Source organism: Clarias gariepinus, chromosome 23 (genome assembly GCF_024256425.1).
Source record: "Clarias gariepinus isolate MV-2021 ecotype Netherlands chromosome 23, CGAR_prim_01v2, whole genome shotgun sequence".
NCBI classification, from domain to species: Eukaryota; Metazoa; Chordata; class Actinopteri; order Siluriformes; family Clariidae; genus Clarias; species Clarias gariepinus.
In genome coordinates, this window is record NC_071122.1 from 6,389,090 (window position 1) to 6,491,249 (window position 102,160).

Sequence of the window (102,160 nt, forward strand, 5' to 3'; positions counted from 1 at the left end):
TCAGCTCAGGTTAGACTTTTGAACCGCGATCAAAACAGTGACGCCTGCAGGCACAATAATCAGTGAGATCAGACTGTGTGCTGCGAGGCTGGCTGTTATGGAAAACACTGTGAAGGGAAAGTTTTGGGGGTTAGACAAGTACAGTACACTACATCATCATAACCCAACAATCTTATTCGAAAATAACTTGTTTGAAATGATTGATAAGTGTTACAATGAGATTTAAAAAAGTCAATAAATGTTCATAGTTTAATTTAGATAATATGTGTTAAGGTTAAAAGTAACACAAAAGTCTAAACACAACGTCCAAAGTCTCTCAGTAAAGGTCTAACCAGTCATTGATAAGACTTATAACCAATCATAATGCAGAAGGCATATGATTGTCGACCTAATGTTAAGTACCCATTTGGAATTTCTATTCTTTTTATAATATTTTTATTGCTGTCTCACTTTGTGTGCAAAGGCCGATTACCAAGTTTATTATTTTTGATTCCTGTTACATACAGTAACAGCAGCTTCAAGTCAAGTCAAGTTGCTTTTATTGTCACATCACGTTACTGGTACACTGGTACCGTACATGTGAGTGAAATTCTTATGTGCAAGCTACACAAGCAATAGTGTTGTATAATTATAAGAATAAATATACATATGGATAATACAGTAGTATAAATATTGTGCAAGTATTATTGGGAAAAAAAGTAAGTACAAGTATACACATACAGAATATACTCACATATACACATACACACATATGCATACATGTTTATACCCATACACACACGATTGTGAGAGTGTGTCTACTTGTGTATAAATGTATAAGGAATGTCCGCAATGAATGTTGTCTCTTGGCAGTCATGCAAAAAGATTTTACAACAAATTTCTGGAATTTCTTTATAGTCTGTCCAGGCAGTATCTCAGGTCAGTTAAGTAGCTGTTGTTACCATAGAAACACATAAATATAAACCTGTTATTTGCTAATACACTACGATCAGACTTGCCGTTATATAAAATTATGCATCACCTTCTAAAACTTTAGCTGAGTATAATAGTTCTTAAGATGGATAGCTAAAGCTATTGACTTCCTTTTGCCAGAAGGACATGATCATGTGTGCAAAGTTTAAACAGTCACAATTCCATATTGCTGTTTGCAAAAGGTACGGCGCACACAGAGAGCAGTCCTACAAAATGTACAGCATCGGAAGCCAAACATCCTCAATCCCACTGTGCCTCATGATTAACCTCATAGTTTTACGGTGATGTAATGAGAGCAAACAGTCTCTTTTTTTGGAGGATTACTGCCTTAGATAGAATTTTTCTATGAAAAACACACAACAGCCTTCGTCCGTTAGCACCTAATAACACAGCTATTTCCATAGTGTTTGCCATTCACAAGTCATTTAAAACCTTTCAAATTACAGAAACTCATTTATTTTCTCAGTGACTCAAAGAAAAGAGGCTGTTGTTAAAAAGGGGCACCAGGACACAAAGGAAAGCGATATCTTGACTCCTGTCATGGTGAGGTTTCATTTCTAGCTGTAGGAAAGTGAGTCACTTTGCCGCCAGTCATGCTTTTCTTTTTTTGTTGTTTTTTTTTTGTATGAATTGTGATATCTGCCTGACAAGATTACACGATCTCAGCTTGAGTCCACGTTCTGTCTTTATCACCCTGTGACTGGAGTATTTTGACTAGACAAGCTCAGACTAGAAATTCATGTATTCTTCCTTTTTTTTTTAAATGTTTGGAATAATTCTGTAAAGAATTGACGCGTGTAGAGTGATAGAGAGTTTTCTGAAATGTTCTATTCCTTCCTTACCATGCTATATTTTGGTTACTGTCTGCATATAGCTTCATTAAAATATTTTGGAAGCGATGCCTGTACAACAACTTAGTTCCTGTAATGAATTAATGTACAGTACAGTATGCAATATGGTATCATCTTGGCAGTTCTCATGATCAGTTTTATGTTTATCTCAGTTTCATGCCTGACTCAATTTTTAGTAGACAAGCAAAACTTGTTCAGACCCACGGGTCTAGTATAATTTATAGATTTTTTTAACATTTGCTTAGTTTACATTAATGCATATTCTGTATATTGATGCTTTGTAAACCCTGGTTCATCTTTTAGATATTATTTTTGTTGTCACACTCTGAAAAATGACCATCATAATAGGGTTATTTACAATAGCAGTTTTCAGCTGAGGTTAATAAAAAAAGACTGATGAGTTTTTTGTATACTGTTAAGTCAGATAAGCTGTAAATGACATAAATTACCCATGTAAGGACATAAAGGTTTATACTTCGTACTTATCTGTGAGTCAGATAAAAGATTGAGATATGTTGCTTGTAATTTGAGTGCATTCCAAGTTGTTCCGAATTGCATCTGAACCATCTAGGTGCTTTCATTTATGGCTACAAAGATAAATCCAACATTCCATTCTAACCTCTAATCAAGGGCACTACTTGGTGTGTTTGACAAGTGATTGTACACCCTAGCACATTAGCTTTCTATTTAAATATATTTGGGATTCAAAACTTGATATTCTAAATAAGAATAAGTAAAAAATATAGGGGGAAGAAATTGGAGATTTAGAGGACTGTCCACCACCTACATGGTTTATTCTCCTCACCTTTTGACTACATAGTCCCAGTAAGAATTGAAAACTTCTTTCACCCCTGTACTGTAAATTACACTAAAACTAATGGTCCCTAACTGTGTCGGTATACCTACACACAAATCAGCAATATTAAAATAAATATATTGTAGTTATATTACAGAAGACTTCTTCTTCTGTATTAAAAAATAAAACAGTTAACAATCAATAAGATGCTTTATCTTTTAAGCCTTGTCCACACATACAGTACATGGTTATTTTCTGGGCTTTTTTTTTCAGGCATAAACTTGGTTTTAGGTCACTGAACATCAACCTTTTGAGGAACTTCAAAAATATTTAGAAACTCTGTTGCTCATTGTTTATGCACTGAAAAAAAGAATCCTTTGAAGTTACTTGATTTTAATGTGTACATCGGTCCCACATCATCAAAATGTGGCCATATTACACAATTTTTGCCTGCCAAACCAAAGTATTCCATTTATGTTAAACTTGTGTGAAAAAATTATGTTGACTTAACATAATCTTTATTATTTACTGTAATAGGAATTGATTGTGCAATTGTAATGGAATTGAATTATGTCTATGATACTCCATTATCATTGAAAAGTCTAACAATTTCTTAGTGCTTACATTATTCAAATGTTTAATGTAATTTTAATTTAAAAAAATCTGTAAAATTCATTTTATTAGGTTCATTTAACTTATTTAGTACAACTGCGTCCAACATAATTTAATACTGTTAACATAAATGAATAGGGTTGGTACAACAAATTTTTCAACTCCAAAAAAATTTCAAACAAGATCCAACTTAAGTAAATTTAAATTTCAAGCCCTGGTCAACAGAATTCTGTTAAGTAATGAAGCATAAGACAAACGGGATAAAACAATTTTTATTTTATATTCAATAAAAAAAAAAACTGTTTTACACCAGCAGCAACTTACAAATGAGGTCTCAATTTGAAAAGATGTACAAAACATAAAACACCACAAATAAATATTAATCATAGAAAAAAAATTAACAACAACAGAAACGTTTTGTACTTTAACTGTACGTTATGACTTTTAAATATGACCGTTAGAGACGGTTGGTCAGGAAACTCCTGAAGTCAGATGCAGACAGGACACTTCAGTCACAAACTGCTGTGAAAAAATACAGAGATAGATTCAATTAAAATTCATAATACTTAAATTAGCAAATGAAAAATATTCATACTTTCTTCCTCTCGCTTTACAACTCATGAGAACAGACCGAAACCAGAACCGAACCGCAGATTAAGCACTCGCATATAACCGTCAGTATTTTAAGTGTGATTAAAAATACAAGAAATAGCTTAAACCAAAATAACGTGACTAAACATCGCTAAACAGCAGTCACATTTATGTTCAGTATTTAGTTTTTATTTATATTTAGAAAGATGGGAATTAATCCCTGCTTACCTTTTCCACATTCCCGCCAAACGTTTGTCTTCTCAACAAACTGTTCTCTTCTCGCGATGTTTGCTTTGCTATTTCCGGTTTTCATAGTGACAAGACTTTATGTTTTATCTTAACTTGATTGAATCTAATACATGTTAAGTTGTTGAATTTCATGTAAATACAACATAATTTATTCATGTTCATCTTGGAAACATGAAATTATTATGTACAAAACATTATATTTTAGTACATGTAACAGGTAGCCAACTTCCTTTTTTTCAGTCACACAATAAATGGAAGTTTTGGCCATCACCAAAAAGTTTCTTATGCCACATAGCTCATGTTTGCCAACATGGCTTTGCAGATTAGGTCACGGCATTAACTCCCCTTCTCGCTTACTCCGAAGACTCCCGATATAGGCAGCCTACCCTTCTGCAAGTGTGTGAAGGGGCAGGACCGCTAGATTGGGCAAGGCTGGCCCAGGATAAGTGAATGGATCTCGGGCTCACACCACGTTATAAAAGCATGGCAGGGAGCTTTGCTCAGAGTCCAGAGTCCAAAGTAACAGCATCCAGAGTAACAAGAGTCAGAATTTTAAGGCTCAGAGCAAGGAATGGTGCAGCAAACACTAATGGTGAAAACAGCATGTGGATGGGCGACGCCATGCACCCCAAGGAGTTCATACGCAAGTAAACCAAATGCCCCATTTGATCACTGCATGGGAAAGAGCGGAAAAAGGACTTTTGAAAAAGAAATCTGAACCAGCTTTCACAATCCAGCCTCCAAGGAGAAAAAGGCGCTGTGCTTGCTGTTAAGGGATTCGTTCCCAGTTGGGGTAAGCTATCCGGACATTGGAAGTCACAAGGGCTTACGCAATAGCTCATGCGAGCCAATGGCTGGGTGGGGCTCTCTGGCCAATACAGCAAGAAAAGAGCTGCGTTCAAAGCCCATGAGGACTTCAAAGGTGAGCATGCTATGCTGTTAATGCACCAGCCTGAGCTATGTTGCCATTATACCAACCTTAGCACACTCTGCTGTCACTGCACCAATCTGAATACACAATACCGCCATTTCTCCTGTCTGAGCTTGTTTCATAAGGGCAAGACTTTATGAAGATTTCCACCTGAGGTCGCGGCAATGGATGGCTTGGAGGGGCTGGTTGACCACGTCTGTGAAAGCGGCGTCGAAGGACTGGCAGGAGCCGCTGCCCACTCGGACACATTGCCAACACTCCCCAGCTAAATGCCCCTCTGCCAGCTGAGAACTGCCTGGACCAGCACATGCACACCTTTATTACTCTCCTCCCGTCTTTTCTTCCCACCTACTTAGTTCCTTACCCTTTTTCAATTGATTTCTAATAAAACTACCCTTTCCCTTAAGACCTTGTGTCTGTGGTGCCGTCTGAGTCAAAGATCTTACAGTCTGCAGCATATCACTGCCTTCTGACTTTTCATACTTTGAGTATTTTTGCATTTTTATGTGAAGGTTTTTTTTTTTTTTCTCGAACAAAGGAGGATAATGCCCATGTACATGACTAGGACTTTAGTCCTTCCATATACTATAATTAGTTATTAACATAAAAAAAAAGTAACCAGTGGTGGTGAATTGTATAGCTTCTCTCTCAATTTTTCTTATGTAATAATTATTACAGAAAAACCCATCCTCCTTATTCTCCTTCAAATCTAATAATTATCCATAATTGTTTGTGTCTTTGTAGCCTGCCACACTGGTAAAGAAGAATGAGTTAGAGGATAAATGAACGTCCATCTGATGACTGGGCTGCTGGGCCGATCGACCTCGTCTTTGTGTTCACCGTCAGCAGCTGCTTCTTCAAAGCCTGTTTATTTTGGCTGAATAGATCTTATTTAAAACTGAATGGGCCTGTGGAGAAAAAGCACTCTATAATAAAAGGAAGTGGAATCAGGGGTCATGAGCAGACAGGGAGGGGACAAACACAAGGGTTTTATTCACTTTAGGAGACGTTTCTAGCTTACAGTATTGACCCGGGTTTTGCAACCTGAGCTTTTGTCTGAACCATATGTCTCACTATATATCATACAGACACAAGAAAGATACAAATCTCATTTATTAGCTATGATAGTAAATAAACAGAATTGATCAGTGAATACACAGAATTGAACAAATTTTGTCAGATTATACTTCTCAAATTAAACTTTGTTAATATACTAATATTAATTGCAAAAATATTTCATTAAAATTAATAAAGACAGAGTTGTTATAAAACCTATCCGTATTTTAATTATGAAATATTAAATGATTATATACTTAATTATATAGACTATTTAAATGTAATGTTTATGTAATAATTGTATTGTTTTCTTAAATCATTTTTATTTATTAATTCTGTATTTTTTCTTCCAATGTTTGTTCCATTATCCCCTCCACTTTGTGCTTAATTTTAAATTACATTTAACAAAAATGATTGCAACTAATAATTAGGCCAATATCACATCTTATTCGTCAAGGCAAGTAATGATGTATTAACTTTTAGATAATGTTTTATATAACATAATACACACAAAAACATATTTTTAAATAAAACATAAAAATAATAATTTTTAATGTTTTATTTAGTTTTTCTACACCTGTGATTGATTCATTATAAAGGATTTATAAAAAGGCATGAACTGTGACATGGTTGTGTTGTTGTTGTTGTTGTTGTTGTTTACTTCCTGGTCAGTCTGGTTACAATCCGGGCAGTAAGAGAGGAAAACAGCCAAAGAGGATAAAGTGTTGTATTATATATTTTTTCCTTTTTTTGCTTCGAAAGCTACATGGAAGGGAAACAGCAAGCATAAAATCATTCCTAAGAAAAATGTATTCCCATTTTAGAACATTGTAGAACATCCCTCTCTTTTCCTCACTCTCTCTCTCTCTCTCACAGCACACATATAGCACATACAGTACCTTACATAGCTTCATTACACTATCTTAAACACTCTAGTTCAGACCATTGTATAGTTATGTACTGTACAGTAATCTCTAATCTTTTTCCCAGCACATACTTGTACACACACCTGCCGAGGCAATACAGGACCAAGGTCAAGGCCTGAAACACTCCAACCTTAGGCATTCATCACTTAAACTTTAGTGAGGCCTTGAATTATTTGCTGTTGTACCATTGATAATGATTTTTCAAAAATGTTCTTATCAGTACTCCTCTCTCTGTAGCTGCGGTCAACAAGAAACAATGCTTTATATAGCATATTCTGTATTGCACTTTCTAATGGTTGTAAAGAGATCAAGAAGTAAACAGTGAAGCAAGCGACCTTAGAGAAAAATCATTGATCCCAGACGACCACATTGGACCATTGGGTACAGACTAAGAGATGCCAGAAATTGTACATGTATTGGAGACAATGGAGCCTCAAAATAGCATTTAAAGGTCTCATATTTTACTATGTCTTTAACAAGTTATGATTGGTCTCAAAGCTCTCCCAAAGTGTGTTTATGCTTCATCTGACATCACCCAAAGATAATGCATTTTGCCTTTTGATTCCCGTCTGTGTACATGGAGTTGCATGTTCCCCTCATGCTTGCTGGGTTTCCTCCTGGTGCTCCGGTTACCTCCCACAGTCCAAAGACCTGCAGATTAGGCTAACTGGCATCCCAAAATGATCGTAGTGTGTGAATGAGTGTGTAAGTGTGTGTATGCCCTGCAATGGTTCGGGACCCTGTCCAGCGTGTACTCTGCCTTGTGCCCTATCTAAGTCTCCTGGGATTGGCTTCGTGGCCCCCGCGGCCCATGAATACAGGATAAAGCGGTTTAGATGATGAGTGAGTGAGTGAGCAACCTCCCTCTGTTTGACTTCTCTTTTGAATGCACTGTTGTATGTAAATAAGCCACTGCTGAGCCATGACCCTTCAGAGAACTGCTGAACTGGCATAAGGAAATCTTTATACAGTATATGAGGTCACACTGGGGGGTGGAATCTACAAGCTGTCCCAATGTTTTTGTAGGATATGAAATCAGTACATACGTTAAGCAAACAATTAAATTCAGAGAGTAAATTGTGAAATAATGAGTTGTTGTAAAGTTTGAAATGGGTTTTCGAGGTAAAGAGGCTTTGAAGTTGACGCCTTTTTGTTTTTACTTCCAATTCCATACTGTCCTAACTTTTCTTTTTTGAAATTGGGGTTGTAATTGGCTTAGTTAAAGCTCAGTGCAAAAACAGTGTTTTTTATTCATGTTACATTTTTTGCACATACACACTGGAGACTCATCTGAATGTCTGGAATTAAATTTCGCACAACACGTGCCCTTTACAACAAGGATTACTTTCTGGTTCTAGTAAAATATATGATAATTTTATGGGTAATACAATACTACTGTTGTGATGGGTCTGCTTAACAGTTTGGTTGCAGTTTACTAACTCCACATTACAAACGTAGTATGTATTCTATTGTATGTGTTATATTATATTATATACTGTATCTATAATAAACTTAATTACAGTATTTATTTTAATGTTCTGAAACAATCTAACAGAAAATTCAGCAAAGGTTACCATTTCTAAGGTTTAGGCAGCTCTATCAGAAGATGGGGCGAGACACTTTATAGTCGGGCACATGTGTGAGGCAGTACATTACGCTCGGGGTGTCGAAAAGGGTTGGGAATTATTAGGCTCTCCCATTCAGAGCACATAAAAAGGAACATAAAGCCTTCTGAAACAGCAGATGGCCTTCGTGCACTAGATTCAGGATGCAAGCTGACTCAGAGCTGTCATGTATAGGGCCATAAATTCAGGTTTTATTTATTTATTTTCACACAAATTTAATATATTTAATTGCATACACCTTTATTAATTGCATGAGAGAAATATTGTTAATGCACTGTTAAAACTCTGATTCCTACCTACCATTTTAACAGCTTAAGTCAGATTAGGTTGCATCACATTCTGCTTAGCCAGTTTTAGCTACATTACCTAAACACTGAGATACTGAGCAAAATTTAATTGGATAATAAGTTTGTTTTGTTTAAGTTCTTGTTAAGCAGTAATGGTTTGTTGAGAAGCAAGCTAAGAAGCAATCGAATTGTTTTATATTACAAATCGTGCATGATTTCTAAACGATCCATTCAGAAAATAAATAAATAAATTAAGAGGCATCATAAACACATTTCTATTCAATTAAATTAAATAAAATTATTTGCGTGTGGATTTTGTGTTGATTGAGTGATCAAGTTAGCTAACGAATGTCAGCCTTCAGAACGTCATGTCCACCTGGAGGATATTGTGTATGATATAGAGGAATAGCTACATGAAGGACACTGGATTACACTGTTCATCTCGTTCGTTTCAGATTGTAATGCCCTTTCCAGATTAGGAGCGACAGTTTCATGACTACCAGAATACACCCTTGAATCAAAGACATACACACAGACAAAAAGCATTCCATTGCCAGTGAACAAATGAGCAGTATGTGAGCTGAACGGAAGCTGGTCATAGGGGCATGTGTGTGCAAGCAAGGAGGCGTGACATCAGTGGGTTTGTGTCCATGGGTGTGTACATGACTGTGTGTGTGTGTGCATGTGGGTGGGTGAGTTACTTCTTAACTACACACTGACATGCTCAGAATATTTAAAATCCAAAAGCTTCTGTCATCACCACCTCTTATAGCTACTTACCAACTACTATACCCTTCATTACATATTGAACATCATAATGCTCTATTGGTCCATATATAGTTACATTTCATTAAGTCTGCAACAAATAAGAATTTTGTTATTGACTATCATTTTTCATAACTAAAATTATTGTTTTGCATGTTAATCTGTTGATTATTTTCTGATATGTTAATAAATCTTTTAATTATGTTGACATTTAATAATAACATTGCATCGACTTCTTCTTCTACAAATAAAAAATTCCCAACATAAAATCTGAAAAATAAAAAAGGTGCAAAGTGGGGCATGCATACAGTGACAGAATATATAGAGAGATTTTTTCTTCTTTTTTTTAGAGAGAGAAAACTCTTACACAGCTTTGCCTTTTCCAAAGACTCACTGATATATTACAACATGAAATTGATATATTATAGTTACTGTTTTTCTTTTTAACTTTTGTGATGAATGATACTGTTCATCACAAAGGTTATGATTTATCCAGTGCAGGTCTAATTAGGGAAGCTGTTGTATACTATGTGATACCATACTGATATTAATTACTGTAGATATGTTGTGGAGTGTGCTAAATGTGATTTACTTTAGTTTATTATTTTATGTGCTAAATGTGAGTGTTGTGTTGCTGTGGGTGGATTTTCTACCCGGTGGGTTTAACTTACACTCAGATGTGCATAACTCTATCATTAAAAAATGGCCCAGTTTGATTCTGTTCTTACATAAGGACCTCGGATACCTGTCGCCGCTGCTGTGGATATTATTTATATATATAAAAACTGATACTATTACACGGTATTGAAACGCCTATATCTTGTAAATAAATAAATAAATAATAATAATAATAATAATAACAATAATAATAATAATTGAGTGTGTACGGAGATTTATTACTTTTTTTGCTGATTACTAGCCTATATAACACTACGGATTTTTTTAAAGAAATTAAAAATATTGAGTACTATTAATATGATGTCGTTCTCGATAATAACGTTAAATAAAATATATAAATCCTTTTTCGAGCTTATTTTGTTTCACGCTTCAGCGAGACGCAATGACTTATGTAAAAGTTTACATTCTCTTTTCCGGCGAAGTAAAAACTCGTTGTTCAGTTGTTCCCTAACTTGTTAAAGGGTTCATACAGGCCTACATGCACTTTTTTAAGCTGTTTGGACTGAACTGTGTGTTAGGAGAGTGCGTACACAACCACTCTACGATGATAAAGAGCCGCCCAGTGGTTTTCTTTTTATTTATTACAATAACATGCCCCTTCTGAAATCAGGCCAATCGCAAATGCCTGTCGATGTGACGCCACACCACAAGAGGCCGCTCCTACACTGGTTGATTGACACTGGTGTTTTAGCAAAGACCCGCCCCGAGTGAGAAGAAGCTGTCGGCCGTTGTTTTTCGCCGCTGGAGCAAAATGGCGCCTAAGCGAGTGTTGTGTACAGTTGTTGGGTGTAATAGCAAACACAGCAGTCGTCATTTACTACCTAGGGTTAGTGACCTAGGGTACCTACCTGAGCCACTGAGGACGCAGTGGCTGAATTTAGTTTTTGAAGCTAACGTCCCTGCCGATTTACCTAAATGCGTTCATGTTTGCGATAATCATTTTTCCCAGGCGGAATTGACCTCATCCTCTCGTATATCTGTAGGATGACTCATTTTTCCCAGGGAATTGAACTCATCCTTTTGAATTTTTAATTACCGTATAATACAAACTTTTCATTAGGACCCTAAAGATCATATTAACATTTAATGAAAAATGGGATGTGTAGGACCTTTAATGTTCCCTTTGAACTGAGCAGTTTCTCTCCCTGCGTTAGTATATTTCGAAGGGTACTTCAGGCCGATCGGAACGCACCTATAGTGCTTGGGCCCTAATTAGGCCAATCTTAGCTGCGTTCCATTCCGGAATGTACTTCACAGGGTGCTCCCTACTCCCTGATCCGTTTGCAGGGAACGTGGGTGAAAGGAACTTCCCTCCACAAAATTCCACCATTTGGAACATCCTGCGAAGTCATCATCGCAGGCGTCACTTCCTCCGTGCGTTACCATGGTAACATAAGCACCTCGGATACATGTCATTGCTGCCGTGAAATTTTCACATTACGGACATTAAATATTGAATATTTATTAAAATAAAATCTGATACCATTATAAAACATACTATTGAAATGTGTAAAACTTGTAAATAAATTATTGATTAATTATAATAATAATTGATTAAATATGTACATAGGCCTATGTTATTTTTACCGATTACTACCCTATATAATAATAAGGATTTCCTGATTCATTTAAAATGTGTCACTTTACTATGATGTCATCCTCAATAATAATGATAATAAATATATAAATCCTTTTTCGAGTATTTTGTTTACGCTCAAGCGAGACGCAATGACTGATGTCCAGTCGTTCCCCACACCGTTCGCAGTTGCCTTTTCGCTCCCTGCGGTTTGGAATCACACTTAACGTGGCTAAACACCCTGTGTAGTGTACTTCGCAGGGTACTTCAGGGCGATTGGAACGCAACTCGTATTACTTGTCAGCAGTGATGGGTGAAGTGTTGTCTACAGTACTCCCATAGATAACACACTGACATCTGGTGGCATGCAGAAGTTATAGCAGCTAAATAAATCTGTTGCCTTTCTGCATATGTATCTGTATATGTATTCATTATATCTATATTAATTGGTTCATTTTTCTTAAATGTTTAAACGGGTATTATTTAAATGAGCAGATTGAAAAGTTTGATGTTTTGATGGTTATAAGACCGTTATATATGTAAAGGTGTACACCGCTGGCCTCAGACGCCGCGCGCGCGCGCGCGCGCTTGATTATGACGTCATATGCCCTATGATTTTCCCGCCGATCGAGGCAGAATCGTTCATGTCGAGCTTAAACTCTTCAGATAATGTCTATGATTGACCCGGTATGTACACAAGACCACTGAGAGATGGAGTGGCGCTGACTCCCCTTTACCGCAAAACCGATATTATATAAATAAATCATAAATTACAAACATTATAAACAATGCCTAATGGACATAAAGATATAGAGAAAATGTGTGTAAGGACACCAGAATGTTTGGTTAAACAACGTCATGCAATATTCTGTAAAATTAGAACACTGTAGGATTATGTTTTTATCTGAATCAAAGGTTCACAGACACTACTGTAAATGTTAGTCATTAAGTTAATTAACAGAGCATTAATAAATAAATAAATAAATAAACAAACTTTGAAATAACTATAATACCTCATTTGTATAATTATAATAAAAATGTAAAGATTTCGAGCTCAGTACTTTAGTGCTATAGTGTATATAATATTGATAATAACGCTTAAGGTCGATTAAAAGCTGCTTGACATTTCGTTGTTAGAAATTGTTTAGATTTGTCTCTTCTGTTGAACCATTTTATTTATGTTTTGGGGCTGAAAAAGTAAAGGAATAACCAATTTACATTTGTAAATTTCCACAGTTTTACAGATAATGATGAAAATGACAAAACATAGAGTTTCTAGCTCAGGTACGACATGATCTCTCTCTCTCTCACACACACACACACACACACACACACACACACACACACACACACACACACAGTTAAATAGATATACTGACAATATACAATTTCAACAATCATGTTGTGTAATTCTAGGGGATGAGAATCAGTCTAAACACCCTGATGAGCTGGCTAAATTTCCTGGCCCTCTTATGAGGTGAGACACTTTTTCCCCCAAAAAAAATCCATTTAAACCTATGATTAGGAGTTTAACATGTGCATCATGGAATTTGTATAAAAAACATCTGTTTCAACATCTTTCGCAGCAGTAAGATGCAGAAGAAGGAGCTGTTTCAGTTTATTACGATGAAATCACAGAAGTGCCTTGATGAAATCGCTGAGCCTGATCAAGTGGAGGCCTTTTTCTTCTGGCAGATTGTGGGATTGTTCTGTGCTCATAATGGAGTAAGTGTTATATCTTGAAATAGTAACTCATTGTTGAAGTGATTTTTTTATTTTATTATATTCAAATAATAAAAGACACAAGGTGTCCAGTGCTCCTGGTATCTAGACATAGATTGTGGCCTGAACTAGTTATACAGTATGTACTGCTTGTGAATCACTGTATCACAATTACATCATTGTGATACACTGATGTATAATATTTTTTTTATTATTATTATTTTACAGGAAGTGATGATGTGTGAAGTGGCCAGACTGCTCTTCAGGGCCTATAGCTTGCTTAGACAGAGAGCTTTAGGAGTAAGTATCAGCATCTGTCTGTATGTCATTATGTAATGTAATTGTTTTTATCAGTATTATCCTGACTAACATGACACTTCCCTTCTACAGTGTAAAGGTGCTTTGAGCCACGAGCAGTGGTGCCTTCCTCTGGCGCGGCTTTTGTGCTCCAACATCCCAGATGATAAACACAGAGAGCATGTGATTGAAATGGGAGACTATCTCGGTACAGACACACTTAGCACTTAAAGCATTTCTCCGAGTTTTCTGTGCATACTGTGACTACATCCTGAATCATGAACCCTGAATCTCATGCACATCTTTTTTCCTTTATTATTTGTAGCCTCCAGAGGACTGATCTACGCCGCTCATATCTGCTACGTAGTGGCGAAAGTGGAACTAGGCTCACATGAGTGGATGTATCTAGTCGGATTCAACAGGTATGTGAGAACATCTGGGAGTGCATGTGTAAGTGTGTGTTTGAGATTTATCACGAACTTGGTATTCTATTTGCATCAGTTTGCCTAATGGACTCGCAGCCCTGAATGAAAGCGTTATGAGCACAGAGACGTATGAATACATGTTGTCACTGACCTCAGGTCATGCCCAGACAAACTTCCAGGTTGGAATATCTCCTCTCTTCTTTAACATGTGCACAGTCAAATTTAGCTACTTTACTTTAACAGTGACTATGTCTTTCTTAGATTTTCAAGTTGGACCATGCCATAAGACTGGCCATGCTTGCACTTGATGATACAGCGTTTGAGTACTGTGAGACCATTGCTAGAGCAGTCATCACCTCACCATGCTGCTTCACAACATCCCTAATGGAAAAGCTTATTTTGGTAAATAATTTATTGTCAAACTGTTTCTGCGATTGAAATGCAGAATGTTGTCTTCATCACCACTTTATATTTCTTGCAGCTGTCTATCAACCTGTACTCTAAACGACAACAGGAAAAGGAACCTGAGTGGCTGCTACACCTTCTCCAGCTGCACAGCCTCAAGGTAGCTGATGTGAATGCAGATTATTGTGAGCAGCCTGGGCCATTCACCAGCTCTAATGTGGGACCAGAGGAGCTCGAGCCATCTACCAGCTCTAATGTGTTTTGTGAGATCCAGCAGTCTGAATGTGGAACGATCCCTGCTTTCGAGTCTCTTTATCTCGAGCAGCACACTGACCCAGAGGGTATGCTAGAATCTGTTTTATCAAGAACACTATTTCAAACATTCACACAGAAACCTGATGCACGTTGCCATGCAGAGAGAAACAGCTTTTTACACTCTTGTGGTGTCAACTAATATAGCTTTGAATCCCTTCTGTTAAACCATTTTGTTTTGGAGCTGATAAAATCAGAAGAATTAACCACATGGCTCATTTTTCACACTGTTACAGACACTGATAAAAATGATGGAATCAATTTTTTCTAATCAGAAACACGGACACACACACAGATACACAAATAAACAGACTTACTGACATATTTTACAATATATAAAATACATAGATAACATTTAAATAACCACATATTGTATGATTCCAGGGAGTGTGAATCAATCCGAAGAGTTTGATGACCTGGCCAAATTTCCTGGCCCTCTAATGAGGTGAGACCCCTTTTTCACTCACTTACTCACTCACCGTCTATACCGCTTTATCCTGTATACAGGGTCGTGAGGGGCATGGAGCCTATCACTGGAGACTTAGGGCACGAGGCGGGATACGCCCTGGACAGGACCTATTTGTCAGCAGATTTTCAAACCATCTGATCAGGAGTTTAACATGAATCCCCCATACTTCATGTAAAAAACATCTATTCTATCATCTGTTGCAGCAGTAAGATGCAGAAGAAGGAGCTGTTTCAGTTTATCGTGATGAAATCACAGAAGTGCCTTGATGAAATCGCTGAGCCTGATCAAGTGGAGGCCTTTTTCTTCTGGCAGATTGTGGGATTGTTCTGTGCTCAGAATGGAGTAAGTGTTAGAGCTTGTTATAAGTGGTAACTGATTGTTGAGGTGATGTTTAAAACTTTTATGATATTTAAATGATTTCCACAGAAGTGAAACTCCTTAGAATTGTATATATAATAAATGCATGAATGAGTGAATATTGTAGGGGTGTAACACAAAGACACAAGGTGTCCAGTGCTCCTGATATCTAGACATAGATTGTGAGGTAAACTTGTGATATGTTCTGTTTGTGAGTCATTGTATTGGTGTTACCTACAGTACTCCTACTACTACTAGTAATAATAATAATAATAATAATAAATCTTTTTTAGAGAGTGATGATGTGTGAAGTGGCCCGACTGCTCTTCAGGGCCTATAGCTTGCTCAGACAGAAAGCATTAGGAGTAAGTACTGTATCAGCATCTCTTCATCATGTACTGTACCGTTGTATTGTTTTTGTCAGTATCATCCTGACTAACATAACGCTTTCTTACTCCAGTGTAAAGGTGCTGTGAGCCACGAGCAGTGGTGCCTTCCTCTGGTTAAGCTTTTGTGCTCCAACATCCCAGATGATAAACACAGGCAGCATGTGATTAAGATGGGAGATGAGCTCGGTATGGACGCACTTCACATTTGCAGCGTTTCTCTGAAGTGTATTGTACATGATGTGATTCAACCCTAAATTTGTGAACCCTGAATCTCATGCACACCTTTTTTTCCCTTTTATTTGTAGCCTCCAGAGGACTGATCTACGCCGCTCATATCTGCTACGTAGTGGCGAAAGTGGAACTCGGCTCACATGATCGGATGTATCTAGTCGGATTCAACAGGTATGTGAGAACATCTGGGAGTGCATGTGTAAGTGTGTGTTTGAGATTTATCATGAACTTGTTATTCTGTTTCCATCAGTTTGCCTAATGGACTCGCAGCCCTGAATGAAAGTGTTATGAGCACTGAGACGTATGAATACATGTTGTCACTGACCTCAGGTCATGCCCAGACAAACTTCCAGGTTGGAATATCTCCTCTCTTCTTTTCCTCGTCAAATTTAGCCACTTTATATTAACATCGACTGATTCTGTCTCTTTTTAGATCTGCAAGTTGGACCATGCCATAAGACTGGCCATGCTTGCACTTGATGATACAGCGTTTGAGTACTGTGAGACCATTGCTAGAGCAGTCATCACCTCACCATGCTGCTTCACAACATCCCTAATGGAAAAGCTTATTTTGGTAAGTTATTTATTGTCAAACAGTTTCTGCGATTGAGATGCAGAATGTTGTCTTCATCACCACTTTATATTTCTTGCAGCTGTCTATCAACCTGTACTCTAAACGACAACAGGAAAAGGAACCTGAGTGGCTGCTACACCTTCTCCAGCTGCACAGCCTCAAGGTAGCTGATGTGAATGCAGATTATCGTGAGCAGCCTGGGCCATTCACCAGCTCTAATGTGGGACCAGAGGAGCTCGAGCCATCTACCAGCTCTAATGTGTTTTGTGAGATCCAGGACTCAGAATGTGGAACGATCCCTGCTCTCGAGTCTCTTTATCTCGAGCAGCACACTGACCCAGAGGGTATGCTAGAATCTACACTCATTTTAAACATCACTTTTAAATAATAATGTTTAAATAATGTTTTTTAAATCATATTGTATGATTCCAGGGGCTGTGAATCAGTCCGAAGAGTTTGATGAACTGGCTACATTTCCTGACCTACTGATAGGGTGAGACCCCTTCTTTCAACAAACTTTAAGACCATGTATAATCAGGAGGTTAATATAAAATGTCACATTGTTTATGTAAAACCATATATTTTAGCAATAAGATGCAGAAGAAGGAGCTGTTTCAGTTTATCATGATGAAATCACAGAAGTGCCTCGATGAAATCGCCAAACCTGATCAAGTGGAGGCCTTTTTCTTCTGGCAGATTGTGGGATTGTTCTGTGTTCAAAATGGAGTAAGTGTTATATAACCCATTATGTAATATTTAATGATTTACACAGTAATTCTTTTTTCTAAATTTTTATTTATATATATATATATATGTTTAAATATAAATAAAATGAGTAAATGAATGAGTGAATATTGTAGGGGTGTAACACAATGACGTCCAGTGCTTCTGAAACCTAGGCGTAGATTCTGGGTCAAACTAGTTATATACACTGTTTATGAATCATTGATTACATAATAATAATATTTATTTTACAGAAAGTGATGATGTGTGAAGTGGCCAGACTTCTTTTCAGGGCTGACGGCTTGCTTAGACAGAGAGCATCACTAGTCAGTATTACTGTAGCGTCTGTATGTCATTATGTAATGTAATTGTTTTTATCAGTATTACCCTGACTAACATGACACTTCCCTTCTACAGTGTAAAGGTGCTATGAGCCACGAGCAGTGGTGCCTTCCTCTGGCGCGGCTTTTGTGCTCCAACATCGCAGATGATAAACACAGAGAGCATGTGATTAAGAGTGGAGATGATCTTGGTATGGATACTCTTCACACTAACAGCATATCTTTACAGGCTGCATTGTACATGCTGTGAATAAATGCTAAACTTTTATGCCTTTTTATTTGTAGCCTCCAGAGGACTGATCTACGCTGCTCATTTCTTTCTTCATGGTGGCGAAAGTGGGGATGGATCACATGATCGTTACTGATTTGTTATTGAATTTGCACCAGTTTGCCTGTTGCAGTCGTAGTCTTCGATTAAAAGCGTTATGAGCACTGAGACGTATGAAAACATGCTGTCACTGACTTCCGGGCGTTACCAGACAAACTTCCAGGTTGGAATATCTCTTCTCTTTTCCTTGTGCACAGATTTTTCAAATTTAGCCACTTTACTTTAACACGGACTGATTCTGTCTCTCATACTGTAGATCTGCGAGTTGGATCAGTCTGGCCATGCTTGCACTTCACGCTACAGCGTTTGAGTTCTGTGAGTCCATTGCTAGAGCAGTCATTACCTCACCAGGCTGCTTCGCCACATCCTTAATGGAAAAGCTTATTTAGGTAAATGGGTTTGTTATTTATTGTCAAACAGTTTCCGCAATTAAAATGCAGAATGTTGTCTTCATCATCATTTTGTGGTTTGTGCTTGTGCCATGTGCTGTCTGACATTCAGGGCTCAGAATGGTGCAAGATCCCTGCGGTTGATTCTCTTTATTTGGAGGAGCACTTTGACCCTTATGGTATGTGAGAGTCCTTTATTTAGGCAATAACACTGTTTTTATTTTTATTTATAACACGTTTTGTAATAATCTAGAATACAGCACCATGTGGGGATATACAGGTTTAAAAACATAAAAACTGAAATACAGTCTAGGATCTATTGTTATTTTCACAGTAAACTACTACATAGTACACTCTAGTAGTCCACAGCTAAGTCTGATGCGGGCGGGCGGGCGAGTGAGTGAAAGCTGTTTGACACTTTCTCTCTCTCACACACACACATAATTAAATAGATATACAGTGGAACCTCGGATTACGAGCTTAATTCGTTCCGGAAGCGGGCTCGTATTCCAAAACTCGTAACTCGTAAACCAAATTTTATTTTCCCATAGGAAATAATGGAAACTTTAATTATTCGTTCTACAGCCCAAAAAAATTAATACATAAATATATTTAATACAAAATATAAAGTAAAAATAAAACAAATTAACCTGTACTTTACCTTAAAAGATTTTTTTTATAAATCCGCAGGTGTGTGTGTGTAAAATGTGCGCGCGCGCACACACACACACACACATTAACAGATAGACCGTTTTTAAAACCGTTTAAAAATTAGCACGGAACATTCCTAGTCACACTCACGTGAGCGCATACTAACAGGATCACTGCTGTAAGTAAAACAACAACAAAAAACAAATTAAACAGCTCCTCAACTTTAAAACAATCGCGACAGAGAGGAGTTTGTGTGTTTACTTGGCAACCTGAGAGGAGGGGGGCTGAAGGGGGGCTCGCTCGCGTTTACGGCCCCCTTCTCTCAGGTTGCCAAACAAAAACACAAACTCTCTGCCTTACACAGACAAAGTGTATTCACCCAGCAGGAAAGACGATTACCTACAATTCCGCTGCAAGAGAGAGAAAAACTGTTGGCTCACTTGTGATGACGTAACGCTCGGTGTTAAAACAAGAAGCGCATGCGCAAGTTTACTCGGTGCTTGTAAACTAAGCCAATGCTCGTTTTTCAAGTAAAAAATTATTTAAAATTGTTGCTCGTCTTGCGAAACACTCGTATTGTGTAATTACAGGTCTGATTACCTGGCTAAATATCCTGGCCCTCTTATGAGGTGAGATCCTTTTTTTTCTGCAAACTTTCAAACTATATGATCAGGAGTTCAACATGTGTGTCTCATACTGTAATTGTGTAAAAAAAATCCATTCCAACATCTGTTACAGCAGTGAGATGCAGAAGAAGGAGCTGTTTCAGTTTATCATGATGAACTCACAGAAGTGCCTTGATGAAATCACTGAGCCTGGTTAAATAGAGGCCTTTTTCATCTGGCAGATTATGAAATTGTTCGGCGTTAAAAATGGAGTAAGTGTTCTAACTTGTCATGTGTGGTAACTGATTGTTGAATTTTAATTTTATTTTATGATATCGAACTTTTTTTCCCCAGTAGTAAAGATTCTGAGAATTATGTATACTGAGTGCATGAATGAGTAATATTGTAGAGGTGTAACACAATAACAAAAGATGTTTGATGCTCTTCATATCTGGATGTAGATTGTGGGTTAAACTAGTTACGTATATAGTGAAACCTTGGATTACATATTCCAAAACACTCGTAAACCAAATAAAATTTTTAACTTAAATTTTTCGTTCTACAGCCCAAAAAAATAAATATATAAAAATAATTAATGCAAAATATAAAGTCAAATAAAACAAAGTATAAAACAAAGTAGCACTTTATCTTTAAAAAAAAGTAAATGTAAAAATAAATCCCGACAGATAAGTGTTTTCATTTATGTGTGCAGGCGCTGTGTGTGAGTGTAACGGAGAGACTGTTTTATCGAAAAAATTAGCAAGAAACAGCACTACTCACACTTGCGTGAGTGCACACTAATGTAATCACTGCTGTAAAGTGAACAAAAAAAAAAACAAATTAACCTGCACTTTACCTTTGAAAAGAATCGCAACAGAGCAGAGTTTCTGTAGAGGCGAGTGAGTGTGTATGTGTCTGTGTGTCTGTGTGTTGGTGTGAGTTAATTACGCACGCATACACACCCGACAAGCTGATACAGAGAGGGAGAGAAACAATTTATTTTTAAATGAGACTATCTTTTGCTTTATGAGACTTTCTTTTGCTTTATACGCACGCACACACGTGTGCTGTACACACGGCTTACAAACACAATATAAAATGTGTTTTACGTGCACACACGTGGTCACAGTGTTATAGTAAACAGTACACGCGTGCACGGATGTTGATTACACCAGTAAGAGACGAGCACTAAGACCCAGCAGGAAAGACGATTACCCACAATTCCGCAGCGCAAGAAAGTGAAAAACCATTGGCTCAATTGTGATCACATGACGCTTAGCGTCAAAACAAGAAGCTCATGCGTGATACATGATACTCAATACTCGTAAACCAAGACAATGCTCGTTTTTCATTTAAAATGTATTAAAAATATTTGCTCGTCATGCGGAACACTCGCAAACCGTGTTACTCGTAATCCGAAGTTCCACTGTATATACTATTTACAAAGATTTCTGTATCTAATAATTATTATAATATTAATAATTCTTCTTCTTATTATTATTTTATAGTAGAAAACCACTGCTCTAATAGACACTAGATTTAACCCTGCACTAAACACTGCAATTGTATGCTCTAATAAACACTAAATCTGACCATGCACACTAATATAGTAAATGCTATGCTTTAATAGATACTAAATCCACAAATAAAACTGACTATTTGTCTTAGGTGGCTGTTAACAGGTATTATAGCAGATTTTCACAAGTTCATAGTAGATCTTGAGGTGTAGTAGGTGCAGTTAAGCAGTGCTTGGATTGCGAGCATAATTCATTTCGATTCCATATCAATTACTCATATATCAAAGTGAATTTCCCCAAAAGAAATAATGGAAACACAGATAATTCATTCCACAACCCAAAAATATTAATGTAAAAATAATTAATACAAAATGTAAGGTAAAAATAAGTAAGACGAGACGAAGTAAGAAGAGAGGAGGAGGAGTGGGTCTACTGTGTTGGGTGACCTCACACACACACGCCATGCACAAGCACACAAAATTGCTTTATTCACACACACACACACACACGGTCACAATGTTACACTAAACAGTACACGCGCACACGGATGTTGACTTTATGAGTGACGCACACAAGCATGGGAGATGATTACCCACAATCCTGCAGCACGAGAGAGAAAAGAACCATTCGCTCAGTTGTGATAACGTGACACTCGGTAGATAAAGCGTATGTGCACTACTTGCATTTTTAAAACCTCCCTCATTTATCAAGTTAAAATTTCTTTTTTAATTTTGTTCGTCATGCAAAACACATGCGGACCAGTTTACTCGCAATCCAAGGTTCCACTGTCCTTCATAGTAGTCAGTGTCAGTTTGTAGAAAGTTTTTACATTTGTTTAGCGTGGTACAAGTTTACAGTAGAAATGTGTGCCATGCTACTTTAGATAAGTATAGATGTGTCATTATGGCATTAGGATTCAGTAGATGATATGAAATAAAAATGCAGCACCTTGAGTAAGTCACACTCATGGATAAGACATCCTTCTATCTGATTAAAAAGCTAATTCTTTATTGGAAATAATTCTAACTGAGACACGAAATGATTCCACTGTAGTCATCTCACATGTCCCCTGTCATTTTTCTAACAATTTTCAGACTTTCATTTAAGTCTGGTTATAACCAGTGCAATGAGATCCAGGAATCTGCAGGTGGATGAAGGAGCATGGATGATGAAGGAGCACAGGAACAGCTGAAACGCTACATTAACAAATGTTATTGGAGATCTAATAAAAGTATACTTTTTGTTTATTTCTCATTCCCCTTATTTCAGGAACGAGAATAACTGCACCATTATTATAACATATGCACAAAAATACAAATAAATGTATTATATTTACGAAGGTTGATCATCGTAGTTCTGAATGACTGGCATGTTAGACTGATACATATACAGTAGATCTAGTACTGTACATCAATTAAAGCATACCGTGTATAAATAAAATGAATTTTAAAAAAAATTGCACTTCCTCGAGATTTCGAGGATCAACTTTGTAGTCTACACCCACATCTGAACATGCCTGTTATTCAGAATTCACTTTTTAGTCGTGTTTAGACATTCAGATCGGTCTTCAGTGTCTTTGCACAAACAAAAATCACAAGAAAAAACATTGCCTGCTGTTTTATCTTTTTTTTTTTTTTGATTGACCTAGGCTTAAACAAGCAAAACAGATTTGATAATAGCGTCACATTAGCAAAAGGTTGTTCATACGTTGTTTTGATGTACTCTTAAGCAATGTTGGGGAACGTTACTTTTTAAAGTAACTAATTACATTACTTTAAAAAGTAATCAGTTACATTACAGTGTTACTTTCTGATAAAAGTAACTAGTTGGAGTACTTTTCTGCTTGTAGGATGACTTTCACACACTCACACACTGACAGATTGGGAATGACTGCTGTCTGTTTTACGGATTACATAAATGCTCTGAATAACGGATTTTTTTTTTTTTTTTTTTTAAGTAACTAAATAACTGAGTACTTAAATGGCGGACATAACACGTTAGATTACTCGTTACATCAAAAAAAGGAATCCAAGTACTCTAATCCAAGTACTCTAACACGTTACTTTGTGACACATGATACCCAACACTGCTCTTAGGTTTTTTTTTTTATCAATTATAGAGTACATTTTACTTGTTTACCAAAAAGCTGTACAATAATGTACAAGGAATAATAATAATAATAATAATAATAATAATAATAAAATATTAATTTAAAAAAAGTACCAGAGTATTGGTGTTTAAACCACCCACAATGACAATTTACCGTAAGTTCTCTGTTTTACCGTAAGGATCTCCGGCATATTTGGAAAAATCTGGTTGACACTGATGTAGTTTGCGTTTTGGCCACTAGGTGGTGCACAACAACCACCCAACAAATTGGGTTAAATTGACAATCTTGCTGGGTTAAATGTTAAAGTGCTGGGTTATTTTAGTTGACCCAATCAGTGGGTAAAATTGAGACGCTTGCTGGTTGCTTGCATTTCATTTTATTTTTAATTTTTATTATTTTCAAAAAAGATGCAAAATGTACACAAAACTTCACATAATGTAAATAGATCGTCAGAATAAGAAAATATGAATATCTTAATTTTGACAAAAATGTCAGACAAAATCATATAATCCCAAGGTGACCATTTGTTAAATATAAAATAAATGTTACATAAAAACTCTAAAACAATAAAAACAAGAGGCCCCTGTAAATCTGATTGAAACTGCATTTTTCTTTGCATTTAAATGTTTGAACACTTTTTATATAGACATTTTTAATACAAATCTTATAATGCCCACATGACATCAAACATTCCCCATCTAATATTTTAACTATCAGTAATATATCTATTACTATTTAATTTCCTTCAAAATGAAATTGAAAAAAAAAAAACGATAAAACTTTTAATACAATATTACTAATTAATGTGGGGTGAAAAAACTGTTGTCCTGAAAAATTTAACAGATGAGTACTCGTGTTCATCAATCTGATCTACAGTATGCTGGAGAAACTCCCAGGTGTGAAGACACTGCTTTGTGTAGTTATCATCAAAGATAAAAAAAAAAAACATTGCCTCCAACAATGGGAAAGGTCTGTCAGGTTCCTTTTGTCTCATTCCCAATTCACAATTTATTAAGTGACTATTTATGACTAATTTACCTCACAATTTAACATGTGAGGGATAACAGGATACGGCGCTCCACCTGGATTTAATACGAAACATTCACCCCTTTTTTAACTTCTCAACAAACCCTAGATGAATACGATATTTAAGTGATGAATTTACAACTTACAATAAATATTTCATAAGGATGAAGAAAAAGCTCATTTTAAACGATGACGCATTTTCATTTATTGAATAATAAAAAATTGAATGAAAAATTTTTTTTTACCCCACACCACCATAACAAAGAGCATTTAATTTGAGCAATAAAAATATGCTTGCTTCTACCACAACGTACAAAAAAAAATAAGTAAAAATTTACATTATCTTACCATAAAATACTGAGTGCTCGGAGTATGATCCAGTCAGAAGTGAAGAATTCAAAAAGTTCATTAAGAATAAACCAACTGCTGGGTTAAAATAGGATACAGAAACAGAAGACATATTAAGACTGTCATTAAATATTGCTTCTTCTGACAACTTTAAAATATTATAAAATCTACCAACAGCATTCCACACACAGCTTTAGTGAAGATTACTATTTACATTTAATATTACATTTAGTAAATTTAGTTTTTTTATGTGTGTGTGCTACAAATGCACTTTTCTTATAATATACAGTATAGCCGACTATTGGCACAAAATATGAAAACATGAACTCCTCACAGCTCCATATCAAAATATGACCTAAAAGGTAGAAAAGCGAATGAACATGGAAATGAGCTTGCTCCTACCACAACTACAAACATTTAAAATTTAGGTAAAAATTCATTATAACTTACCATTAAATACTGCCAGCTTAAAGTGGCAGGCACCTCGCTTCAGAAGTGAAGAATCCAGAAATTATTTGTCATGTCGTGCCTCAATTCCAAAAACAGACTTGCAAATGGAAAGCATACAGGAAGCGTCACAAAGATGTATATATTATACCATAACCGTATAAGTGCAGGACACCTGTATTGCCTGGAGCTCAAATCTCCGAAATCGTTGAATAGGTGCTATCTTTAATAACTGATTGATGTTTTGAGCTGTACACACCTATATACATTCCCTCTTTAAAAACTCTTAAACTACACTGTGACACAATAACACTAATATTTCAAACATTTTGCAGGCTGCCGCTTGGAGAAAATAGAGAATAAAGAATAAAGCAGTTGTTGGGTCAAAATAACCCAACCAGGTGTTCATTTGTAAATTACCCACTAGATTTTATTTGACCTAACATGAGCAACCCAACAAATTGTTTAAAGTACCTGAAATAACCCAGAATTTTGACCCAGCATAAACAACCCAACAATGTGTTTACAAAAACAACCCTGTAGTGGCTATATTTATATAAAATCAAAAGACAGATGTCCTGACTGAAATATATAGGACAAGCTATTATTTACTATAATATAACATGATGAACATGTATATCATAATATGGCATGATAGTGATAATGATAATGCTTTTATTTTAGAATTAACATAAATTATGCTAATCATGATAATAATTAGAAAAAGAAGTCAATTGTAAAGGGTTTTATGTCTTCAAATATTTTACAAAAAGGCAATACTACTACCTACTACTACTAATAAGAAGAAGATGTTGTTGTTGGTCTTTCGGCTGCTTCCAGCAAGAGGTCGCCACAGCGGAATACACAGTCCGCACTACAACTTGGCACAGGTTTTATGCCGGATGCCCTTCCTAACTCAACCCTCCAATTTTATCCGGGCTTGGGACCGGCACTGCAGTGACTGGGGTTTGGGCACTTGCTGGGAATTGAACCCGGGCCTTCCGAATGGCAGGTAAAACACGTACCACTGAGCCACCAGTACCCTTCAGTAATAAGAAGAAGATAAAGAAGAAGAATCAGGGCCCAAGCACTCTGACATCAGCTTTATGCCATAGTGTGTGAAGAGCGTCTTGGTCCTCTAAGGATTTTATTTTCCAACATCCAGGGCTTTTTGGGGTCTTAGTCTTGAAAATCAGCACACAGGTTAGAATCAGCTGCCGTTAGGTCGTCTGAGCAGCTGGGCCCTGGGCTTGGGACAGGGCCATCACACAAAATTTTGCTGCATAGCTTGTACACATTTTCACATATGCATGCGACACTCGGTGGACAGGTATTTTGGGTTGTTTGCAAAATGAACCAAATGGAATTTGATATACCCCTCTTGTGGGATTTTTACAATTGCCACCAAACATGGCAAGTATGATCTGAAGACATTGAGGATGCAAATTTGCAAAGGGATTTTTCATATCTCAAATAGTTCAGCCATGACTATACCTTAACTTGCGAAAGTGGCTAATAATTAATAAGTGACATCATATTTAGTGACATCACGTTGAGTGTGATGACATTATAGTGTGATGCTTTTGTTTCAGCATCCGGGGCTCTTTGGAGTTCTTAACATAAAATTCTCCCTATTTTTTAAATTATTTCATAATGGTATTGGTATGTCCACTTTATGGATATGCATTTTAAAATGACATTTTATGTTTCCTGTTGTAAAAGAAAAAAAAAAAAAAAAATGCAATAAATAAATAATTTAACGTAATGACGTAATAACAAATCATGTAAAGACGCGCCCTGGGCGTGGCCTGGTATTTGGGTGAGAGGAGAAGAAAGTAGGACGTTGGAGTGACGTAGAAATGTGGGCGTGTCTATGAGTCGTCATCTGTCCGTGACCAGTGATCGGATGATTCGGTGTGGGCGGAGCCTGTAGAGGAAGCCATAGTGGCCGGTGCCTGAATCGAGTCGTACCGGCTTTTTATCTGCGCTACACTGCTCCTATCCGTGTGCAGGGTCCTGAACACTTTAACAATCTCTTTCATTAAGCAGAGCATTTACATTGTGCACCTTTTTGTTCATATCGGAGGAGTTATAAATATCGGAGGTTTCTAATACGGAACGAAAAATAAAATATATTATGGAGACAGAAATACACGTGCCTGTTGGCTCGCCCTCAATCAGAAAATTCCCCATACACGTCGATGAGCACAACGTTAAAGACGGGGCTTTAAAATTAATAAAAGAGCTGCGGCCAGGCTGGGACATGGACCAGGTCAAGACCAAGGTAGGTTGGGCGTTTTCATTTTAACACCAGGTCCGGTCATGTGCACTAGTTAGCTCTCCTATAATACAAACACTATTAAAGCTAGCTAATTTTATCGGCACACCACTTTGCGCCCTTAAAACGTGAAATAAAATATATATCATATAAAAGGGGTGTGTGTTTGTGTGCGCGTTCTTGTGGACGCGCGCGACAGTTAGCTCGAGCTTATGAATGATATTAGCATAGCAACCAAAGGTTAGCCATGTAACGTTTGAATATGGCTTTCTCGCTGGGTTTTACTCATAAACATAAGCTTTAGCTATTTAGCTAACTGAATATACATTCAAATAAGCATAGTAATGATATTCATAATAATACTACCCATAATAATAATAATAATATACGTAAGTGGTTAATAATGTAGACAGATAACAGTCTTGTGTTGTCAGGTAGCAGCTGGCAGTGAGCTTTCACTCTGGAGTTCAGTCATAACTAACTTACTTAATAAAACAGCCTGGTAATTAATAGTGTTAGTCTTGTGAATACCTATTCTTACATTTCTTTATAGACTACACAACTCTATCTTTCTTCTTTAAATTTTTGGGGTTTAGTTAATACTAAACTTTTAAGTTGTTTAACTGAATCATTGTGTATATACAGCTTGATTACAAAGAAAAGAAAAAGAAATTGTTGCAACAGGTTTGCAGAAGTCCAAATATTCATTTTAATCCGTAATTAATAAACCAGAATTGAGTTCGTCATGTCATGAAGAAGAAACCTTGAAAAGAACCAGGCTCTCAGAGTACCCAGTCCTGTTCTCCATGACTCAGGATAGTGGGATCTGCAAATTATTACAGTGTACGGGTGTAGAAGAGAAATGACAGACAGGACTAAGTGGATTGTTGAAATGGTGGTACGTATAAGCATATCGTCAATGAGATTTGGGACGAATATTTATTATTATAGCAGTAGGGTTTGGGTATGAATCTATGAGGTGTCCTTGTAGTGTCCGGACAAAGCAATGCAAAAGGTACACTGGATATACATGTGCCACCTACACCTATAATCACAGCACGTTTTGTGTTACTGAGACATTACGACAAATTTAGGTCCATTTGAATGGTCATTTTATAAACCCACTATTACTCCTTAATTTCATCCTCTCTCCTTCTGTTCAGTTACCACATAGTGGTCTTTTTTTTTTAATTAAATATTTGAAGTTACCTTAATGAAGGTTGGCAGTAGACGTTTTCTGTTTAACCCTAATACAGAAAAATGTGACAAACCTTTTGGCACTGAGATCAGATAAAGGACTGAATAGTGCCACGTTGTAGTCTCCGTTATTTTACCTATATTTCAGATGACTCAGTAACCAAGTCATGACCTTTTATTGCAGTGTATCTCCCATATTGTTTTAAGATAAAGTCCTTAATGTGTCTTTATTACTATTGAGGTTGCTCAATAATGGCAAAAATCATAATCATGATTATTTTGGTCAATATTGAGTTCATGAATATTTAGCACAAGTTTGGAAATATCATCTTTTTTAAAAAGCTTGTGCTATTTAACACTAGATTTTGTTAATCTTTAAATATAAACAAAAAAAAGTCCTGGCCTAGTGAGGGCAAAAAGCACCTTTGTGTACCATAGTTGTAAGGCAAATGTATGGCCTGGGTTTATAACACAATGGAATGTGACAATAATCGTTGGAAGCCAAAATTATAATAAAAAAATTTAATTTAATTAATTTCAACAAGCTCCATCCACACCTGAAAGTCAGATCAGGATACAGACAGATGATGATTCAAGGATTTATTTAGTTTTTTTTTTTGCATCACTTAAACTCCCCTTCCCCTTTGACAATAACTAAAATAACTTTCTGAATGCACTGTTTCGAGACTAGATAGCTATGTACAGCTAGACAAGAATAAGCTGCACTGTTAAGTTCTCTATTCTGATTGGTCACAATGTGTAGCAGCAGCTTTGGCAATAGTGCAAGATGTAACTCAAATTACATTTTTTCTAATTTGTTGTCATTTCTGTAGTAACAACTAACCCAGTGATTGTGTGTTATTATTTATACAAACATGCATATAATAATTGGTATTAATGAATAATTAATAGTAATAATAGTAGACAATAGATTTCCTTGTCTTCCTGGTAACATATCAAGGTAAAAAAAAGAGGTTGATAATGGTAAAAAATATATATAATTTATGTTTATAATGTAAGTTATAACAAGAGGTAAGTTAGCTGTGGACATTCCACAACATTACCTGTAAAATTATTATAATAATAATAAATAATAAACAGATTTGTCTAATGTGTACAGTATTTGAGGGCAGTGGTGGCTTGGTGGGTTAAGGCTCTGTGTTACTGGTCAGAAGGTCGGCGGTTTTATTCCCAGCCCTGCTTGTTTGCCGCTGTTGGGCCTTTGAGTAAGGCCCTTAACCCTGTACACTCCAGAGGTGCTTTGACCCCAGCTTACTAAGAAAGCTGGAATATGCAAAAAGAAATAAATTATTTGACTGTGCAGTAATATACATGTGACGAATAAACGATGAACTTAACATCAATATATTTGCAATTTACATTGGTAACAAATTGCTGATGTGTTAAACGGATGTTAGAGTGTAGTGTTATTGGAACATAACACATATGCCTTGAGCTCGATGTCAAAGATGTTTTATTGCTTAAATAATATTGATAGATTGTCACAGTGTACTTCTGTGAGATTTTAACTGTATTTTTGGTCTTTTTTATAATACTTAGAAAATCTAAGGACAGCTGAAGAAATGTTAATATTTTGTAATAAATAGTTAAAAATTGTATATTGTCTACAAGAAGAAAATATGTAACTTATTTTTTCCTGTGTTAGTTATTTTTTGTAGATGGTAAATATCATGCATTATTGCTAATTTCAGTTTTATTTTTTGAAATCATTAATTTTACCATTTAAGTTCCATGCTGTGATATTCTTGTTATATCACTTCCTTACTCTATGACGATATTTTTTGCATAAATACATTCCTACATGTTTCACATACATTCCTCCTACATGACGTCCTTTGCGCTCCTATTCTCCCAGCATAGCCACCATATTTTTATCAATGACAAAAAGCCTGCATTGTTTCTTAGACTTGTCTCACTTATTCATTGTGTGGACTGCACACTGCCATTCAGACAAGGCCAGATTTTGGAAGTGGGCCTTGATGGTGATTGTTTATTTAGATTAGATAGATTACCAGTGTTCAGTCTCCTTCATCACAGGGCGATTAGGTGACACAAGATGGCAATAGTCACATGACCTGGTGGAAAGTGAAAGGAGAGGTTCGAAGCAGAGTCTGTTGGGTTGATTACTACCCGAGTCACTTGTGTTTAAAAAAAGATAAAATTTTAAATATTCATCTTTTTCCAAAAATGTTCTTCAGAACTGTTTCTATCACTTTCACTCTTTTTTGTGCTATGATTATTTCCCTGACAAGACTCATGTCAGAATTAATTTGCTTAAGTCTTTTTTTTTTTTACTGAAATTTTTTTCTTGACTTAAAATGCATTTACATTTATCAGTTCATCAACATATAGGGTAATTTACACCTCTTCATAGCAAAAACACGAGCAAAAATAAAACCCTGGTTGTTTGTAAGAAAAAAATGACAGCCATTTCCCTTAATTATTTTCTCTCTCAGAATTGATCAGTCAGAATAATGGTCTAACAAAATCCAGTGCTGTGTCACATATGAGCACTGATTTGCTTGTAATGGATCAATCCGCAGGCTTAAATTGATGTAAAGCCATTTCAGGAATGTCAAAAATGTTTGAGTGGGCAAAAAGTTTTGGATTGTGTGGCTGTTTCCTGGGACATGTTTTCCCAGATACACAGTAGGTTCATCAAGTGAGCTAAAAAAGAAAATTCATCAATTTAAGTCCAATTAATTTTTTTTCAGAATGTTTCAGAATAAGATGAATTCTGGAGCAAGTAAGTTAGTTTGAGGATAAGTAAATTAGTTTTGGGATGAGTAAGTTAATTGCAGAAACAGTTCTAGGACTAACAACTTTATACCAGGAAAAGCCAGTTCCCGGATAAGGTGTTTAGTTCTAAGATAAGTAAGTCCATGATAACCAAGTGTTAAAGCAAGGAAATTCTAAGACAGGTGAGTTAGTATCAGTAGTATGTTTAAGGGTTAATAAGTTTAAGAATAAATAAGTTTAATATGTCTAAGATACAATTGTGTAAAAAATTGTTTGTCCACTTACTGATTTCTTTTTTTTTTTTTTGCATGTTAGACACACTTTAATGTTTCAGGTCATCAAACAAATTTAAATATTAGTCAAAGATAACCCAAGTAAATGCATCATGCAGTTTTTAAATGAAGGTTTTTATTAATAAGAGGGAAACAAAATCCAAAAACTACATAGCTCTCTTGTTCGCAATTAAGAAATCACTCAAATAGGACCTTTCTGACAAGGGAATTAGACCAAAATATTTCCAAAAGCTAGACATCATGCTGAGATCCAAAGAAATTCAAAAAGGGTTATAAAGCCATTTCTAAAGCTTTAGGACTGCAGCGAACCACAGTGAGAGCCATTATCTACAGATGGCAAAAAGATGAAACAGTGGAGAACCTTCCCAGGAGTGGCCGGCCGACCAAAATTACCCCAAGAGCACAGCAACAACTCATCCAAGAGGCCAAAAAAAGACCCTACAACAACATCCAAAGAACTGCGCAAATGGCACCATGAATTCTGCTGTCTACCAAAAAATCCTGAAGGAGAATGTCCGGCCATCTGTTTGTGACCCCAAACTGAAGCGAACTTTTGTTCTGCAGCAAGACAATAATCCAAAGCACACCAGCTAGTCGACTTCTGAATGGCTTAAGAATAACAAAATAAAGACTTGGAGTGCCCTAGTCAAACTCCTGACCTGAATCCAATTGAGATGCTGTGATATGACCTTAAAAAAGGTGATTCATGCTCGAAAAACCTCCAATGTGGCTGAATTACAACAATTCTGCAAAGATGAGTGGGCCAAAATTCCTCCACAGTGCTGTAACAGACTCATTGCAAGTTAACGAAAACGCTTAATTGCAGTTGTTGCTAAGGGTGGCCCAACCAGTTATTAGGTTTAGGGGGCAAACACTTTTTCACACAGGGCTATGTAGTTTTGTATTTTGTTTTACCTTATTAATAAAAACATTTATTTAAAAACTGCATGATGTGTTTACTTGTGATATCTTTTACTAATATTTAAATTTGTTTGATGAACCGTAAAACATTAAATTGTAACAAACATGCAAAAAAAGAGAAATCAGTATGGGGGCAAACACTTTTTTCACATCACTGTAAGTAAGTTTAAGGATAAGTAAGTAAGTTCAAGTAAAATTTCCAGGACAGGTAAGTTAGTACCAGTACCAGGATAGGTTTCAGGATGAGTAAAAACCTATCCTGGTACTGGTACTAAGGCCAGGTAAATAATTTTCTTACCAGAATAACTAAATAAATTCTGAGGTTACAGTGAAGTAAAAAAAAAAAAAAAAAAAGGATACTTTTTGTGTCAGCCCCTTTTTCTGTTCCTTTTAGCTTTTCACAGAAGGAACGACCAACAAGCTAGTGGGCTGCTACGTGGACGAGAGCCCAGAGGACATGGTGCTGGTGAGGGTGTACGGCAACAAGACCGAGCTGATTGTGGACCGTGACAACGAGCTGAAGAGCTTCCAAGTTCTCCACGCCAACGGCTGCGCTCCTCGCCTCTACTGCACTTTCAACAACGGCATCTGTTATGAGTTCATGCAGGGAGACGCTCTCGGCACGCAGGATGTCAGGGACCCCGTGCTGCTCAGGTAAGGAGGCAAAACCTGGAAATATGCATATGGTTGTATAAGCTCTATGCTTTGTGTTCTGGATGCTGCTACAAGTTATTACTCGTATCCGTCTCTCATTTTCTGTTCAGTTCCTGTACCTGAGCAGTTTTAGAGCAAAGTACTGTAAAAGCATCTAACTTAGGGCATGAACCAGTGAGAAACAGGTGTAGATGATGATCAGCCTGGTGACCAGTCTGGTGAAGATGGAAAACAAGGTTCCTGCTGCAGTTGTTACATAAACACCCATTAAAAAAAAATTCATTTTAGCAACAGCCACTTTGCATCCTGTCACAGTAAAACATTTGTTCCCATTTCTTTAATTTAATCTACATCATGTAATTTAGTTGAATAAGAAAAAATAAGGGGGCTCAAGACTTTTGCACAGTACTTCGGTCATGGTAAAGGTGCTAATATTAGGTGTGGATATACACTAGCTAAAATAAAGAATTGAACATTGAAGCATGCTCTAGCCTGGTGCAGTAGCGTGTGTGTGCATACAGTTAATGGTGGTTGGTTTATTTATTTATTTATTTTTATTATTTTTTTAAGAACACCTGCCAGACGCTTGAACTGCCAGGGTTAAATTGATATGCCCCTCATCTGCTTTAGTTAAAACAAGTAGAAAGGTTCATGTGAACACCTTTTTAATTACTCATTAATTACTCTTTTTTGCAAGAGGAGAAAGAAAGGACAGTAATTTAAAGCAGACGAGTGGTACCTGGTGTTTACATCAGATGAGTAGTTTAGAAGTTCTCTGCCCATGACTGTTCTTGTTGTAGTTGTCTTGATCTAGGGGGTTAATCAATACACAGTAGCAGTTCTCCTGGATCATGGGACAATGAAACATGATGAGGTGGAATAAAAATGTGAGGACAGGAATGTCTGTTCCTGCATGCCACCCTTCACTCCCTTTTCAGACTGGCTGTATGCCTTCTACAATGTTGCACTTGAAGGACTCTCCTTTATCATTTAGAAGGTCATTTATTTTTAGTCGTAACCTTGAATAAATTGCTACAGTACAATTATTAGCATAGTTTGTTTTCTATACCACAAAAATATCTGTATAGTAGAAAGGTGTGTTTTCCAGATGCAGTAGGTTAGCTAGATCAGGTAGATCGGCTACTTTGTTTCAGATCAAGTGTGAAATTATAAAAGATCTCCTTTTAGAGAAAGAGACAACTTAAAGGGTCAAGGGTGTGTTTGGTAGGACAGTATTTATAAAGAGCAAAGTTGAAAAAAACAAAACAATGTATGCATTTATGTTCCTTGCCTCAAAGACAAAACTGTTCATGGTCTTTATGGAAAAAAAGCACAAGCAATTTGAACTGTCCTGTTAATTATTTTTGATTAAATGTTAAATTGTGACTTTTATTTCAGTTCACTTCACAAAAAATGATTTAATCTTGATGTAAAAAAAAAAAAAAAAAAAAATTTTTTTGCCACAAGCATGAAATTTATTTAATGGTCTATGAATGTGAAATATAAATGTGGGGGGGGGGGAAGAAACAAAGATATAATAAAAAACATGTTTCTCATAATTCCTATTCATGCTTGTTAAAAAAAGTTTTCTAGAGCTGTGCGATTAAATCAATTAGGTAATTTAATTTGCGATCTTTTATTGGTTGATTTAATTAATTGTATCAATGGATCAGTTTTTGATTTAGAATCGAATTACTGGTTGTAAATGCAGTAAGCATGCAAATGTTATTTGGTCTAAAATGAAGAATTTGTTAATAATATACCCCAGCTTTTACAGAAAATGGAAACTGATCTCCTGCAAATAGTCATGTGCTTTTTACTCTTTTCATTTTATCGGTATATATAATATAGCTGCTTGAGACAAAATTAGACTATAAAGATAGTGCTTAATGAGTTTTAATAAATACAAAGACTGTGCTGTGCTGGTTTGATAATCAAAGCCACACTGAAGTTTAAACCACTCTGGACAGAAGTTCATGTAATTTCGAATGATATATACAGAGGGGCCTGAAAAAAATGTATATACACTTAAAATTTATACAACAGTTGTTATCTGTGTTAAACCTTTTGAATTTGAAGATTTGAAATATGGCAGCAATGTGTAGTATTATGTTTCCTTTAAAGATTGTTATTGATTCCAGCATCATTGATACTATAGTGTGACCGTCAGAAGAGAGGCGTATATTTTTCATGTTGAAGTGTGCATACTTTTTTGGGCCCTCTCTGTATATATTTATTTGTTGAATGGTCGACACACACCAATCAGTGACGTGTTTTAATCTCAGCTTTTTTTGTCTTCCATTAGACTCATAGCTACAGAAATGGCTCGCATCCACGCCATCCACGCCCACAATGGCTGCATCCCCAAACCCAACCTGTGGATCAAAATGCGCAAGTACTTCTCCCTAGTGGCCACAGAGTTCACCGACCAAGCCTCCAATGCCAGGTAAGCTGAGCACTGATACACAAATGCCTGAGATGAGGACCATCTGAAAAGCTAGCGCAGATGAATCATTTCAGAATGGATCGATTTAAATTATTTGAATTATATTGATTTCACTATTCAACCATGTAGCACTGGGTCTCATCATGAACTTGATTTATGAGACATGCATCTGTCCATAATCATGTGCTGTCTCTACCTGATCTTTTACGTTTAACTTAAACTGGATTCTTATTTTGTGTTGGATAATTCATGCTTACTTATCTTTTTTTTCTTCAATGTCAGTTTGAACTGAGGTAACAGGCATATAATGGACCATGAGAAACTACAGTCTGGGCTAGAAGGAAATCACCCCCTATTTTATTTATTTAGTGTCCTTTTGACCTGCTGCTTAGGATCTGCCCTCTTCCACATACTAGACACATTAAAAGTGCACAAATGATGAGTAATACTGTGATTGATGAGATTTGTTTATTTGTTTCTTTTTATGTCCTTTTTTTTGCAATTATTTTAACAAGCTGAGACAGGTTTCAGGTGCCACCGAATGCTTCAGCTAAAATACACCTCAGATTATGAATTGTTTATGCTCACAAATGGAATCTAGCTTCACTGTACATTTCTACACAGTGACTAGCTTCATATTATTATCGCTTAATGCCATTATTCCATACCAGACACCATAATTATATGTAAACTTATTACGCTATTTGTAAAATAGCGTTTCTTTTCCCATGTGCTGCAGCAGGTTTCTATCCGAGGAAGCAGAATTATTCATGACATGAGCATTATTGGTGTCAGTGTGCACCCTGCACCTGAAAGGCCATTATGTAAGGACATAACCAGCTGGAGATCACCAGCTGGAGAATTACAGCAACACAGACACTTGAAAATCTACAGATGTTTACATTCCTCTGTGTATCAGGAACAGCTTGATAAACCGCATGTGTCATGTTGCAGAAGCACTTTTTGGTCATTAGAGTGTTTTACATTGACATTGAATCAATATTGTATTTTAAAAGGTGTTTAAAGATTAATTGTATTCCAAGTCTGCATGGATCAATCATGAATTGACCAAATAATAGCCAAAAAAATTAAAAAGAAAGAAAATGGATGGTTTAATTGCATAATTTGATCCATACGTAATTAAAATATTACATCTAATAATTATATACTTTCACAGATTTAAACATTCAGTTCATTAGTTTAGCATAAAATTAGCTGCCTATAATTGAAATTAGAAGTTTTTGTATCTAAAGAAAAAAAAAATACTGAGACACAGTTAAATTAGGTCGTGTACACTGGGTGAACGAAACCAGATTTAGTCCCACTGCCCTTCTCTACAGATCCACTTCCTGTGTTGACAAAGCACGTCTCAGATTAGGGCCAGAGAGAAACACAGTGCCAATCCGTTATAGAGAGGGGGTCAGATGTTTGCTTGTCTGTGCAGTTCCAGAATTAATCTTCTAAGCCCATTTACTCAAGGAGAGTGCTCCATGATGACGTTGGCTCTTTAGTTGGTGCGAAAGTTCTTGCTGATTGCGCTTTTTTAGAAAGTAGGCATGTTCATGGAGCAGGTGATAAAACGGCCAAAAGAGTTAAAACACGATTTTTGCAGTTAGAGGGTAATTCTTTTTTCCTAGTTTGCTGTATTTAATTCAGAATATATTTGCTTCATAATAAGGTGCATTTGTACATTTGAGGAGAAAGAAAATAATTTAAGAACCTTTGTTTAAAACCATGTAGGCCTAGAAGCACATTTTGGACATGAACATGGAACAACTGCTTTCTCATGCTTATTCATGAGGGGGAAAAAAACATTTTAATATATTTAACAATCGTCATAAGGCATAACAAGCATGATCAATCCAATCCTTCATGCCACAGGGCACCCTTTATTATGATTGAATGTAGCATCTGATTTATAAGGTACTTCATCTTTGAAGTGTGTGCTGGTTAAAGAGCATTCTGCGTGCAGTTAAGCAATCTAACGCCTTGTGTTTCTCTTCTCCAGGATCCGAGAGGAAGTTCCCAGTAAGGAAGTACTGGAAGAGGAAATGGTGTGGATGAAGGAACACCTGTCTCAACTCGGCTCGCCCGTGGTGCTGTGCCACAATGACCTGCTTTGCAAGAACATCATACACAATGTGAAGGAAGGTGGGTTTAATAGTGTGGGAAATTATTTCTTCATTGTTCCTCTTTTTTATTATCTTACTGTAAATGTGTCTGAATGAGTATAATTCCATTATGTACACTGTTGTTGTTTTTTTTGGTTTAGTTTTTTTAAAACATTCTTAATCACATCTAAAGCAAGATAGATATCCCATTATGGTGCATTATTAACATCTAAAATGTTAGAAATATACATTTTATGCATTTTAAGCAAATATATATATATATATATATATATATATATATATATATATATATATATATATATATATATTTTTTTTTTTTTTTAGGCATTTGGCAGAAGCTGAACCTTTCGAACCGTAGTCCAATGCCTTAACCTCTGAGCTATCCACAACTGACCCTTCATACATATCATACATTGTATATAAATGGCCTAAAGTGCCCACTGTACAAGTATCTAGAGAAAGTATTATGATCTGGGGCTGCTTCAGTTGCTCAGGTCTAGGCTCAGCAATATTATGTGGCAATAGAATGAGGTCAGCTGTTGACCTAAATATGTTGAATGACCAGGTTATTACATCTATGGAGTTTTTTTTAAAGAGTAGTTCTGAAAACATACTTTTCTCCCTGGACCACTCCAAGAAAAAGTGTGAATCATTTTCCGACATCAGTTAACCACCACCACATTGTGAGACGTTATCAAAACTAAAGGCAGTTGAACAGAGTATTAGTGTGTGACTTATTTTTGGCTTGGCAATGTGTTTTTGGCAATGTATATATTACTCTGTATAGAGTCCAGAACTAGAGTAACACATGGTGTACATCTCTGGACTAAAAGTTCCCAGGAATCCAGTTCGTCAAAGCGTGTTGAGTTAAGATTATTATTTATTAAGTAATATAGAGCTGTTAATTTTTCTCCCTACTGTGCTTTTATAGGTTATGTTCGCTTCATAGACTATGAGTACTCCAGCTACAATTACCAAGCGTTTGACATTGGGAACCACTTCAATGAATTTGCAGGTGACTAATTCACACAAAATAATCAATACTGTGGCCTGAAATGTTAAAGGTTTGATGTCATGTGCCAGATAGATCCCTGTGTGTTTTTATGTGAGACAGGCATGAGTGAGCTGGACTACAATTTGTACCCAAATCGCGAGCTGCAGCTGGATTGGTTGCACACCTACCTGAAGGCCTACAAGAGCTTCACCAAGAAGGGAGAGGAAGTGAGTCAGCGTGAGCTCGAGACCCTATACGTGCAAATCAACAAGTTCTCACTGGTAAGTTATCAGAGAGGTGAGAAAAGAAAAACGCTGTTATAAAGGGAAAGAGAAGGGAAGTTCAAAGTAGTGCTTTCAGCTTTAGAACAGCCAGGTGAGCACCAATGCAGAGGCAGTATGACGGACAATTATCTCAACAACATTATCATTTGGACTGATGAATCAAGGCAGTGACGGAAATGAAACTACGCAACAAATTTAAGTTGCTTAAAGTGGTATTGTAAAATATCATATCTTTGCATTAAACATGTATTCGGCTTATATTTTACCTTCAAGTCTCACGATAAATGTGCAATCATTTTAATGAATGAAACCATGATTTTTAGTAACAGGTCAAACGTTTGGGCACAACACAAGTTTGTATTTATTTTTATATATTCTAAAAAAAATACTGAAGATTTTAAAACCATGAAATAACTTTAGGTAATTAAGAAACAGTCAGTTGTTATTTTAAGACATGAAGGGCTTTTCATATTCAAATTATTATCATTAAATTATCATTATAATTATTGTTAATAAATTATTATTATTAACAATATTATCATGCTGCGTTTTTCTTAACAAGGTTTGATGTGTTAAAGCTTTTGGCAGATGTTCCCCCACGTGGTTTAGCTTTGGAAAAAACTTTGCAGGTGGCAAATTTGACATCTTTTAAAAAGACTTGATTATATTCAGAGACATTTTGATATGGGTGTAAACTTATGTCAAGTAGCAAAGATATTTTTTAAAAAGTAATTCACTTTTAAACCCTAAAACAGTATTATTTCTGGATGATTGTTTTTTTCTCCACACTTACGGACGCATCCTAAGAGAGTGACGTTCTCCTGATTAACCTTTCGTTCTTTTTTTCTAACAGGCATCTCATTTCTTCTGGGGCTTCTGGGCTCTCATCCAGGCCAAGTACTCCTCCATCGACTTCGACTTCCTTGGGTAAGTGGCTTTCCCGAAGGCACTTTTATATCTTTTTTGCTTAGAATTAATGTTTGTTTAGAATTAATAATTATGATGGTTGACAAAGAGCTGCTCAGTAAAAATGTAGCTTTTAGCTTAATTGACATAAGTTAAATGTTAAACTCTTGTGTTTTAAATAAGTTTGTATTATTTAAATGCTGCTCTTGGTTTTTAAGTAAGAAAACTAATATAAGGAATGGACTTTAATTCAAGATCTTACAATTGTGACAACATTTACTTTGATAAAGCATTGTTTATGCACTGTATAATTACAAAAACTAGAATTTATAACAACTATAATATCGAATTGCAATATTTAAAAGAATCATGATGCTTAAAGAATCAGAATATTATTTGAATCAGCACCTAGGTCTCGTGCTATCACATTGGGGATGACTTGTTATTCCCATGCGTATTAAATATGTTCTTTGCTGTTTCTTGTCCCAGCACATTATTATTACATACTCGATGCTAAAATGGTGAAAAGGCTTATTTTTTATGTCAACATGTACTGTATATAACACCAATTCGAGGCCCTGCTCATATTTGGTATTAACCTTGGCTTTCAATTTACACGTTTTTGCTTATGCTTTAAATTTGTCAGTGAATCCTTATGCTTGTATGTACGTAGGGTCATCAAATTCATAAAAAGGCAACTCTATGTAGCATTAACCCAAACATGAAAATACTAGCTCATTACTCGAATGTTTTAAAACAACCAAATTTTGGCAACATTTGACTTGATTTGTAAATAAAAATGTTACCCACTTTTCACTATACTGCATTTTGTGTAGCTTTTTCTCCGCTAATTCTGTTTTATTATTGTTGCAAAGTTAGCAAAACAGTACAGTTTGTACACCATGGGCTAATTTTACCATTCCATGAAAGTATAGAAAATGTTGTCGATGTTCTGGTATCAGTTTATCTGCATGATCCCCACTGCACTGTATATGAAGTATTTGCCTGGCGTGTTTTGAAGTGCAGTTATGAACTAAATTGTTTCATTGTGGAACTTAAATATATGTCTTTAAGCATGTTTATGTAGCTGTATACTCAAACATCAACGGATATTTCAAGCACCCCTGTAGTTGCAACAAAGAACCTAAGATGGCTGGTGAATGTATTGGGTAGAGTTTTTCCTGTTTTAAAAATACATCGCTTTCAGTGTGGGGTGAAAAGTGTGAATGAGGTCTGTACTATAGTTACATAGCGGATTTCTTTCAGCTCGGCTGGATAGAAGGTGCCGAATGCTACCGTTTCTGTTGGTGACACTGGTGTCTGTTTGCAGAGGAGACACAGACACAGGAGTCAACAAAAACCACAGGCTCTAGCACATTACCCCCATCAACATGTGGCAGGATTTTTGTTCTTACTGGATCTAATGACTAAGGGCCTTTGTCTTAAACACACACAGCAGAAAGACAACTAGAAGGGTGTCCTTGTGTGATCTGGATGTAGGGTTTTCAAATGAACGTAGAACAAGGGTGATGTTTGAGTTTGACAAGATGTGATATATGATGTGTACAACATTGTAACACTCTTTCACTGTTTTCATTGTTTTCATTTCATCATTTTCCTCTCTGTGTGGGAATCTCCTTTTATGGAGTTTTGTGGACGTTACTCAGTGTTTATCTGTGCCAAGGAATGATCAAAGAACTTGAGTTATATTTGCTAGCTTACTTATAGAATGAACGTTTTATTTTCAACATTCTCATAAATACTGCACTAGATTTTTTAAATAAAATTAGGGATTTTCAGAATACATTTTCAATCAATTAGTTACTGTTAGGAATTTAATTAATTAAAATCATATTAATCAATAATGTCTGTTCAGCATCAGAGTTAAAGAATTTAAGAATTACAACCCAGCAGTAATCTAACTTTAGCTGAACTATCCTTACTAGCCAGGCTCCTTACATGCTTCCTAATAACCTATTTAAAGAGTCTGGTTTCCTTTTGTGAACATGGAATTGAGTCAACCTGCTTACAATCCACTTCCACCTTTCGGTTTTAAAATGGGGGGAATATTTAAATGAAAATAGAAACATCACATTTATGAATCCTATCAGTAGTGTGTATTTAATGTTACTTCACTATACTTACTGATACTTAAATACTAATTTTGCCACGGAAATGTTCACTAGTAAGTAAAAATTATACTCCTTACCCAAAAAATGAAAAGAACTTAAAAGAAACTATCCTGTTCCAGCTCTCATCTTGTATTGTTATAATGTTTTGGCCACAAAACTATAAGATTTAACACACCTTCCTGAGGAGGTGCTCTTTCACTGTTTGAAATTTTGTCAGCTGATTTTTACCTGTTGTGGATTTTTGAGGTCATGGCTAAATGTTCATCTTATCTGTCAAAAACTGTGTATATTTGTTTGGACGAGTATGAGTTATGAAACATTTTACACAATTGGTAAGTTATTTTTATCAGTTGATTTTAACCTTTAGGGCTTATTTTCAGAAATATATTCAAACTAGATTTGTTTGAAGAACTTTTGTGTATTTATGGAGTTGTCAGACGTATATACAGTGAGGTCAATAGTATTCGACCACCCTGTGATTTTGCAAGTTCTCTTACTTAGAAATCATGGAGGGGTCTGCAATGTTCAGCATAGGTGCATTTCCACTGTGAGAGACAGAATCTACAAAGAAAAATCTGAAAATAACATTGTATGATTTTTTTAACAATTTATTTGTGAATTACTGTGTCAAATAGTCCATTTGCTTCTTACGGACACCCTCCTTGGTTTTTCTGGCTGTGTGCTTTGGGTCATTGTCACCCAGCCATGACCCATCTTTTATGCTCTGACTGAGGGAAGGAGGTTTTTGCCTAATATGTCACAAAACATAGCCCTGTTCATCCTCTCCTTAATACAGTGCAGTCGTCCTGTCCCCTGTGCATAAAAACACCCCCAGAGCATGAAGCTTCCAGCCTCATGCTTCACTGTAGGTATGGTATTATTGTGATGACACTCATTCTTCTTCCTTTAAACACGGCAAATAAAGTTAAGACCAAAAAGTTCTACTTTGGTCTCATCTGACCACAGGACTTTCTCCCTTGACTCCTCTGGATCATCCAGATGGTCCCTGGCAAACTTCAGATGGGCCTGGACATGGGCTGACTTAAGCAGGGGAACCTTCCGTGCGATGCAAGATTTTAAACCGTGACGTCTTAGTGTATTACGTATTACTGATGGTAGCCTTGGAAACGATGGTCCCAGCTCTCTTCACAGCATTGACCAGCTCCTCCCGTGTAGTTCTGGGCTGATTCTTCACCATTCTTACAGGTGCTACTAATTTAGAATCATGAGCAGAGAGTAGCTGGACTATTTAAAAGCAAAATAACAGGTCTTTAAGCGTCAGAAATCTGGATGATAAGCAAGTGATCAAATACTTATTTGACACAGTAATTCCCAAATAAATTGTTAAAAAATCATACAATGTGACTTCCGGATTTTTCTTTTTAGATTCTGTCTCTCACAGTGAAAATGCACCTATGCTGAAAATTGTAGACCCCTCCATGATTTCTAAGTAAGAGAACTTGCAAAGTCACAGGGTGATCAAATACTTATTGACCTCACTTTAAGTGCTGGAACAACTTCCCAAAAATGATTACCCCTAAACCTTTTTTTTATTTTATTTTTATTTTTTTACCCCATCAGATATGCTGTGCTGCGCTTCAATCAGTACTTCAAGACCAAGCCGAGTGTCATGGCTCTGAAGATCCCTGAGTGAGTGGAGACAGAAAGCTAAAGCTTTGACCTTGGAACTTGTTTGGATGGTGGGATGGTTCTGAGATACAGCAAGGATGGGTACAAGGCCAGATCATGTTCCAGGGTTCCTCCTCTGAATCACAACTCCGGTCCACCTGTGTGTCCTTACTTCCGTGTTTCATCATAAAGCACTTCTCTCTTTTTTTGTTCCTTTTTTTTGCACTTTATTCATTTCTGGTTTAATTATATATTTATTATCGCATGCATTCATCTAAACTTTTTTTGCAGTGGGCTTTAACAGTTTGTCTCTGCAAGTATGTAACCATTAACTTTGATTATTTTTGAAAATGAGAGAGAGAGTCTTAGTAAAAAAAAAAAAAAAAAGAAATTATAATAATAATAATAATAATTAGAAACTATTTTTTTCAGACCTGAAGCAGAACATGTGCTATTCTGTAAGCTTATGCTTGATTAAGCATAACTTTTTTTTTTTCCTCAGACATTCCTGAGAAGTTAAGGCCACCAGGGCTATTTGTTCTTTGCTTTCTGAGGACCATTTTTCTGCCTTTTAAGCTTTTATGGTAACGAGTAACTCTGTTGAATTTTCCATTCAGTGCAGGTGATGGAAAAATCTCAGCCTCTGCGTCCTCCGTTTGCCCTCGCATCACCTGCCAAGGGACGTACCAAGTAACACGAAGTCCCAGACGCTTGGTTGGATTTATTTATTTTTTCTAATTAAAAAAAAAAAGTCAATCTGTTCAACCAATTCCTGACAGGACAAAGGTGCTGAAGGTTATTATGTAAACACCTTCGTGATTAGCTCCAGCAGGTGTTAAGGCTTTGTGTGGCTCGAGTTTCTCAAGCATGAAATCCAGGGGCAGGTTTAGCCTTTACACTAATGATGTCCTTATTATTAATGTTTAATAGATGAAGGACAAAATAACGGAAAAGAAACGTCACTTAAGTGGTTGTGTAAATGATTTCTCTCTGTTCTACTCATCCTATTTAAATGACATGTCAGTGCAGTTTTCCTGAGTAAACGTCTTTATCCTATAATCAAACATTCTTACTCTGAATGGAGGTGCGGTCTCTTCCAGATTCCACCCCTATTTATAGTCCATGATGCCTCAGTGAGGCAATGAGGGTTAATGAGGGAGGAAATTATATAACTGGTATACTACAACCTTAATACTCACCATATCTCAACATATTGTCATTAAAACACCAAATGACAGTCATTTGGTGTATGTTAATTTAGTGAAGTTCCAGAGACGTGTGAAAGAGTTTTTAAGGTGTACTCAGCCTGTTCTGGTAACTCACGATGAAGACAGTAATATGGTATAGTTATTAGATTAAAATAACACCATCATTTCTCATTATTTGCTCTTAATACCTCATTTTGAGATATTATATAAAACATGAAATATATACCTTATTTTCAAGCAAGATTTTAAGAGTTATATCTATACATCATATATTTCTTGTATATAAATCTAATTAATAGATCAAAGTCCTAAGTCACAATAACAAAATATTACATCAAAAATAAGTTCTTCACAAGATGATAACGAGATACTAAATCTAAATAGTGACCTATTGAAATGATGAGGTATTGACTTTTAATGACAAAGTCTCATTATTCTTAAATGTAATACCTAATTTCAACGTCTTTTTTAACGTCATCATTTCAGGTTGCCATTATTTCCATTTAAGATCTTGTTTTAACATATTTTGAGATATGTGAATCTTTAACTTAAAATGTCATAATTTCAAGACAAAAATAATGAGCTTTTTTCACAGATTGTTAATTACACATGTAATTTTAGTGCATCTCTTTACTTTAGACACACACACTTCAGCTTGAATTTCTTTCTCACCAATGTGCAAATCCGGGCCTTTTTTTTTTTTTACACCAGGTGGCAGTTTCACAGCAACATGAAAGCAGATTGATTTTGCCATTCGATTTGGCAAGCTTGGGCTCTCCGTGTGTTGTCCTGCGTCTCCGTTGCTCCGTCATGTGTTAATGGTTGATGACTGGTTAATAATGAAACAGAAAACCTGCGGGCAATAACTGGAGCCAAGAGGCACTTCAACAACACCATGAATAATTTTGTAGCCACCAAGTCACTAATGATCCTAAACGATCTGACGTTTATGTTGGCTTTGATGACTTCTCTTTCTTCTCTTATTTATTCTGGTGTTTGAAAGCGTTTTCTTAGTGACCCTGCTGCTTGTGAGCCTTTTTTTTTCCACACATGGTCAGAAATGAAGGTACCAAATGGTCTTTGTCCTTGTCAATGTCCCATTTAGTGTTTCTTTTACAATTACTCAGCTTTTAGAGTAAATGTAACAACCGGTTCTAAATATCTGATTTTATTGCTTCATTTATTGTTCAAGGTCAAAGACAAGATATTATAGATACAAATGAAGTACCCTTATTGGTAAGGGAAAAAATATTTCCAAGAGATTTTTGACTCCTGAAGGAAAGCAAGTGCTTCAGATTTGTGCTTTTTCTTTGTTTGTTTGTTTGTTTGTTTGTTTGTTTTTTAAGCTATATTTATTATTTTGCAGTCGCTCCAAACCCTTTTCACATGTTTGGGCCAATAAAGGAGTTCCTGGGAGGCCTGAATGTTCTACCTTGATGGTATCCAAGCACTAGTAAAACGCAGGGATGAGTGCACTAGTGAAGTAGGGGATTATATAGAAAAACTGTTTTTTTTTTACTCTCATAACTGTTCTGATTTGACTTGAACACCTCCCATATATAGATATGTTTGTTACTCTCGACACTAAAAAAATTAGAAGCCCATACTTAAAAAAAAAAAAATGCACAGGAAGTTGCTTGAGTGTTTAAAATAATTAATGTATCTCAGTGTGTCTATTTAAAGCAACCTCGTACACCTTTCGTTTCCTATTTTTATTTTCTTTCTGTGATGCATGACATGTCTGTCAAGGTTCGCTTAAAGTTTTATCATTTTTCCAACAGTTACTTTCTCATCTTGCAGCTCTTTTTTGCTTTTTATTTTATATTTATAATTCTGTGAATGTACTGAACTGACTTGAAGCCGTGTACAGATAACAGTGTGTTTCTCTCAATCATGACATAATCATTTTGTACCTGGAATTCAACTGGACTGAACTGGTTCCCAGTGTATGGTCATTTGGAGTTGCAGTGCATGGATGCACCACCAGAGAGAGCTGCAGGTTTGCGGTGAAGAGCACAGGCGACTTCCAAGAGATTGTAAATACTGTGAAATATTGTGAAATTGTCGATACTGCAATGTAAAAATGACCCTTTCCTCTTCAGCTCGAGCGCTGGAGATGGTAATTTAACGTTTTGTTCTTTAAGATTTCATTAAAAAAAAAAAGTCTGAATCAGAAATTGTCATTTTATCATTTTAAAAATAAATGTGTTAAATTATTATTAAATATCACTACGCTGATATTAGTAGCAATATTAGAAAAGAAATCTTAAAAAGCAGGTAGCATTAAAGCATAAATTCATCAGAGTATTTGAATATTTGGCCATTTATTCTTAGATTTAAAAAAGCACAATAATTTTGAGTTTTTTAAATTATTTTTATTCAGTTAACATTATTTTATATCTCAGGAGACTTTGGCTAATCCATCACATGCAGTGCCCTTCACAATTATTGGCACTCCTGCTTTAGATGTGTCCGTAGGCTCCTAAAAAATAAAATTTTTATTTTAACAATATAGACCAAATCCAACCTTTAATTGAAGTACAATTAGTCAGTTGAAAAATAATCCCACATTAATATTTTTATTTATTTGGTTTTTTTTAACATGTGTCACAATTATTGGCACCCCTGATGTTAATACTTCGCACAACCCCTCTTTGACCTTTCTTCTTTGCATAATATTTCTAGATCATCAAGAGACTTGGGTCCTGTTTAATTCACTCTCCTTTTCAGCTCACCCCACATATCTGGGGACTGAGATGGAGAGGAGCATGATTTTATGTCTGCTGAACCATTTTTGTAGCTGAACCATAGATTTTGCCACGTTTTGGGTCATTATCTTGTTCAAGACCCAATAAAAATCTTCAGCTTTCTAAAAGAGGCCATCAGATTTTGATTTAAAATATCACGTTATTTTAAAGAGTTCACGATCCCATGCACCCTAACAAGGTTCCCAGGGCCTTTGGAAGAGAAACAGGTCCTCACAGATCCACCACCATACTTTTATACTCATCTTTTGTTTTATGTCAGACTTACTTAGTGTGTTTGTCTATTTTAGTCTCATCTGACCACAGCAAACGGTCCCTGTTGAAGTCCCAATACCGCTTAGCAAACTCCAGACATTCATTTTTGTGATTGTGGGTTAGAAAAGGCATTTTCTTGCATCCCTCCCAAACAGCTTGTTGGCATGTAGATAGTCTGATGGTTGTTATGGAGACTGAACCCAAGATGCCACTTTGATGCAGTTCTCCAACATAACTTAGAAAAACTGAGCTTTGGAGATTTTCTTTACTTTTTTTTTTTTTTTTTTTTTTAAAAGAAAAACTTCTTAATGATTCCTATGACTGTTGATATGTTTGACTTTACGTGAGTGGCTATTTTCTCGTAGCCATTGCCTGACTTATGAAGGTTGACACACATCTGCTTTACTTCAATGGGGTGTTCTCTTGTCTTCCCCATGTTGAAGAGTGAATAAGAGAAATAGGTCTCTGTGTCACGACATATTTATACCACAGAGAAACAGGAAGTCATAAATTATTAATTAAAAGTTTCTAGATACTCTAATCAATTTTAAAAACTACAGGGTAAATTACAAAAATGCTTTAAATACATTTATTTTATCAGAACTGTTAGGGTGCCTAAAATGTGGAACAGGTGATTTTATAAAAAAAAAATATATATATATTATTTTTTTAGTCACTGACTTTATTTATTATTATTTTTTTACATAAGTTAAAAATTAGATTTTCTTACAATTCTTATTGTGAGATTATGCTTCTGCAATAAAAAATGAATGTTTTAAAACCCTAAGAGCAAATCTTAACCAGGGGTGCCAAGGCTACGGTGCTTACCGATTTTTTTCCTTTTTAACATAAAGGATTAATATAGCCTATGGTAAAGGCCAAAACCAATTACGAAATTTAAATTAAATAATCACTCGCAGCCCATCTGCAGTACCACACTTTGGGAAACACTGTTCTACAACCTTTAAGAAATCCAGATTCAAACATCATGGTAAGATGTGTAGACTTTTAAAAAGAACGACCCAGAACTATCGATTGTTTCCTGACCACAGCGCTGTAAAATTCTAACTTCTGATTGTTCAGAATGAAATACTTATTAGTCTTTAAGCTCTTTAAGAGCTTTCCATAAGTTTAAAAGTAACTATAATTGGATAAGAAGTGTGAAATATCATATGGTGGGTATAAAAGGAATAAAACACCTCCAGACATGCTGTTGTTGGAAACTAATCAACTTTAATGTGGTAATGGTAACTCCACTTCATAACACCACCTCACTCACTTACTCACTCATCGTCTATACCGCCTTATCCCGTATACAGGGTCGCAGGGAGCCTGGGGACCTCGCTTATTATATTTTGATTATTATTGATTATTTTCCTACAACAACATAAGAGTTTGCGCTCAGTGACAATTTCTTTCTTTTCTTTTTTTTTTCCTCGCCCCTTGCTGTCATCTGTTTAAATAATTCACACCTCACATGGTTGATTATGGGTCTTAGTGAATATAAAAGACAATTTTAGAAAAGATGCATTTTATGTAAAGTGTCGGACAGGTTAGTGTTCCTTTTATTGTGTTTCATCCTTGAACTTTTGCCCGTCTCCTCTGCCTCTGGTCCCATATTTACTCCCCGTGGCTCGGAAAGCATGCCAAGGAAGTCTACTATAGAGGATATCCTGGATCCTGAACACACACACACACAAACACACACTAGAAATGTCAAGTCCAAGTCAGTGTAATTATTACGTTTTTCTTTTTTCATTATAGTGTGAGATCACAGCATTGATCTAATGTCAATGTCAAGTTTACAGTATTGAAAGAAATGATGAAAACTGAAGTTCACTTAAACTTGTACCACTTGCTGCAATATAACCAAAATAAAATGACTTCAGGACGTGTAGTTACTGGAAAGTAATCGACTTTAGTGTGGTAACAGAAACTCAATCAAACTCAAATAATATCCAACTGCAAAAAGGAACACAATTCTTTTATTAAAACCTCAAAAAACAAACTAAAACATACAGGGAAAATGTACACCTTTAACTTATACACTTTTATAAACAAAATAAAGTCTATAATCTATATTTACAACAGCGGTTTTCTTTTATTTTTTTCTTCTTCTTACGTTAGACCAAATCATAACTTTCATCTTTTATGTTTCCTAAAAATCTGATTTTACAGGTAAGATACAAAAACTGTATCCATTCCTATTGGAAATTCTGTACAAAATTCCAGCATGTTTGTTTGATATGCCAGCTAATGATATTTATATCTTTCTTTCATTCATTCATCAATAGTTTCTCTAGTTACACATTTTTATTCCTCAATCTCATTTCAGCTTAAAAGAAAATCATCAAAATGGCAGGTCGAAGTTTTGCGGAGCTGACACGGTCATGAGCTGTGAGGTGGAACGGATTGTTGAATAAATCTAATAGTTACAATCGTAAAAGCAAAGCCCACACTATATACACAAAACTAAACCAAAGGATAGGGACGAAGTGAGGACTGATCGATTTCGACTCACATACTGCTTCAGAACCTTGACTGATACTGCCCAAATATATACATATTTATATGTAGGTGCTAGTTTTTTCGAATAGAAAAGTGCATTTTACATGCTGGTGTGCCTCAGAGAAGCATCTGAGGTCCACTCTTAAACAGCAGAGGGGGCAGTTAACTCATCTGGCCTACTCTCTCAATGATAAATGTACCAAAACCGTACTATTCATTCTTGCTAGAGTTGTAGTATCAGTACATATTGTTCATCTTTCACAATAATTTAAGGTACAGTACATACCTCAAACCTTAACCTTACAGTACTGTGCAAAAGTCTTGACCCCCCAACAATTTCCTTATATTTTGCTTTCAAAGAGACCGCCTTGCCCTTGCTTATATTTTTTTTATGTAGTCTTCAGGAATAGTTTTTAAGGCTTACTAAAGGACTTTTTGCAGCTCTGTTTTTTAGGCTAGTCCGTGTACCTGAGTAGTACCAGGTGCAGATGATGACAGATAATCAGGCCGGTGATTAGTTTACTGGTGATGCTGAGTGGTTGGAACAGACGAGACGGGAAATGAGGTCGCTGCTGAGGTTTTAACATTTTTTTAATTGTATCTTTAGGCATTTGCAGTCTGTCACAGTAAACCATTAGTTCCCATTTCTTTAATGCAATCTGAATCAAGAGTTTTGCACAGTATTGTACGGAAAAAGAAAACCAGATTTTAAAGAAAAGAAAGAAAAGGAGAAACACAAACATACACTAAATGTACCAATGGTACCATGCCAGCAACAAAGAAAAGTACTGCTCGCTACCTATTCATTTCTGAAGTAGTATACACGCAAGCTTTTATAGAACTCCTACAGACGTCCAAGATCCTGAAGTTTCTTTTAAGTCAACTCGACTGATTTATTAATTGATAAGTCTTTTCCTTCATAGATAAGCATCTGTAACTTTTTATCTTTACGCACTACAGGCGTGGAAAGTACCGCATTCATCTCTAAACAGGAACTCTGATTGGAAAAAGCTTATGTTTGGAAAGTCATTAAGAGTGACATTATGTGATAATGCTAATCACACTACTCAACGTATGAAACGGACGACTTGGAGTATCAGTAGGATTAAACACTACAAAATAAAAGTAGTAATTTGCTCATTTTCTGCTGATCTAGAATTAATAAACATTTTAGAATAAAATTTTTAATGGATTTCAGCTTTTACTAGCTTGGCGTAAGCTGCTAAAGATAAACCATAGGACACAAGATGAACCGGTCAGACTGGTAGACTGTACTGTATCTCTGCCAGCTTGTTTGATGTTTTTGAGCTTTCTTCTAACATGATGACGCTAATCAATAAGCGTTTAAGGAAAAGACAAGTTTCTGAATGCTTTGCTATTGTGTTATTTGTTTTTAGATAACCTGATGATGTAGAATTAGTGGCGGTGATTTACAAACCGGTTCTTTGCCATGGCAGCTTGTATCAGTTAGTACAGTGCCATAATTACATGATGTTACAGATGTGTAATATTAGTACTATTGTCAAAAACACTCTAAATTATACAGGTAATGAGCAACATTGCATTAAAAAACTGTTCAGTAAACATGAAAAAATGGTTTCTTGTAGAAAAGGTATCTAAAAAAAAAGTCAAAGGGGTGATTGTGCAAGTATTCGATTGTGTAAGCATCAGGTTTGTGACGTTTTATGACTAGTGGCGTTTATTGCTCTATTCTATTCTGCCCCTAGTGGGTTTTTGTTCAATTCACTTGATACTATTTTAATGTAGTAAAAAAGTTCAAAGGCCCGGGGTAGAACCTTTATCAAGCTGGGTCCTGTCCATGGGATGTGATGTGAATCTCTATACAATGACATTTTTATCCATTGTGATTTTTACTTCTATTTGATTCGATAACACTAATGTTTACTGTCTGATTTGTCTCAAGTATTAAAATTACTATAAGTATATAACAAACACTGAAATGCTGTGCTGCTTGTTTAAATGTCATATCTTTTTTTTAAATGTCTGCTCCACACTCCAGTCCAGTAGGTGGCAGTGAATTTTCATAGAATTTAACAATTTTAGACTATTTCACTTTTGTAACCTTACCTAAATCATTTAAACAAAAAAAAGTGACCTGGAAACTGACCCATTGATTGACTCATTAAATAAATAAATCCTCAATCAATACATTGAATCAACCAACAACTGCATAATCGATTAAATCGCATGGTGTAACAGGTCATAAGTTGAACACCCCTGCTTGTGATGTCATCTGCATTTTAAAGTCATTCTAGCTGAAGGAAAACAAGTGCTCTAATTTTTTTTTTTTTATAAGCTGTCCCTCGACATTGTCCTCGCCGCTGGCTTAAGTGTCGTCTACAAAAAGCAAAGAGCCCTGAACACCCTAAACCACCCTGCCTATTCCAGAAACCCGCCCGTTCCACCTCACAGCCCTGCATTCGCTCATATCACCCCCCCTCTGTCAGTCAGTGAGGACTACCAGCTCGCCCTCGCTGCGCTCTCCTCCATCACTCTCTTCTCCCTCACTGTACGGTGGTTTGGAACGCAGACCGTCCGGCTCCTCTGGGCCACGTGGGGCTTGGGGTGGCTCGAGGGAACGAGGAAGGTAGTGCTCCAGGAGGGAAGGGTGCAGAGGCAGGGCCATGGACATGGGTTTGGCGGAGTAAGGAGGCTCGGCCGTGGAGTAGTGCAGCTGCTGATCTGATTGACTGCAAGGTAAATACGAGAAGATGAGGGCAATGATGTTAGAAACTGAACAAGCTGTGGAGAATGGCTTTATAATAAAGCAGTATGAAAATATACTGGAAGCCAAATATTAACACACACAAAGTCATTCATTCCTTAATAACTTGATATTTTCAGGGCCCTCTTGATTTTCTTGATACGTCTTATTCACGTAAAAAAAAAAAAAAAAAAAAAAGAAAAAGAAAAACTTTTTGCTCACCTGGGTGGGTATGAGGCACGCTGCTCCTGTCTGCGGCTTTTCATCATGGCTTTGTACTCGCCCACGCGCAGCCGCCTGCCCTCCACGATACACGTTCTCTTCGGCCGGGGCTTGTACTTGTAGTCAGGGTAGCGTTCCAGGTGCTGTCTGCTCAGCCTGGCCTGCTCCTCATAGTACGGCTGCTTCTCTTGGTTGGACATGGACTTCCAGCGTGAGCCTACAGAGGGCGACATAGAGGTGCAAAATCTAACCTCAGCATTATACGCCAAACCGTTATACCTCTTACATTAAAGCTTATGACATAACGTAAACAAGCAAGTAATCTGTTCTGTTTCTGTCTGTCTTTAAATCATCTTCTGCTGTAGAATGGCATGATTTATCTGTTCCTAATAATCATTCAAATAAACTTTAAGGATAATCAAACACATCCTGCACATCTGTACTGTTTAATAGTAAAAAAGTCATAAAAAGACACATTTTGTGCCTCATCAACAAGCTCAATCTCCAGGTAACTATTTATTTTATTTTTATTTCTTATTTTTACTTCTATAGTTAGGACGTTGTTTCTTTTATGTATAAATTATAGATAAAATATCTACTTTTACTATGATACCTTTGGGAATTTTATTTGAGTAAAAATTCCTTGTTCCTCCCTTTTTGTTATAAAAAATATTAATTGTACCGATTCAAACTGATTCAAAGAGTCGACTTGTTCATGAATGACTACATTTTATGAACCCTAAGTGGAACAATAGTTTATTAACAGTTAGCTAAATTAGCTAAATTAGCTAATAGTATTATTTCCAAGTTTTTAAATTTACAAAACATTTACAACATTTTTTCATAGTTATATTAGCAAAATACAAATATCAGGTTAACCTTCAGCTAGTTATCCAGTCACATTAACTTTGAGATTTCTAGTGTGAGCGAGAAAGTGAAGCGAGTTCAGTAAAGTGTGCTGTACAAAAAAATATAACATTTCTGTCGTGTTCATCAAAAATCAACAGAATCATAGAAACACACTCTGTGTACAGTGTTATGCATGAATGCTATGGGTTTTCCTCCTCCAGTATACCTTTTCTTTACTTTTAATACCTAGATCGTAACCAATGATATATAATTTTTTTATTTTTATTTTATTATTTTATTAGGTTTTGCTTTAACTATGTAGTTCTTTACATTATTATACTGTACATAAGGGTCTAATTTCAAACATTACATCCATATTTATATAAGATATTTCGATAATTTTGCTATTTTTATTTTAATACTTTATTAACATGCAAGCACAAACATTTCACCAGGAACAAAGCAATGGTTAAGCCGATTTTAAGCAACATGGGTGTTTCTTGCCACAAGCGGATATAAGCAGTTGTTTTACATCCTCCACACCACTAGAGGGTGCTGCAAAAAGGCAAAATGCATTCCTCACGCTGTGAGGATGAATGAATGAGTGAAATGACTGGCATTAAGCCTCTGGTTCCACGTTTCAGTATTTTACAGACAGCCCCTTTGTGGGTTGGAGGCATGATGTCGCCACATCTCATATTGAGATCACTTAACGTTCCAAGTAATTCCAATAATGCCAAGTGCGCACGCTTTGAAAGTCAATAAGAGTTCAATTAACACATAAATTACACTGTTAGATACGCATGCTGCTTAGCTTGTCTGGCTGCTTTTTGAGTAATAACTAATAGTGCAAAAGTTGAAGCAGGCTAAACTGGTAGATGTAGCAGAAGTTCAGCTGTTTGACATTTTTGTACATTCATGTGGGAAGTCCTGTAAGGGAAAGTGTATTGACACGAAAGTACATAAAGTGGCGATGAAAATAAGTTAATCAAGCGTTCAAACAAATTCAGTCAGGGTTCAGGCAGTGAGAGACTCAGGCAGGCAGGAGGGGATGAAGGGGTGGGTGGGGGTGGTGGTGGTGGTGGTGGGGGGGGGGGGGGGGGTTATGTCGTGAGTTTTTCAGACTCTGCACAATGGAAAGGAATGTCAGTGTTTTGTCAGAGGAAGAGGGGGAGGAAGGCAGCTGGAGGAGGAAGGGGGTGGTTCTGGGTGGTGTTTTCCTGTCGGCCAGGGAAGCCAGGTGGCAGTTCATGCCCTAACCGGTGCCGCCTTCCAACTTTCTCCGTCACCCCCCCCTCACCCTGCCCCCGTCCTCCATCTCGTCAGTGCCAAGGGCGGCGGTAGATGAGACGATGGAGAAATCAGTAAGCAACACCTGGTCTGATTGAGGCAACAATGAGGGGTGCGTGTCTTGTGGACAAAGACGTGAGAGAATGTAAGGTGGAGAACAAGAGATTATTATGAAGAATGTGCTGAAGTGACAAAGAAAACAGGTGCAGATTGAGTGAGCTTCCCTGAGGTTATATACAAAAAGGCAAAAGGTGACTGAGCACTCCAGGGAGGGTATTTTTTCTCCCCCCTGCTTACCTAGGATCTTGCTGATGCTTGAGTTATGCATATCAGGGTAGGCTTGTAGGATGCGCCGGCGCTCGTCCTTCGCCCACACCATGAAGGCGTTCATGGGTCTCTTGATGTGACCAGAAGAAGCGCTCCGGCTGTCACTGTAGCCCCCGACTCCAGAAACGATCTGTCCTAAAGAGCACAGCGGGACATCAGTATAAGATGTATACGATTATTGAACCATTACTGTTCTTGTTGTTCATGTTTTTTTTTTTTTAAAGAGGGTTTTTTTGAATAAAACAAAGATCAGGGCGAGCCTTTAATTATGATTTAATTATAAGCCCGGAATTATGAATTCCAAAGCAAATAATGGTTGGCGGCAGTGATTTAATTACCGCAAAATATGCAAATTATTGCATGTGATCTAGGCAGTACCAGAAACACAATGCAAAACTACAAACTATAAGGAAGTTCTTGTAATAAAAATGGTATGGTGTCATTTACAATAACGTCATTTACCATCCAAACTGGAATTGAAAAAGTACCTTCAGAGTCACTGCTGAGATGCTCGTCATTCGTCCGTATGTTCTGTCCATCCTCTGCGCGGTCAGCATGGACTAGGCGGTTGCCCCGGGACGCATCCTTGTAATCGTTCTGTAGACATAGCACAAGTGAAACAGTATGTGAATGCGAACTAATTATGCTAACGGCACACAAACAAAAATGTATACAAAAGTGAAACCTAAAAGAATCTGTACGTCCTTATATTCTATTATGTTCAAGGTGAACATGCTCGTGTCATTATAATAAAAAAAAAAAAAACATGTTTCAAGATGTCTGAATGGTGACAGGCAATCAAAACTGGTTCAAGAGGAATGCTTAACAACCCGCCACACAAAAGGGCAAATTATCATACCTTCCTGCACTTAAAATTGAAAACATTGGGGAAACAAAAGTGACTTGTTGACAGGTGTTTGCCAACACTCAAGAAGTCGTTGCCACACCAAGAAAAATGAACTTTCAACAAGAAAGGGGACGAAACCATTTGAGGAAACAGCTGTTTCAGGGAACGCAGCCCCTACTCAAGTGACCTGCTATAAATCCAGACATGACCTTGAACACATTCTCAGATGTCTAGGAGTTTCACTGTGAGCGGCGGTGACAAACGGCAAGCTCCAGGTGTCACTGACCAACCTCGGCAGAGAGATGATATTAAGCCTGTGTGTGTGTGTGTGAGAGAGAGAGAGAGAGAGAAAGTGTTTGGTGCTTGCCGCTTTAAGACGCTGACTCACCAGCCTTGTGCTGCCGTCCCTCTCTCGGCTCGCTGGGCCTTGGCCTCCTCGCAACAGCTGCTGAGCTTCGTGGATGGTTTGGCTCACAATATCCCCCTCTCCCAAAAAGCCTATCGAAGGAGACAAGAAAAAAAAAAAAAAAAAGACAGAGATTTACACATGATCATTTACCCTCTCCCTCCTTCTGTCTAACACATAAGGAACTTGGCTCATTTCCAAGTGCATGGTCTTTGAAAAAAAAAAAAAAAAAAAGAAGAAGAAAAAGAAATGAGGCTGCATTTCAAAGGCCTAAGCCACAGGGTATGCTCAAGGGGACTAACGCATTTTCTTGTTTGGATCACTGAGCCTTTGGAGACGATGACAATCACCAACAATGTCTCAATTTCAAAAAGAAAGGGAATAGTGAAGGGAAGAGCTAGTCCTCTAAAGGCTGAAAGAAACTCCATTGAGTACATGTCATTATAGATAATTAAGAGGAATCAACAATAAATAATACACGGTTTAGAATGGTATTCAGTTTTGAACCACAATCATCCACCTCACATTATAAAGCACTATATGCATGTGACAATAAGTCTTGATTTGCATTGTAAAATTTACATAACAGACAAACTTGTTAAACTTTAGACTAATCTTATTAGGAATCCTAAAATCCAAGCAAAACAGGCCAAACTAATACTACAGTACAAAAAAAAGGTATTAAAATATGCACCAATCAACTATAACATTATGACCACCACTGATCACCCACTATACCCCTGTAAACTGGCGACAGGGTCATGGGCCAGCGCAACACAGCACAAATCGCCACAGTAGAAAGTCACCAGAACACCCAGTGCACCACGGCACACTGCTGGCGGGGCCCAGGGGGCAAAGAACCCAAAGCCGCTGAACCGGTCTCCAGACTCTCAAGATCTCAATATGATTGAGCATCCAAGCGGTGCAACGGACAAACAAGTTCATTTCATGGACGGCACACCCTGCTACCCATAGCACTCAAGGGATTACCCTGGTGCAAGACACTAAGGCAAACCACGAAAGGGTCTCGGGGAATTGCACAAGGGAAACCCAAAACCTAGGTGGTTTTAATATTATGGCTGATAGAAAGTATAATATAAAACTCAAAATACAGATTATTCTACAGACTAGAATATCTTTTTATAAAACATATAATATGTAACAAAGTAATTTATAAAAATCTAAATATAGACTAATTTTAGTATAAAACTTAAATAAAATATAAAATTAAAACTTTGTGTTAATCTCTTAATAAACCACAATTTGCTCCTTACAAACATCAGCCACATCAGCTAAGTAAAAGGTCAGGGGTTAATATTTTAAAAATTTTCATTAAAAAATGTGAGTTTATCTACTTACAACCCCGCACAGGACTCTCACACGATTCTCCTAAACTCCTTAAACTGAGAAAGTCTTAAAAAAAAAAAAACAAACATCTGAAATTAAGAATTTCTACAACTGACTTTATCCCAGATGAAATAGGTTAGATAACAAATAACTTAGTAAAGGGGGGAAAAAAAGAAGAAAAAAAAAAAAACAGAAGCATAGCATAAAGTCAATAGGAAAAATGGGTTTAAGCTCGACACAGCTCATAATACAATCGATGTGGGAGCACAAGGGCAAATGTATTGATTGTGTACTGAGGATTGAAAAGTTGTACAGCACTTTATCTGTCAGTGTGAGTGTTTGTGAGTGTGTGAAAAACTGAGGGTTTAGTTGTTTTTGAGAGAACAGAATGATAAGAAAATGATAAAAAGGCATTTGGGCGGAGACTTGTGGCTAAACACAGACATGGGAGTACCACACATTTACCATACACAGAAACACAGTTGTTCGATTATGAAGTGCACCAAGCACCAAGTTAATGTAGTCTATAGTACCGTATTACAATGTAAAACCATGGGCGATGCAATGATCTCCTTTGAACAGTTGATATTGAGATGTTTCTGCTACTTATGTTCTTAAAGACTTTATAACGCCTCTAATCTGAGGTGCTGGTAATTGATCATTTTTGAGGCTGGTAACTGTAAATGATCTTCTCCTCTGCGGCAGAGGTACGTCTTGGTCTTGCTTTCCTGGGATGGTCTTCATGAGAGACAGTTTCATCACCGTGCTTGCCAGATATTGCAAATGCACTTGACAATACCGTTCTTGCAAGAACTATTCCATAACAGCTGACCTTCATGTCTTAAAATAACAACCACTGTTGTTGATGTTTCCTAATTACCTAATGCCATTGTGTAGGAAATGAGATGACTCACGGTACACTACAACGAAACATTTTCTCATCAGACCCAAAACATGATGATGACATCCTGGAAGGGAGGAAGACTACAAAGAGTGGAGACTAAGGACATGTGCAAGCCGTTCTTTTAATGTCTTCTTTGACAATGTTTACCTTTATTAGTTGACGACTAAATCGAAAGGTCATCAGACTTAACATTTCCCTAGTTCATCATGAGAGAGGTGTACTGACATCATATCAAAGTGAAAAAATTTTCCATCAAAGCAAAAGGAAAGATTTTTTTCCCCCAATCTGGAGATGAGTGTAAAATTTCCTTACCATTGCTAGGTTTTTCCACCACCCAGACTAGATGGCATGACCACAATGGCTAGTAATCAACTATTAAACTGATTAATTGACTGGTCTGTAAACATATGTATACACCAATCAGCGATAACGTTATGACCGTTGATGGGTTTAAGTGGCTGGGTAATATGCTGCTCTACCTGAAACACTAAAAACATGGTACCTCAGTGTACATGTGCATGATTGTCTGTTTGCGTGTGTATATCACACACCCAGGCTCAGCGCGGGTCGAGAAGGGCTGTGTTGTAGCTCTCTGGTCCTGTATGTGGACTGGAGGTGGGAGGAGGGAAGATCCAGGCTCTGGGGGCTTTTCGGTTTGGCTGTGAGGTTCAAAGGCTGACTGCTCTCCTAGAACATACGAACAGTTCGAAGAATCGAAAGAAGTTAATAAAATCAATATAGCTTGTTAATGCTGAGAAGAACAGGAAAAAGAATCCGTACCTGTCGAAAGACTGTACCACTGGACCTCTTGATAGGAGTGGAATGAGGGTTCGGGAGGAGCGGCATGGGATATTCCACTGAAAACACAGAAGAGATGCAGAAATATGTAGCGTAAAAATGAATTAACTGAGATGATAAGAAAGTCTGTGAACAATGTTAGAAAAAAAAAAAATCAGTTGAGTGTTTTTTCTTGAGTTCGTTTCCCCCCACAATACCATTAACTCATTGACCAACTGTGACAAAATACCCGAAGAACACAAAACGTTGAACCGATCAGCCACTTCTTTTCCCCTATTGTGCTCCGTTCTTTGTAAGTCTTTTTCCTTAAGGGAACATGCTGTACATTTGTGCTACGGCTTGTCCGTGGCTTTCCACCGCCATCGGTACACATTCGGAATGAAAAGACGACCCTGAGCCTCTGCTGAGGCCCTCTACAGTCTGCGCACCGAAAAGCAATTCAATTCGGGCTGACCTCTAAGTCGAGCTTCTCGTGTTTACACAAGAGGAACAAAAGCGGGAACACCAGCGCCAAGGCATTCATTCGCACAATTACTGCTTTTATTTAAAAATTAGACCTTGAGATTAAGGCAAGAGGAAAGAAAAAAGGGAAAATCGAAAACCGAGATGCACTTAGGTCAGAAACTGTGAGGTTTCTGAGAATTTTATTCATTGGGGAAAAAAACTGCCCATGACCCAGGTGTCATCGTTGTGTTTTTTTTTCTTCCTTTATTGTGCATTGCGACACGTTAACAAAAGACAAATCGTACTCAGTAACCTTGGCCCACAAAAGACCAAAAAAAACTTTTTTTTGAAAGGTGTGGAGGTTGTTAATATTTTAAATCATTTGCTTAAGACTTTTCTAAAGCATCTGATCAATGTGAGAAGTAAAGGCTGCTGAATCCGATTCCTCCACTCACTCACTCACTCACTCAGCAAAAGTTAACAGTTAAACACCACGGATCTGACGTCCAATGTGAAAAGAGTGCCAGGATTCTTGAAACAAAACACTACATTTATTGAGTGATGGAGGAAGGAAGGAAGGAAGGAAGGAAGAAAAAAGAAAGAAAAAGTTAGCATAAACAGAAAGAAAGAAAGAAAGAAAAAAGAAAAAAATGCAAAGAAAAGACGCAGGAAGAATGATCCCATGAGAGAACATAAAGTAAAGATCCATAAAAGAACATTAGAAAATAAAAGAGAATGAAGTAAAAGACAGAATAAAAGGACGTGTACACAAAAGATGCAGGAAAAACAAAGAACAAAACAAAAGGATAATCAGGGAGAAAAAAACAAAGCAAGAAATAACAGTAAAAAATTGCGTTGAATTAATGCTCAGTTGAACTACAGTTACTGTATGTGGACTCAAGTTACATAACTCTTCTTTTTTTTTTCATTAGCTGACAAACAGGGCAACGATGCAGTAAACAGTTGCTTGCTGATGTTTGATTTAACAAAACCAATCTTCGCTCACACCTCGAGACCACACGGCTCCTCCTCCTCGCTGCGAGTGGACGTTTCTATGGAGATGGTTACAGCAAATTCAAAGCTCAAACTCAAACGGAAACTTTTTGAGTCCTCACGTCGCAAGCCAGAAGAACTTTAGGAGGCAAAATGAAAGATAAATTGTTGCATGATGGTGTGGGTCTTCTCGAAGGCTACAGCACTACAGCAGGTTTAGAACATACATGCAACAACAAAAAACCCGCGTCTGACTTGCAGGTTGCTTTCATGCAGCTTGCAACGTTTGAGAGTTTAAAAAAACGTTATTTGGGGGACGTACGATGAGTATTTTTGTCTGTTTGTTTGTGCATGCATCACGTAAAAAAAAAACTACTGAACTAATTTTAAGTGGGTGACACAAGCCATCTCCTTCAGTGCGACATTTCTTCATGGTTAGCACTCCAAATGTGTACGGTTAAAAGTGAAGGATAAGTGTGAACACGCTCTGAGACTCTCACCTGGCTTGCAGGGAATGGGTTGAAGTGGGAGCCCCATCTGTGCGTCCGAGGACACGGACAGCGGCTGTGTGTTTGGGTGGAAAGCCGGGATCATCACGTAGGGCAAATTCACCTGCTGAGGCAAAGGTCAAAGAACATATGGTCACTCTGATAGAACTGATCTACTGCTATGCATCTGACCACATGGGAATGTAAACCCATTCTGATTTAAAACTTCACCTGGATCTGCTGCTGCAGGAGATTGATCTTGTGCTGCTGTTGGATCAACTGTTGCTGCTGTTTAGCAATCTGAAACAAACACACGCACACACACACACACACACAATTTAATATTCACTAAACAACAGCTAAAAACTGGAAACTTTGCCCGTGAGCTCGGAAACACACTAATGAGCTGGGAAATACACTTTCAACTAATAAAATCTGTATAATTATTGCATGTAAAGCAAAACTCACAATTCAATCAAGACATTAAGAATGATTAAACATGCAACATTTGAACAGAACATAAAAACTGGAAGTGAATCATGACATTACCTATGACCTATGAACTAAACGGAGACCTTGAACTGCAAAGTGGTCCAGATGTGTTGCATGCAGGTATGGTGAAGGGGATAAGTGTACCGTAGTTTATCTATTCATACGTTCATCCTTAGTAAGGATCGATGTAGTTTATATAAGGCTTCCTAATAATTAAACTTTAAAATTAAACTTAATATTATATATTTATTTAGCTACTTTTTCATGTTTATTTGTACATTTAAAACGAGGTATTTATAGTGTGCGTAAGTGCCATGTTTGCATTTATTTCCTCTTCCTCAGTCTCCTCCTCTACTCTTTTGTTTTACCACATCTTCAAAAGTCTTGTGCGTGGCTTCCCGCGCTTTTATGTCCATTTTACATAGTCATATGTAAAGTACAACTAATGGTATAATGGAGCAGACTCTGACATGTACTCCCAGGTGGACACATGACTGCTTTAGACTCTGGGGTGGAGAAGCAGCCTCTTTATCCACTAGAACTGAAACCTCGACTGCAGCTGGAGCTGGTTCTCGTCTTGCCACTGCAGCTGCAACTGGGGCTCCGTATAACGTCTGCACTGTAACGCAGAGGCACCTGCCACCTTGATGGCAGCTTTTAGGTTCTTAGAACTTGACCTAAAATTTTAACTGCAGCTGCAGATGGTTTTTTTTTTGACACTAGAGCTGGAATTAGGCCTTGTACTGTACCTTGACAGCAGTTGGAGTTGGTTCTGGTGTTGCCACTGCAGGTGGACTTCGAGAGGTGGGCCTGCTCATCCAGACGCTTTTTAAATGCCTTTTGATCTTTTAACTGCATGTCGTTGTGTTTTGATCGCTCTCTCTGCGACATCGCCAGACACAAAGTGGAATTACTCAAATCTCTTTGACACCTTCTTATAGCCTACCCTTTTTCATGAGAAGATCTTTCTAAAAGTGGAGAAGCTGAAAACTAAAGCCAGGCTGTCAATCAACTAGTCCAAGTTTTTGATAAAAAATATTTAATTTGCCAAGCCATAAGAAATAAAAAATTAAGCATTTCCATCACTCACTTGGCATCAGCCCGCAGGTAAAAGTTAAAATCTACGTAAAAACTGATTTCACACTGAACGAACAGTATTTTGAAAATAAACTAAAACACTTCTGGACATAAGATCTGAAATCTCGGTTGATCATTTAGAGTATGTATATGAATATGTCTATGTGTATATGAATATGTGTATGAAAATATGTAAATCGCCTAAATGTCCTCATCTTACTCAGAGTTTGTGTTAGACTTTCTAGTTGTTTGTCATTTAACTGGATAAGGTTGTGAAATGTCATCTGGATCGATTAATACCCGTCATCTGAATTGTAAATGATGACACATGATCATATGATTTTCATTTATTCAGGGGTTTTTCTTATACCGTATTAATTAATATACATGATGACTATATGAATAATTTCGTCCCACAACTGAGATTATTAAAAACATTACGGCTTCTTTCCTGGAACGCGTCAAGTTCTACTTCAGTAGTAGTTGTTTTGTGGGTTGTTGTTTTTTTTGTCCAAATGACCAGCGTGTCCAAATGACCTACGATCATGATATGATTTGATACCAAATAATTTGCCCTAAGGTTCAGGTGTTTTATAGCAAAGTATCAGACAGACACATTACAGAGTGGAACTTTACTTGTACTCAGCATCCGAGGGATGGGATGAGGAGGAAATTAATCACTGCATGCAGAACTGGAAGACGCTTATGTCTAGACATTAAATTCGGGTTCTGTTATTCTCTCCTTGCAGTAAGAGTATATTTATTAATGTAGAGATAAGAACGGAACAGTGACAGATAATACAGGAGCCAAAGATTTTAAGGAATCATATGCCATGTATTATGGTTCCCCCTGTGCACGAGTCAGTTGATGTCACTAATTAGCCTAACATAAGCACCTCGGACACCTGTCGCTGCGGATATTTCACACTAATAATGAATATTTAACCAAAACCGATACCATTATGGAACACCTACTGTTGAAATGTTTTTTGATTAATTTACAAAACATTTACAGATTACTAGCTTATATAATGCTAATGATTTATTAATTCGACTAAAATTTCAATTATTGTGTCCTATTAATATGATCATCATCGATAATAATAAAAATAGATATATGAATTCTTTTTCAAGGTCTCTCTTTTTACTTTCTTTTTTTTGTGAAATGACTGATGGGTAATTTTTCATTTCCACTTCCGATGAAGTGACGACCTGTTGTTCACTCTTGACATGGCTGAAAATTCTGTATTTTACTTTTCTCTCGATACATTTGGCCACCACAGTATTTATTTATTATAAAGATTTCCCCAATCTACCGATTGTGAACTCGCTACAAAAATGATAATCACCGGACAAACTTGACATCACCCCTGACCTTTAATAGCTTTCCTTTTTGTTACCAATCTGAAACTAATTATGAACTGGCACCTGGGGTTTTCCCCAGTTCCTTTCAGTGTTTTCAGAGAAGTGGCAGGGTTCAACTCAAATTGTATAAGAAGAGAAATTCTCACGCCTACTTTGGGTTTAAATCTAAACACAGATTACAGATACAGAACTGATGACTTGGTGGATATTTGAAACACAAAGCAGACATAGAAATGCTGTTACACCACTATTGGATACTTATGTTGGGTTTGTTTGCTTCTCTTATATACTTTATCTTTGATCTATGAATATGTCATGATCATTGTTGCCTCCTCTCATCTACACACACACACACACACACACACACACACACACAGACGTACACCTCTTCACTACTCTGCGCAGTTCTCTGTTCATCTCCTCACCTGTTCTTGCTGCTGTCGGGCCAGCTCCATCTGCTGCTGCTGTTTCTCCAGGAGCAGTGCAGCCATGTTCCTCTGCTCCGAGTGTGCTCCTAGCAACTGCTCCCTCAGCCCGGACAACTGGTTAATCATCAGCAACAGCTGAAGCTCCTTCTCAGCCAGGCTTTCTGGAGTGCCTACCCACACACACACACACACACACACACACATATATTTTTATACACAGTGAGTCATTTTAATTAATTGATTCAAGAGAAAAGAAAACAATAGCAAAACATGATAAAAAGAAAAATTTTCACATAATTAAATGTTTCCTGCATGACTGTAATTCCAGAGTGAGACACTGGCAAGATACGAAACACAATGACGCACCTTTGGCATTACAGCGAAACCTCGGATTGCGAGTAACGCGATTTGCGAGTGTTCCGCGAGACAAACAAAGATTTTTAATACATTTTGACTTTTTGATTTTGAAAAACGAGCAAGTCTTGGTTTACGAGTTCATGGTATCACGCATGGGCTTCTTGTTTGACGCCGAACGTCACATGATCACAACTAAGCCAACGGTTTCTCTCTTGGGTAATCGGTAATCGTCTCCCCTGCTCAGTCTTAGTGCCCGTCTCTTACTGGTATAATCAACATCCGTGCACCCGTGTACTGTTTACTGTAGCACTGTGACCATGTGTGTGCATGAGAGAGAAGTAAGGTTTCCAATGTAAGATGGGAAAGGGGAAGATGGGAGGGGCTGATTCCTCCTCTCCACTTACTTTAGATTTACACGCATACACAAACACTCACACACACACACAGTGCCTGCACGCATAAATGGAAACACTTATCTGACTTATCTGTCGGGATTTATTTTTACTTTTTTTAAAGGTAAAGTGCAGGTTAATTTTTTTTATTTTTACTTTATATTTTTTATGTATTTATTTTTTTGGGCTGTGGAACGAATCATTTGAGTTTCCATTATTTCTTATGGGAAAATTTGCTTTAAACTGCTATATAAGCCCACTTCCAGAACGAATTATGATCGTAATCCATGGTTCCACTGTAGTTACCTTTTACATTCGGAGTGCCTTGGAAGCCTTTTCCCAAAATCTTCTCTCTCCAATCTGCATTCAGGATTTTCTCAATTGTGGGCAACACTAAACCAGGAATGAAAATCAAGCACCACTATTAAATTATGATTCCTTAAAAAAACATTTTAAATTATGGTCAGATTGACAATTCATGGAAACACATCTCTGCCATGTGAGGAAAAAGAGACCCATCAGCGTCTAATTGCAAGAAAAGCACCTCAATATTGCTATTATTAATATTACAAGAGGCGTTTGTGTCAAACTTGGGATGAAACGAAGGCGTCAAATTTCAAGGACTTTAAGCATTGTATGGTGATGAGCCACAGTAAAACATTTGAATAGTGCAAACTATTTAAAGGCCATACACCTGTGAAAGATCATCCCGGCTAAGGTGGCTCAGAGCCCACTGCAGTCTTCTTTTTGAACATTCAGCAAGGAAAGCGCCTGATCCTTTATAATCGACAAATAACTTCATCCGCCAACTTGTGGAAGGGACGCATCTGTCTCCGAGAACTGTACACACAATCCATCAGTAAACTTGGCTGGGCGTTATTGCCACATTCCTCTTACAGTTCTAACATGGTCCACGCCATTTCTTCATGTTTGGGCCATTAAAGGACTTCCTGGGAGGCCAGGGTTTCAGGCAGTCTAATCATGGCTCCAGCATACTGAGAAAACTTTCTACCCTGATGATATCCAAGCACTAGTGAGATGCATTAGATTATATAGAGAAATAAATGTACATTTTTTTACCCTCACAACTGTGTGCTTTAATTCTGTGCAATCAATAGTCCCGTTTTGACTTAAACGCCCCTCGTAGAAAACATACTGTACTCTTAGGAAGAAACTTATCTTTATTAAACATCTTGCCACCATGAAACAAAAGGATCTCTTTAATCTTAATTAATAGAATTTTCAAATAATGTTATGACAACTTGTCTAAAATATTAGCATAATAATACATTAATACAGTATAATAATTAGCATCTTTAATAGGCATTATAACTATTTGTTAAATTTGGAAAAAAAAAAAACTCTTGCTATAGAAATGTTAACTGTTTTGTAATTAATAGCAAATATCTTAAAGGTTTTTTTTTTTTTTTACATTGAACCAATGTTCTTCCGTTCATATGTTTTGCTTAATAACAAAGTTCACAAAGCATCTGAAAACTGAAACTCTGAAATTGAAACAGATTTGACACATAACCTTCACCGTGTGTAAAAAGTGCTCTTAAACATATTTTTATTTAGGATTTTATCTCAAAATTCTAAGATTTTTATCTTATCATGAGTGGCTTTTTTTTTTTTTTTTTTAAATAATAAGAAGTCTTTGATGTAATGACGAGATGCTCAATTCCATGTCATTTTAATGTACCTCACCATAATAAGTATGGGCGTTGGACAACGTTTCAAACACTGGCAAAAAGCATCTTTACAGAACATAAAGTTCTGGATGAAAATAAATAGTTTGCCCCTAATTAGCAAGTCAGAGGTGATGGTGGTGAGGGAAAGCTCCCTGAAACTAAGCAGAAACCTTAAGAGGAAGCAGACTCAAAAAGCAACTTAAATTCCTTCCGTAACTGCATTCCATACTCCTCAGAGTCTATATATTAAACTGTATATACTGCATAGAGGCTGATGTTTTTTTTTTTGTGTACCAGAATTGCACTTCCGTCAAGGTTTTTCTTGAGATGAACGGAAAAAAAAGAACATTTATACTATCAGACAACATCTTTAACTCTTAAATAAGTACACCAACTTCAATCTTTTTTTCAAAGGTCAACAGAACGAAGGCAATCGGCGTCTTTAGTTTTGCACTGAAGATAAGCCCGAAGATAAGATAGGTTCAGGAACTGCATACGTAAATCATCATTGACAAATCAAAGCCACTACCGGCTGACTTAAAACATTTGTGTGTAAAGAGTTTCAGAATAAACAAGTAGAGTGATTAGACCGGAATGACAATTCCTCATATACAAAACAGTTCTTCGGAACAATTACGATTTCACCTTCACACCCTGGGAGACAGCTGTATGATGGGTGTGTTGCTATTGATGGCAAACTAGATAAAAAAAAAAGAATTTTCAAAAACATTTCCTTTACATTTTTGCCAGGATTAACATCGTTAAGCAAGACTAAAGGAAGCAACCTTCACTCACCAAATATGTCATGAATTAAAAAAACATTTGAGTATTGATGATGGAATATTTACCATGACCTTCAAAGATTTCTTTAAAAGCGCAGAACTTTTCAAATCCAAACCTTTTATCGCTATTTAATTTAAATTCACTACCTCTTGACCTGGCACCAATACAAACAGACCACTTCATTCGAGAAGCAGATGAGAGACAATCAGGCTTCCTATTTAACTCAAGATTTCGCTTTTTTTTTTTAATTCTCATACTAGGCCTTGGTTCATTTCATTCGAAACTTTTTTAGTTGCAAAGATAAGAACTTATAGTTAGAGCTCACCCTCGCTGACGTTCGATTGGGCTTCGGGCCTGCTCCTGGGTCTGTTCAGCACATCCTGGACACTGGGACTGAGTGTGTGTGCTTGCTCTTTGTTGGGAGAGCTCACCTGGGAATATAAAGAGTCGTCAATTCACGCCAATGTCTACTAATAGCTCAACAGAAAACGTTTTTGTGTATTTGATCCAATGTACAATATGTTCTGGGTATAAATAGCATATCATTTACACATACATACATAACGTAACAATGGAATTAGTAATTAGTATAAGACACAATGCAGCTAGCTGTGTTAGGTATACCAGTTGAGCTGTCAGTGTGATGTGATTGGTTAATAATAGAAAAGGTTTAAGTATGTTTATCATGCAGATTGTGAGGGTTAACTGCTTTTCTAGAATTGGTGTTTGGCCTGCTCCCAAATATCTTTCTGCATTACCTTAAGAACACATCAGCTCACATACTTCCAGCTAGGTAAGGACAATAGAAAGAATGAAGAAGATTCACGTCGTCCTTCTACATCAAGCATTTTTTTTCTCTTTAGAGTAGAGTTTGGAATGATAATGGGAAGGCATGAACATGAGATCTAATCTGTGCAAACCTCTCACAGATGCATCATACCATAATCATCATCCTCACCATAGGGGACTGAGCGCTGCGTATGGTCGACTTCTCAGGGTCGCCTCGCTCGGCCGACATGCGCGATGACCAATCGCTTGACGGTGGGGACTGCTGCGACTCTCTGACTCCACCTCCATCTCCAGGCGCCTCCTCTAGCTTGATGCCGATGCCCACCATGGTCACGTTACCACTATCATGGGGTTGTATCACAGGAGGACTGGGCTCACTCATTCTGTAAAAGCAATGGAGTTTGATCAATTGCAGTGAATAGAATAGAACATAGCGGCAGCAAACAGCTGCAATACGAGGATGAAGAATCTCTAATCAGGGCATTCCACTACCGTTCTTCGGGTTATCTGGGAGAGCAGGAAGGCCCGGGCTAACAGCTGACTGCTTTGCATGAGTAAGAGAAGGGCTTTGTGAGCACCAGCTATGCCATTCAATCGCTTTTGAACAAAGCCCAGAATACGGTAGCACTTCTTGTGGAACTCCAGGGCCTCAGAGCACTCAGGGGTGAAACCAAGGGGTGGGTGTGTGTGTGTGTGTGTGGTGGGGGGTATACACTTCTCAAGGACCTGAGTCTATCAACATAGCGGCAGAAGACAGATGGAAGACTCATGTTCTGCCTAGACCTCGTCTCAAGTGGCAAACCAAGCCCAAGCGTGATGAAAGATGAAAGTACGAGAAAGAGGGATGGATAAAATTAGAAAAACAAAACCCAAGACATTATTTGTAGAAGTGGTTTCACTCTGGAACATTGTTCTATCCATAATACAGTAGGTTTAAACTAGAAAGTATATATATGTATATATGTATGTGTGTGTGTGTGTGTGTACATAGTGTACAAGGCTTATTGTTGCAGAGAAAGAACAAAGGAAGTATTAACAATGGGAAGGAGACTTGACAAAAGCAATAGGCTGGGAATGCAGCAGGGTAACAATGCAGCTACGATGTGCCAAAAGGCTGCGGCTGGAGAAAGAAAAACAAACAAAAAAAAATGCGGAAGACTAGAGAAGCTGCCAAAGGCAACAGTTCCTCCTTCAATTTTCATTGACTTTGCCAACACAAAGCCACCTATGATTTCACACTACACAAAGTCTTGGCTAGCCCGTAGAGCTTAGACCTTGAAAAGGTGCCTGTGGAGGAAAGTAAGAGACAATTGATAATTGCCAGATAATAGCTCTGGAGTTGCCTAAGGGAAGGGCGCAAAGAAGAGACCATCAGCACTTGTCTGTACAATTCCAACCAGCATGGTGGAGTGAAAGGAAATGGATACCAAGTATTAATGAGTGTGTGTGTGTGTGTGTGTGTGTGTGTGTGCGTGCATGCATGCATGCATGTGTGTGGGTGTGTGGGTGTGTGTGGGTGAAACAAATCTCTTATCAAGTTTTATAAAAGTCCCAACAGCCATCAGCAAATCCAACTTCTTCGGCTTGGGTATCATCTGGTACATGACGCTTAACTGATACCTCCGTCTTCCAACTCTCTGCAATCTTGTTTTGCCTTCTTATCTTTGACTAGATGCGCCCGCAACTTTGTTCGCATGAAATTTAATTACACACTCAAACGCTTGTTTAAAAAAATATACAAGGGGCATCTGTTACATTTTGGAATGAACTAAAATTTTAACGTGTTACCGGGAAGCGTGCGTTGAGTTTATAATTCTTTCAAAATGTGGAAAATAACATAACTCCTTCGAGACAAATCCGAATCTAAATTAAATAAAAAATCAAATCGAATCAAACATCTGCATATTGATTCATCACATAGCTCTTAATATCACAGGTGGTTTGCGAGAACGCCACGGACTCATCACCTTATTCCGAGCGCACCTGCTAATGATGAGGCATCATATAATTTTATTGGTTGAGTCGAAACTGTTAAAAACTCAGATGAACGATGCCAGGATTAGAGCCGGCGACGGAGAATAAAGAAAGCTCTTTTCAAGGCGACACGCCAACGCAAGTGCAAAGTCCCACTAGCAACAGGTGGAGGGTCAACTTCCCTGCCAGATAAGATTTACAACTGGTTGACTGACAGTTATGCAGATGATGACTAAATTAACTACCCACGGTCCTTACCAAATAAAACACACACTGACACTGACCCTCTTTAATTGTTTTTAGACATCAGGATTTATTGTGCACTTAACAGTTTCGAACTCTGTCATGCATAAATAAGAGCATTTCTTTGGGTATCCTGTAGAAGTAACAGAACAAGCAACAGGGAGATGTTTTTGAAATGAGCGCCATATGCTGGAAAGGCTTGTAATGTTTGGGATTCACTGCTAAATTGAAAATCTTCATCATGTGAAATGATCACAATAAAAAAAAACAACTAATTCATTAATTCATCTTGACTAATGAGCCGTCCCGAACTCATTACCTATGAGTTACCTATTGCAAAAGGTTACCTATTGCTCGGTTTAGGAGTCATTTCTCTTAAGAATTTGATCTCTACAGACATGTATTCTCAAGTCAAGTCTTGTCCTTTGTCCAAGAATGGATCTCATTGTAGTATTAGTATGTGGAAACTCAACACTGCTTACAGCGGTCTAGTGCACTACTAATAGTACAACAAAACGGTTTGGAATTCAGCTTCAGGTAAGGCGTCTTTGAAGCCACACTGAATGCTTTCCATGTGCACGACAATAGAGCGAATGCCTCGGGTTGTCTAACAAGTCGCAGCACGTTAGCTCGACCAGCTAACTAACATCGTGCCCACAGCACCACCAATGCAAAGATCAGATTACTCCCTCCACCTCCTCTCGCTCTTAGGGCTCCACGGTGGTTAATTTCCTCATTATGACAAGTTATTTTTGAGAGAGAGAAAAAAAAAAGAAGAAGCCCAAAACAATAACCGAGAGGAGTGCCAGGAAAACGCCTGAGCTCGAGGAGAAGTCCAACACATGAAAGGAAAGCAGGGCACTTGTAGTAACATGAATGACATGATGCCTGTTTGAACTTGCTGTCTGCTAGCAAGACTTTTCCTTTTCAATTCATTCTGTCTTTCTTTATTAATATCTCTAATATGACATAAACAAAATAGGTCTGACATTTTATCCGAGGCGATTAAGACATCTTGTTGAATAGTAATTTGGCACTGTGGAAATAAACACTTGCTTGGAAAATGCAATATTAGTTAAAAGATAACGATGATTGTCACCTTAAGATGATAGAATCTTTAGATCTTTGCAGATTTTTTTTTTTTTTTTATCTAAAGCCAAATACACAGAATATAATTTAAGAGTGATTAAAGCAGCTATCCATATACAATATAAACAAACTGAAAGGTGAAACTAAACACCAGGGTCGGTCCAACTCTGGAAGTCCTCCAGCTCGGGAACACTCAGCAACTGAAAACAACTACAAGAAGAAAAATTGTGTAGTTTTTTTTTTTTTTTGCTTTAACACACCTGAAAACGAGATGTGTTCAAGTGCACACACACACACACACACACACACACACACTATATGAAACCATGCTGTTCAGACCCCCATGATCACAGTTGTTCACTCTCAGTCCAGACACTTCAAACCCCTGAGCACGCAATACCAAGCATAAGCCCAGTCAGCTGTTAGATGCCAAGAGCCGGAGGTTCCCAAACTGTTCCTCCTCTTGTTCACAAAGCGAACCCTGACCAGTGTCCCTGACCTGCTAAGAGCGTGCATGCACCAACCTCAAGAATTCCTGATCAGCTCTTGTCAGCCGCAGCTTGTCTCTCTGGTACGGTGCTGTTTGCCAGCGTGGGAAAGCGGTGAAGCAAGTCATTGCACAGCTGCCGAGGTTCTCTGTGACCCGAGTGCCCGGTGACCTCCTCGGAATGGAGAAGCCGATTTGTCTTCTTGCTTTCCAGACTATCCTTTCCTGGCTCTGTCTGGGATTCTGCCACTGCATGACACAGTGCGGCCACAAAAGCGTGCCTTTATCCAAAGCAAACAGTGGCATTTGCATGATGGGACTGCCTTCTCAATATTTACAAGATAGCTATCGAGTGTAGTAGTACAAACTGTATGAGATTTCTAAATTGACATTAATACTGGATCAAAAGATATTTGCGTCTGGTGACTGATACAGATTCAAAGCTGTCTTTATTCAGTCAAATTTTAAATCTAAATCTTTTTTTTTTTTTTTGCAAAAGGTGGGGGAAAAATCTAGTCCTAAGCATTACAAACAGGACAAAACACAATACATGCTTAACTTATTTAAAGCAGCTATTGAAGCTCTCAAATCTCTATTTAAACCCTTCAATGCTGCAACTGGATACTCAAGGGAAAAAAAAGTGTTTCCTTGGTTATTTAAACAAATTTCCTTTTCTTCTTAAACCTCCTCAACAAATAAAATGTAAATAATTACAAACAACGACAGTATTCCTACAGGGAAATTTACAATTAAAAAGATGTAACTGTCATCGCAACTATTTATTCAATGTCAGTCATGTGGAACGCTGCTTACAGTTAGCTTTAGGCTTTGCACGCAGATCCGACAAATGAATTATTTTAAGAAACACATGACACATTCAACTGAGCCTAAGCCATGTCTACAATGAAACGTGAAGGAAATCAGGCAGCCATTATTCCAGCATGTTGCACAATAGGCGACAGAGAGAGTCGAGACTCTTTACTCTATCTAGACCGGATCATAATGGTGCTTTAATATGGATTTTCCACTTCCCTGCCAGGGACAGCCCCCGCTCGGTCCCATATGCACAGGTACGGGTCTCTGGATGTTTTGAATAAAGGAAGGAAAATAAAAAAAACAAATGCAAATCAACAAGGATCCAAAAGGAGACAAACCTCTAAAGACGGTTGCCTCGTACAGTATGTAAAAAACAAATATGACCACTGATGCCATGATTTCATACACAACACGAAGTTTACAACTCCTTTCACACGTTACACTACATGATTAACATGTCACACAGGCTGGATGTGATTAGATCTACACACACTGTGCACATATCATTAACTAGCTTTAGTACCCATCACTGACAGGTAAAGAGTTAAAAAAAAAAAAAGTTAATCTAAAGAACGAAAATTTTGTAAGGTTCAGTATTTTTCGCCTTGTTTACACCAAGTTGTACTTCTTTCATCGTCAGCCAAATGCACTTCCTGTTTAAAATAGATTATTAAATCCAGCAGATAACTGTTCAGAACATCATTTAACTCAACATTTTGATTTAATGTAAAACACTGTCACTTCGGGTATTTCACATGCCCTCACCCTGGACTGCTGTGGATATGAGCTAGGTTTAAACTTCCCACAGGAACAATAAACATACAATAAAGTTTCATTTTTCAAAAGTTACATAGTTTTTGTTGGAGCATTACGTCGTTTCTGTGTCTTCTGCGTGCTCTGAGTATTTATGGTAAACTATGGTGTTGATTGGTTCTGTTGAGTGACGCGTATAGCCATGCCCACATTGAGGGCAAAAGCGCTATATTCAACCCCGTCAAAAAAAACGATGGGTGCTGTTAGGTAATCTGGCACAAAAAAACTCAACATTTAGATTTAATTTATAGCTCAGACTCCACTTCAGGCAAATAAAGAAGTACTGGCAAAGTTTCATTAAATTCTGTTAAGCCAGTTTGGCGTGATGCTGTGACAAAATCGGCTGGACAGACCTACAGATATACAGACAACATTTTCTAAGACTGGTTTCGCGGCCTCAAGTGTATAAAATGCAAAAAAATCACTGAGAGCGAGCTCTGACCAATTAACAGGCAAAACCTTAATTTAATTATCTAGATAATATTACTACATGCAGCTCAGTGAATCAGCATCTTAATTTGGCCTTTTATATTTATCTTTGAACAAAACCAGGATCACATCATCAAGCCTGTGTCTTTTAAGAGTCTCAGAAGGAGAAAAAAAATCTCCTAAATAAGACGTCTTAACAGGATGATGACAAGCGTGGTTTGGACACACACACACACACACACACACAAAATGAGGAGAGAAGAAAGGCGTGTGCTGCTGCTGGGGCTTTTTCTCCCCCACTCTTCCTTCTGCTTTTCAGAAACAGAGGTTAAAAAGCGCACTCTTTCATCGTAGCTCTCTGGGCCTGAAACAGTCCGGTTATTGTGCCACCGAGCGAAAGGCTAGTGTGGCATTTATCTGAGACACAAGAGGAGGATGGGGAGAGGAGGGCATTGAATGAGGGGGGAAGGCACACACAAACACACTCCGAATAAAGAAACATAACAAGAGAAGAGGAATAAAGGATGTTTGTGAAGGGCCCCTTTCACGCAAAAGAAAAAAAAAAGCCTCACAAAACCAGCTCTCCAATTTGCCAATTTCCTTCAGGCGAAGAAAGGGAGGGGGATATTAAAAATGTACTTTTTTTTTTTAGTCTAGGCACACTTATATCCTATCCTGCACTATATGGATGTGTGTGTGTGCGCGTGTGCTCGTGTGCGTGCGTTTTGCGAATTGGTTTCAAGAACACAGCACCACACTGCCAGCTTCATAATATTCGGCCCATCGCTTGCGCGCCCTTGAACCACGGGATAAACAGAGATCTTTAAGATGCCAGGGCCACGCATCTGTGGTGTTGCCATGGCGACCCGGCCATCCTCTTTTGTGTGGTGAGGAACACAACAGGTAATTCTGAGCAACTGCTGGTCCCATTATTGAACCCGCTGTCGAGTGCAGCTCATGAAAAAAATTAAAAAACCTCATAGCAGCTTCCAGATTCACAAATAACAGAGTATTAGTAAACAAATATAACAAATCTAATGCCAAGAGATTTAATTGTAATAAAGAGCTTAAGAATGGTGAATGAACCAAGAAGATAACATGACATTTGGTAGCAGTTCTTATGGGCCATGGTGAAATATTTGTGACATGTTTAGATTAAAAAGGAAATGCACTAAAAAGCTGTTGTATATGATTAAATGTGTTGTAAAAGACTACTAGACATTGCCTAGGAACAATTTATCCTCTTTTAAAATGGTACTGTCTATAAACACACATTATATACCACACACACCACACAAACACACACAGGAAGAGCAAGAGTATTTACCGTTAGTGTACCGTAATCAGAGTAAAAAATACTCAAACGAAAACAATCTAAAGTAAAACTGAAAGTTTAAAAGTGCTGAGTATTTTCCCCCTAATAATAGTAGCGAACACTTTAATTTGCTTCTTCAAATTAGAAGCCAAATTCCTCAATGCCGAGATCCCATCAGGCTTTGGAAGCATAGCCGACAAACCATTCAAGAAGCCTTCTCGGTCATGACTTTAAAGGGATAGCTCTACAGCCCTTGTTCCATGAAAAAAAAAAACATTCCAAAGTGCAATCCCACTAAGCTAACTCAAGTCGGTATCATTTAAAGGCTAGTTCTGGTAAGCTACGCGGCTAGTCCTCTGTGAGAGAAAAAAAAATAAACTTCACGGTTGGTTTTGGTTTTGTAACATTAATGCTTCTCCACCCACAACATGTGTGATCATTATCAGTTGGCTCCGGTTCTCAGGTTTTCTGAGTGATTTGATATGATTATCTAGAGAGAATAAACAATTCAGTCACTGTCAGAGGCATCAAATAAAGAGAAAACCTGAAGAAAATTAAGTAGAACTTTCAGGGTGCTAAGCTAGCTACCTAGCTACCTTTTGCTAACTTTTTAACCAGCCTCTCAAAGTAAAAAGAGAAAACTTGAAGAAAATTAAGTTATGTGGAACTTTCAGGGTGCTAAGCTAGCTACCTAGCTACCTTTTGCTAACTTTTTAACCAGCCTCTCAAAGTAAAAAGAGAAAACTTGAAGAAAATTAAGTTATGTGGAACTTTCAGGGTGCTAAGCTAGCTACCTAGCTAACTTTTGCTAACTTTTTAACCAGCCTCTCAAAGTAAAAAGAGAAAACTTGAAGAAAATTAAGTTATGTGGAACTTTCAGGGTGCTAAGCTAGCTACCTAGCTACCTTTTGCTAACTTTTTAACCAGCCTCTCAAAGTAAACTCTGGCCACTGTAACCAAGTAGTTTTTCCCAAGAATTGAACTCAGTAATTATTATGTTCATAATTTTCAACTTTACATCCCTGTAGAAACAGTAAGTAATTCCCTCATGTACTGTTCTTATAAATAGCTAGTTAAGTAGTTATTGGTTTCAAAGTTGCATTAGCCATTATATTCTACGCAATTTTATGTCAAATTACGACTGCTTCAATATTTACCCTAGCCTTCAATCTTATATCTGATCACTCCAAATTTAGTATTTAATGGAGCCCAAAAAGAGCCAATATGTATCTCCATCCCCCAAATCAAAAGGTTTCTCCAGGAGTACTACATCTGACTTTAAAAAAAAACTTTTTTGGTGTTAAAGTGAATACAAAAGTTACATTTTAAATATTTCCCATATAGACCTCAAATTGGAAGCGATTTTAAGAATAAAAAACCATTTATCAAGCTACAAGGGGCGTTCAAGTCAAAGCAGGACTTTTGTGCAGAATAACAGAACACTAAAGGTAAAAACGACCTTTATTTCTCTACATAATCCGCTGCTACACTAATGCATGTTCATCAGCTTTACGCCTTCATTTAAAAGAAATTTCCTTACAAGTCCCAGTTTGACTTGAACACTCCTCGTAATTAACAATGAAACATCAAATAAGAGTCTAGAACTTTCTTTAATAAATTGAACCAACTAAATCTGAAAAAATGAAGAACTAGTATTCTGATACTGTACAACTGATATTATTCTGACTGTACAATTATTATGTAATTTATTATGTGATTATTAATTTGTTTTTTGACTTGGGGGGGGGGGGGGGGGGGTAGTTGTTGTTGGCTAGAGGAAGAAACTGAGACCTTCACTCTCCAGGACGTGGCCCAGATGGCCCAGGCCTCACCAGAGCACATGTTCTTCTCCTGATACAAACAGGATACATGCCTTCTCTACAAGCCTGGACAGGGAGGCTACTAACAACAAAAGGAATCTACAGAAAGAAGAAAAGGCCTTTAAAGAAGATTAGACAAACCCTAAAAACGAAAATGAGAGGTAGATTATGAAAGGAAGAATCAAAAGTGGAGAAAAGGTAGGTGATGCAAATCGACTGGAACCAGAAAGTTCCATTACACACTTTCTTGCACAGTAGGAAAGGAAATACGGTTTTGCTGTTGTGGCTAATATAAGATTCACAGTGGTCAGAGGAGTGTTGATTAAGCTTCTCTTACAGCAGCACTGACATTAGTACAGTACAGATCTGTATTCTTTTGATATGATACGTTATCATTGCTAGTGACAGCTCATTCATCTCTCATAAGAGTAATAATGACCAAATTAACAGATTTAAGTGATGACTGAAGTTGTTTAAACAATTTCTATGAGAAAACATTGATTAGGGTTTTGAGTAAAGAGTCTCCAGTATCACCACGTCTGACTGTTATATATCATAAGTTGCTTTTCTTGCCCTATTCACTTCTAGAGAGAAGAAAAAAAACAACGTGTCCCTGGTGAGGGAACAAGTAACAACAGGAACTAAATTGTTTCATGGACATTCTGTGGCATCTACATTTAATGCAAAGATAAAGTGATAAAAAGGATGCTGTGTAATTCATTAATAATTTAAAACATGGTAACTGCTGGCACATGTGCTGTCATATAAAAACAATTCAAGGTGGCAATTATTTCCGGTTTTATTGCGTTAAAAAAATTCTGATTATGTTGAAAAGTGCATTAGATACAAAACACAGAGCATCCATTACATCACTTGCTCCTGATTTAAATAAGATTGATTTAATTCGGGATGAATATTAGATACATTCAACCTTCATGTTTTTAACATAAATCAATACTTAGGGAGGGGGAAAAAAAGAATTGGAAAAAAACATTTTTGAGAAAGGGTGTGAAGTTTGCACACCTCGACCGCATCAATGATGGAACGGAGCCCCTTTTTTCGTGTATACACAGATACACACATGCACACACAGATACGCACATACACACGCACTTACACGCACACACAAGCCATCCTTAGCTTTAATCTCCCCACTACTGATGTATGCAAAGTTCTAAGAAAACTAAATTCTAAGAAAATATTCTAAGATAATATCAGATGTATGAGTATAAGCTGTTTATTATTACTATCACATGAGATACAGGATATATGCAACGACAAAGCAAAAAAAAATCAAAATCCAATGAGACGCGCAAGAGCAAAAAATATTTAGGTATCTATATTATAATTATAATATTAGGAGTTAGGAGTCGTGTATAAACTCCTTCAAACTTCGAATAGGTTAGGATTTGAACAGGAACCAGTAATCATGTAAAAATTAAGTTTAATCTACACTGACTAACACTCTTCCATATATATATATATATATATATATATATATATATATATATATATATGTGTGTGTGTGTGTATGTATATATATTTATATAAGTGTAAATATATATGCACGATACAGATTCCCATCAGCAATGAAAGAAGAATTTCAACCCACGTTTCCTACTTTCTATAACAAATTTACACAGCATCATCTGACACACTTTAATGATTACACGCTTCAGTTACAGTGTTGCATGAGTCAGTCGAAGCAACGCCACCAAACCAGTTATTTCTTCCTCAGTAATGATGTGATATCAAGTGAAAACACTAGAATAACATGAGACTGTCATTCTTTAAAATGTAAAATAACTGCGGTAATAAAATGCTTCTTCTTTAAATATCATATGATCAGAAATCCAGCTGATTTCAGCTGAAACAAGTACAGTATACAGCGGCACAAATATCTAACAGTCTTTGGTTTATTTTAACCAAATCATGGAGTGTAGTGGTCTGCTAACTTATCGAATGACATGAATGGTCTCCGTGTTCTCGTGGGCGATGGAGGGGGACATGCAAAGCGGGCGCAATGATATTTCCATGGCACATTCTTCACCACTGAAAGCCCTCGCTGTGCTAAAAGAGCTGTTGTGAATTATTCCAGTTTGTGAAAAGGGGAATGAATACACAAATAACCAAACAAAATAAAAGTCCAAACAAATCTTTCTGTGATAGCTGCGTGTGAAACGAGCATGATTGCGAGACCGTTTTTTCCTTATCTTATCTTTCATAACACTAGTACGCGTTGTGCAGAATTCTGCGAGGTGTAAGCCTAAATTTGATTTTTATACTTCTGGACAAATTATTAAACCAATCAGTTACAGAGGTGTGTTCTTTGTTTTATTTTATTATAGGTCACACACTAGAGTAAGGAACGGAGAGAAAAGCGGAACAAATTACAAATTAATTAAAATAACTGTATAAACCCTGAATTACATTCTGAATATTTTAGAGAACAGATAAGTGCATTTGCCTAAAACAACAATTCTCAGCAGGTTTAATTTAGCATCAAGTAGAGAAAAAATATTTAAAACAATGTGATCTTTTAAGAAATATTGTGGTGTGCGTAATGAAAAATCCTCACAAGTTTTCAACAGGTTACAGATTCCGTATCAGCGTTAAACTTAGACATTTTAAAATACGCTTTACAGGAAACTAATGAAAAATTGGAAAATGTTGTTAAATAATTAATATTATAAATTTATACATTATACAAAAAAATCATGTTTGAGCTTGCAGGCTCATTTTCTCCAACACCTTCTTAGAAGAAAGAGAAAAAAAAAATTTTAACTGAAAACATAGGACATGACAAAAAAAAGAAAAAAAGAAAGAAAGAAAAGAAAGAAAGGAATGAAAAGTGGGGTATATTGACCAGTCTTGCCTTCTGTATTTGGAGTAAAACCTGTTTAGCAGTTGTGAGTGGAAGCTGTAATTCAAAGGGATCAGTTTCCTTTTATTCTTGTTCAGGCAGATTTACGGCTTTTAGTAAACGCTACCGCAACAAGAACATACCCGCTGCAACACTCTGCGTGCTGCGGGGAGAAAAGTCTCACAAGAGGGATTGCTTAATTATGAAAATGCAATAGGTTATTATTATTTCTTATTATTATTATTATGAATAATAAAATAATAATAATAATAATAATAATGCAAGGAGAAAATGCGTAATCAACGAAACTAATTAAATACATTTTTGACTTTTTTTTTTTGCATTCTCAGCCTTATCAGACTGTAGTTTGCCTGATGCATTTATCACTTCTTAAAAATTATTTGGAAGATCTTAAAAGCTTGAACATTTTACAAAAATGTAACAACAACAAAAAAAAAAAAAAAAACCCAAGTTCAATTTTGCAGCCATAAATTAAAATCAACCCCTTCAGATCTTTAAAGGCTTTTAAAAATTGTAAAATGTAAAACAACCTGGCATGAGTTATTATGCAAACTTGCATCGGTAGCTTCAAAGGCATGTACGTTTACATAGGAAAAGTAATGATACTTACTTAAGAAAAGTACTGACCCCTTTCTGTTGAACAGTAGGACAACACTGAGGATTTATTTTGGCCGCTGCCTATTTGTTCACCTTTTTCTGCAACTTCAGTACAGTACTCAATGAACTCTGTACTAATCTTATGACTGATTTCCGCTGCCGCACTGCCTTCATGTCACTGTTGATAGAATGACAGAGAGAAAAAAAGAGAGAGAGAGAAAGAGAGAGAGAGAGAGAGAGAGAGAGAGAAAGAGATGGTAGGTGGCAGCGGAGGACGAGTGTTTGGGAACATGTGGGCTGTAAAAAAAGTGTTGATAGCACTTTCCATGTAATGTGCATCAAATGAAGCAGACGTTGTCTAACACACGCAAATTCTGACCATTCAGATTTAATTTACTGTGACTAAAGAAACACATTTTGAACACGTATTGTTTTGATGCCCTGGGGGTCTTTTTAGCAACATGTACGGCATGGCGAATGGGTCAGTAACTGAGCAGGTTACACGGGAGACCTTGACTAAAAATGAATGCAGTTATATTTTTATTGTTACAGATTTATATTGTCTTAAATTTACTGAAAAGTCACTAAAATACAGCAATATAAAATTAATATTATAATTATTTTATATATACACATGCACTGTTATTTGAATGTAAAAGGAAATAATGTATCTGTAACTTTATACTATAAATATGATACATTATTTATAAAAAAAGTAAACATTTAAAGTGCAATTTTGCAGCGCTATCTGTTAAGAGATGAACTGAACGAACAAGCAAAGTTTTATAAAGAAAATGTTTGCAGGTTGTGAAGAATACATTGGACAGGAAACATCCAATTGGCAACCTTCATCCTTTACCTAATGGATTTCAGTGTTAGTTTCATGCATGTCTATATGAAATGACTACATCAAATGACAAGACACAAATGACGAAACTTTCCAAACTCACACTGAATTTGCATTTTATACTACGTTCTATGAAAACAGATGGTTGTAAGTCATAGTTGATCAAATAACTGACGTAAAAATGAAAATTAAATATTATCTAATGTAAGATAATGGGAAAAAAACAATATTTTCAGGATAGTTCTGAAGATTTGTACTTTCCAGAACGTAGCAAAATAGATTTCTAAAAATGCTCTCGAACTCTGCTGAACTGATTTATCGGAATGCCGTCCTCTTACACTAAAAATAGTCCTAAGATGTTAACATGTTTGTTGATTAACGTCGCATGCCTTTTTCATACCATTCCACCGCTCCAGACAGAACAAAGCCTAAAATATGCCCATTCTCACACAACACAATGACATCCTGTGTGTGTGTAATACAAACTGACTGCATTACTCTCTTACTCCCAGTTACATGTAAAACAATAAAGGATAAGTGACGGCATCACACAGAAAGTTTGATGGACAGCAACAACGAAAGCAAGCTTCCATCTTTGTGCGTCTTTTTTTTTTTTTTTTTTTAAAGAGTAGCGCATTTGATCTCATTGACGAGGCGACGGGCCCAGAGGAAGCACACTTCACACACCATTGTTACAGCTGCTCTCGTTGGACCTGGAGTTCAATAGGACACTGAAAAAACAATACCGCACTGAAAGCATGAGGTCAAAGTTTGAATACAAGACGAAACACACTTCTGTTCCTCTGCTGATCAGTCTGCACCAGGGGAAGCTTGATTAGGATGCTATCAGGCCCGAAATGGGTCGCGGAGTTATGCAACACTGCTGTGTATAGCCAGAAAGAAACTCGCTTGCAGGAATTGTACAGAACCACAGATCAGATCTACAATGTCTCACGCCGGGTTACGCTTTCCAGTTCAGACTGGTTCATGTTATAGATCAACTCAAAAACCTGTTGTCAGACAGGAGGATTGATCAGATATTGGTTGTTGGGTAATCACTTAAGCCAGGCGTCAATGGTGCTGAACAAACAGTTCATGAAAACACACCGAACAAATGACGACAAATAATGACAGGAACATGAAAAGAGAAAATGAGTGGGGAAGAAAAATGTGTTGTGCAAACCAGAATGAAGTACAGGAATGAGAAGGAAGAGGATGATGATCATTAATATCAGAACATATTCATTCTGAGAAATGAGTCCTCTGTCTTCCGTCAGAGTTATGAGGAGCTGGAACAGGTGAAAGAGAATTCACACAAGATGTGAAAAGTTAAAGGATTTAAGCCTGCATTTTGTCTTAAAGGGAGAAAAAACAAACTGTATGTCAGACAAAGAAAAACATTCTCCATGTCAGAGAAAGAAAGAAAAACAGATTGTGTCAGAGAAAGGCAAACTATATGTCAAAGAAAGTAAGACAAATAACTATAGGCCAGAGAAACACAAAGAAAAGAACAAAAATGAGAGAGAGAGAGAGAGAGAGAGAGAGAGAGAGAGAGAGAAGAAAGAACAAAGGCCAAAAAACGAAAATGGTGGGAACACAAAAATAATGAAGCAGGAAGAAAGAAAAGAAAAAGAAAAATTCCGGTCTGAGAAACAAAAATCACATGTCAAAGATATAGTATAGTATAGTATAGTATAGTATAGTATATGTCAGACCAAGTAAAACAAAGATAAGAAAACAAAAAAGTAAGAAAAAATAGAGAAAGAAATAGGCCAAGGAGATGTAAGAAAACAAAAAGAATAAACTAGTCAAAAAAAAGAAAAAGGCAGAGAAATCAAGGAATAGATAAATAGATAGATAGATAGAGAGATAGATAGATAGATAGATAGATAGATAGATAGATAGATAGATAGAACAAAACAGAAGCAGACCAGAGGTTGAAGTAAGCGGTAGTGATGTACAGCGGAAAAAAAGAAGAAGAGAATAGTAGAATGATGGAGGAAAAGGTCAGGGATTCCCGCTGCCAGTCTGCTTTGTGCACACTCAGCCACTGTGAGGCCAAACGCTCACAGCCACTTTGCCAACTTCCTGCTTTAAGCGTCTGCCGGGAATCTTCACACCAAACCGTGTGACATCACACAGAAATTACACCTTGGATTATTTAGGCTCGTACACAGTAAAGAGGTCAGTCTTTATCTAAAATCCCTAAAATACACATATGTTTCCATATACACACCTGAATTCTCTTCCCTGTCTATGATCAAAGCACTAAAATTCCTAATAACCTTTAATCTTCTTGTCCACTAACAGGAGAATTTCATTACATCTATTAATTGTAGAGTTTCAGCAGCACTGAACTCCTGTTAAAAGCAGGAAATGATGCCATGTTTCTCAGTGAACGTGACAGCCTGCATGGCAGCTATATAAAGATGTGGCAGTCTGTTCACTTAACAGAGCCGAAATTCTGTGAGGTCACGTGACAGATGAAGTCTGCTCTTGTTGAGGCTTCTTGGTGCTACTTTTGCTGGATGCCCTTTCCCCCCTTGTGCCACACAACCACCCTTACACATGAACTCCACAAAACCTCTATTTGCCCAGCACATCCCACATATGCTTGATCTGATGGAGATTTGGAGACCAAGTCAATACCATGAACTCAGTTTTATGTTAGACAAACCATTGTCAAACCATTTTGTAATGTGTCAGGGCACATTATTCTGTTGCCATAAGGAAATATGGTTTCCTTGAAAAGGTGTAACTTAGTCAGCTTCAATGTTAAGGTAGGTGGTACATGTCAAGAAACATCCACATGAATGGCATGACCTAAGGTTTTACAGCAGAACATTGCCTAGAGTATTACACTCCCCAGGTAATCAATGCACACGTACCCTGCCATCCTCATGACGTTAAAAAAAACACAAAAAAAACATGATTCATCAGACCAGGACACCTTCTATCAATGCTCCATGATCCAATTCTGATGCTTACATGCCCATTGTAGGAGCCTTCTGTGATGGGCCGAGGTCAGCATGGGCTATGCAGCCCCATACACAACAAACTGCCATGCACCTTCTTATCAGAACCAGCATTCACTTTTTCAGTATCTTGTGCTACATTCGCTCTTCTATGGGCTTGGACCAGACATGCTAGATTTCGTTCCCTACACACATTAATGAGTTCACCAGTTGTCCTTCCCTGCAGGACTTTTGGTAGGTACTAACCATTGCATATCTCAAGAACACCCAGAAAGACCTGCTGAAGACCGGAGCTGACCTGGTCTTCTAGATATCACAAATTGGTCCTTGTCAAAGTCATTCAGATCCTTACACTTGTTCAATTTTCCTGCTTTAAACACATCAGCTTTGGGAACTGCCGGTTCACCTACTTGCTGCCTAATGTATGACACCAATTGACAGATGCCACTGTAACACGATAATCAGTGTGAGTGGTTTTAATGTTAAGGCTGATCGGTGGATATGGAAAACACGAAAGACTGCAGATGCGCACCCAAAAAAAAAAAAAAAAAAAAGTTTGTTTTTGTTTTGGTCCTTGTTCAAGTCCTTACACAAGTGTGGGTTTTTTTATCTTGTTGCTATAAACAGTTTAAAAACATAGTCACATCAGCATTTGGATTTGAGGATTCTCCTACAGTCTTGTTTACAGCACAACAAATCCGTGCTTCAGCTCTCACGTGATAAAAAAAAACAAGAGGTGAAGACCTGACACTCCTTACTGCACAGATCATACACAGTTCAAGGTGTTGTTTACAGGATTGATGTGAAGAGCGCAGCACGAGCGCATCATGGCCAAATGAACACTGCACGAGCGTTCGTGGTTGTGTTGGTGTAAAGGTGAAGATTTGTCATTCTGCCCCAGACCTCATCAGCCTCCCATCACACTGAGCCCAATCTAATCACAACTTTCCCCTCCTCTAAATAGATAAACAGTTTGCAAACCGCGCTCTCTCTCTCTCTCTCTCTCGCTTTCTCCACGCGTAAACTTTCACACTTACCACACTCCGGGGGAAACCGTGCTGCCGCCCAGAAAAAAAACACCCACAACTTCTTATTCCTTGGCGAAGTCACACACACCGCATGCGTTAGTGACACTCTGCTGATGCCGCTGTTGATGTTTTTTTTTCTCTTTCTCTTTGAGAAGCGCTTTAATAAAAAAAAAATCACGCGCACAAATCAGAAATCACACACCCGCACAGCTCGCGCACATTACAGCTCGCGCTCCGGTCTACGCGCTGTCCGGTCTCCCTGCACACACAAGTCACTTTCTGGTGCGCGCGCGCGTGTGTGAGTGCGTGTCCAACATTTCTCTGTCTCCTGCCGTTCACCTCCCTCTTAAAGGGGAAGCTCTACATGTCAGTACACTCCAGTCCTCCTGCACTGCACACTCTTATTATTAGTAATAGTAGCAACAGCAGTAGCAGTAGTAGTAAGAGTAGTAGTACTACTAGGCTACTAGTTGATTACAGTGTTGTTGCTCTGGAATTTCGTCTTCTTTCATTCTTTTTTTCTCAGTTTGACTTCTACTCTACCCTTTTGTCTTTCTTCTGTTGTTTGCCAATTTGACTTTTCCCACACGTTTCTTTCTTTTGTTGTGTGTTTGTTTGTTTGTTTGTTATTTGGATTTCTACACCATCTTTCTTTCTTTCTTACTTGGACTTCTACAATATGTTTTCCCTTTTTTTCTTAGTTGCTTGTTTGGTAACAGGTTCATGTTTTCGTCTCTTCTTTCTTTCTCACTTTGATTTCTAATCTACCTGTTTTCTTTCTTCCTGCGATCTTACCTTAGTTGTGTATTTGTTTACTTGCCACTTGGACTCTTTCTTTCTCACTTGGACTTTTCCCACCTGTTTTCTTACTTTCTTACTTAGTTGCTTGATTGATCACTGATTCATGTTTTCTTTCTTTTTATTTCTATACTACATGTTTTCTTTCCCCTTTATTTTTTGGTTGTGTATTTGTTTGTTTGTTTACTTGTCACTTGGACTTCTACCCCGCCTGTCTTTCTTGCGTTTTTTCTTTCTCACTTGGACTTCTCCTACTTGCTCTCTTATTGGTTACTTGGTCACATATGCTTTCTTTCTTGCTTTCTCACTTTGACTTCTATTTTACCTGTTCTCTTACTTGACTTTCTTACTTTGACTACTACTTTGCTTTTTTTTTCTTTCATTGTGTATTTGTTTGTTTGTTTGTTTGTTTGTTTGTTTGGCATTTGGATTTCTACCCTATCTTTCTTTCTTGAAAGCTTGCTTGCTTGCTTCCTTGCTTGGCCCCATATTTACATTTTATTTTTTCTTTCTCATTTGGACTTCTAATAATCTTGTTTCTTTGTTTGTTCCTCAATTTCTCTTTCTTTCGTTCTCTCTTTCTTTCTCACATGGACTTTCACTCTACCTGTGTTCTTTCTTTTTTTAATTTATTTTTATTTTTTAATTTTTGCTCTTTTTTTCTTTCTCATTTGGACTTTTACTCTACCTTCTTTATTTTTTTTTTTGTTCTGTCCGTCTTTATTTATTTATCGGTCCATATCTATGTTTTATTTCCCCTTCTTATTTCATTCTTTCTTTCTGTCTAATTTCTTTCTTTTTTTCTTATTTGGACTTTACTCTAGCCTACTTCTTTCTTTCTTTTGTTGTGTATTTGTTTGTTTGTTTACTTGCAACTTGGACTTCTACCCCCACCTGTCTTTCTTTGATTCCTACTCTACCTGTTTTATTACTTGAGATTACTTTGATTCTTTGAGAGAAGATCACTGTGTATAAATGAGTCTAATTAAGCAAGTGTACTTCCCACTCATCCGAATAAAGCCAGGAGTAATTAAAATTAAAACGGTGTCTTGTGGAAAGCAAATTAATGTGCTAGGTAGTGTGTAAATGAGTGTGATGGAGTTAATAAGGGAAAAGTAATAGGCTGGGATGATGTGAGTTCAGCTCGGGGGATCAGGGTGCCTGACTATACCCTCCACTGTGAAACCCTCTCCCGAATGTTAGTTCAGGAGCTGAGCGCGTTTATGGGCCGCGCGCTGAGCTCAGGACGTGGGTGATGCCATCTGCGCGAACGGAGGGGGAGAAGGAGATGCCGCCTCGAGTGAATTACCAGGTGAACTCGCTGGTTATGCCTTCAAAGCTTTTTCTAACGTCTCTTTTTGCCGATTTTTCGCCGCATGTGCGCTCACGGCTCGCCGCAGCTTCGCCGGCTCGAGAGTCAAGCGCCATTGTGCCGTTTCTAATCCCCTCTGTTCCTGCCTTTGTGCGGCCGCCCAGCAGGAAGTGGGAGCCGAGCAGACAACAATTAACAAAAGAGCTGCGAGGAATACAATTAGCCATCAATAGGAAACCGCGCGCTTTTGTGCCTGTTGCCATGGCGACGCTCGACAACCACCATTGCAGGATTACGGAACCTTTTACCTCTCTCTCTCTCTCTCTCTTCTCAGCCTTTCTTTCACCATTCACCATCTTTCACCGTTTCTCTAGTTTCTTCTTCTATTGCCTTTTATTCCTCTTCTTTCCGAGACCATCTTTGTCCTCTCTGTTCCTTCATCTCTCTCTCCTCTCTGACCTTTTCTCTCCCAGTCCATCATTCCTCCCTGGCTTCTTTTTCTTCTGTAAATCTACGTTTCTTCATTATTCACACTTCTTTCTTTCTTTTTTTCTTAAATCACTTTGTATTCTGTTTTCTTTCCTTCTTCCTTTCTTTCTTTTTCACCTCTTTATTGTTTCTTTTCACCACTCTCATTCAGTGTCTACTATCTTTCCTTCACACTTTCCATCTTTACTATTCCTACCATTTTCATCCTTCTGAGTCAATTCTTCTTCCCCTGACTCTCTTTCTTTTCATCTTTGTTCTCAGAATCTTTTTTATTGCCCTTTTCATTTCTGTATTCTTTTATTTGGACCACTCCTTTCTTCTTTTCTTGTCACAGAGCAGCTCCCTGGCTTTTTATCCGAATGGGCTTCTGCGACCTTTGTTCACGGCTGTGCTTTGCAGGTCTTTCACCTTTATCTCTCCTTGAGGTGAAGTTGGCTCCCTCGTTTATTCTCATCTTCAGCCTGGAGGATTATCTGGCCTGGAGACGGCCAATATACTGACCACACTCAGAGGGCTTTCTCTGACATCGGGCACTTTTTTGTCCAGTCACAAAATGCACTGCGGCCTTCACTGTTACACAAAGAAGCACTTATCTAATCCACACACACACACACACACGCACGCACACACCAAGTGAGGAATGGAGCACTGAATCAGCCTAATCACAAGCTTTATACCATATACTGCTATATACTCGGGAGTTAACATAAGATACACATCCAAATTAACTCATTATTACATGAACCCATGAGGCTACTGTGTAAAAAAAATAACAACAGTTGAGCATCATGATGTCATTAGTGCAAAAGTTTACTTACTCTTATTTATTATCATATTATTATGATACATTTAGAAATTTCAACAATAAAATCTCCACAATCTATAAATTCCAGCAAAATAATAGTTCTGGATTAAAATAATAATAATAATAATAATAATATAATTAATAATAATAACAATAATAAAGGTGTTTGATGTTTTTGTACTGTTGATGTTGGATTTTTGTACTTTTTCTATAATCAAACACACATCTTACTTTGTAACACAGACCATATTCTTTACACTGAACACAACTTCATCCTTCACTGTTAAAAACTGTTTCATCAGGTGCTCTAGTGTTTGTTCAATAATTACATATATGGGGTTATATTGACATTAGTACACATGGATATGTCTCCAGCTTTGAAATAAAGTGCTATTGGACACTGCTAGATGTGAACCACAACAAAACTAAGTCCAGTACAGAAAGAAAACTCAAATGGATGGTAAGAGAATGCAAAAATATTGGACTAAATGAAAAAAATATATTGCAAGGTAATACCAGTAGGAATAAGCACAAAAAAAATCATGAGAGAACTCCAAATTATTGAGAGAGAGCACGATTGCCAGGGAATGCAAAAAATATCATAAGTGGATTTAAAACTCTTGCAAAGTAACACAAGATGTTAGTGAACAAATGTAAAAATAATGGCAAACTAACGTGAGGTAATAGAATAGTTATAGTAAAATATATTGTGAGGGACCAGAATACATTTAAAAATAATGCAAAACTTGCAAAAAATTAAAAAAATGAAGCGAATGCAAAATCAAAAAAATATTTTGAGGTAATGCAAATTATAATTGTTGTGCAAAACAGGTAATGCGCAAATAGTTGCGAGGAAAGACTAAAATATTTTGGAAGGGAACTTAAAACAATACTTTTGAAGGAATACACAACTTATTGTGACATAATGCAAAAATTATTGAAAGATAGGTGAATGCACAACTATTGCAACACAATGCAAAAGCTTATTGTGGGGGAATGCAAAACTATTCTGATGAACTGCTAAATTTATTGAGATGGCATGCCAACTATTTAAGAAAACATAAAACTATTCAGACAGAAGGTAGAAATTATTGTAAGGTAATGCTTAACTAATTAGAAAGCAATTAGAAAGGAATGCAAAAAACATTGTAAAATGTGAGAAATAGCTAAACTCTTGTGAGAAACACAAACATTTTCATAAGGTAATTCAGAAATTATTGCAAGGGAATGCAGAGCTATTGCATGGAAATATAATCATTATTAATGTAAACACTTTTGCAAGATAATGTAAAATTATTTTCAGGTAAGAGAAATTATTCCTACAGAATGCACAAGTGATTGCAAGGTAACATAACTACTGGAAAACCAGGAATATAACAATTATTGTGAGAGAATGCACAACTCCTGAGATAATACAAAACTAATTGGGTGAGAAAGCAAAATAGGAAAGATGGAACATAAACGAAGGTAATGCAAAATTTCTCTGAGAGGGATTACAACTACAGTATTGATAATGAACTCAGACCTCTTGTGAGGTAACAAACGTTATTGCTAGGAAAGGAAAAAAAATATTGTTTTGTTTTACCCTAGGTACAAAAAAAAAACATGACTAGTTAATGCCAAAAGTATAAATATTGCAAGATAAAATATTATTAGTTATCAAAAATTATTGTAAGGTAGCACATTTCTAGTTTGCTAGCGCAAAATGATTGCAAAGTTAGCGCGTTGTCACATGTTCCTAGTTAAAGCAATAACAATTGCAAGGTAACATATTGCTAGCTGTTGCAAAATTGACTGTAAGGTAACACAAAGAATGTAACAAAAATTATTAAAGACAACAAAAAAAAAGAAAAGAAAAATGATCTAGAGAGAACTCAAAACTGTTATGAGGGAATGCAAACAAGTCTCGCAAAACTACTGTATGGAATCAGAATTCCTGGTAGTGGATGAAAAAAAAATAGAAGATAACACAAAGGTATTGAAAAAAATTGTGCTGTGATTATTTGGTTTTTGAATTTAATTCCTATCAAAAAGATAAATTTAGTATAGTCTTTGGATGGTACATTGTAAAGAGCAGGTACATTTCCTTCCTTTGCCCATCTCCCTCTGAAGCATGCTGGACTGTTGCACATAATACAGTATAAGTGATGAGTGTTCCATATTAAACACAGTATGGTAATAGCACCTAAGCTTTGAACTAATTGAATTCATTTTCTTATATAAATTTTTTTCATTTAAATTGTATTATAAATGAGTTCGACTGAGCAATTAAGGGTCAAGCGCTTTGCTCAGGAACCATGGAGTGGTGTAGAAACCTAACCGCTAGTACCATTCCCCAGTGGAAATGTTATGAAATCTTCAACTCACATATTTTATGGTATTCAATAGCCAAGAACAAGCAATAAAGACAACCGAAGCAAGAATACAGGAAGCCAACATTAAACGCTTTATCAAGCATTACTGTGATGCCTGCCTGTTTACAGTCTTATCACACTTCACAACTACATACTGCCTTTGCTTCTCCTTCCTGTCAAAACCCACTCTGTGTTTTTTTTTTTTTTTTTTTTGCTGTTGTTGTTGATTTATAGTATGTGTGGGCAAAGAAAACGATTCCCATACCTACGTTATCCCTACTGACATAATCACGGAGATATAAGACAAAAAAAAACATTTTGCTGGTTGGTTTTAAGTATATGATCTTAAATGTTAACACTCCTACATGAATATGTCATTTACAATATTGTTTAATTTTGGATTCTGATTTGTCTCTCTCCTTTGTAGTTATAAAAGCAACAGCTCATCCAGAGATGCCCATACTGTATGGTGGAAAGTGTACAGTCAAATAATGAATATATTGTAAACTGTGTTGTTATTTACCAAAGAAAAAAATGTGCTGTTGTTGTTGTTGACATGATGAGCTTTATTAAACATTTAATATTATGGAAGGAGTAGGACGGTAAAAATGAACAGTTACAGCCAATTAGAAAAAATACTAGAGAAAATACAAAAGTAAAAACTACAATTTACTGTAAAGCTGTTAATTTAGGTATTCGACTGGAGTTTATGCTTTGCAGTTAGGCATTTGGCAGATGCCCTTATCCAGAGTGACTTACATTTTTATTTCATATACATCTGAACAGTTGAGGTTTAAGGGCCTTGCTCAAGGGCCCAACAGGGACAACTTGGTTTGAACCTGGGACCCTTTGAACTGTAGACCAATGCCGTAACCACTGAGCTACCCCTGACTCCAGCTTCTTTGTGACATGATAAACTGAAAACATTTTGTGAAATAGAGATAAAAAGAGAAGGGTAGTGATGGAAACGGTGTTTACAGCTGTTATAACATTAATTAGAACTGAAATTAAGCACATTAAAAGTATGCATATAATGCCATTAACTGCTCACACTCTCAATATGGTTGTTGAGGACAATGCTGAATGATGTATCTCGCAGTGACCTGTTATACCATTTTCATGGGAAAAAAAAAAAAAATCCTGAATGTGGGCGTACTTTGGTTTTACTTAAACAGACACAAGTATATGACCAACAAAGGAAAATCTTAACATGAAAATTGTGATATGCAAAATCTGTCATGGGGAGTATGTGTTCAGTGATAATAACTAGTTGGCCTACAATGCCAATGCACTCCTGTTTTGACAGCTGTGTCTTGTTTGTAACTTCTATGTATTCAGTAATACATGCTTATGCGAGTAATCCTAGTTGATGTACGTGTGTGCAATGCATTTTGGGTAAAGTAATAGTCAAAGGGGGTGGGATAGATTTTTAGGAAACACAACAAGTGCTAGAAGCATCGTGCTGTGCGCTTAAACCAACTATTAACCGATCATCGATTAGTTTACTCAACCTGACGAATGATTATGTAATGCCACAAGCACACACACTCACACACTTCAGGCACTTTGGAAGTGCAAAGCTGGAACCTAGCAGGCATGGCGAACTTCATGCATACAGTCCGCAGGTTAGGTTTGACCCCCAACCCTGGAGGTGTGAGTGTTAACCTCCCTGCTGCCATGGGTTATTATTCTTGTATTAAAATAAATTAAATAAATAAATAAATAAATAAATAAATAATAAAATAAAAATAATCTACAAACTGCTATGGTGTAAGCTAAAAAACTATTCTTGTTAAGAGAGATAAGAGTGTGTGGCTACATCACTGCAACTAGTTGTTGATTATTTTTATTAAACATCATGCCCTATCATGCTTTATGAAGCTTTTCTACACATTAGTACCTTAACTTTAATGTCATTGTTATACAACTTAAGTACCCTTCCCCAAGTCTTAATGTCTACAATTTGTTATTAGCACTAACACATGGCATAAATATGATTTAATGTAGCTTAATTCTAAAGTGCTACTATTTAATTTCAAAAGTCAAAAACTTCCCCGACCTTTGATAATGACCTCATTTGGATACCGAGCCCACAGTGCCAACAGAGGCAGGGGGTTTGTGGTGTAGAGAGGAAAAAAGCAGGATAGGAACGAAAACCACATGAAATGCTTATTTTGCGTGGCTGATGCAATTTTTGATTACACCCAAACCAATATAAGTTTTGTCTATGTCTGCATTCTACCATTAAAAAAAAACAAAAAAAAACGAGGCCCCCCAAAAAACTGCCAATGAAACACGGAACACATACAGAGATAGAGTCTCATACATACCACAGTGCATTCGAGCTGATGGAGAACAGCGACAAATATGTAAAAAAAAAAAAATAATCTACATGCATCCGATAACATCGAGCACATTATTTCTGAGAAACCATCGGAAGACCGCGACCTATTCCAAATTCGCTTCCGCTGTTAAGCAATAACAGAAGTTGTAAAAGTTGTGGGGGAAAATGCATTAAAGAAAACCCTTTGCTTTTGACATATCAACCTCGTGAAATTAAACGACTTCAGTTAAGATAGCCCAAATGAGGTTCACACCAGAGTGACAGATCGGCCAGGTGACCTAGCCTCAAATGTTATCGCATCAGAACTCTATATACATGATGTCGCCTCTGAAAAACATATTTACGCCTGTAACAGACAGTCAAGTTAAAGAAAATTAGAGAACTGGCTCATGCAAAAGATACAAATGCAAATATATCATCCAAAGTGATAAAATGTTTGCATTTGTCCAAAGATACCAGAAAGGGTGCCAAAGCTTATTGCGTGCAAAGGTGGCATCTGAGTTATTCCAGGAACAAGGCCCGAGAACCACAATGCTTAAAAGTGATATGTTGTTCTGTTTTCAGATCAGCTTGTAAAGCATCAACTTTCATGCTAATTAACAGCATAAGCTTGCCATCCTGTAGATTGCTGGGACTTTGAGCCTCATATCTCTACTACATCTATGATGGATTTCTCATAAATATAAAGCTGGAAATAATGAATCATCATCCTAATCAACGTCATCCAGTGATTTAAGAGCAGCACACATATTACACACACAATAAAAAAAAAAAGTGACAGAAAGAAAACACAAATGATCACATCGAAACGTTATGCCAAAATTTATTTAGCACCTCAAAAGTTAATTAAAAAAAAGTGTAAATATTTTTTATGTGATTAATTGTGCAGCATTAAACAAGTCACAAACTTGTTCCAAATGTGTCAAATGTGCTTTTTTCTTCAGCTTTAGAACACAGCTAGCATCTGCTAATATTCATCAGTAACCTGTCTAACAGTCAAGACCAGATGGTTTGTTGTGAAAGAGATCATACACTTTATTATATGGTGCGTTAACATATTTAAATGCAAAGCAGGCTTAATATCTGTCTTTACACCCGGGTTGCTCTAATATGTTGAAAGTCAAGTCACAAAGCACAGCCCACACACTCCATATGTGTGCAGAGAGACCATATGAGGTCATGTCCATTGTGGAGACTATTAGGACCAAAGGGAAAGAGACGGAAACAAGCTCTTGTACGAAATACGATGTGCAACAGCCTGGGCGCATCCACTCTGCAGCTTAGATCCATGTTTAATCTAATTGTCTAATCGGCGAAAAAGGCAAAGGTAGTACCTTGCACTCTTTTTTCCCCTTTTCCGCAGACAGTTCGTTCTCAACCACCCACAGTTTAGTGCTGAGCAAAAAACAAACAGTGAGGGAGAATAAAAGGCCCGGCTCTCTCTGCGGGGGCTGAAGGGAATATTGGCAGTGGCCCACACAAAGCCGGGCCTGAAAATAGCCCCCCGGCACAATGAGACCTGCCACTCGGTGTATGAGATAATGTCTAATTGAAAACAGTGCGGCTATTGTCCTGCTGTCACCGGCCCTATTGTCCAGGTCCCCCCCACCCCTCCTTTCTTTTTCCATTGATGCAGCACGATTGTTCCCTGCCATTGTGGTTCGCGTACCTCTCTCTCTCTGTCTGTATTGTTATAATTTCATTACTCGTTTGTTTTTTGTTCCCTGTCTCTTTTCGCACTGCTGCAGGTCTTTTGTTCTGAACATTTAAGCACTCCATACTGAGTCGCCACCACGGTATGTGTGCCTGTGTGTGTGTGTGTGTATTTTATTGACAAATAAACAGAAAGCTAGCTGTAAAAGGAGGGAAATGGGCCATTTTAATGGCACAGAGGGTGAGAAGTTCTTTTGTCATTTGCATAAAGCAATAAATACGACTAACGCTTTTCAGTAAGCACATTTGACTATTCATGCAAATGGATAAACATGGTTTAGGTTAACAAGGAACTAAAGCGTTCTCATTTAGGCAAACACCTGTGTGACCATCTTCCACATTTAGGGTAATGTAATGTGTCTGGTTTTATAGACTATAAGGAATCACACTTTGCACTTTCACGACCCCGTCTCCTATCATCAACTATTTAACAGCACAGCGATGTTAAAGTGGTGCTGAAAACCAGGCAAGTTTGGAACTCAGTCATTATATGCTCAGACAAAGAACGGACACTTTCTCACCTTCGGCATTACCCTGGACCGAATCCCACCTTTCCCAACACGCGTTATAATCAAAAGGCTTTAAACAATGAAAAATGCTACTCTGTTTCCTCGCCTGAAAATTCGAACAAAAGGCCTTATCAGAAGCTGCAGATTATTGTATGCGTTAATTGTAGAAATATGAAGGTACTATGTGTTGCTGCTGCTCTGTTAAAACAAGATAAGAAACACACTAATGTCATGAACTGCTCATTCAGAGCCATTGCCCTGGAAAACGTGATCACTTTTTTAAAGTAAGCTTGGAATGAGTGTAGAGGTTACGACTGTGTTTTAGATGGAACCGCTTGAAATACAGGATTCTCAAGCCAAGTAAAGAATTATGGTTCACTGAGCCTTAAACAGGATCGATACATAGGTACATAGGTAAGATCTTTTCGACAGACAAAAATAGCCCTGGCACGGTAATATTATACCACAGAGGATTTTCAAGACCTTGTAAGGATAACGCAATGAACAGGAAATTAAAAAATGAGAAACATTAAATAACAAAATAATGATGAAGATGATGATTATTATTATTATTTAGCTGTTCCTCTAGAAACACCTCGCATTTCCAACTTTTAATAGCAAAATACACTGCTTTCTTATCGTCACAAAAAAAAACATATATTTGAAAATTTGTTTAAAATATGCATTTGCTACTTTTGACAAATCTCACACAGTAGGCGTTTTAAAAGAGTACTGTATACATTTAGGAAAAGTTAATAAGGTGCAAGGTACAAGATCATTACAAGTTACAGAATCATTCTAAAAGAACTTTTAAAAAATACTTTAAGGTATAAAGGTGGGCAGAAAGGTAACATTTTTATGGCATAGATCCTGTTTCATTAACAATTTTAAATAATTTATTTAAATTCAAATTTAAACATTATTCAGGAATTCATAATAAAGTAGCAAATTGCTGAAAGGAGTGCCTTTTTACACTCCTTAACAGAACCAGAAAAGTAGTAACGTAGTAACTATCATTTGATTTAGCATTCAGGGATCTTGTTCCACTGAACATTTGTACAGTACATGTAATCAGGGCAGACATTTCTGGTAATTTAGTCATATGTAGTACATCTCACTATCTCAGCAATCACAAGCATCAGAATATATAATATATAAGTGTATATATATAGTGTATATATATATATATATATATATATATATATATATATATATATATATATAGTCTAGTAACTAGTAAACTGTCATATGTAGTACGTGAGTGCATATATATATATATATATATATATATATATATATGCACTCATATATATATGCACTCACGTACTACATATGACAGTTTACTAGTTACTAGACTATATATATATATATATATATATATATATATATATATACATACACTTACATATTATATATCCTGATGCTTGTGATTGCTGAGCTAGTGAGATGTGAGACAGGCAGCCACCTGGCTACTCAGAGCTTAGGTACGAGACAGGTCATGGGGAGAGACCAAACAAAGGAGCCGCTTCTAACAATCACTCCCACTGGAACAGGAAGGCCTCACGGGATCAGGCAGGATAGCGATCTGACCTGGGCAGCATTTCCGTCGGATAAATCCCGAGAGCCGATGAGAGCTAAGCGCACTATGACAGGCTCGGTCATGGAGTTTCCCACAGCCTGGCTATGTCGATAGGAGGCAGAGGCCCAGTCTCTTGGGCTCATGGGTATAGGAAAAAAATACAAAAGACTTGAATGAGAGTTTTTTTTTTTTTTTTCTTCAAGAACTTGACAAACATGGAAACTAGCAGAAAATGTGGCATCTGCCTCCACATTGGACTGAGAGAACAACAACGCTGCTAAGTTTGTTTTTGGGTGTTGAACATAAACCACGTTAAACATAAATCAGCATAAAACTATAAAGTATGTCTTTTGATGAAATACAACACTTGTGGAGTAATGTAAAAACTGTCAGACATAGGAAGCCAAAAAAAATCTAAGTTTTAACTAGTAAGTGAGGGTTATTGTGTAATAAAATATAAGGTCCACCAATATGCAAATGAACACTAAAAAACCCTAGTAAACCAGGAGGCAGCAAAATAGCATGCACAGTTCTGGATGTCTAATATTTTACATAAAACCAGAGCTTGGAACTAAAGAGGTTGTGTAAAAGCTTTTTGTTACATTTATATCATAACATTTATATCTATATAAGTAGCTAAAAACCTGTTGGTCCTGATTAAAATCCCTTATAATCACGTAAACTAAAAAAAAATAATAATAATTTTGACAATTCCCAGCAGGAATTTTAGGGCATCAAATAGTTGTGGAGATGTTAATTTGTTAACATTAGGGACAAAGTTGGTATTAGTTTCTTTGAAAGTTAGAATAAAATGACTACATTTAAGACATGAGATACAAGTGCTGTGTCTGGCAAGCTGTTGTGTCAGTCCCAATGTCTAATCCAAATTTTGAGCATCTGGATGCAATCAGATGTTGTGCAAATGGATGCTTTTCTACATAAAGGCTCCAAATAAAGGTTCATATTTTGGTTTGGTTTTTTTTTTAAACATTGTGGCTGGGTTGTTCATTCAATATTATCCTAACGTCACTTTATTACAAATTATAACTTTCAAAAACAACACTATTACAGCTATGTTACAACTTTCATTTAATGTTAGGGTTCCTGCTGGGTCTTCTATAGTATATTTTGTACATGCTGTATGTTTAAAACATTTCATGTAACTTGTTACTCTTTATGGGGAAAAAACAAATCAATCTATCTGATATCTGGAAATCTTTCAATAAATTTTGTAGTATGACTATAGTTTACTGAAAAACAAAAAAGGTATAGATAGAAAGAAAGATAGAAAGATAGATAGATAGATAGATAGATAGATAGATAGATAGATAGATAGATAGATAGATAGATGTATCTTTCAAAAACTTTCAAAAACATAGAAAGATAGATAGTTTTTCCAGACCAAACTCATCAAACCATGTCTGTAGAGTCCTTGCTTTGTGCACTGGGGGACAGTTATGTTGGAATAGAAAAGGCCTTTTCCAATCTATTGCCACAAGCTTAAAAGCATAGCATTGTCCAGGATGTCTCGTATACTAAAGTATTAAGATTCACTGTTGATAAGGAACCTTAAAAGAGAAAATGAATAACATAATTAACAGGTTTGGCCAAATACTTACAAATAGTGTGTAGAGTGGTTGTGGAAAAGAAGCTGGACTTGAACCTGCTTCTTTTGGTGCAAATGTTTCCTAACTCTCTCTTGAATGAAAGGCAGTCAAGTTTGCAACTCGGGTGGGAGGAGTCTCTGATGATACTGTGTGCTCTATAAACATGAAATTATATACGGTATATTTTTAGCAATTTAAGCCAAATGTTGAAAAGACGAACACGGCTTACAAAACTATTGTGGCTTGATGTAGAGGAGCACCATATCTGGTTGTTCATTCATCCTTAGTATCTTCCTGTTCAAGGACACTGTGTTTAAAATAAGGCTACTGGTTTGTTTACATTTTGGATAATAAAACAAACTGAATTTGCTGGAATATAACTCTTTTTATGTCATTTTTCATAGTGATATCTAATGACAATGCTTATTATTTGTATTTTACCTTTTATTCTATTTTATTCAGTATTTTAGGCATTAAAAAGCATTGGGACTGATATTTAATTTTGTTGTATGCTAATGGCATTACAAAATCTATTTTATCTAACATAATGGTTGGGTAGAAACTGCATTAATGGGGGAATGAATAAAACATCACATGCAAATGAATAGTTGAGTCCGATTATGAACTGGAGTAATGTAATGGAATGAAATGGAAACCTTAAAAGTGTAATGAATAATGTTTTCTTTAGAATCCCCATATTGTTCAAGATTTTTGAACATTGCTTAGCAAATATCTAGACTCCTCCGGGACAATCTGTACCATCAGTCGCACTTCCTGATCTGACTGTAAAGACTTTCCCTCCAATGCATCTTTACGTGTTTAAACCATATGAAAATCACTCACACAGAGATCTGGGGAAGATGGTGAGTATGGTGGAAGTGTTAGGCCCTTGAAATGCAGTTCTTTCATATAATCTTTTTGTCTGATTGTTTTACTCTTTAGACTTTTCGTTTGACTCACTTTGCACCTTCAAGTTTGAAGAGCCAGACTTCATACGTCATGAGCACTAACTGTGCTGACATTTCTATTTTTCTTCTTGATTCATGTTTTCCAGTGTGTCTAGTGGCAATGTGTTAGTCATTTAAAATGTAAATAAAATATACAAAGTGATTCTGTGTGAAGAGATAACATCTAGGATATTTTCTAATGAACTTGGTTTTATTTCTCAAAATATAGCCATTTTATTAGAACGGGGCCAACTGTGCTCGGTAACGGTTCCCAAACCCCAGTGAGAAAACACCCTTAGACCATAATGTTGCTTAAGAGGCAATAATGTACATTAGAACTGGAACAAAATAAAGAAATAAAAATGTTAAAAAAAATTTCATGTTTATTCAGCCATCGACTTTAAATATTTCATTCTAGTCAGTCCTTGA

The 102,160-nt window shown here is 37.0% G+C and overlaps 4 protein-coding genes and 1 long non-coding RNA gene across 11 annotated transcripts; 4 read left to right on the plus strand and 1 right to left on the minus strand.

Moving 5' to 3' along the window:
• The first annotated feature begins 11,583 nt into the window (after positions 1 to 11,583).
• On the plus strand, positions 11,584 to 15,243 carry LOC128511725 (protein transport protein Sec16A-like). The gene is made up of 10 exons (XM_053484705.1): positions 11,584 to 11,713; positions 13,332 to 13,392; positions 13,502 to 13,640; positions 13,866 to 13,937; positions 14,028 to 14,142; positions 14,260 to 14,356; positions 14,436 to 14,538; positions 14,621 to 14,761; positions 14,841 to 15,105; positions 15,224 to 15,243. Exons 1-10 carry the CDS (start codon positions 11,584 to 11,586, stop codon positions 15,241 to 15,243), a joined length of 1,143 nt encoding a protein of 380 aa, XP_053340680.1.
• Positions 15,244 to 16,204: 961 nt separating this feature from the next.
• LOC128511726 (protein transport protein Sec16A-like) lies at positions 16,205 to 18,532 on the plus strand. The gene is made up of 11 exons (XM_053484706.1): positions 16,205 to 16,267; positions 16,363 to 16,477; positions 16,597 to 16,693; positions 16,773 to 16,875; positions 16,956 to 17,096; positions 17,176 to 17,440; positions 17,529 to 17,589; positions 17,684 to 17,822; positions 18,074 to 18,145; positions 18,237 to 18,351; positions 18,446 to 18,532. Exons 1-11 carry the CDS (start codon positions 16,205 to 16,207, stop codon positions 18,523 to 18,525), a joined length of 1,251 nt encoding a protein of 416 aa, XP_053340681.1. The 3' UTR covers positions 18,526 to 18,532.
• A 33-nt stretch (positions 18,533 to 18,565) lies between these two features.
• Positions 18,566 to 20,388, plus strand: LOC128511075 (uncharacterized). Its single transcript, XR_008356155.1, has 5 exons — positions 18,566 to 18,651; positions 18,745 to 18,877; positions 18,990 to 19,056; positions 20,119 to 20,157; positions 20,267 to 20,388. It is a non-coding gene; the product is annotated as an uncharacterized LOC128511075 (long non-coding RNA).
• A 7,153-nt stretch (positions 20,389 to 27,541) lies between these two features.
• On the plus strand, positions 27,542 to 44,598 carry etnk2 (ethanolamine kinase 2). Of its 3 annotated transcripts, none has more exons than XM_053483903.1 (8): positions 27,542 to 27,865; positions 33,425 to 33,684; positions 35,990 to 36,130; positions 38,139 to 38,281; positions 39,194 to 39,277; positions 39,377 to 39,537; positions 40,394 to 40,467; positions 44,160 to 44,598. In XM_053483903.1, the coding sequence occupies exons 1-8, from the start codon at positions 27,719 to 27,721 to the stop codon at positions 44,230 to 44,232; spliced, it is 1,083 nt and encodes a 360-aa protein (XP_053339878.1). In that variant the 5' UTR covers positions 27,542 to 27,718; the 3' UTR covers positions 44,233 to 44,598. The 3 variants fall into 3 exon arrangements, with proteins under 3 accessions (XP_053339878.1, XP_053339879.1, XP_053339880.1); XM_053483904.1 differs by lacking the exon at positions 44,160 to 44,598 and adding an exon at positions 41,777 to 41,926; XM_053483905.1 differs by lacking the exon at positions 44,160 to 44,598 and adding an exon at positions 41,713 to 41,884.
• Positions 44,599 to 50,390: 5,792 nt separating this feature from the next.
• Positions 50,391 to 87,546, minus strand: LOC128511184 (transcription factor SOX-13-like). Of its 5 annotated transcripts, none has more exons than XM_053483900.1 (14): positions 87,284 to 87,546; positions 70,127 to 70,340; positions 69,494 to 69,599; positions 67,001 to 67,087; positions 65,943 to 66,115; positions 62,815 to 62,883; positions 62,596 to 62,710; positions 60,641 to 60,717; positions 60,412 to 60,547; positions 57,592 to 57,701; positions 56,845 to 56,953; positions 56,327 to 56,491; positions 53,891 to 54,107; positions 50,391 to 53,654 (listed from the first exon to the last, which is right to left on the minus strand). In XM_053483900.1, exons 2-14 carry the CDS (start codon positions 70,337 to 70,339, stop codon positions 53,408 to 53,410), a joined length of 1,824 nt encoding a protein of 607 aa, XP_053339875.1. In that variant the 5' UTR covers position 70,340; positions 87,284 to 87,546; the 3' UTR covers positions 50,391 to 53,407. The 5 variants fall into 5 exon arrangements, with proteins under 5 accessions (XP_053339875.1, XP_053339877.1, XP_053339876.1 ...); XM_053483902.1 differs by lacking the exon at positions 87,284 to 87,546 and adding an exon at positions 82,455 to 82,574; XM_053483901.1 differs by lacking the exon at positions 87,284 to 87,546 and adding an exon at positions 82,438 to 82,552.
• Positions 87,547 to 102,160: the final 14,614 nt, after the last annotated feature.

Excerpts from the sequence above, each read along its gene's own strand:
- LOC128511725 (XM_053484705.1), top strand. The coding sequence starts at position 11,584 with ATGTACTTCACAGGGTGCTCCCTACTCCCTGATCCGTTTGCAGGGAAC. Across the intron at positions 11,714-13,331 it reads TCGCAGGCGTCACTTCCTCC|GGGATGAGAATCAGTCTAAA; the intron begins GTGCGTTACCAT and ends GTGTAATTCTAG. Across the intron at positions 13,393-13,501 it reads TTTCCTGGCCCTCTTATGAG|CAGTAAGATGCAGAAGAAGG; the intron begins GTGAGACACTTT and ends CATCTTTCGCAG.
- LOC128511726 (XM_053484706.1), top strand. The coding sequence starts at position 16,205 with ATGTGTGAAGTGGCCCGACTGCTCTTCAGGGCCTATAGCTTGCTCAGA. Across the intron at positions 16,876-16,955 it reads ATGCCCAGACAAACTTCCAG|ATCTGCAAGTTGGACCATGC; the intron begins GTTGGAATATCT and ends GTCTCTTTTTAG. Across the intron at positions 17,590-17,683 it reads TTTCCTGACCTACTGATAGG|CAATAAGATGCAGAAGAAGG; the intron begins GTGAGACCCCTT and ends CATATATTTTAG.
- etnk2 (XM_053483903.1), top strand. The coding sequence starts at position 27,719 with ATGGAGACAGAAATACACGTGCCTGTTGGCTCGCCCTCAATCAGAAAA. Across the intron at positions 33,685-35,989 it reads AGGGACCCCGTGCTGCTCAG|ACTCATAGCTACAGAAATGG; the intron begins GTAAGGAGGCAA and ends GTCTTCCATTAG. Across the intron at positions 39,538-40,393 it reads AAATCAACAAGTTCTCACTG|GCATCTCATTTCTTCTGGGG; the intron begins GTAAGTTATCAG and ends TTTTTCTAACAG.
- LOC128511184 (XM_053483898.1), bottom strand. The coding sequence starts at position 73,879 with ATGACTTGCTTCACCGCTTTCCCACGCTGGCAAACAGCACCGTACCAG. Across the intron at positions 60,548-60,640 it reads GTGGTACAGTCTTTCGACAG|GAGAGCAGTCAGCCTTTGAA; the intron begins GTACGGATTCTT and ends CGTATGTTCTAG. Across the intron at positions 57,702-60,411 it reads TCGACCCGCGCTGAGCCTGG|GCTTTTTGGGAGAGGGGGAT; the intron begins GTGTGTGATATA and ends CTCCTTCGATAG.